This window comes from Sus scrofa, chromosome 7 (genome assembly GCF_054392235.1).
Source record: "Sus scrofa isolate SSC_HxYL_T2T_F1_AM1 chromosome 7, Sscrofa_HxYL_maternal_Yorkshire_Landrace_v2.0, whole genome shotgun sequence".
Classification (NCBI taxonomy): Eukaryota; Metazoa; Chordata; class Mammalia; order Artiodactyla; family Suidae; genus Sus; species Sus scrofa.
The window spans coordinates 40,717,700-40,854,740 of NC_139389.1; the positions used below are offsets into that span (position 1 = coordinate 40,717,700).

The 137,041-nt window shown below is 41.8% G+C and overlaps 2 protein-coding genes across 13 annotated transcripts; one reads left to right on the forward strand and one right to left on the reverse strand.

Annotated features, from left to right (window-relative positions):
- The first annotated feature begins 3,516 nt into the window (after window positions 1–3,516).
- Window positions 3,517–52,442, forward strand: KCTD20 (potassium channel tetramerization domain containing 20). 2 transcript variants are annotated; one of them, XM_005665921.4, is made up of 8 exons: window positions 3,517–3,639; window positions 35,168–35,355; window positions 39,860–40,133; window positions 43,120–43,222; window positions 43,569–43,689; window positions 44,941–45,138; window positions 47,377–47,487; window positions 48,843–52,442. In XM_005665921.4, exons 2-8 carry the CDS (start codon window positions 35,196–35,198, stop codon window positions 49,133–49,135), a joined length of 1,260 nt encoding a protein of 419 aa, XP_005665978.1. In that variant the 5' UTR covers window positions 3,517–3,639; window positions 35,168–35,195; the 3' UTR covers window positions 49,136–52,442. The 2 variants fall into 2 exon arrangements, with proteins under 2 accessions (XP_005665978.1, XP_001929578.1); XM_001929543.6 differs by having other exon boundaries at window positions 35,171–35,355.
- STK38 (serine/threonine kinase 38) lies at window positions 8,116–112,092 on the reverse strand. Of its 11 annotated transcripts, XM_001929552.8 has the most exons (14): window positions 111,822–112,092; window positions 105,936–106,071; window positions 94,441–94,492; window positions 93,396–93,518; window positions 89,892–89,975; window positions 85,565–85,688; window positions 82,944–83,098; window positions 78,159–78,261; window positions 75,674–75,735; window positions 68,710–68,827; window positions 67,596–67,719; window positions 67,334–67,429; window positions 66,343–66,437; window positions 63,852–65,872 (listed from the first exon to the last, which is right to left on the reverse strand). In XM_001929552.8, exons 2-14 carry the CDS (start codon window positions 106,064–106,066, stop codon window positions 65,742–65,744), a joined length of 1,398 nt encoding a protein of 465 aa, XP_001929587.1. In that variant the 5' UTR covers window positions 106,067–106,071; window positions 111,822–112,092; the 3' UTR covers window positions 63,852–65,741. The 11 variants fall into 11 exon arrangements, 5 of the variants coding, with proteins under 5 accessions (XP_084824079.1, XP_084824076.1, XP_001929587.1 ...); XM_084967951.1 differs by lacking the exon at window positions 85,565–85,688; XM_084967953.1 differs by lacking the exons at window positions 63,852–65,872; window positions 66,343–66,437; window positions 67,334–67,429; window positions 67,596–67,719; window positions 68,710–68,827 and adding an exon at window positions 8,116–8,254.
- Between the last annotated feature and the right edge of the window lie 24,949 nt (window positions 112,093–137,041).

Consider the following 137,041-nt stretch of genomic DNA (forward strand, 5'->3'; position numbering starts at 1 on the left):
TCAAGAGTTCACCTGGAAGCAGTTAATTGAGCTTCCATTCACTCAAGTGATATTGAGCAAGAACTTTGGGGTCAAATGGTCTGTTGTCAGCCCACCAGCACCACTTAGGGGTTTAATGACCTTAAATACTCGAGTTGTTTATGTCATGTTTTCCTCATTTGTGAATCTGAGTAGTAAAAACCTATCTCCCAGGTGTCAACCAAAAAGTAATTCAGGAAGCTACAATTAAGAAAAGTTTGTTTGGGATCTTAAGAATTGCAGTTTGGGAGACACAGACCTGGGTAATCCTGAGGGAAGGTTCCTGGGAAGAAAAAGAGTCAGGGGCTTATAAAGGCAAAAGTACACAAGGTTGTTAAAAGCTGCCTTGCAAGACTTGTGAATGACTTGTGAATCAGGAAATATTTGTCCGTAAAGAATCATGAGTTTTTTTATGGTAAGTCTAACCAGTAGATAGACTTCTAGGAGTTTCTGGCAGATGTTCTGGATGACTTCATCAGGTCAAAGGGTCAGATTCCAACCAGACTTTTATAAGCATGCGTAAGCCACACTTCCTTAATGGCTTCCCAGCTCCAGTTTAGAGAACTCTCAGCAATACTGACTCCGTTTTGATTTTCCTTTCCCACAGAGCTGTTGAGAACTTTAATTCATGTAAAATATTGGGGAAAGTGCTTTGTAATATTTACTGGTAGTAGATGTTATATTTAAGGAAGAGTAAATGTTATATTTATATTTAAATAATAGTGAATAACCGTTAGTCAAATGAACTGTATTGCCTTCTGAATTGACTATTATGACAATTGAAAATTCCAGGCCTGGAGTTCCCATTGTGGCGCAGCAGGTTAAAAGCCTGATTAGTATTCATGAGGATGTGAGTTCAAACCCTAGCCTGACTCAGTGGGTTAAGGATCCGGCGTTGCCACAAGTTGCGGCATAGGGCACAGGTGTGGCTTGGATCTGGCATGGCTGGGGCTGTGGTGTAGGCCAGCAGCTGCAGCTCCAATTGAACGTCTAGCCTGGGAACTCCATATGCTGCAGGTGCAGCCCTAAAAAGAAAAAAAAAGAAAGAAAGAAAATTCCAGGTCTGCCAGGTTTCAACTTCACATACAAATACATCTGAGAGATTCACCTTTTAGAAATGCATTGTTAGAAATAAAATGAAAAAAAGCAGCATATACCTGTGCTTTCTGTGTCTGTACGTTTCTCATACACCATCTCCTTGATGACTATCCAAAAAAAGTACCAGGTCTAATAAGGCTTTTCATTATATTGAATTATAAGCAAAAACAGAACCGTTTAGTCTTTACTATTTCTCCAACTTTGGGGCCAGATTTTTTTTTTTTTTTTTTTTTTCTTTTTAGGCTGCTCCTGTAGCATGTGGGAATTCCCAGGCTAGGTGTCAAATTGGAGCTGTAGCTGCGGGCCTACACCAGAATGGGTCCAGATTTTAGTATATTATAAACCTATAGAGAGAAATCTTCCCAGAAAGGAAGAATTTATTTCAAGAACTATCTTGATGGAACATCAGAAAGGTTTTTTTCTTTCTTTCTTTAATTCAAAAGACTTAATATTGTACTTTATAGAAATGGAAATAAAGGCATAGAACAATTCTCTGTGCTACTTTAGTTGAACAGTTTGAATCCCATGACACATTAAAATTGGTTTATATTTACTTTTAGTATTACACACTGTGACAGAAACAATGCTATCTGTCCATGGCATCTTCTTTCTTGGTTCTCTTCCCAGGCACACAGGAAGTTATACCTCCCAAGCTGCTTAGAGTCAGTCAGGTTTAGTCATGTAACTAGTTCAGGCCAGTGAAATGTCAGCAGAAGTGACAGGTCCACAGCTAGAGGAGGCAAAAAAGCCCTTGCTGGATTCTGCAGTCTAGTTCTTCCACAATCCATGATGGGTTGACAGAGCCAGAGGTGGAAGCAGCTGGGAATGCTGAGTTACCCACTTGAAGGTGAGCAGCCTTGTAGAATCACTGCCTACAGGTGACTAATGGAGCGTAATAAGCTAGCCCATCCTTATTCAAACACAGTACCAGGTCCTTACAATCATTATAAGTGAAGTGAGAGAATAGGAACTGGGAATGCCCTCTATAGCTCTAAGATCAAATTATAATGATCAAGTTTATAGCTTTTTTTGAAATTAAAGTTGTTGCCTTTAATGAGGCAATTTTGCTGTACAAGTATCCCACAACCATTTGCAACCTACTGGAATGAGATATTTGCTCATATTTCTTCCATTTCAATGCTAATCCTCATTAGCCCCACATTAATTGCTAGACTTACATAAAAAAGTTGACTCAAAACACTGTTATTAACTTAATAGGTTTTGAATAGTTTGCATAATCAATATAGCTTTTTATTTAAATTTCATAACTTTTATTATTTATTTATTTATGTCTTTTTGGGGCCACACCCTAAAAAGGCATATGGAGGTTCCCAGGCTAGGGGTTTAATCGGAGCTGTAGCCACCGGTCTATGCCAGAGCCACAGTAACTCGGGATCCGAGCCGCGTATGCGACCTACACCACAGCTCAGGGCAATGTCAGATCTTTAACCAGCTGAGCAAAACTGAGCGAGGCCAGGGATCGAACCCGCAACTTCATGATTCCTAGTCGGATTCGTTTCCTGCTGTGAAGTACAAAAAACAGAAGAAATGACAAAAAGGACTGATGCTATTTCTTTCTTTTCATGCTTTTTAGGTCATGGACTATATACAGATTTTTTTTGTTTTGTCTTTTGTGTTTTTAGGGCCGCACACGTGGCATATGGAGGGTCCCAGGCTAGGGGTCAAATGGAAACTGTAGCTGCTGGCCAGCGCTCACCGCAATGCAGGATCCTCAACCCACTGAGCGAGGCCAGGGATAGAACCTGCATCCTCATGGATAGTAGTCAGGTTCATGTCCTCTGAGCCACAAAGGGAACTCCAGGTTTTTTGAGTGTTGAAATATTTTACTCGTAGCACGGCCAATTTCCCACTAATTTGCTTCAGGTTGATTAAAAATTTGTAATTCTGCTTTATTTGCTATGGTATGTAGTTTCATTAAACTCAAGGTTAGGGGGAGAACGTGGGCATTTCCCGCCCTCCTTTCGGTCAGAATGCCTAGGCAGATACGGGCTTCCAAGCAAAACGTGTTAAAGGAACTCCATCATTCTTGCCGTCTCCTCCACCAAAAGTATGCAAAGATCTGGCCTCCACAATTTTCTAAAAGCACTAGCTGTCCCAGGGCTGTGCGAGCTTATTTCACAATTCAGGTAACTACTAACTTTTCCGTTTTATATCTTTAATAATTGAAAGAGGGTATCCGCAGCTCGGAAACCAATCTACCCTGGTAGTGACGGAGTGAGAACGACCGCACTGCAGGGCTTGCGCGGGATGAAACGGGACCCCCTACTGCGTGTGGCCCAGCGGGCGGGCCCGAGCCCGACCTTCCCGGCGTGCCCTGCGCGCCGAGGGGGACTCTTAACGTGAAGTGCTGGGTTACTCAGCCGCGTGGCCGCGCGGGCCGAGGCGGGGGCGCGCGCCGCTGCGGCACTACCGGTCCCCGCGGCGACTGCTCGCGGCGCCGGGTGCGCGCGCCTCCCGGGTGGATTCGGGCCCCGAGCGCGAGAGCGCGGCAGGGAGCGTCAGGTAAGTCGAGGCGCGGGACAGGTTGGAGGCGAAGACCCGGTGTGGCAGCGGGCCTGGCCCCAAAAGGTGCTTTCCTGTCGGGGGCTGGGGAGCCATCTCCTCCGGGCGCCGCTCGGGTGGCCGGCGCCGGGTCGGACCTCCAGTTGAAAGGCCGCGGGGCTACGGTCATCGCGAGGAAAAACGTTGGCAAAGGAGTTGCGGCCGCTGGTTTCCTTGCTGAGGGTAAAGCCTGTTTTTGGGGGGCAGAAGGGAGTCGATTTATGTGGAAATAGCACCGTCGTGGGGACGACTAAAGTATCAACTTGACTTTTCTGCAGGCCTTTTGGTGTTTTTATCCCCAAAGAAGAAAAATGATGAGCCCTGCCGTGTAAATGGATAAAACGTTTGCAGACGCGTTCTTTTCTAGCAACTAATTGAATTCATTAAAAATTAGGTAGTTGGTCAGACTTTTTCCCAAACTCTGGAGCGGAGAGTGCACACTTTTTGCGCCCCTGCTTCGAAGTATGTCTTCTCTGCCACCCACAAATTGCTAGCTTTCATCAGTGCCTCTGAGTGTGAAAGCGCTGGGGGAGCCTGAACCGGTAATTTTCTTTTAAATAAAACCTTGCTTTGTATAGCGTTCAGTGTCTTCAGGTTTACAAGCCTAGTTTTGCTCTATTGAAAAAATCTATTTTGGAGTTTGTGATTCTTTCTGAAAATTCCTGGATTGAACCTACTCATTTTTAATCGAGAAACCAGTGAACAAACTAACAAGATAAACAAGGCTGTGAGGAACTGGTTAACCAGTTTATGAAAATGCGTTTTTCAGGCCCTTTTAATTGTTCCCTTAGTAGCTGTTAAACAGCTATCTGCAGCTGTTACCTGAGAATTTAAGGGTTTTTTTTAATGTTCCCCCAAACAAAGTGTTGTAGTTACAGCAGTTGAATATGATGAATCGGAGTCAAAGAACTTCACCCTCAACGCGTCCTGGTGCCTGACACTTCCACCCACCCCACCCCCCACCTCGATTCTGGGACAGTAGTTCTCAAAATAAGTTTGTGCCTTAAAAATGCCAAAACCCCTCCCAGAAATTTTAAAAATAATTTAAAAAAATTTTATACAATTTTTAAAGGTCACTTTCCATTTGCAGTTATTACAAAATATTGGCTGTATTCCTGGTGTTATACAATGCATCCTTCAGCCTATCTTATACCCAATAGTTTGTACCTCCTTTCCCCCTCCCCTGTATTACTCCACCACCACCACTAGTTTTTTTCTCTATATTTGTGAGTCTGCTTCTTTTTTGTGCTATTCACTGGTTTGTTGTTGTTGTTGTTGTTTAATTTCACATATAAGTGATACACAGTATTTGTCTTTCTGTGTCAGAATTCTTTCACTTAGCATACTGCCCTCCAAGTGCATCCATGTTGCTGCAAATGGTAAAGTTTCGTTCTTTTTTTATAGTTGAGTAGTAGTCCATTTTGTATGTGTATCACCTCTTTTTTTAGCCGTTTATGTTACTTCTTTGTCCTGGGAATTGTAAATAATGCTGCTATGAACATTAGGGCATGTATCTTTTTGAATTAGTGATTTGGGTTTTTTTAGATATACAACCAGGAGTGGAATTACTGGGTCATATGGTAATTGTGTTTTTATTTTTTTAAGAAACCTCCATACTGTTTTCCACAGTGGCTGCACCAATTTACATTCCCACCAACAGCGTACGAGGGTTCCCTTTACATCCTCACCAACATTTATTTGTATTCTTTTTTTGATGATAGACAGGTGTGAGGTGATATCTCATGATTTGTACTACTCCCAGAAATTTGATTCTAGAGATCAGTGATGGATCCTCTAGGCTGCATTTTAAGCACGCACCTCCTCCATTGTTCTGTTCTTGGTGATCCAGGGACCACACTTTGAGAAACGTCATCATAGGGCTGGCACGTGAGAATTCTTAGAACTGCCCAACTTCCTTATCCCTTTGTTGATTTACTTTCCTCTGCTGCCTATCCAATCATAAGCCAAGGTCTGACTCTCTGGAAGGAAACTTCAGGAAGGATAGTGCTTTCTTGGACTCTGACACCAGAGTAGGAAATACTTTCATGCGTATTCCGATATTGCCTGAGAGGTAGTCCTTGCCTATTACTCTGTCCTTTTACCTCCTGGGGGCTGCTTTCAGTGTCATCAGTGTGTAAGCCATGCCGTTAGGCCATCTCCCTCTCCTCCCCGCTAATTCAGTCTCCTTCCCCTTAGAACCAGGGCAGCCAATGCCATGTAATTCCCATGGCCTTGAGGTCTCAGATTTCCTGGTGTGTAGCAGCACCAGTAGCATTTATGAGCGCTTTCAGTTCACCTGAACATGAATTCAGTCATCACATACCCCAGTAATGCCTATTTTGTGCAAAGCACTGTAATAGGTCATTTTAGCAACAACACTGCACAGAGGTTGCAGAGTTGCATTGCTCCCTTGAGGCCATAGGAGGGCTGGAGAGCCTCCTCTGCTGCCAAAAGCTTTTTCTGTTTCTTAGTCCCTCTTAAGATCGATGTGGAGAGGAATAAGGCTGGAGTTAGGCTGTGTGTTTTTGACCTTTTTCTGTCTTTCTTTTTGGTGTCCGTTTTTCTTATTAATCTTTTTCTATTGATTTACAAAATGTCATGTCGTTGCTTCTATACTCTGGGCTTCCCGAATCAACATGCCTACCCCTCCTTGGCTAATTGGAGTAAAAAGTTAGGGAAATTGTTGGAATACTGGATGTTTTCTGGTTGTAAGACCCAGAATCATGGAACTATGAGGCTTAGAGAAACCAGGGAACCTATTGCAAGTTTCCCTAGTGCAATCCCCTTGCCTTTAAGATGAGGAGTCTGAGAGATGAGATGGCTGAGTGAGGACTCCTGGCTCTTAGCCCAGTGTTCTTCCCACTAAATCATTGCAGGAAGAATGCTTCAAAAATGGAAAAAGTTTGAAGAAACTCAGCTATAAGTAGATGAAGAAAACTGAGAGACTTTCACCCGAGTACAAAAGCAGTATTTGGAAAAATGGAGATTGAAGGACACTGTGTTCTAACTACATAAATAAACCATGAAGAGTGGAAATACTAAAATAAGGAACTCTGGAGCTTGAGATAAATAGTAAAAGAGTTCCCTCTGTGGTGTAGTGGGTTAAGGATCTGCAGCTGTGGCATAGGCCAGCAGCTGCATCTTGGATTTGATCCCTGGCCTGGGAACTTCCATATGCTGCAGGTGCGGCCAAAAACCATTAGTAAAAGAACAAATAAGAGCAAACAGTTACCTTGTTAATCCCAAGAAATTTAGGAACTTGGTATTTTTTTTTTAATTCAGTAAAGGTTAAGATAAATACACTGGTGAATTTTTATTATATACTAGATATTTGGACAGTATCCAGAATATTTTGAAGGTGCCACATAACTATACTGTCATCCTTACCAAAGTTATAAGTGTCTTTGTGGAAGATAGAATATAAGACTGATATATAGCTACTAATCTGATTGAGTATACGTCTGAAAAATAGGTTATTGGAATAGTATATGTCTTTCTGCAATAGTAGGCAGGAAGTAACTATGGCTGAAAGAAGAGAATCTTGAGAACTTCTTGCTAAAAATAGCAAGAAGTCCCCAAATTAGACCTTGTTGGATAGTTCTTGTGTATTCATGAAAGTAGAATTAGAAATAGTAAAGACTTAATAATTAGCAGACGTTGTTATGTACCAGACACTCTGCTAAATGTTTTTATATCCATTGTCTCATTTAATTTTCTCCATTTTGTAGCTAAGGGATCTGAGACACAAAGAACTGAAGCTTGCCCAAAGTCATTCACCTGGCAAGTTGGCAGGGCCAGTGTTCAAAACTTAAACTGACTACAAAACCATTTAAGATTTACCCTCAAAAGTGCCCTCATTATACTTCATTGAGTAGTGGTTAAGAATGTTGGCTTTGGAGCCAGTTTTTTCTGGGTTTAAATCCTAACTCCTTCCTTTACTAGCTTGGATATTTGTCAGTTTTTATGTCTCTGAAATGGAGGTTGTAATAGTGCCTTCCTCAGAGGGTTATTAGGATTGAGTTAATTCGTGTAAAATGCTTAGGTCTGTGCCTGACCATTTTAAGTTCTCAGGAGATGCTGGCTGTTAGTTATTTTTTAATAATTTAAGATACTATTTTCTTTAGATTAAACTTTATCTCTGTTCTTTACTATAGCATGGGGCAGGGGCTTACTAGAATTTTGGGAAACACTTGGGTGTAGTGGAAAGATCTGTGACAGGATTTGGTTAAGATTATTAAAGTTCAACTTCTTAGAACAAAACAGCTAACATCTACACTTCTACATGAAGATCACAGTTTATACCTTAAAACCATGTAAGACTCCTTCCATGTATTTGCTGTAAATCACTGTTTTGGTGGGAGAGAGCGACATTTAATTTTTGCAGTTGTATCTGTGTTAGAATTTGTTCGAATTGCTGTAACGAAGTACCACAGACTGTTTAGCTTAAACAACAAATTTATTTTCCCACAGTTCCAGAGGCTGGAAGTCTCAAATGCAAGGTGTTGGCATGGTTGGTTTCTTCTGAGGCCTCTCGCTTGGCTGCCTTCTCCTACCTGTGTCTTCCTCTCCACCTCTCCTTAAAAGGACACCAGTTACACTGGATTAGGGCCCACCTCAGTGACTTCATATCATCATTTTTCTTTTTCTTTCTTTCTTTTTTTTTTTTTTTTTTTTTTTTTGCTTTTCAGGGTTGCACCCAAGCTATATGGAAGTTCCCAGGCTAGGGGTCAAATTGGAGCTACAGCTGAGGCCACAGCCACAGCAATGCAGGACCTGGACCATGTCTGCAACCTACACCACAGCTCATGGCATTGCCAGGGATCAAACCCAGTCCTCACAGATACTAGTCTGGTTCATGATCTGCTGAGCCACAATGAGAACTCCCATATAATCTTAATCATCTCTTTAAAGGTCCCATTTCCAGTTACATTTTGAGGATTTAGGGCATTGAACTTCAACATATGAATTTTGAGGGAAACACCATTTTTTTTTTTTATGGCCACACCCATGGCACCTGAAGGTTCCCGGTCCAGAATTGAACCTGAGCCACAGCTATGACTTACGCCACAGCTGCAGCAGTGCTGGATTCTTTAATCCACTGTGCTGGGTCAGGAAACGAACTAATGCAGTGATCCAAGCCAAGACGGTGCAGTTGGATTCTTAACGCTTGTGCCTCAGCAGAAACTCAAGGGGAACACAATTTAACATAGCTCATAACAGTCTGTTTAGGGAGTTACGTGCCCTGTAATCTGCATGTTCCATTGTCCTTATTGTTGAATGCCCTCTGCCTTGGGACTCAAGCATCATCCTTCATCCTTCGCCTGCCTACCTTTCCCACCTTCCACCTGTTCTTTAAACCATGCACTATGGAAGAAGAAGCCCATCAGGTCTCTGCATTAAGTCATTGTGTTGGATTTAAAGCTGTCAAGATTATTTTGTCATCCTATTGAATAATCTGCTTGATAAATTATTAATGTATTTGACTTAAATTCCTAATTTGTCTGGTATTCCTAATATTTCTTCTTAAACACTTTTTTTGGCTTTGCCCATGGCATGTGGAAGTTCCCAGCCAGGGATCAAACCCATGCCACAGCAGTGACTCGAGCTGCTGCATTGACAACAGTGGATCCTTAATCTGCTGAGCTGCAAGAGAACTCCCTCTTCTTAAACTTTAAAAAATTTCTGTTAAACTTTTTTAAGCTTTAAAAAATTTCAATATTTTCTGGAGTTCCCTTGGTGGCGCAGTGGTTAACAAATCCGACTAGGAACCATGAGGTTGTGGGTTCGGTCCTTAGCCTTGCTCAGTGGGTTAAGGATCCATTGTTGCCGTGAGCTGTGGTGTAGGTCGAAGATGCAGCTTGGATCCTGCGTTGCTGTGGCTCTGGCGCAGGCTGGCGGCTACAGCTCTGATTGGACCCCTAGCCTGGCAACCTCCATGTGCCGTGGGAGTGGCTCAAGAAATGGCAAAAAGACCAAAAAAATAAATAAATAAATAAATAAAAATCACATGATAAACCTACAATTAAGGGAGAATAATAAATATTTTCAGTCTTTTTTTCTATGACTATATTGTTTCAACCTGCCTTATTGTTTTCCAATATTATTTCTTGCTATTTTAGTTATTCTTTTTTTTTTTTTTTTTTCTTTTTAGGGCTGCACCTGCTGCATATGGACGTTCCCAGGCTAGGGGCTGAATAAGAGCTGCTGTGGCTTGGGGCAATGTCAGATCTTTAACCCACTGAGCAAGGCCAGGGATCAAACCCACATCCTCATGGACAGTATGTCATGTTCTTAACCTGCTGAGCCACAATGGGAACTTCTTAGTTATTATTCTAAAGCATATTTTTTTACCTTTTAATCTTATTAATTATATTAATTGATTTTTAGAATGCTTAGCCAACCTTTGTCATAATGGATTATCTTTTTTTATGTATTTGGATTTAATTTTTTAATAATTTGCATAGGATTTTTGTGCTTATGCTCATGAGGGAAAAATGGCCTATGATCCTTTTAGGTAATATCCTTGTCAAGTTTGGGTCAGTGTTATGCTGGCCTCAGAAAATGAATTGGGGTTTATGCCCTCTTTTTCTGCTCTCTAGAAGAGTTTGATAAGCTTGAAGGTGTAGAAGATTTTGCTAGTCAAGCTTCTTGGTCCTGGAGTTTTCTTTACAGGAAAGTTTTAATTATGAATTATGGTTCTTGTGTAGTATTTATATATCATTGGAATAATATATGTCATCTATTTGTGTATATATCATCAGAATAATATATGTCATCTATTTGTGTATAAACACACACACAGTTATTAGGATATCTACTTCAGGGAGTTGGGTGTGTAGGATTGTGGCCACTGGACTAGCCACCAGGACGGGCAGGCTGGGACTCTTGGGCAGGAACTGAAGCCGCATTCCAGTCAGATTTCTTCCTCAGAGAATCCTCAGTTCCAGTTGGGCTCTTAAAACCTTTCAGTTGTTTGGATCAGGCTTACCTTACATTATGTAGGATAATCTTCCTTAAACTAAAGTGATTAAAGACTAATCCCATCTACCAGATACCTTCACAGTGACACCTAGATCAGTGTTAGAGTAACTAAGCCTGTAACCTTGCAGGCTGACCCTATAAAACTTGACCATAACAGCTTCTCTACAGTCTTAGCTATCTTGCTAGTTGTCTGATACCTTCAAACAGATGCGGTTTTTTTGTTTTACCCATACTGTGCTGATCAATATAGTATTCTAGGGGATAGGACTTAGCAGTGCAAGGAAGTCATGGTGGGTGCTGGGAGGAAGGCAGACTTCAGCTCAGCCCAAGGGAAAAAAAAAATCCTGCCCCCAGTAAGAATTGCTGTCTAACAGTAGGGTGAAGTAACAAGAGATTCTTATTTGGGGATAGTTTTAGGTAGACTTGTGGACTGGTAGTCCTGAATGGAAGGTGGTTGAGATTTATGATTGGTAAAATTGTAGTAGGGGGGAAATTGGGAGCCCATCATAAGGTTGCCAGCATTTTAGGAAATTTAAAAAAATCTAGCAATCATTTTCTGTCACCATTATTTTATAAATGAAAAGACATTAATATCAAAAAAGTAAAGATTTGATTTAGGTACCAAGAAAGCATTACACTAACATATACCATAATTCTTCAGTTCGTATTTTAATATTTTTGAAGTCAGGATGTATCTTAAAATCATGTATATATTTAATATGATAGTGCTTCTTTTTCTTGAAGTTCTGTTATGAAGTTGATGATGGCTTAGTCAATGTCAGCTGTCTTAGAACTACGATTTTGTGTGTGTGTGTGTGTGTGTGTTACATTATCTCCATTGTCCTCATTTTTGCTAAGAGTCAGTGAAAACTGGTTTTTTGTTTGTTTGTTTGTTTTTTGCTTTCTAGGGCCACACCTGTGGCATATGGAGGTTCCCAGGCCAGGGGTCTAATTGGAGCTACAGCTGCTGGCCTATGCCACAGCCACAGCAATGTGGAATCTGAGCTGTGTCTGTGACCTACACCATAGCTCATGGATCCTTAACTCACTGAACAAAGCCAGGGATTGAACCCACAACCTCATTGTTCCCAGTTGGATTCATTTCTGCTGTGCCATGACAGGAACTCCCGAAAACTTTTTATACTAACTGATACTGGTCCTTCAACCATCTCTGACAGTGGTTTTGGATTGTTTTCAAAATTTTGTTTTGTTTTGTTTTATTTTTTTCTAGGGCCACACTCATGGCATATGGAGATTCCCAGGCTATGGGTGTAATTGGAACTGTAGCCGCCGGCCTAGACCACAGCCACAGCAATGCCAGATCCGAGCTGTGTCTGTGACCTACACCACAGCTCATGGCAACGCTGGATTCTTGACCCACTGAGCGAGGCCAGGGATTGAACCCTCAACCTCATGGTTCCTAGTCAGATTCATTAACCACTGAGCCACGACGGGAACTCTCTGTTTTCAGAATTTTTGATGTTTGTTTTCTTGCTACTAGTACTGATCCATGGATCTACAGACCTTTTCTTGCCATGCAAAAATTTAGCTCTTTCTTATAAAATGGCCTACTGTATTGGGTAATACATTATTATTTTTTTTAGTTTGCACTGCCTTATCCTTTTAAAGACATTATTGTTAATAGTATATCTCTGGGATATTTCCTGGAAATTAGCTTTAAGTAATCTTTAACGGCTTGTGCATTTCTCCCTGTAGAGTGTTTTAGGTAATGGCAAGCAGAAGACTGCCCTGGACATTAGGGACCTCAAATGTTCACTGGCTTTTTCTCAGGAGTCATGAGCTTTGCCTGATTTATTATGTGCCTTGAATTGTTCCTAGCTTAGAGGTATCATTAGAATGACCATAACCAGTTGAATCCAATAAAAGATAAAAGTACCCTGTGTGGAAATTATAGAATTTAATCTATTCAGTTTTTAGGTAATAAGTTGAAAGTTACAGCAAAACTAAGTGGGATCTTAATTTGAACTCAGGGAACTCAGATTGGACAATCAACCCCTATCTGGAGTTAATTGATCTCAAAGAAATTATTTTTAAAAATATTTTAGGAGTTCCCGTCGTGGCGCAGTGGTTAACGAATCCAACTAGGAACCATGAGGTTGCGGGTTCGGTCCCTGCCCTTGCTCAGTGGGTTAACAATCCGGCGTTGCCGTGAGCTGTGGTGTAGGTTACAGACGCGGCTCGGATCCTGCGTTGCTGTGGCTCTGGCGTAGGCCGGTGGCTACAGCTCCGATTCAACCCCTAGCCTGGGAACCTCCATATGCCTCGGGAGTGGCCCAAGAAATAGCAACAACAACAACAACGACAAAAGACAAAAAAAAAAAAAAAAAAATTTTAAAGTTTCATTGAAGTATAGTTAATATATGTGATAATTTCTGCTGTATGATAAAGCGATTCAGTTATACACATACACACATCCATTCTCAAAGCAATTATTTAAACAGTAAGTTGCTAGGTGTGCCCCTTACTGGCACAGGAAGGTCATATGTCCTGGCACAGGAAGGTCATATGTCCTGGCCCAGGTCTGGGCTTGAAGTCATAGCTCCCAACCTGTGACTCTTAGGTAGAATTCATGAAGTAAGTCAGACCTATGAGGAAAGGTAACACAGCTTAAGGGTAACATGCATTTGACTCTGAAGCCAGAAGCCTGGCTGCTATTTATGAGCTATGTAACTGTGGGAACGTTTCTCTTTTTTTAAAAAAAAATTACTTTTAAAATTTTATTTATTTATTTATTTTTGGCTACACCTGCTACATGTGGAAATTCCTGGGCCAGGGATTGAACTATGCCACTGCAGTGACAATTCCTGTGGGAACTTTTCTTAACCTTTCTTCCTCCATTTCCTCATCTCTTAATGGGGATAATAATAGCACCTACTTAATAAAATTTTTTTTTTGAGTATTAAATAACATTTAGGAGCTCTCCTGTGGCTCAGTGGGTTAAGGACCTGACGTTGTCACTGCTGTGACTTGGGTTGCTGCTGTGGTGTAGGTTCAGTACCTGGTGTGGGAATTCCCACATGTGGGCATGGCCCCCCATGATTAATTAGTTAACATTTATAAAATAGAATAATATGTAGCCATGATATATGTTAATAAAGTTTAATAAAGTTTAGGTTGGTACCACCACTATGGAAAATAGTATGGAGGTACCTCTGAAAACTAAATATAAAAAACTACCATATTATCCAGCAATCCCACTTGTAGCCATCTATCAAGACAAAACTTTCATTCAAAAAGATACATGCACCACTATGTTCATTGCAGCACTGTTCTCAATAGCCAAGACATGGAAACAACCTAAATGTCCATTGACAGAAGAATGGATTCAGAAGATGTGGTACATTTATACAGTGGAATATTACTCAACCATGTAAAAGAACAAAATAAGGCCATTTGCAGCAACATTGTTGCAACTAGAGATTCTCATACTAAGTAAGTTTAAAAGAGAAAGACAAATACCACATGATATAACATATATGTGGAATCTAATTGGCACAAATGAATCTATCTATGGAACAGAAACTCATGGATATGGAGAACAAACTATGGTTGCTGAGGAGGGAGTGGGATGGATTGGGAGTTTGGCGTTGGTAGATGCAAACTATTACATTTAGAATGGATAAGCAATGAGGTCCTGCTTTATAACACAGGGAACTATATCCAGTCATTTGTGATGGAACATGATGGAAGATATTATGAGGAAAAGAATGTATATTTACATGTGTAACTGGGTCACTTTGCTGTAAAGCAGAAATTGACAGAACATTGTAAATCAACTCTAATTTAAAATTTTTTTTAATTTAAGTCCTTCTGACCTTAAGATGAAATATCTGTGGTAATTTAGCATATTGAAGAATCTCAACAGACAAGTTTGTGATTCCAGTGTAAAATGTGTTCTTGAGTAAATGGGTTTAGGTTTGATTTTTAGTTTAAGGAAATAAGAACACTTTGCTGAACTTCTTGAGATATATTAGATACATAAGTTTAATTTTTTAGGATTTACTGAAGGTTTTTTTGAGTACTTAAAAAGATTTGCTTGGTAGATGAAGTGCTAAAGTAAGAAAAGAGAACATATATTAAGATTATAGGTATAGTTTAAAATGTTTAGAAATATCAAACTTAAACGATAGTGGTTTTAGGGGACTCAACTATATTTTATGTTTTGAACTGAGTTTAAAAGTTATTGTATTCTTTCAATCTTTTTAATACATTTTAAATTAGGTAATTTGATAAAGTTGTAAAAGAAACTGTTTAAAGGCCCTTAGTTCTAAAGTCTTAATTTAAATCTGTGTAACAGTAATAGTCTCTTCTATGCACAAAAGTTGTTCTTGGACATAAGTTATGTTGACAAAAAAGGTACTGAAGGCAGTAAGTTAGGGATGTCAAGTAGAGATGACAGGAAAATATATCCAAGCCATTATAACCTTGTCACTACTGTCCCTGTGCTTTTATCTGCCAGCCTGTTAGCCTGGCCTCAGCAATTTATAGCAGAAAAAGGCGAAGGGATGTGGAGTCAGAGGCTCTGCAGCCTTTCTGAGGAATTGAAATGCGCTCTTCTGCATCTCTCTTTTTGTTAGGGTTTTCTTCCAAAGTAGAAACGAGGGAGAGAAATGGTTCTGGCACAGATACCGTCAAATGTGATCCCTTGCCCAATTTGTTTTTTGCCCTAAAATACATTTTGCAGCCTATTCGTATAGCTTCATCAAGCTCTCTTTGGGGTATTTGCCTCTTTTTGCCACCCTTTGCCCATTTTTCTGTTGAGTTATTTCATGAATTTTCGTAAGCCCTCATTGAATATTGTGATAATAACTCTTTGCAGAGTTCCTGCCGTGGCTCAGTGGTTAACAAATCCGACTAGGGACCATGAGGTTGCGGGTTCGATCCCTGGCCTCGCTCACTGGGTTTAGGATCCAGCATTGCTGTGGCTGTGGTATAGGCTGGCAGCAATAGCTCAGATTGGACCCCTAGCCTGGGAACCTCCATATGCTGCGGGTGCGGCTCTAGAAAAAGACAAAAAAAAAAAAAAAAACTCTTTGTAAAAGTCTGTTGTAAATATAATTTTTAAAGTTTGTTTTTCTTTATAGAATCCCTTGCCATTTAGAAGTTCAAAAATTTTTTTGTATTCAGGTTGGTCTTTCTCTTCTTTTTTTAGCTTCTGGGGTTTGGGTCTTGATTAAAAAGGCTTCCCTACTTCAAGATTATAATCTCCCAGAAATATTCTTCAAAAAGACTACTGTTGTGATTCAGTCTCTCATTCATGAAATGAAAGGGTATACTAGATCATTTGTTCCCAAACAGAGCCAGTTCACAGGATCAGGTGAGGAATTTGTTAAAAATTCACATCGTCAGATACCACCTTTGACCTACTGAACCAGAATCTCTGGGGGTGGGGCCCAAGAGTATGTTTTTAACAAGCTCCCCTAGGTGAATCTGATTATCAGCTAAACTTGAGAACCACTAGACAAAACAATCACTGAAGTCTCTTCTGATTCTAAAATACCACGTCTCTGTATTCTATAACTCTTGCGTGTTTGTTACACTCTCAACAACTAGATTGCAAGCTCTTTGAAGGTAGGCAGAACCGTGCTTAGGTACTACCCTCGTTTCTGTCAACCCACTGAGATCCTTCCATACCCAGACAACTGCAGTAACCTCTCCTTTTCACTTGTCTAAATGTGGCTGTAATTATCTTAAAGCAACATGTTGATACTTCTCTTATATAAACACTTTGGCTGTGAGACAAAATCCTAGCTCTACATTATTTATTTATTTATTTATTTATTTTAATATCCTGCACTCATGGAGGAGGATACTTTTTTTTTTTCTTTTTAGGGCCACACTTGCAGCATAGAGAAGTTCCCAGGCTAGGGGTCAAATCAGCTATAGCTGATGGCCTACACCACAGCCACAGCAACTTGGGATCTGAGCCGCATCTGCAACCTACCAGCACAGCACAAGGCAATGCCAGATCCCCGACCCACTGAGCAGGGCCAGGGATCGAATCTGCATCCTCATGGATACTACTAATTGGATTTGTTTCCACTCTGCCACAACAGGAACTCCCTAGCTCTGCTTTATAATCAAAGCCTCTGTAAGCTGGCTCCAACTTGTTTTTCAACCTTATATTCTCCCAGGGCTGTTCTGTACAGCCATCTAAGTTGTGTGTTGTACAGCTCCTTAAATGATAGTTTGGTATGGAGTTTGTATTAATTCTTCACTCCAACCAGTTGGTCACCTCCCCACTTCCTCCGTATAGTAGTAAAGCCTTGTTCACTTTACCTTCCTGCCTATTACTTATTCACCTAGTCTAAAATGCCCTTTCCTCTTTTCTATGTCAGTTTCTACCTATTAACATCTAAGAGTTAATTGGAGTGAATTGGGGATATATTGTTAAGTAAAAATAGCAAAGTACAGGACTGGATATGATATTTACTCCATCTTTTGTATAAGAAAAAGAAGAATTAAGAATTTATATTTATATGTATATATACACATTTGCTTATTTTCTATAAAGGGAAACATGAAGGGGAGTTCCCGTCGTGGCTCAGTGGTTAACGACTCCGATTAGGAACCATGAAGTTGCGGTTCGATCCCTAGCCTCGCTCAGTGGGTTAAGGCTCGGGCGTTGCCGTGAGCTGTGGTGTAGGTCGCAGACTCAGCTCGGATCCTGTGTTGCCGTGGCTGTGGTGTAGGGATCTGGCGTGGCTGTGGCCAGCGGCTACAGCTCTGATTGGACCCCTAGCCTGGGGTCCTAGCTCCATATGCCACAGGAATGGCTCAAGAAAAGGTAAAAAGACAAAAAAAAAAAAAGAAAGAGAGAGAGAGAGAGAGAGAAACATGAAGGATAAGTATTGTAGGGAATAGATGGGAAAATACTGGAGGGAAAAGGGAAGGGAAGGACGCTTTTGAACTATGTAAGTATTTTACATGTTAAAAAATTAAAATTTATGAAAAATAGTAATATTTGAGTGGAAAATAAGAAAACAAACCTAAATTACAGGACATACAGAGAAAAAAATAACTTGAATGTAGCATGTTGACTGTACATCCCTAGTGGGACGTACTTTAAGGACAAAAAGGATTGGTCCCCAAAAGGCACTTAAACTTAGTAGGTTTATTAGTAATGTTGATGTTATAATTTTAAAACTAGTTTATAAAACAAGATTTTCAGTGTATATAGTAGTAATATACAAAATAAGTAAAGAAAAAACATAATGATGAATTTAGGTTGAAAATATCAATATAAACTCATGTTTTTTAAAAAAAATCCTCAACTTTACTGAAATGGCCTAGAAGCAATGACACCCCCATAACTATGAAGGCACCTAGTGCTCAGATCCTGATTTATAAATCTTTTGTCCACTAAGAGGAACAAAAGCTCTAGGGCGTAATGGCTGATTCCATGTCTGGGGCAGAGAGGGTTAAAAGGTGAGCTTGGAAAAAATCTTGTATAGGAAGTAGCCTAAAAAGCCAATGGAATTGTGTTTTAATGACTCAGATGAAGGCTTGAAGGGAACCTCATTAACCATACTTAGGACAGTTTGAACCAAAATTTTGGGACAATTTGGAAAAAATGATGGTAGTAGATTATTATATTAGATTAAAACAAATCTTTGAGTTCATAATGATACTTAACTTATCCCCTGCAGTGGGGTAACCTGGCATTATGTGTTTCTGATATGATGACATTTGGAAGGACACAGCTGTCATCTACACATACACATATTCTTGTTTTTAAAAATTTAACTTGTGTCTAATCCCATGGAAAGAATCAGACAGGTCCAGGATGTTAGAACTGACCTAGACTTTTACATTTAAAAATTTTTTTAAATTTATTTTTACTTTTTATTGAAGTATAGTTGATTTACAAATATTGTTAGTTTCAGTTAGTGTGGGAGGTTTCTAGACTGTTCTGTTGTATTTTTTGGCCACCCCACGGCATATGGAGTTCCCAGGCCAGGGATCAGATCCAAGCCACTGTTTTGACCTACATCACAGCTGCGGCAGCACTGGATCCTTTTACCTACTGCGCCAGGCCAGGGATTGAACCTCTGTCCCGGTGCTGCAGAGACACTGCCAGATCCCGCTGTGCCACAGCGGGAACTCCTGACCTAGACTGTTTTAAAATGTTAGTTTTAGGAGTTCCTGCTGTGGCGCAATGGGTTAAGAATCTGACTGCAGCAGCTTGGGTCACAGTGGAGGTTTGGGTTCGATCCCTGGTACCATGCCTAAGTTAAAGGATCCGGTGTTGCCCCAGCTGTGGCGTAGGTCGAGCAGCTCTAGCTCAGATTCTATCCCTGGCCCAGGAACTTCTGTACGTTACCATAAGAAATTAAAAAGTCAATTTCATGTGAAATAAAACAATCCTCCCAAATTGGGGGGTGGGGCTTTTAAATGCAAGATAAAAAGACGCAGAGCAACCAAATGCAGGGAGTGAGCCTTGATTGAATTATGCATCCAAAGAAGACTGAAAGAAGGTAAGACGCCAGTTGAGTAAATTTAAGAGAATGTTCTAATTCTTAGAATATGTTTGCTGAAGCATCAGGGATGAAGTGTTGTGATGTCTGCAACTTTGTGTGACTCAGAAAAATGTGCTTGGTGGGGAGCAGGCTGACAAACACATGAGGCAGATGATCACTGGTAAGTGTGAAGGATATGTAAGATTGTCCTGATTGTATTGATTTTTTCAGTTTTTCCTGTAGAATTGAAAAGTTTCAAGATAAAAAGTTGAGAAAATCTTATTATCATTTACTTCAGAGCCCAGCTCAGATTTTGTCTCATTTGAAGACTTCCTTTTCCAAACCACACTATCTGGAGGTGGTTTTTCTCAAATGAATTTTTCTGACTTTTTTCTTTTTGGCTGTGTGCCCATAGCACGTCGAAGTTCCCAGGCCAGGGATCTCTGGTTACTGTGCCACAGTGGTAATGAGAGCCACAGCAGTGACAACGCCAGATTCTTGACCTGCTGAGCCAGCAGGGAGCTCCGAATTTCTCTGACTTTTATGTTTATCTTAGAATCTCAAAACCTGAATGCCACATGGGGGCTGCTTGAGAAGTCAGCTTTTTTAAATTACAAATTCCCAGGCCCCAGTTTAAGGATAGGCCCAAGAATCTGGAACCACTGCTTTGAACCACTTATGTGTTTATTACTTAAATTTGCTTATCTTTTTTGTATATCCCCACCTAACCAGCATCAGAACTTAGGGCTAACCCTTGAAAATGTTGCTCAGTCCTTTCTGTCCCATGGTGCTGGCCCGCAGTGCTTTGTGCCTTCCACAAAGTAGGTCTTTGGTAAATATATGCTGACTATGTATGTTGACTAATTTGCTGCTAATCTGAAGAGATTTTGTAAGCTTGAAGCTAGTTTTGAGTATACAAACAGTAATAATAACAAGTAATTTTTTTCAGTGTTTACTATATACAGAGCCTGTGCTTTATCTGAAGTATTTGTAATGCCTAAAACAGTTCCTCCAAGTGGATACTATTATTATTAATTTATTGATGAGAAAATTGAGTCTCAGAGAAGTGTGTTTTTTTTTTTTTTTTTTTTTTTTTTTGTCTTTTGTCATTGCTATTTCTTGGGCCGTTCCCGCGGCATATGGAGATTCCCAGGCTATGGGTTGAATCGGAGCTGTAGCCACCGGCCTATGCCAGAGCCACAGCAACGCTGGATCCGAGCCGCGTCTGCAACCTACACCACAGCTCACGGCAACGCCGGATCGTTAACCCACTGAGCAAGGGCAGGGATCGAACCTGCAACCTCATGGTTCCTAGTCGGATTCGTTAACCACTGCGCCACGACGGGAACTCCATGAGAAGTTTGCCATGTGCCCATATTCACACAGTAAGTGGTGGAATCAAGAACCAAAGGAAATAGTGAGGGTTCCAGAGCATTTGCTGGTAAGTAGGAGAGGCAGGGTAACTTAGGTTTAAATATAGCTTCCCTTAATTGGAGATTTCATCATGAGGAAATGGTATGGAAGTGGGAAAGCATGTCATAGCATTAGTTCTTTGAAAAGAAAAAAGCAAAAGAGAAAGGGGTCAGGGGAAGGGGATTGATTTTTTTGTTTGTTTTTTGTTTTTTGTCTTTTGTTGTTGCTGTTGTTGTTGCTATTTCTTGGGCCGCTCCCGAGGCATATGGAGGTTCCCAGGCTAGGGGTCCAATCGGAGCTGTAGCCACCGGCCTACGCCAGAGCCACAGCAACGCAGGATCCGAGCCGCGTCTGCAACCTACACCACAGCTCACGGCAACGCCGGATCGTTAACCCACTGAGCAAGGGCAGGGACCAAACCCGCAACCTCATGGTTCCTAGTCGGATTCGTTAACCACTGCGCCACGACGGGAACTCCAGAAGTTCTTTTCTTGCACAGAAAAAAAAAAGAAGTCTTCTAGTATAGCTGCAATAATAACCTAATTTATCTTTAAAGTATGTAATGTATCTATGTGTATTAAAAAAAGCTGAAATAGTACAGCAGAAATTGGTAAATCAACTATACTTCAATAAAAATAAATTTTTTAAAACATAGCTGAAATAAACTTTTACTTTGAATCAAAAATGTGATTAAACACTGTCTCTCAACAATAAACAGCAAAAAATACTGTAGCATTAATACATTTATTTATCCATACATTTAAAAAAATTTCACTAGAATAAATTATGACTGTAATACTTTTAGGTAAAGCAGATTTTTTTACTTCCATATAGTAAGAGTTAGAACAAACCTACATTTGTGTGATAAACCAGTATGGGAAATCCATGTGCAGGTGTCATCTCCATTAAGTTTAATGTTCTATAAAATAGAACACAATAATTTTGGTTTTGTTTTTTTTTTTTTTTCTTTTTTAGGGCTGCAATTGTGGCATATAGAGGTTCACAGGCTAGGGGTTGAATCAGAGCTGCAGCCACAGGCCTACACCACAGCCACAGCACAGAGGATCCAAGCCACATCTGTGACCTACACTGCAGCTCAAAGCAATGCCAGATCTTTAACCCACTGACCGAGGCCAGGGATCAAACCTACGTTCTCATGGTTACTAATTGGGTTCATTACCGAGCCATTACTGAGCCATGATGGGAACTCCACAGTAATTCTAAACTAATAAGACTGGTGTACTCACTGCAGAAAAATTAGTCATTAAGACATAATTTTAAAGATTAGAAGAAAAAATGCCTTGTTGACAATAATAATACCATTTTAGGAGTTCCAGATAATTGATGTATAAAAATGAGGTCAATATTGTTAAATTAAAACTATATATTGTATTGGGACAGAATTAAGATTAATCAGTGGAACAGAGTTTAAAAACCAGACCAAGCCTATATTACATGTTAGTATTTGATGAAGGTGACATCTCAAATCAGTGTGAAAACAATGGACTCTTTATATTAAGGCAGTTAGTTGCTTAACCATTTGAATTGTGTTAGATCTGTACTGTGCTATATGCCAACATAAATTCCATATGGAATTTAAAGATTAAATGTAAAGAAGAAAAACCTGTGAAATCAGCTGAGTAAAATTTGGTGCAACCATATATTAAAATTTCGTGTGCCATTCAAAATGATGTATGAGTGTGATTGACATACAGCCAAGTTAATGATATGTTGAGAATATGGTATAGTAGTGTTTATAGCAGAATTTCAAGTTGTAAAAATAGAAAATATAAGGAATACATTTATATATGCTTAAGAAAGTTTGGAAGAGAAATTTTGGGTGATTTTTTTTCTTTTTTTTTTCTTCAGTATCTTCTTCCAGGAAAAATGAACATATACTACCCAAGATCAGGATTATTGTTTGTCTTTGTGTTTTTGAATTCTTCAGGAGTAAGAGCTAAAGAAAAGACAGCGTGGCAGTGTTCGTGAGGGAAAAATGGAAAGACGCAGAAGGTCAGGTGCAAATGGAAAGTTAGGCAATTGAGGCAAAGAATAATTCACAGAATTCTGAAAGCAGTACAGTGTGTCATTTCACTGAATCACAGAGAGAAATGTGTCTGAAAATCAGTAGAACTATACAATAGAACATAGAAAGTATATCTAAAAGTGGAGAATGGGTATGATGAGCTTAAAAAGCCAAATAAATGCTATCTAAGCAGTTGCATAAGAGAGATTCACATATCAACTGTATCTCTTGCCTTTATATAGTACTTTATGAAGTTCCCAGGCCAGGGATCGAACCTGCACCACAGCAGCTTCCCAAGCCACAGCAGTGACAATGCCAGATCCTTTACCCGTTGAGCCAGCCTGGAACTCCCTAGCACTTTATGCTCTTTGAAGGCTTTTCCATACATCGTATTCAAAAAAGAATTACCTAACACGGTAGTGTCAGACATCAACCCATTTTTATGGATGGTAACACTGAAGCTTATAGGACGTTTCCTTGGTGGGGTGGCTTTGTTAGTAACAAAGCCAAAACCAGAACCTGCTTTGTTTCATTCTGGTGGGTGGTCTTGTCCTCATAACCTTGTTGTCATCTCAGACTCCAGGGGTATGAGAGCACAAGTCATGGGAAAACAGCCAGTGATTCTAGTCAAACCTGACAAACTTGACATGAGTTTGGTTTGACTCACTGCTATAGCAACGTAATATCTACCCAGCATGTTTTGGGTTTTTTTTTTTTTTAACCCCACCCACCCAAAACTTTTAAAGCTCTCAGAGGTGAAATTTTGCAAGTATTGATGAAAATGAATGGTGTTTTAATGACCACATTACAATGAGCTGTCATATTTTGTTTGTCACATTAGCAAAGATGAGGAAGATTGAAAACACTGAACGTTAGCAAGAGTTCTGGAGAATAGATGCTCATGCTGCCAGAAGGAGTGTGAATAGGTATAGAGGAGAGTCTGGCAGTTCATTCCAAAATTTAGAAGTTAGTTACCTTTTTTCATAGCAATTTTACTTCTAGGAGTTTATTCCAAGGATATAGAGGAAACACCCAAAGATACGTGTGCATGTATTTTACCACAGCTTTTTTTTTTTTAAGTACTTGGAGAAGTTCCAGTTGTGGCACAGCAGGTTAAAAACCCGACTAGTATCCATGAGGATGTGGGTTCAATCCCTGGCCTCGCTCAGTGGGTTAAGGATCCAGCATTACCGAAAGGTGCAGTGTGAGTCATGGATGTGGCTTGGATCCAATATGGTTGTGGCTGTGGCGTAGGTCGGCAGCTGCAGCTCCAATTCAATCCCTAGCCTGGGAATTTCCTTATGCCATGGGTGCAGCCCTAAAAAGACCAAAAACTAGATAAGTAAATAAGTATTTATATCTATTTATATTCACTGGATTTTTTTCATTGAGCATATATTGCTTTTATAAGCAGTAAAACACAAATGCTGTTTTTCTCTATGGGAAAAATATAGCCATTCTATCATAGGATTCTTGCATTATGACCATAACTCCTATTTGAAAAGAACTGTAGCAGCAATGATCCTAGAAACTACTGGCTTTCTTTTTGATTTCTGAGAAGCAATAGAAGGAACAACTTCTAGGATCAGTAATGGATGAAAGACAAGACAGTTTGGCGGAAGCAGTGTTCTTGGATGAAAAGAATATGGGAATCAGAGGACCTAGATTTAGAACCTGTCTTTGGGAGTTCCCATCATGGTGTAGTGGAAACGAATCCGACTAGGAACCCTGAGGTTGCGGGTTCTATCCCTAACCTCGCTCAAGTGGGTTAAAAATCTGGCATTTCTGTGAGCTGTGGTGTAGGTCGCAGACGTGGCTTGGATCCGGTGTGGCTGTGGCGTAGGCCAGCAGCTACAGCTCCGATTAGACTCCTAGCCTGGGAATCTCCATATGCCACAGGTGCAGCCCTAAAAAATACAAAAGACAAAAAAAAAAACACACAACCTGTATTTGCCTCTTAGCTAGAGTTGTGGTTTAGACCAAGTCGCTAACCTTTCTAAAGCTGGTTGTTTTTCAGCAGTGAAGTGAGGATAATTACAGTCTTTCTCCCGGGGTGGGTTCAGTATTAAATGAGATTTGATTATAAAAGGTCTTTGCAGATTCTGTGATTTGGGAATAATGGTAATCCACATTTAATGAGTGCTGTGTGCCATGCATTGTACTAAGCACTTTAGGTATATTGCTCCGTTTAATCAACCCTGTGTGGTTAACAGCTATTATTCTCTCTTATAAGTGAGAAAGTTGAGACACAGACTTAGAAAGCTGTCCAGGGCCACAGTTATAAGAGGTAGAGCCATAATGGAAAATCATACTTAGGAAGCAGTGGAACAAGAGGTCTCCAAGAAGTATTCTTTTCGCCAGCTGCCAGAGTTCTTTGAGGAAGACAGCAGCGGGGAGGAAGAGAAACCCAGTGGAAATAACTTACTGGCAAAGTCTCTTTTGTTTGCCAGATTATTATGAGTTTAGGGATATATTGTAGAAAAACTGAGATTTGGAAATGCTGTGAATAGATTTTACATGGAATGGTCTAGAGTGGTCTGAATATTTTTAGGAATAATCTGGAAAAAGGAAAACCAGAACGCCTTCAACAGTCAGAAAGCAGAATTTCTTACAAGATTAGAACAGTAGGAAGTGCATATGTAAAGGGCATGAACATAACCACAACAGAAAAACCTCTGTGGAGTTGGTTTAAAAAAAAGTTATACCCATCGGAGTTCCTGTTGTGGCTCAGTGGAAATGAATCTGACTGGTATCCATGAGGACACAGGTTTGATCCCTGGCCCCGCTCAGTGGGTTGAGGATCTGGTGTTGCTATGAGCTGCAGTGTAGGCCACAGATGTGGTCGGAGCTGGTGTGGCTGTGGCTGTGGCATAGGCCAGCAGCTGCATCTCCAATTCGACCCCTAGCTTGGGAACCTCAAGATGTAATGGGTGGGGCCCTAAAAAGACAACAACAAAAATTTATACCCAGTAGTTTGCATTGTGGCTCAGTTGAAACAAATCTGACTAGCATCCATAAGGACACATGTTTGATTCCTGGCCTTGCTCAGTGGGTTAAGGATCCGGTGTTGCCATGAGCTGTGTGTAGGCCGAAGACGTGGCTCAGATCCCATGTTGCTGTAGCTGTGCTGTAGACCGGCAGCTGTAGCTCCAATTTGATCCCTAGCCTGGGAATTTCCACATGCCATGTGTGTGGCCCTAAAAACAACAACATTTATACCCAGAGTACATTTTGAAGATGACAGCCTCTTAACTATTATTGGTTAATAATATCCTTGAAGGTGATCTTGTAGACGTTTTAGATTGTCTCTATCACCTCTGTTGTCTTCCTCCTTTACACCTTTTTATTTTTATTTATTTATTTATTTTTTGCCATTTCTAGGGCCTCTCTCACGCTATATGGAGGTTCCCAAGCTAGGGGTCTAATCGGAGCTGTAGCCACCAGCCTACACCAGAGCCACAGCAACGTTGGATCTGAGTCTCGTCTGCAACCTACACCACGGCTCACGGCAATGCCGGATCCTTAACCCACTGAGCAAGGCCAGGGATCGAACCTGCAACCTCATGGTTCCTAGTTGGATTCAGTAACCACTGAGCCACGACGGGAACTCCATTTATCCCTTTTCAACTTTCTATTCCCAGAGATCTTGGGTATCCTCACAGAGAGCATATGTGAAGGAAAAGTGGGAAACTTGTTCACCTCTAATAGAACACATTAGCAGAGTTCTCATTACTGTGCACTAAGAAAAAAACCTAATGGAACCAGACTGAAGTCAGTGATAGGCAGTTAAAATAGTTTAAGAAATGTCGTGGTTTTCATGTGAGAATATACTGAAAGGATCAGGATTTGTTAATCTGAAATGAAAGTTTGGCAAAGATGTAATGACTTTCTGAATTCAAGTATGGAGTATAGATGAAGGGTAGATTGGTTCATTTACCAAATTCTGTGCACCTTGCCTCATCTTTACCACCCAGCTTTTACGCAGAGAGGAGACGTGGCCCTAGGTGTAAGAGGATCCTGCCTTTTAGAAGATCTTACCCTCATTAACAGCCTGAAAGCTTTGTGCTCTTGAAATAGATCCAGGTGAAGATTGATTGCCCCCAGTCCCATTCCAACTAGATTTTCAAGATCTGAATAGTTCAGTTGCAAGATACTAAACTTAATTACATGGATCACATTTCCATTATCTTGTTTTCTTCGTAATAAGTTGATTAGAGGAAATTGCAAGTGAAAAAGAAAATATTAGACTAGAGGTTATTTTGGATAAATACTTGAGATGATTATGTTCTAGGGAGAAACCACTGTGCCCTTTTGTAGGTGCAAAAAATATGTGGAGAAAATTCCACTCTCAAAATGGTATGCAAATTTTCCAAGGTGGGGAGATTATGATGCTGAATGGTTTTGCTATTTCAGGTCAGCAAAATCAAGACTGAAAAAAAAAAAATAGGAGCCTTCACTGGAGGCTTATGAAATAAATAATAAAATATGTATTTGTGTAGTAGCTCTTTAGAGTGTTTGAAATGCTTTCACATACTGTGTGGAAGTGATGCTTGAGCAGGCTTGCTTCACAGCTATAGAGTCTTATTTCCATTATTAATATATTTCTAACTCCTAGCTCTTTTCTGAAACTGTCTCTAAAGTTACTGTTAGGTGTATCAGGGTGTTGTGATCCTTTAGTTCTTACAGTTGTACGTTGCTATGACATGTAGAACTGTGTTGGCCACAAATAGTTTAGTAGCAAAGAGACCTAGATTATTGAAGTGCTTTGCTGATGCTTCCGTCCTCTCTTTCTCTTTCTTTCTTCTTCTGTTTTTCTTTCTTTCTTCTTAGATCTGTTCTGAGGACTAAGATTCATTTGGGGGATGGTTACAGAATTGGAACATGGTAGGCAATAAAAATATACATTCAAAGTCAAATGAAACATCCATCCTGGAAGGGGAGCAGGCCCTTATTATCATGTTTACACTGGTTATGTTGAAGAATTTGATGTCTGTCAATTTTCCTCTTAGGTTTCATAGATCAAAAGAGTTTTGTTCTATCATTCTAGGATTATAGAGGAATTTACTTACAGGGGACTTTGGGAAATGTCGGATTAGGTGATTTCTTAAAGTGTTTGTCATTAAGCATTAATCTTGAGATGGTTTCTTGAAAAAAAGGAGTTCTGAAGCCAAGTTCATTTGGGAACCCTGCAAATTGGGTCCTCTCCTCAAATTTCATAGTACACTCTGATCCTGTTCATTGAAGTACTGTTTATAATAGTTAAGTTAGAAAGAACTTAAAAATTCAGAGAGGAGAGCATAATCATAGACTATTATACAGTAGTTAAAAAGGAACAAAGTAGGAATTCTCTTGTGGCATATGTAGAAGGTTAAGGATCTGGCATTATCACTGCAGTGGTTTGGGCCACTGTTGAGGCACAGGTTTGATCCCTGACCCTGGAACTTCCATGTGCCCCAGGTGTGGCCAAGAAAAAAAGGAACAAGCTCAATAAATCTGTCCTCCCAACAAGACTGGAATTTTAAGAATGTTAATTTATAAAAACTTATTACAGAATGAGAATGATATATGTAATATATAGGGTTTTTTAAACTATATGTTTTTGTAGTGTACCTGTGTATATGAAAGCAGTTTTATAAAGTCTAAAAGGATCATACTGGAGTTCTCTTGTGGTTCAATAGGTTGATATGGCATAATGCAGCAGCTCGGGCTGCAGATTTGATCCCTGGCCTGGGAAGGTTTCACATGCAATGGGCGCAGTCCCCCCAATTTTTTATTTATTTTTTTTAATAATTTTTATTTATTTATTTATTTTTAGGGCTGCATGCATGGCATCTGGAAGTTCCCAGGTTAGGGGTCAAATTGGAGTTGCAACTGCTGGCCTACACCACAGCCACAGCAACTCAGGATCTGAGCTGCTTCTGCAAGCTACACCACAGCTCATGGCAATGCCGGATCCCCGACCCACTGAGTGAGGCCAGGGGTCTAACCTGCATCCTCATGGATACTGGTCAGATTAGTTTCTGCTGAGCCACAATGGGAACACTTTTTTTTTTTAATTTTTTTTTTTTTTAATTTTTTAAAAATAAAAGGATTCATACCAAGCAAGTCAGGATATAGTTACTTGGACAAGTGACTGGGATTGAGGATGATGATCAGTGTCTTTTTTTTTTCTCCCCTTTTTCCTATAGCAATGATAATGGCAGATCCTTAACCCACTGAGCCACTAGGAAAGTGCCAGTGTCCTTTCTTGCCTTATCTATAAGATTTGATTTTTTTTTTTTTTTGGAAAGGAATACTCATGTATTACTTTTAATAAAAATTAGGTACAAATAAAATGCTTGTTAAGTGCTCAGCAAGTTACTTTCTTTTTCCTCATTAGAGATATATACCACCTAAGTTCTCAGTATATCTTTCTGGTTATTAATTCATTGTATACAAGCTAAACTGAACTTTGAGCCCTGGTATTATAGACTAGGAAGAAATTGTTTTCATTATATACTTTTATAATGAAACTTTGTCACTCATTATAACTAGTCTGCAAATTCTCAAGAAATGAGCATATTCAAACTTACTTTGTTTTGGTCTAAGAGATCTTTTGGAGTGCAGCAAAAAGAAGTTTGAACTTGGTTTTTGAATAGCTAGGAACGAGCTGAGAAGTAGATAGAGTGAAACATAGTTCAAAACCAGTTAAGTTTGGGTGGGGGGATGCGCTAGGGTTGTGGGATGGCAATCCTATAAAATTGGATTGTAGTGATCATTGTACAACTATAAATGTGATAAATTCATTGAGTAATTAAAAAAAATAGTTAAGTTTAAAGAAGCAGAACCCCTTTTGGTCTTTCCAGTGTCGGTAATGCTTTTTCCAGTTTCATGGATTTACTTTATCCTGTTCTCCACACTTGATTTTGACATCATCTGAATCAAACTTGAAGGCAATGGTGGTTCTATTTGACTTTACCAATTGCTAGGGATCAATTTTAAGGGGCTGCATTTTTTTTTAATAAATACATAAATATGTTTTTCTCTAAGCAAGGGTAATCCTGAAAAAGCTGAAGCCACATACCAGGTTTTCCAATAGAATGTTCACTTTATTTCCTCTATTTGCTTCATAAGAGCCATTGTCTTTAAATTTTAAGATATTTATCAACTGTGAAAGCATCTCTTCTTTAAAATTATGTTTTTAGGCATATGTATTGGCTCATTTTCTCAAAGGAATCATTTATATATTTTATGCAAGTTAAAACAGACTAACTGGGAGTTCCCATCATGGCTAAGTGGTTAACGAATCCAACTAGTATCCATGAGGTTGTGGGTTCAATCCCTGGCCTTGCTCGGTGGGTTAAGAATCCGGCGTTGCTGTGAGCTGTGGTGTAGGTTGCAGACGAGGCTCAGATCCCATGTTGCTGTGGCTGTGGCGTAGGCCAGCAGCTACAGCTCCGACTGGACCCCTAGCCTGGGAACCTCCATATGCTGCGGGAGCAGCCCAAGAAACGGCAAAAAAGCCCCAAAAAACAAAAAACAGACTAACTGATCATCTTTATGCTCAAAATGTAATAATATAGGTTCTGCAGTGATTCAAAATTTAATACATGTCACAAGTATTTATTGGCACCTCTACATGTTTTTATGTCAGGAAATACAGATTATTATTTTTTTTTTTTTTTGTCTTTTGTCTTTGTTGTTGTTGTTGTTGCTATTTCTTGGGCCGCTGCCGCGGCATATGGAGGTTCCCAGGCTAGGGGTTGAATCGGAGCTGTAGCCACCAGCCTACGCCGGAGCCACAGCAACGCGGGATCCGAGCCACGTCTGCGACCTACACCACAGCTCACGGCAACGCCGGATCGTTAACCCACTGAGCAAGGGCAGGGACCGAACCCGCAACCTCATGGTTCCTAGTCGGATTCGTTAACCACTGCGCCACGACGGGAACTCCAGGAAATACAGATTATTGAAACATGTTCCTCATCTTAGTGATGTAACTTCTTCCTACAATGGTGTTATACAATCCTTATGCATAAACATTGCTAGCGATGTAAGATAATTCTTCCACCAGAACACCAAGTGAAATTCAGTACAGTATAAACTATGAAACATGGAACATTCTCAAGGATTGACCACATACTGGGGCATAAAACTAACCTCAACAAATTTAAGAGTATAGAAATTTTTTCAAGTATCTTCTCTGACCACAATGACATGAAACTAGAATTCAACCACAGGAAAAGAGAAAAAACTGAATACATGGAGAGTAAACAACATGCTACTAAAAAACCAATGGGTCAATTAGGAAATAAACAAAATTTAAAAATACCTTGAGACAAACGATAACAAAGACACAACTATTCAAAATCCATGGGATGCCACAAAAGCAATGCTTAGAGGGAAATTCATAGTGATACAGGCCTTCCTCAAAAAAGAAGAAAAATCTCAAATTGACAACCCACCACGTAAATGAATTAAAAAAAGAACAAACAAACCCTAAAGTCAGCAGAAGGAAGGAAGGAAATAAAGATCAAAGAGGAAATCAATAAAATAGAAATTCAAATGAAAAACAAGAGAAAAAATCAATAAAAACAAGAGCTGGTTCTTTGAAAAGGTAAACAAAACTGACAAACCTCCGGCCAGATTCACGGAGAAGAGGAAAGAAAAAAACCCAAATAAACAAAATGAAAAATGGAGAAATCTCAAGGGATACTGCAGAAATACAAAAAACTGTAAGACAATACTATGAATAATTATATGCCAACAAATTTGACAACCTAGAAGAAATAGACAACTTTCTAGAGACTTAACAGCCCGCCAAAACTGAATCAAGAAGAAATAGACCAACTGAACAGACCAATCACTTGAAATGAAATTGAATATGTAATAAAAATACTCCCTACAAACAAAAGTCCTGGACCAGGTGGCTTCACAGGTGAATTCTACCAAACATACAAAAAGGAACTTATACCATTCTTCTTAAACTCTTACAAAAGATTAAAGAAGAAGGAACACTCCCGAAGACATTCTGTGAAGCCACCATCACCCTAATATCAAAACCAAAGATACTACCAAGAAAGAAAATTAATAGACCAGTATCTTTGATGAATATAGACACAAAGATTCTCAACAAAATTTTAGGCAACTGAATCCAACAACATATAAAAAAGATGATATACCATGACCAAGTATGATTCATCCCACGTTCACAAGGATGGTTCAACATACCCAAATCAATCAACGTCATACACCACATTAAAAAAAGAAAAGTCAAAAACCACATGGTCATCTCAATAGATGCAGAAAAAAGCATTTGACAGAGTCCAACATCCATTCATGATAAAAAACACGAAGGAACGTGAGTATAGAGGGAACATACGTTAACATAAAGCCGTTTATGACAAATCCACTGCCAATATAATACTCAGTGGAGAAAAGCTGAAAGCCTTCCCACTAAAATCTGGAACAAGACAAGGATGCCCACTCTGACCGCTTTTATTCAACATAGTATCGGAAGTCCTAGCCACAGCACTCAGACAAACGAAAGAAAAGGTATCCAAATTGGAAGAGAAGAGGTAAAATTGTCACTGTATGCAGATGATACTATATATAGAACTATAAGGACTGTATATAACCTAAGGACGCCACACCAAAACTACTCAAACTGATCAATAAATTCAGGATACGAGATTGACATTCAGAAATCGGTTATATTTCTGTATGCTAGCAATGAAATAGTAGAAAAGGAATATTGTACAAAAACAATACCTTTTAAAATCACATCCCAAAAAATTAAATACCTAGGAATAAACCTGACCAAGGAGATGAAAGACTTGTATGCTGAGAACTGTAAAACATTAATCAAGGAAATTAAAGAGGATTCAAAGAAATGGAAAGATATTCCATGTTCCTGGGTTGGAACAATTCATTTCATAAAAATGGCCATACTACACCAAAGCAATCTACAGATTCAATGCAATCCCTATCAAATTACCCATGACACATTTTTCACAGAACTAGAACAAACAATCCAAAAATTTATATGGAACATAAAAGACCCAGAATTGCCAAAGCAATCCTGAGGAACAAAAACCAAGCAGGAGGCATAATTTCCAGACTTCAGGCAATATTACAAAGCCACAGTAATGGTACTGGTACCAAAACAAACATACAAACCAATGGAACAGAATAGAAAACCCAAAAATAAACCCAGACACCTAATGGTCAATTAACCTTCAACAAAGGAGGCAGAATATAAAATGGGAAAAAGTCTTTTCAGCAAGTGGTGCTGGGAAAACTGGAGAGCTGCATGTAAATCAGTGAAACGAACACACCCTCACACCATGCATAAAAATAAACTCTGAATGGCTTAAAGACTTAAAGATAAGACAGGACACCATAAAACTCCTAGAAGAGAACCTAGGCAAAACATTCTCAGACATCAGCCTTGCAAATGTTTTCTTAGGTTAGTCTCCCAAGGCAACAGAAATAAACGCAGAAATAAACCCATGGGACCTGATCAAACTTAAAAGCTTTTGCACAGCAAAGGAAGTTATAAAAAAACAAAAAGACAACCTACGGAATGGGAGAAAATAGTTTCAAATGATGCAACTGACAAGGGCTTAATCTCTAAAATATACAATTTATACAACTAAACAGCAAAAAAAAAAAAAAAAACCCCAACAACCCAATTGAAAAATGGGCGAAAGACCTGAATAGACATTTCTCCAAAGAAGATATACAAGTGGCCAACAAGCACATGAAAAAATGCTCAACATCACTGATTATTAGAGAAACGCAAATCAAAACTGCTATGAGGTACCACTTCACACCAGTCAGAATGGCCATCATTGATAAGTCCACAAGTAAATGCTGGAAAGGGTGTGGAGAAAAGGGAGCCCTCCTACACTGTTAGTGTGAATGTAAATTGGTACAACCAATACGGAAAACAGAATAGAGGTACCTCAGAAAACTAAATATAAAACTACCATGTGATCCTGGGGTTCCCGTCGTGGCACAGTGGTTAACGAATCTGACTAGGAACCATGAGGTTGCGGGTTTGGTCCCTGCCCTTGCTCAGTGGGTTAACGATCCGGCGTTGCCGTGAGCTGTGGTGTAGGTTGCAGACGCGGCTCGGATCCTGCGTTGCTGTGGCTCTGGCGTAGGCCAGCAGCTACAGCTCCGATTGGACCCCTAGCCTGGGAACCTCCATATGCCATGGGAGCGGCCCAAGAAATGGCAAAAAGACAAACAAAAAAATAAATAAAAAATAAAACTACCATATGATCCTATAATCCCACTCCTGGGTATCAATCCAGACAAAACTACAATTCAAAAAAATACATGCACCCATATGTTCACAGCAGCACTATTCACAATAGCCAAGATGTGGAACAACCTAAATGTCCGTTGACAGATGAATGGATTAAGAAGATGTAGTACGTACACACAATGAAATACTAATCAGCCATTAGAAAAGAACAAAACAATGCCATTTGCAGCAACATGTATGGAGCTAGAGACTCCCATACTAAGTGAAGTTAGAAAGAAAGACAAATGCCATAGGATATCACTTATGTCTGGAATCTAATATATGGCACAGATGAACCTTTCCATGGAAAAGAAACTCATGGACATGGAGAACAGACTTGTGGTTGCCAAGGGGGAGGGGGAGGAGGCATTCGTAATGGATAAGCAGTAAGATCCTGCTGTACCCCACAGGGAGCTGTATCTAGTCACTTGTGATGGAGCATGATGGAGGAAAGTGTGAGGAAAAGAATGTGTATATGTACGTATGTGACTGGGTCACTTTGCCGTACAGTAGAAATTGATAGAACACTGTAAACCAACTATAATTGAAAAGATAAAAATCATAAAAAAAAAGTGCTCATTGTGGTGAATTTCAGGAACGTTTTTAGCAGTTGGGCAGCCCCCATGGGTGGAAGGGCTGCGGGGCAGGGGTGATTACTTAGAAGAAAGATCGCGGCCCCTCCCTTCTGTTGATCCGGGAATGGTGGTATTTACCTGAGTGGTGGGGCTCACCGCAGTTGTGCACTACTGGAGCAGAGAACCGTTTAGCCAGGGACATCTTGGTGTGATTTTGAGGTGGGGGTTGGGATAAACCTGATATACAGGAAGTGAAAGAGAGAACCTGCAAAGGAGAACTTGAACACTGTAAGTAAATTTTGGTTTTATCTTTTAGTGCAGGTGACTTCTGATTGCAACTCTAGAACTAGCATTACAGTTGTGACTCTCATTTCCTAGTGCTTAACTGTTGTAGGAGTGTATGTATTTCAATTTTTAAAAAATATGTGGGCTGGTTTTCTTTAATTGACAGATTGGATTCTGTGCCCCTTATGTGTCATTGTGGTATAAACACCACCAAATTATTTTACCACCATCTAATATGCAGAATTGAATGTGAATGTGGCCAAAGTCAGTGGATTTGACATCTGTTAGCAACATTCTTAGTGAATTACAGCCCACTTCTCAATATAAAATCACAGAAATGTTTAAGGTGTTATGTCTTCTCAGAACAAGCATGAGGGTTGTCTGTTCTTCTGTAGTTTGGAGAGAGTTCTAAATCATGTCTGTCCCTGTCTTCCAGCAGACAGCTCAGGATACACAGTCCAAGGATGAACGCTCACCGTAGCACTGAGAGCGACAGGTCATTGCGGCAGGAGGCCAGCTGCCTCATGGATGAAGCCTCAGCTGTGGCCCCGGAAAAAGAAGCAAATATCCTGGCTTCTTCTGGTCTTCAGACTCTTGCTTATCCTCTAGGTCCCAGGAATGATGGTACGGTGATTAGATCTTGACTTAATTTGGAGGGATTTCCAACACCTGAGCACCTGTTCTACCCAGAAGGCATAAATGTTCTTAATCTAAATAAAATATCCATTTAATTGGCTTAGCTTACATATCAAAGTTATGTAAAGTTTTGACTAACAAAAAATCTCCACTGGAGTTGAGTCTTGGCTCAACAGAAACGAATCTGACTAGTATCCATGAGGACGTAAGTTCAATCCCTGGCCTCGCTCAGTGAGTTAAGGATCCGGCATTGCCATGAGCTGTTGTGTAGGTCACAGATGCGGCATGGATCTGGTGTTGCTGTGGCCATGGTGTAGCCTGGTGGCTACAGCTCCAGTTAGACCCCTAGCCTGGGAACTCCGTGTGCTGCGAGTGCAGCCCTAAAGTACACACACAGGTACACACACACACAATAATAATAATAATAATAATAATAATCTCCATTGATCTAATCAGTTTGGTACATCTGACTTGGTAATAATGATGTAAGAAAAATGGTCTCAGGTTTAGAGTTAGAAGACTCATTCACATTCTAGCTCTGCTCCTTACCAGCTATAACCATGGATGAGATCCTTAATCTTTCTGAGCCCTGCTTTCTTAATCTAGACAACAAGCGTATTAATATTCTTCTTAGCTCACACGGCTAGAAGATTATTGAGTTAATGGATGTGAAGCCTCTTGATAAATTGTTAGGTTCTTTAAAACTTTTGGTGAAAACTAACAACAACATTAATAGCAGTTACCGTTCATTGAGCACACACTGAGCTAGAAACTTGACTTACATTTTTTAGATCAGGGGTGGCAAACTATGGTCAAATTTGAACCACTGCCTGTTTTTGTAAATAACAATTTGAAACACAGCCATCATGCCCATTTGGGGTTTTTGTTGTTGTTGTTGATACTGTTTTGCTTTTTAGGGCCACAGCCACAGAATATGGAAATTCCCAGCCTAGGGGTCAAAATTGGAGCTGTAGCTGCCAGCCTATGCCACAGCCACAGCAACACCAGATTAAGGCAACAACACTGCATGCAGCTCAAGGCAACACCGGATCCTTAACCCACTGAGCAGGGCCAGGGATCGAACCCATGTCCTCATGGATACTAGTCAAGGTCATTACTGAACTCCCTCCATTTGTTTGCATACTGTCTGTGGCTGCTGTCTGTTATAGTGGCAGACACTATGACCCACGAAGCCCCAAACAGTTACTTTTTAGCCCTTCACAGAAAGTTTGCCCATCCCTCCTTAGCTTAATCCTCCTTTTATAGATGAAGAAACTGATGTTTCAAAAGCTTAGGCAACTCGGAGTTCCCCCTGTGGCACAACAGGATCAATGGCATCTCTGTAGCACCAAGAGATAGGTTCAGTGACCAGCCCGGCACAGAGGGTTAAAGGACCTATGCAGCTGCAGCGTAGGTCTCAGCTGTGGTTCGGATATGATCCCTGGCCCTGAAACTCCATATGTTGCAGGGTGGCCAAAAAAGGAGATTAAAAAAAACCAAAAAACTTAGGAAACTTGCTCAGGCTCACACTGCTGGGTTTAAACCCTGGTCCCCTACCTCCTATCTTTCTGGCCAGGCTTTGTTGTTACTTATTATATATACATTAATTGACAAAAAAGCAGAGTGTGATTGCCATCCTGAGTGCCCATTAAGGAGAATTTATGCAATGAGTCTCTTTCCTGCTCATGCATTTAAGTAAGGTGGGTCCTGAGGCATCCTTCAGGAATCAACCCAATATAATTGCTTCATTGCTAGGGCAAAAATCTATGTTCTAAAGAACTGAATTAAAAATTAGGTACCTACTCTCATTGTTTTTTTTTTGTTTGTTTGTTTTTTGACCACTCTGTGGCATATGGAGCTCCCCAGCCAGGGATCAGATCCAAGCCGCAGTGGCAACCTATGCCATAGCTGTGGCAAGCTTATAGCAATTAACACTTTAATCACCAAGACAGGTTTTCAACACTTGAAATGCCATTCTTAAAAATGAAAGCAGGGGAGTTCCTGCTGTGGCATAACGGGATCAGCAGCCTCTTGGGATCCCTAGGACGCAGGTTTGATCCCTGCTCTAGCACAGTGGGTTAAGGATCTGGAGTGGCTATGGCTGTGGTGTGGGCCGATGGCTATGGCTCCAATTCTAACCTTAGCCTGGGATCTTCCCTATGCTGCGGGTGAGGAAAAAAAAACCTCATTTCATTTCCCAGAGGTCACAGGCAGTGATCCTGTTCAGGAATTATTGTTTACAGATTTAAAATACATGAGAGGTGGGAGTGAGACATTCAGTTGTATCTATAACATTTTATTTCTTTCAAAGATTGAAGGGAAAATTTTTAACTAAGCTAGCCAAATCCAGGTGATGTATGCATATTGTATTAACTCCGCACTCTGATATATTTGAAATTTTTCATTTAAAAAAAACCACATTGTTTTACATTAAAATATATTAGGAGAACTCCTTATTTAAAAGAATCCTCTGGTCCTTTTGAAAATACTTTCCCCTGTTTTCTGTGTACATCTGGATTTCATGTATTTAGGTTTTTTTTTCTTTTCTTTTCTTTTTAGAGCTGCTCCTGCAGCATATGGAGGTTCCCAGGCTAGGGGTCCAATTGGAGCTACAGCTGCCAGCCTACACTACAGCTCATGACAACACCAGATCCTTTTTTTTTTTTTTTTGTCTTTTTGTCTTTTTGCCATTTCTTGGGCCGCTCCCGCGGCATATGGAGGTTCCCAGGCTAGGGGTCGAATTGGAGCTGTAGCCACTGGCCTACGCCAGTGCCATAGCAACTCAGGATCCGAGCCGAGTCTGTGACCTACACTACAGCTCATGGAAATGCTGGATCGTTAACCCACTGAGCAAGGCCAGGGATCGAACCTGCAACCTTATGGTTCCTAGTCGGATTCGTTAACCACTGTGCCACGATGAGGACTCAGATCCTTAACCCACTGAGCAAGGCCAGGGATCGAACCTGCAACCTCATGGTTCCTAGTTGGATTTGTTTCTGCTGAGACACGATGGAAACTCCTCATATATTTAGTTTCAAGCCTGTTGTACATGATGTGGTATTATACAATTTTTTTCTTTTCTTTTTTTTTTTTTTGTCTCATTAGGGCCACACCCTCGGTATATGGAAGTTCCCAGGCTAGGGGTCGAATCGAGCTGTAGCTGCCAGGCTGTGCTGGAGCCACAGCAATGCCAGATCCGAGCCAAGTCTTTGACCTACACCACAGCTCATGGCAACACAGGATCCCCAACCCACTGAGCGAGGCCAGGGATTGAACCCGCAACCTTGTGGTTCCTAGTCAGATTCACTTCCGCTGCACTATGAGGGGAACTCCTGTATTATACATTTTTAAGCCTCTGACATACTTTATTTCAGTTAATAAAGTCAGACCAGTCCTATGAGGTGGATGGAGTGAACATTATTTTCATCTTACAGATGATGGATCAAGTTTGGAAAAATCAAATAAATCGCTTAAAGAAAATGGCTCTTTGGTGATATTAGGACAAAAACTGAGATTCCATGAATAAATCCTAAACCAAGGCCATTTGCACTGGAACTTTTCTGTTGGGAGCAAGACCTGCCTATTCAAAAAAATGGTGTTGGTAATGTTAGGATTCTCCTATGCATGATGAACAATGCATTTTTTCAGTGAATTTCTAGGAAAAGTGACAGTTGAAGAAGATCACTATCCTTTCTGGAAAATAAAATTTAGAAACATTTTTTAAGAATGTGAAAAACGAATCGTTTTGGCAGAGTTATCAACTTCCTTAAATAAAACACAGGAAATATGAGTTATTTAAAGATAGAAGTGAAAACAGAAATAAAAAAGGGATGCCTCTATAAAACAGGACTTGGGGAGGTTAAGAAGTATGGCAGAGGATTGCTTGTTTTCCACAGAAATTCTTCTCTAATATTTTTTTGTTATTGTTTATTTTTCTTTTTTCTTCTTTTTAGGGCTACTCCCGCAACATATGGAAATTCCTGGGCTAGGGGTTTAATCCGAGATGCCAGCCTATACCACAGTCATAGCAACCTAGGATCCCAGCTGCATCTAGGACCTACACCATAGCTCGCAGAAACACTGGATCCTTTAACCCACTGAGTGAGGCCGGGGATCAAACGCAAATCCTCTTGGATACTAATTGAGTTCTTAACCCACTGAGCCACAACAGGAACTCCCTCTAATGTTTAATTTTTTTTTTTAACCATGTGTGTAGTTTACTTTAAAATTGTTTCAATCATTTTATTTCAAAGTGTGGGCATTCCCCCCTCCCCTAAAACACACACACATGAAAAAGCTCGGGGGTCCAATATGAAGTTTTAGTTTGTTTTTTCTTTACATACTCCAGGTGAGAGCTTTTGCCTGTGGACACAAAGTTTGGGATTGTTTTGTTTTGTTTTGTTGTTCTTGTTCTTTGAAGAGGACAATGTTTATTTTCCCTCCAAGGCTTTTTGCTGTGGAGTTATTTTGGTTTGTTTGTATGATCTTTCAGACCTTTCACTTGACTATGCCTCTCAGCCAGCAAATCTTCAGTTCCCTCACATGATGCCGCTTCCTGAAGACATCAAAGGCTCTTGCTTCCAAAGTGGGAATAAACGGAACCACGATCCCTTCATTGCTCCAGAGCGATTTGGAAATAGCACTGTGGGCTTTGGCAGTAACATTCATTCCCAGGCGCCAGAGAAAGTGACACTGCTTGTAGATGGCACACGTTTTGTTGTGAATCCACAAATTTTCACTGCTCATCCGGATACCATGTTGGGAAGGTAATTGATGATAATTTCCTTCCAAATTCACTCTGTTCTCTATGAATAGAAATACCTGCTGTTTGCCTGGCATTTGATGAGAGAATAAAAACATTGCATTGCTTATTTTTCTACCTTCATACTTCTGAGACAGAGGGAAAACCGATGAAAGCCTTAGCTGTGTTGCTGACTTTGGGGTAGGGAGCTGTAGAACGTAATCTATTGGATCTCTTTCCCAGTTCCTCTATAAACTTGCTCAAAAACGGAAGCCAGTACTTAATTTCTTTTATCCATGATTCATGTAACCTCAGCAAAGTAAGGTTTCCTGTGTTCCACAGGCCAAAGATCCTGGGATAAGGTGATATCTAAGTTGTATCTTTTTTTTTTTCTTTGTTTTGGTCTTTCAATAAAAAAAATACAGAAGTTCCACATTACACAAGATCAAAGCCATCTACTGAAAAGCCTTTTGCCTTCCGTCTATTGCCAATTATGCTTGGCAGTGATGTTATGGTGTCAGTTTCTAATGCCTCCATCGCTATTCAGGTTTTCTGAAACTGGATCTTTGTATCTGGCTATTTTGTTTTGACGACTGCTGTCTCTGTTCATGTTCCATTCTCTGTGCTGCTTCATTCGGATTGTAGTCTTACCCGCCTCTCATCGTCTCCTGCCTTCAACTTCTTAGGGTTAGAGTTGAGGCAACAAGAAGAGCCTGTGGGGAGGAGCACCGTCCGGGAAACACTCCTGGAGTCTGGGCGGGGAGTTAGGAGACCTCTTTCTGGCCAACTGCAGATGTCAGCATGGCAAAGTGGGTCGGGAGAAGACTAGAGTGATTAGTGTGTGTACACACTAACATTTGACTTTTGAAGATTTTCATCTAGTACTTAGAAGTGGATTTTTTTTTTTTTTTTTTTTTTTTTTTTGTCTTTTTGCCATTTCTTGGGCTGCTCCCGTGGCATATGGAGGTTCCAGGCTAGGGGTCCAATCAGAGCTGTAGCCACCGGCCTTCGCCACAGCCACAGCAACTCAGGATCCGAACTGTGTTTGCAGCCTACACCACAGCTCACGGCAACGCCGGATCCTTAACCCACTGAGCAAGGCCAGGGATCGAACCTGCAACCTCATGGTTCCTAGTCAGATTCGTTGACCACTGAGCCACAACGGGGACCCCTAGAAGTGGATCTTATTGAAAGATCTAACCTCACTCAGGATGTTGAACTAATTTGAACTGAATTAGAAATCAGGATGGTCCCCACTCACTTGCTGAATTTTAAGCTAAGTGGAATTGAGTTATTCAGGTATATGTATACTTAAACGTATGCATATCAATTCATGATGAACCATTTTTAACCAGAGCCATACCTATGTATTTCTCAATCATCTGAATTAAGATTAAGCTAGAACATTAAGACATTTTCTTTGCATTTTTTTTTTTTTAGTGCCACACCCACAGCATATGGAGGTTCCCAGGCTAAGGATCGAAATGGAGGTACAGCTGCCGGACTACACCACAGCCATAGCAGCATGGGATCCGACCATGTCTGTGACCTACACCACAGCTCACAGCAACGCCGGATCCTTAACCTACTGAGCGAGGCCAGGGATCGAACCTGCATCCTTGTGGATACTAGTCAGGTTTGTTGCTGCTTAGCCATGACGGGAGCACCAAGACATTTTCTTAATTGGTCCTATATTTTATCAGGCTTGACGTCCTGACTTCAGTCTTGTTTGTTATCACGGGCACCATACCCCCCCAACCAGACTTCCCCTAAAAAGCATTCCTCAGTGTGGGCTGTCTGAAGTAGGTTGCTTCTGAAAGTAGCGCTTGGGAAAAGAAAGGCGAGCATCTTCTGGGAAGCAGATTCCTTTATCTAGGCGGTTCATCAACTAAGTCAGCCAAGGTCATGAATTCTGAGAGTTTCTTAGGTTTTTTTCTGTCCTCTGGCCACATAAGGTGTTTTGAAGCCTAGCCAATGAGCTTACAAATGAGGATCACTAATGGCAAGGGGGACAAGTTGAGACGTTGAGAATGGATTAAATGCAAGTCTAGATGAAGAACCGAGCTCAGATCCCACTGATAGATTGGGGAATTTTATTTATGGCATATTCACTGCTGTGATTCATGGCTGTCTCAGCTAACTTCAACCAGAACATTCCAAAAAAATGTCAGCATTCTTTAAAGACTACCTTTATTAGAATGGATTTCTTGTGTATGGTGTAGTGACTTGGAAAGCAGCCAGTTCAGGGTGGAGGATTAACAGTTTTGAAGACGTGAACAGCGAGGCTTCCAGACAGGTTAAGGAAGGAAATGCAGTGCGTCCCCTTTGGGCTGCCTGGATGCCAGCTGCCTGCCCTGTCCTTTGTGCTGGCTTCTCATCCCACAACTTCTGCACAGAAGTGCAATAGGAGTAGAGGTCTTGGGGCCAGTTTTGCTGGAGGGGATCGAAGAGGATCTGAGGGAGGAAGGATGGGAAGAGATGAATATAAAAACAGGACTCTTTTCATGCCCTCATGACCTCTGAATTCATGCCCAGAGCAGCCCTGTCTCTTTGAATTAGTCAAACTACTGATCACCCTAATACCTAACTTCCTTTTCCACCTGACCCGGAATTCCCATCATTCGTTACTCCTTGGATTGAAAGAGGGCATTTTTTTCAGAGCTCTGCCTTTAAAATGCAGCAGGAAAAGGAAAGCGTTAATATCTGCACCTGTTGCGATAGATCATCCATCAGCTTAGAGCCTGAGAAGCAAGACTCAGAAATACCGAGGCTGGCATGCGGATGGGCACATGTTGATGAATACTGAAAGCAATTGCTGCTGCCTTTTCCTGTCCAAAGGAAGTTTCCTAAGGCTGAGTGTGTCTTATAGGGAGCGAGCCCCAGGGCCCTGTTTTTAACTTACACTGAGAGAGCAGAATGGAGCCTTCTTAGAATGAGGTGAAGCCCAGGGAAGTCTCTTCTGTGAAGAAGCCTACTGGAGAAGGTGACTTTGTTGCCTTGGTGTCTTTCAGGATGTTTGGACCAGGAAGAGAGTACAACTTCACACGGCCCAATGAGAAGGGTGAATATGAGATTGCGGAAGGAATCAGTGCAACTGTATTTCGAACGGTGCTGGTATGTGGTGGTCCTCTCCTTAACATCCTCTTCCCCAGGGGCGGGCATGGTCGGAAGCCTTGAGAATTCCATCAGACTGTTGTAACTTAGGGAGTTTTCATGTCTAATGACTGCCTTTATTTTCTGTTCTTTTAATTAAGTCCTCCTTGCTTATGTGAGCTCGATCAGGTATCAGGTTGTGGTTAAACATATCAGGATGGCCAGGTGTCACTTTGCCATCTGATAAGCCACCAACTTGGTGATGGTTCTAGTAACCCACCATTTTAATAGGACCAGGAATGAGAGGGGGTTAGAGGGAAGTTTTATTTGTTCTTTGCCTACATTTCTCTTCCTAATCCATTTACAGGACTACTACAAAACTGGTATCATCAATTGTCCTGATGGAATCTCAATCCCAGACCTTAGAGACACGTGCGATTATCTCTGCATTAACTTTGACTTCAACACTATCCGATGTCAGGATCTGAGTAAGTACAGGCGAGGCCGTCAGCTGCATCTGAGAGGCTGAACTTTGAGTTTGCTTGGAATTGACGTTTTTTATTACTAAACAGAAAGCATTTCAAGTGTGAATTGAACATCATCTGTAGATGCAAACTGTTCTGTGTTGAATGGGTATACAGCATGGTCCTACTGTATAGCACAGGGAGCTATATTGAATATCCTGTGATAGACCATAATGAAAAAGAATATGAAAAAGAATGTATATATGTGTGTGTAACTGAATCACTTTGCTGTTCAGTAGAAATTAACACATTGTTAATCAACTATACTTCAATAAAATCAATTTAGAAAATTCCCTGCAGAGGCAGAGACATGGTCCTTTCCATTCCCTCTCTTGCTCCAGAGGGAAGTGGAGTCAGCAAGACAACACGCAGTGGCTTCCAAATGTAGCTCGGCCCCGCGAGTCACCAAGCTAATTGCTTCCCCTCTTGGAACCTTGGTGCCTCACCTCTAACAAATAAGGATACGGATCCTCAGATAAGAAGGCTCACTAATAACAGTCACACACCATAAATTGGTTGGGTTCTTCCTACAGTTTGCCATTATTATTAACTTAGTGTTTAAGTACTTTGTAGATGTGAACTTGCAGACTTTTCACAATTAAACCTTGGAAGATGGATGATCATCTCATTTAACAAATGAGAAGATGGAGAAATTAGCTTGTTCAAAGCTCTAAACATTAAAGTTGAGATTACAACTGCTACAACTCCATGTTTTGTTACCCAGACTTCCTAAAATTATTTTAAAATTTATCTTTTGGGGTTCATGATACATTTCCTGGCATATTCCTTGAAGTTCTCTGGGCGTGTGGTTTCCATACTGGGTCTAGTAGACACTTTAGAGCAAGTCCCCTGGTGTCACCGAACTTGAGATGATCCCTCTTGTGTGGCACTCTGACTCTGTGCAGTCGCAGTCCAGAGCGTCTTCAGAAGAGCTGTAAAGAGTCTTCCCCAAATGATGGTTCCGTCTCTTGTAGGTTTAATGTTTCCGTTCTGACACTGCAGGTCAAAACCGCCTCGGTGGGAACGCTCAGGGTTTGTTAAACAGGAGGAGATTGAAGAGTAGTAGACGTGAAACTTACCGAACAAAATTGGCTTCATTATCACCTTGGAGCAGGAAACACTCATGGATGAGAGGAGCTGTTAGCTCCTGGTCTTCTCACTGCAGTAGTACCTGCATTTGAGTGGAGGGCCTGTTCACCCCCTTTTGTCTCCCAGGTGCTTTGCTGCATGAACTGTCTAACGATGGTGCTCACAAGCAGTTTGACCACTACCTCGAAGAGCTGATCCTGCCCATCATGGTGGGCTGTGCCAAGAAAGGGGAGCGGGAGTGCCACATCGTCGTGCTGACGGATGAGGATTCTGTGGACTGGGATGAAGACCACCCCCCACCCATGGGGGAGGAATATTCCCAAAGTAGGAGCCCCCTGCGTGGTGTAGATGATTTCAGTAAGAAACGTGCTGCCCCAAGTAGCAGCCGGATCCCAGAACTGGTGTGACTGTTGAGCCAGTGATGAGTGCTCCCCTGGCCGCTCAGTTCATCGGAGTGACGCAGATCTGTCATGCTGGGGAGTGTAGTGAACGTCGTCATGCTTCTCACTGCTCCCCCCGGTGTCCGGCTCTGTGTCGCTGCTGAAGCAGGACATTCATGGTGGTGTCATTCTTTTCTCTGTTTTTCGGGGTTTTTGTCTTTTGTCTTTTTTAGGGCCGCACCCGCGGTATATGGAAGTTCCCAGGCTAAGGGTCAAATCGGAGCGACAGCAGCCGGCCTACAGGACAGCCACAGCAACGCGGGATCTGAGCTGCGTCCTTGACCTACACCACAGCTCAAGGCACCACTGGATCCCTAAGCCACTGAGTGAGGCCAGGAATCGAACCCACGTCATGGATGCTAGTCTGGTTCTTTAACCACTGAGCCACGAGGAGAACTCCTCTTTCATTTCTGTTTTTTTTTTTGTCTTTTTTTTGCTATTTCTTGGGCCGCTCCCGTGGCATATGGAGGTTCCCAGGCTAGGGGTCTAATCAGAGCCGTGTAGCCACCAGCCTACGCCAGAGCCACAGCAACGCAGGATCTGAGCCGAGTCTGCAACCTACACCACAGCTCACGGCAACGCCAGATTGTTAACCCACTGAGCAAGGGCAGGGACCGAACCTGCAACCTAGTCAGATTCATTAACCACTGCGCCACGACGGGAACTCCGCTCTTTCATTTTTAAATCCTTTTGAGTTGGTGTTAATTCAGATCTCAGAAAACAGAAAAAGATAGACATTGAAAAAGTCTTATTCTCACCTCTGCCTCATCCACTCTTTTTTTCCCCTCAGTTTTTTATATCCTTCCAGATTTGTTCAGTGTACATACATGAGCAATTATGTACACTTTTTCCAAACAATACCATATCATACAGACTGTTCTGTATCATGTCTTACATTAAAAGCTTCCAGTCTTTATGGCTGTTTTGCATGACTGTGCTATAATTGATTTAACCAGCCCTGTTAATGATCATTTAAGCTGTAAATTATAAATAATGCTTCATGAATATCTTTTTAAACATCTTTTCACACATGTGTATGATTATAGAATAATATTCCTAGAAATGGAATTTCTGTCAAAAGCTTTGCACTTTTATAATTTCGATAAGATTTGCCAAATTATCTTCCATAAAGGTTGAGTCAGTTTATACGCAACCTGTCATACATTGTTTTTTATTTCCCATGTCCTCACCAAGACTAAGTTTTACTGAATTTTTTTTTTTTTTTTTTAAGGGCCGCACCCACAGCATATGGAAGTTCCCAGGCTAGGAGTCAACAAATCAGAGCTGCAGCTGCTAGCCAATAGCACAGCCACAGCAAAGCCAGATCCAAGCCAAGTCTGCAACCTACACCACAGCTAACAGCAATGATGGATACTTAACTCACTGAGCAAGGCCAGGGATTGAACCCTAGTCCTCATGAATACTAGTCAGGTTCATTGCTGCTGAGCCATGACCAAAACTCCTGAACTTTTATCTTTGCCAGTAATAGGTGAAAAATAGCATCTCATTTGAGTTTTAAGTTGCATTTCTCATTTCATTAATTAGACTGAACATCTTTTTAAGAGCAGTTTTCTTTTTCTGTTAACTGTAATCATGCCTTTTGCTCATTACAAAATTGAATTGTCCTTTACTTAGTGGTTGGTTTAGAAAGGCTGTTTGTGACCACTCTCTCAACAAAATTAGCTATTTGCAATATGAGTTGCAAATATTTTCCCAGTTGATTGTCTTTTTAGCTTTGTTAATGGTGGTTTTGGATAAGCAGAGATTTTTGTTTTGTTTTGCTGTACCTGCAACATGAGAAGTACCCAGAGCCACAGCACTAATACTGGATCCTTAATCCGCTGAGCCACCAGGGGACCCCAAGATGTTGTATTTTTATGTAGTCAAGTATACAGTGACTTTTATGACTTGTAGGTTTTATGTTATACCTAGAAAACCCTTCATTGAGAGTATAAAAAAATTTTAATGGTTTCTTTCTTATGCTTGATTTATTATTTAATCTGTGATTCATCTGGATTATTTGGCACCAGGGCTCAGGTGTCTGATCTCTTAGCTCATTTCCTTCCCCTTACAGATGTCTTCATTCCACGACTAACCACAGATTTTTTTTTTTTTTTTTCAGTTCTTTATAGCTCTAAGCTGTACAGGTTTTTCAAATATATTGAGAATCGGGATGTTGCTAAAACAGTGTTAAAGGAACGGGGCCTGAAAAACATTCGCATTGGAATTGAAGGTAAAGAATATCCCAGTTCATATTCAGCTTGCATGGCTCATGGAGTAGGTTGGATCTATGGCCACGCTTATGTACTTAGCCTTCCATGTGCCTTCATGTTGTTTCCATAGACACATATGGAAACTACATGAAGATTCCTATTTTTGTTTTTATTTGCCCGTACGTTTCATTTTATTTCCTGTTGAAAATACTTTAAAGCTGCAACAGGAGTAACTTCGTTTACTGCCTCAGGATAAAAAGCAGTGAGGGCTAAGGACCCTGGTGGGTAAATGCAGCAGGGCTCATGGGCTCACCCAGTGGGAAGTTCATGTGCCAACAACCTTGGGGAGGCATTTTCTGGGATCTGGAAGTTCATAACTTGGAGACTTAAAATCTGTTTGTTCCACTACCTACCTCTGAGGAGTGTCTGAATGTATTGACAGAACTGCTTTTTTTTTTTTTTTTTGTCTTTTTAGGGCCGCACCCATGGCAGATAGAGGCTCCCAGGCCAGGGGTCCAATTGGAGCTGTAGCTGCCAGCCTACACCACAGCCACAGCGACACAGGATCCGAGCTGCATCTGCGACCTACACCACAGCTCACGGCAACACTGGATCCTTAACCCACTGAGCGAGGCCGGGGATCAAACCGCTGTCCTCATGGATGCTAGTCGGGTTCACTAACCACTAAGCCACAACGGGAACTCCCTGGAACTGCTTTAAATGATCTTGAGCATGGTTCCAAACCTGTGGTCTCCATGCAAGGGTCTCAGAGACTGATTTCTGGGAGAGTACTGTTCTGTCTCCCCGCCATGGGTCTTTGCTCTTGTGTTTTGCTACTCTAGAACATTCTTTCCAGTACCATTCTTCCCTCTTCTTTCTAGTTCTAGCCAGTGAAACTACTCTGAATAAGATTTCCCCCATTTCCATGTCACAGCCTTTCAGCTATTTTAGGCAGTGTCCCTGCTTTTTTTCCCCTAGGCTTAAAACATTTCATATTTTCTTACCGGCCTCTCACAGAGGATGCCTTCTGAGCAACAGATATAGAGGACGAGAGTAGCCATGCGCTAGTAGCTCTGTTCTGTAGTACTGAAGCCAGTAAAATAAAGACCTCTGAAATTGGCAAGAGGCTTCTCTCCCTCTTCCATTAGAAGGGTGGAATTTTTATTGTTTCCCTTTTAGGGAAAAGACCTGCTAACCTGGGCAGGAAGGAGGAGCATGTGGGTGCTTGGGGCCAGGAGGACATGCTCAGAGGCTGGCCGCCTCCTGGGTCGTTTTCATGTATGGTCTTGGGACTTGGGAGGAAACGATGTGCTCACAGAAGCCACAGTGAGCGAGTGGCTGCTGTCATGAGAATGGCCTTTTTTCCTTGTTTCAGGTTATCCTACCTGTAAAGAAAAAATTAAGAGGAGACCTGGCGGCCGGTCTGAAGTCATCTATAATTATGTACAGCGCCCCTTTATCCAGATGTCATGGGAAAAGGAAGAAGGAAAAAGTCGCCATGTGGATTTCCAGTGTGTTCGGAGCAAATCCCTCACGAATCTGGTAGCTGCTGGAGAAGATGTCTTGGAGGACCAAGAGATACTAATGCATCACCCGCCCCAAGTAGATGAACTTGACCGGCTGAACGCCCCACTTTCTCAGATGGTTTCTAACGACTTTCAGGATTAGAGTCAGCTGTGCGTCCAGCCTGTTGCCAGGCTTCTCTTGGCTGGGATGCCCCCAGCCAGTCTTTCCCATGGTTTGTCTCACACTGAGTAGGAGACAAGCTTCTCCCCCATCCTGTCCTTTCCTTCCATAATTAATGTGTGTTCTTTTCAGTTAGTCTGTGCCTCCGGCAGGGGATGGAAAAGCACTCACTGGTAATTAAGCTACCAGCTTTGCAGCAGCCCTGGTAACTTGAACATTTTGGGTCTGGTGCTGTTCACTGAGTCTTTGCATAACTGCAAAAGCAGGAAAGGAAGTCAAGACTTCCGTTGCCTCATATTCAGTCCTCATCCTTTTCACTGTTACTGCTTTTTTTTTATTTCATACCAGGGCAAATTACTTAGCAGCAAAGGGACCAAACTTAAAAGGAGACAATCTCTATTTTGTATAAGCACGCACTAATGGATGCCCATTAGAGGTTAATGAAGATACCATTCCTGGTGGCCTCTGTGTGGAGGTTGTGTCTGGAAAGAACTTGGCTCTCATTCAAAATGTCCAAAAGGGAGTTCCCGTTGTGGCTCAATGGTAAGGAACCTGACTAGTATCCATGAGGATGCGGGTTCAATCCCTGGCTCTTCTCAGTGGGTTAAGGATCTGGTGTTGCCGTGAGCTGTGGTGTAGGTCGTAGTTTCAGCTTGGTTCCTATGTTGCTGTGGCTGCAGCTCCAATTCAACCCCTAGCCTGGGAACCTCCGTATGGAGTGGGCATGGCCCTAAAAAGACCAAAAAAAAAAAAAAAAAAGGCCAAAAGGAAATGCTTAAGAACTTAAAGGTTTTATTTTTCATTATTTCAATGAACAATCCAAACTGCATAGATTCTCTTGATGGGCAAGATAATTCATAATGATGTTTATGAAGCTGTCTTGGCCTGAAGGTTATTGAGCCTAAACAAACCACTCATTTAGAATGAAATTCTAACTCAAGAAGTATCTCTCTAGATCAGGCCACATTGATTTTCCTGGCTCACCCTAGGGCAGCACATTGCTGTGGGTGTGGCTTAAAAGTCTTTCAAGACCCAGAGCAGATTTCTCATAAGTGTGGTTTCTCAGCAAAAAGACTAAAAGGAGTTTGGGGGGGAACATCGCTTTTCCAAGCTTTGTCCCAGTGCAGGAGTTTTCATTTTGTATTCTTTAAATCTTTGAGGAGCCCATCTGCTGGGCTGGGTGAGAAAACCATGCTGATATCATCCCCAAAAGAATGAGCTGCGGGAAGGTTAGGCCAGGTGATGCTGACTGATTTGTCAGCTGGGTAGGCAGTGCAGTGTGTATGTGCAGCCCCGATCACACTCCCCACCCCTCCTGGTACCGAACCCCCTTCCCTGATGTCCCTGTCACTATCAACAGCGGAGCTAAACTGAGTCCAGAGCCAAAGGGATCCTGAGATTTTCTATCATTTTATGGCAGAGGTTGGCCTTCTAGTCACTACCCTGAATATTTATGAAGTTTCCTTCAAGTGCTTTAAGATAAAAACAGGACTGGTTTTCTCAAATTCCTTTTCCATAAGCTAGTCTAGGGCCTGCCCCAGTTAGTCTCCAAAGGCAAAGTCAGATGGATGTTGAAAGCCACTCTTCAGGCTTGAAGAGGGTTCCTGAGACGCTTCTCTGTGCATGGCACCACCAGGAGATCAGGGCTAAATTAGTGGTAAAGTGGTAAAGGGTTAAACTGAGCCATCCCTACCTACAGAGATAGTCATCGGCGTCCAGTTGTAAGGCTGAGGGTCAGGGTTGAAGTTTAAAGTCAGCGTCATGTTGTAGCCAGAGTGTAGTTTTGAGGTCAGATGTGTCTTTGACCTTACTGGTACTACATTCATACCCACTGGCCAGCCCAGAGAATTGTTTAATGGTGCTTGCTTTCCACTTTTCAGTTGACTTTATGCCATCATAAGGGAAATTCGAGTTAACTTTTGTGTAGTCTATGGTCAGTATGTATAATTTATTTTACAGCTTATGTACATTTAAGGGTAAACAGGCCTCAGCTCACACTCTAAAACTAGTCTTTGTGTAGGTGAATAGCTGGGTATGAAAGAGTGATATGTACTTAACACTTTGTTCTCTGTAAATGATTAATTTCCTCAGGCTGGTCTTTTCTCCCCCAAATTGGGTTAATATGCTTTCAGCTCCAACCCTTGGGGTTTGGGTGAGCTGGCAGTCTGGAGGTAAATGCGCTGGGATGGCTGGGTGGTGATGACAGGGAAAAGCCGGGCTTACATGTTCCTTCTCGGGAGAGGAGGTTTCCTCCCTACGAACCCTCCCAGCCTGGAGCGCAGCATCGCTGTAACTGTTCCCAGGGCCAGGACATTCCGCAGTGGCAGGACCTTGCCGTTTTTACAGGGTCAAGAGCTAGGCTGCAGTCACTCCTTTCAGAGTCAGTTGCTGGGCGAGAGGTGTTTCTAATTTTAAAAGGTGGAACTCAGGTTTGGTGTTTGTTTTTTTTTTTAAGTGCCTAAATAAGTAAGCCAGGCTGTTTATACAGAAACATTTTCATAAGAAAATGGTTTTATCTAGATTGTCTTACTCAGTTATCTATCATTAAGTCAAGATAAACCTGAATTTGAAGTTTAGGATCTGAGTGTGTGTGTCTACGTCTTATCACATAGTGCTGATTAGGAAAGATTTGCCATAAAGGAATTAGGAGAGGGCAGGGGGACAGTGTCAGAATGTGTCCGGTGAGCTTACTTAATGGTTTCTTCAAAGTGGAGGAAAAGTATTAAAAGAATGATAGTAAAAAAAAGTTAAGGAAGCTGGAAAGTAGCTAGATTGACTGCATGACATGTGATAGCCAATATTATTTTGAGCTAAATTCCAAGAGAAAAGTGTGATACTGAATGTATACAGGTCTCTGAAAAAATACTGTGGACTAAGCCCAGGGAAGATGGACAGTGTTCCAGCACGTCCTTCTGTAAGTAAAACAAAGCACAGCTTTAAATTGTCCAAGTGTGACAGACAGCCTTGTCGAGTAACAGTCAATAGAAAGTTAAGAATCAAGGAGTCTTAGTGATTTATTCAATGCCACTTCTTGCCATCATTTTAAAATTGTTCAACTGGGCACAGTTCAGAAAGCAAACCCAACACCTCTGTGGAGAGAGCCCCCCTCGTGCTCCGGGTGGGATCACCTCTGCAGGAGAGCTTTCCATTCTCTCTTAAAGGCAGAGTGCTTGTAGGTTTTGCCTCTTTACTTTGTATTTACTTTTAAAGTTGCACTTGTTCACCTACCAGTGTTTACAAAATCCTATATTTGGGATGCCTTTTCTATAATAAAATGTTTTTATTTGTGTCCCTGTCGTTTTTCAGCAGAAAATAAAATCAGGGAGTTCACGTTGTGGATCAGCGAGTTAAGAACCATAACATAGTGTTCATGAGGATGCAGGTTCCATCCCTGGCTTCACTCAGTGGGTTAAGGATCCAGCGTTGCTGCGGCTGTACCTGTAGCATAGGCTGGCAGCTGCAGCCCCGATTCAACCCCTGGCTCGGGAACTTCGCATGCCACAGGTGTGGCCATAAAAAGGAAAAAAAAAAAAAAGGAATAAAACTGGAAGATGTTAAAAGGGACTGAAAAAAGTAGCCCCCAGCCTGCCTGTAAGAGTCTTTTTCTTTGCCACAGCAGCCATGAGGCTTGCCTGGAGCCTGTGTGCTCTTCCCACCCTGCTATTATAACACAAGATCCAGGGCCCTAATGGTCTGCCTTCTTGAGTTTCCAGTTAACTTGTGTTCAAGCCCCCCGAACCCTCGAATTCATCTAGGTAGGTCCCCACAAAGCCAAATGTAAGTTTGAAAGGTAAGAGAATTCACAAACTCCTATGTTCTAGTTTTGGTTTAAAGCAAGTGAGGAAGCCTGCCAGGAATGAATGGCGTGTAAGCAGGTAGGGCAGGGGCCAGGTGGCTCCCCGGGAAGCACTGCTCTAGGGCACCGCACTCATCCTTCAGTCTCTGATTTGGCCCCTCTTCTCATCAGGTGCCTCAGCTTACCTGCCCTGGGAGCTCACTGGTGATACTGACAACTCATGGTGCAAGAGCAAGCCTGGGCCTCCCTGGGAGGCCTGCCTCTCAGCACACAAGTCAAGAACATGCTTTGACCCCTAGCCTGGGAACCTCTATATGCCACAGGTGCAGCCCTAAAGTGAAAAAAATGCTCTGTAAGATTCAAATGGCAGAGGAGTAAGACGTGGCATTAACCTTCTCCCACAAACACATTAAAAAAAAAAAAAAAATCTACATGCAGAACGATGTGCCCAGAATATACTGAATGCTGGCAGAAGACCTTACACCTCCAAAAAGGGTAAGAAACCCCATAACTGGGTAGAACAGGAACAAAAGAAATCAGGATGGGACTAGCACTGGCAAGGGAGCAGTGAAAGAAGAAAAGAACCCACACCCTGGGAAGCCACCCAGTGGGCTGAGACAGATCTCAAAGCCTCAGAAAATCACAGCCACTGGACTGAGGAGGGCAAGACAGAGGGAGAATCTCACAGACCATCAGTACCCCCTCGGAGGATACCACCAGAGGCTGGGTGCTGAGACGCCGGGAGAGAGGACCAGGGTTGGCTGTGCGGAAACAGCCTGAGGGGTTGGCGAGCAGAGCACTGCAGCTGAGAGAACCTGGGAGGAGGCCTGGGCCTGCAGGAGAAACAAGGCACCACTGCTGAGGAGGCCAAGACGAGGCTGGGCAGACTGCCAAAGGATTATCTTTCTCTGCACATGTGTGGACACTTGGCAGGGCTGTGGCTGGTGAGGTCCCTCTTGAATGGTCTACAGACAGCAGAGGCAAACTCCCTCAGACTCCAGAAGTGGGTGTGACCTGCCACCACCAGGGGTCCATAAATAGGCACCACCTATGGCCCTAGTCACCTCAGAGGAGGGCACTCTGAACAATACTGCTCTCACTCCCCTGGGAACACACGCCCTGCTGTGCCACTGCCAAATGCTCCAGGTGCTACCTACCCTGTGCCTGACGGTAACCGTTACTTCACAGGGCCCCGCAACTACAAGCTGCCTGCGCCACCTTCCTGTGGGTCCTTGCCACTGTCAAGGGCCCAGCAACCAGGACCTGGCTACTAGCCCTGCCCATTGCCTCCATCTCCCTGGAAGCACGTGCAGCCCCCTAAAAATAAACAGCAAGCCCTCGCAAAATACCCAGGGGCACTGGCACACGTAAATAGCCCTCCAAGACTACAGTAGTTGGTTTCCCTAAACTTACAGAAAAATACAACCAAAATGAAGAAGCTCAGGAACCATTCCCAGTTAAAAGAACTGGAGAATTCACCTGAAGGAGCAAACAATGAGGCCTCTACAGTATAACAGACTCTGAGTTCAAAAAGGAGATTAACTTAGAAAGGAATTAGAAAAATATGAGAAACCAAGGAAAATTAGAAAATTCATTTGCACAGATGCAAGGTGAGTTAAAGGCACTGAGGAGCAGAATGAATAATGCAGAAGAATGAGTTAGTGACTTGGAAGATAGAATAATGGAAATCACCCAGTCAGGACAGCAGATGGAAAACCAAATGAAAAAAACATGAAAGCAATATAAGAGATCTATAGGATTATATGAGTGGGCTAATCTATGCAAAATAGGAATTCCAAAAGGAGAAGAAAAAGAAATGGGAATTGAAAATATATAGGAAATGGCTGAACACTTTCCAAATCTACAGGAAACAGCTATCAAGATACAGGAAGCACAGAGGGCCCCAAGCAAGTTGAACCCAAACAGTACCACACCAAGACATTGTAATAAAAATGGCAAAAGTTAAAGAGAGGATTCTAAAGTTAGCAAGAGAAAAAGAATTATAGCGGAACCCCCATAAGGCTATCTGCTGATTTCTCTACAGAAACACTACAGGCCAAAAGAGAGTGGCAAGATGTATTCGAAGTTCTTTTTTTTTTTTTTTTTTTTTTTGTCTTTTTGCTATTTCTTGGGCTGCCCTTGCGGCATGTGGAGGTTTCCCAGGCTAGGGGTCGAATTGGAGCCATAGCCACCGGCCTATGCCAGAGCCACAGCAACGCAGGATCCGAGCCGCGTCTGCAACCTACACCACAGCTCACGGCAACACCAGATCGTTAACCCACTGAGCAAGGGCAAGGACGGAACCTGCAACCTCATGGTTCCTAGTCGGATTCGTTAACCACTGCGCCACGACGGGAACTCCGTATTCGAAGTTCTAAAAGGGAAAGTTTTTCAGCCTAGAATACTCTACCCAGCAAAAATATCATTTAAAATAGAGAAATGAATTTCTCCAGCAAACAAAAACTAAAAGAGTACAGCAATACTAAAAGAAAAACTGAAAGGGCTCCTCTAAATAAAAAAGAAATAGGATGGGAGAAATAACAATTGGAAAGTAATCAGTTAAATAAGCCATACACACATCTAAAAGAATTAAAAAAAAAAAGCCTACTGTAAAAGTGATGATAAACACAAGGAACAGCAAAAAGAATAAACATGAAGATGTTAAAAAAGTACATCAAAATCATAAAATGTGGGAAAGGAAAGTAAGAAAATCTAGACTTTTTTTAAGAACATGTTTGAGCCTATATGATTATCAGGCTAAAGCAAGCAGCTATAGGAAGGGATTAACATACTTGAAAACAAAGCAACTACAAACCAAACCAAATAATGCATTCACAAAAACTAAAAAGAAGAGACACAAGCATAAAATAAAAGGGAATCATCCAACAACAAAAAAGAAAGGAACAAAGGAGAAACATAGAATCAACTGGAAAACAAGATTTAAAATGGCAATAAATACATATTTATCAATAATTACCTTAAATGTCAATGGACTGAATGCTCCAATTGAAAGACACAATGTGGCAGACTGGATAAAAAAACAAAAGCCAGAGTTCCCATCGTGGCTCAGTGGTTAACGAATCCGACTTGGAACCATGAGGTTGCAGGTTGGATCCCTGGCCTTGCTCAGTGGGTTAAGGATCTGGTGTTGCCATGAGCTGTGGTGTAGGTTGCAAACGCGGCTCAGATCCCGTGTTGCTGTGGCTCTGGCGTAGGTCAGCGGCTACAGCTCCAATTCGACCCCTAGCCTGGGAAACTCCATATGCCGCAGGAGCGGCCCTAGAAAAGGCAAAAAGACAAAAAAAAAAAAAAAAAGCCTAAAATACGAGTTCCTGTCGTGGCACAGAAGAAACGAACCTGATTTAAGAACCATGAGGTTGTGGATTTGATCCCTGGCCTTGCTCAGTGGGTTGAGGATCCAGCATTGCTGTGGCTCTGGTGTAGGTTGGCAGCAACAGCTCCAATTAGACCCCTAATTGGAGGTGTGCTGTGAGTGTGGCTCTAAAAAAAAAGACTAAAATATGCTGCATACAAGAGACTCACTTTAGGGCAAAGGACATATAAATTGAAAGGGAGGAGATGGACAAAGATATTTCATGCAAATGAAAAAGACAGGAAAGCAAGAGTTGCAATATTCATATGAGACAGAATAAAAGACTTTAAAACAAAGGCCATAAGCAAAAACAAAGAAGGACACTACTTAATGATAAAAGGATCAATTAAAGAAGAGGATATTACATTCATCAATATATATGTCCCCAATATAGGAGCAAACAGATACTTAAAACAAATACTAACAGACATAAAAGGAGAAAATCATGGGAATACAATAATAGTAGGAGACTTTAACACCCCCTCTTACATCAAAGGACAGATCCCATAGTCAAAAAATCAATAAGGCAACAGAGATCCTAAATGACACAATAGAAAAGTTAGACTTAACTGACGTTTTTAGGACATTATATCCAAAAAAAAAAAAAAAAATCAGAATATACATGCTTTTCAAGTGCACATGGAACATTCTGAAAGACTAACCACATACTGGGGCACAAAACTAACCTCAACAAATGTTAAGAATAAAGAAATTATTTCAAGTATCTTCTCTGACCACAATGGCATCAAACTAGAAATCAACCACAGGAAAAGAAATGAGAAAAAACTGAATGGAGACTAAACAACAAGCTACTAAAAAACCAATGGGTCAATGAGGAAATCAAAAGGGATATAAATAAGAAATGAAAAAGGAGAAATCAATCTCAAGGGATACTGCAGAAATTAAAAAAAAAGAACACTATGAACAATTATATGCCAACAAATCTGACAACTGAGAAGAAACAGACAACTTTCTAGAGACATTCAGCCCACCAAAACTGAATCAAGAAGAAATAGATCAACTGAATGACCGATTACTAGAAATGAAATTGAGTATGTAATAAAAACATTCCCTACAAACAAGAGATGGCTTCACAGGTGAATTCTCCCAAACTTACAAAGAGCAGCTTATACCCATCCTTCTTACACTTCTCCAAAAGGTTGAAGATGGAATACTCCCAAAGACATTCTATGAAGCCACCATCACCCTAATACCAAAAGCAAAGATACTACCAAAAAAGAAAATTATAGGCCTATATCTTTGATGAATATAGACACAAAAATTCTCAACAAAATTCTAGCCAAGTGAATCCAACAACATATATTAAAAAAGATTATACACCACAACCAAGTGGGATTCATCCCAGGTTCACAAGGATGGTTCAATATACACACATCAATCAACATCATACACCACATTAACAAAAGAGAAGTCAAAAAACACATGATTGGCGTTCCCATCGTGGCACAGTGGTTAACGAACCTGACTAGGAACCATGAGGTTGTGGGTTCGATCCCTGGCCTCGCTCAGTGGGTTAAGGATCCGGTGTTGCCATGAGCTGTGGTGAAGGTCGCAGACTCGGCTCAGATCCCACGTTCCTATAGCTGTGGTGTAGGTGGCAGCTACAGCTCTGATTAAACCCCTAGCCAAGGAACCTCCATACGCCGCAGGGGCGGTCCTAGAAAAGACAAAAACAAAACAAACAAACAAAAAAAAACATGACCATCTCGATGGATGCAAATAAAGCATTTGACAAAATCCAACATCCATTCATGATAAAAACACTTAGCAAAGTGGGTATAGAGGGAACATACCTTAACATAATCAAAGCCATTTATGACAAACCCACAGCCAATATAATACTCAATGGAGAAAAGCTAAAAGCCTTCCCACTAAAATCTGGAGCAAAACAAGGATGTCCACTTTCACCACTTTTATTCAACATGGTATTGGAAGTCCTAGCCACAGCAATCAGACAAACAAAAGAAAGGTATCCAAATTGCAAGAGAAGAGGTAAAATTGTCACTATGCAGATGACATGATACTATATATAGAGAAAACCCTCCAAACACTCCACACCAAAAATACTTGAACTGATCAGCAAAGTAGGATACAAGATTAACATTCAGAAATCGGTTGTATTTCTGTATAATAACAATGCATCATTAGAAAAGGAATATAAAAATATAGTACCTTTTAAAATCTCACCTGCAAATATTAAACATGTAGGAATAAGCATGACCAAGGAGATGAAAGACTTATATGCTGAGAACTATAAAACAGTAATCAAGGAAATTAAAGAGGGCTCAAAGAAATGGAAAGATATTCCATGCTCCTAAATTGGAAGAAATAATATCATTAAAATGGCCATGCTACCCAAAGCAGTCTACAGATTTAATGCAATCCCTATCAAATTACCTATGACATTTTTCACAGAACTAGAACAAACAATCCAAAAATTTATATGGAACCATAAAAGACCCAGAATTACCAAAGCAATCCTGAGGGAAATAAAACCAAGCAGGAGGTATAACTCTCCCAGACTTCAGACAATATCACAAGGCTACAATAATGAAGACAGCATGTTAATGATACCAAAACAGACAGAGACCCATAAAACAGAATAGAGAACCCAAAAATAAATCCAGACACCTAATGGTCAACATCTGACAAAAGAAGGAAGAATAGAAAATGGGGTATTCCCATCATGGTTCAGCGTAAATGAATCTGACTAGTATCCATGAGGATGCAGGTTTGGTCCCTGGCCCCGCTCAGTGAGTTAAGGATCTGGCGTTGCCATGAGCTGTGGTGTAGTTCAGAGACATGGCTCAGATCCTGTGCTGCTGTCGACATGGTGTAGACCAGCGGCTATAGCTCTGATTCAACCCCTAGGCTGGGAACCTCCATATGTCATAAGTATGGCCCTAAAAAGACAAAAAAAAAAAAAAAAAAAAAAAAAAAATCAAGGAGTTCCTGCGTGTAAATTAATGAAACTAGAACACATCCTCACACTATGCATAAAAAATAAACCCAAAATGGCTTAAAGACTTAAACATAACACAAGACACTGTTAAACCCCTAGAAGGGAACCTAGGCAAAACATTCTCTATACATCAACTATACAAATGTTTTCTCCCAAAGCAAAAGAAATAAAAGCAAAAATAAACCAATGGAAACTAATCAAACTTAAAAGCTTTTGCACAGCAAAGGAAACTATACAAAAAAAAAAAAAAAAGACAACCTGCGGAATGGGAGAAAATAGTTTCAAAATGATGCAAACAACAAGGGCATGATCGCCAAAATATACAAACAACTCATACAACTCAACAACAAAAAAACCAATGACCCAATCGAAAAATGGGCAGAAGACCTGAATAGACATTTCTCCAAAGAAAACATACAGATGGCAAACAGGCAAATGGAAAAATGTTCAACATCACTAATTATCAGAGAAATGCAAATCAAAACTACAATGAAGTGCCACCTCACACCAGTCAGAATGGCCATAATTAATAAGTCCAAAGTAACAAATGCTAGAGAGCGTGTGGAGAAAAGGGAACCCTCCTACACTGTTGGTGGGAATGTAAATTGGTACAACCACTATGGAAAACAGTATAGAGGTACCTCAGAAAACTAAATATAAAACTACCATATGATCCAGTCCCACTCCTGGACATATACCCAGACAAAGCTTTCATTGAAAGAGATACATGCATCCCTGTGTTCACTGCAGCACTATTCACAATAGCCAAGACATGGAAACAACCTAAATGTCCACTGACAGGTGAATGGATGAAGACGACGTCATACATTTACACAGTGAAATTCTACTCGGCCATAAAAAAGAACAAAATAGTGCCATTTGCAGCAACAGGGATGGAACCAGAGACTCCCATACTAAGTGAAGTGAGTCAGAAAGAGAAAGACAAATACCATATGATATCACTTATATCTGGAATCTAATATACGGCACAAACGAACCTTTCCACAGAAAAGAAACTCATGGACATGGAGAACAGACTTCTGGTTGCTAAGGGGGAGAGGGAGGGAGTGGGATGGACTGGGAATTTGGGGTTAATAGATGCAAACTATTGCCTTTGGAATGGATAAGCAATGAGATCCTGCTGTATAGCACTGGGAACTATATCTAGTCACTCATGATGGAGCATGATAATGTGAGAAAAAAAAGAATGTATATATGTATATGGGACTGGGTCACCTTGCTGTACAGTATAAAATTAACAGAACACTGTAAACAAGCTATAATGGATAAAATAAAAATCATTAAAAAAATAACATATGGCACAAAATGAACCTATCTACAGAAAAGAAACAAACTCATGGACATGGAGAACAGACTTGTGATTGCCAAAGGGGAAGGGGAGGGAGTGAGATGAACTGGGAGTCTGAGGTTAGTAGATGCAAACTTGCATTTAGAGTGGGTAAGCAATGAGATCCTGCTGTATAGCACAGGGAACTTGTAATGGAATATGATGGATAATGTGAGAAAAAATGTATATATATTACAACCAGGTCACTTTGCTATACAGCAGGAATTGACAGAACATTGTAAATCAAGCATAATTTAAAAAATAAAAAAGAATATGCTCTGAAGACATAGCCTATTGAGTATGTTCAGTGCCAGGCACTGCTTGGTCACAGGGCATGCTGACTGGGACACAGTTCCTCCTTTCAGAGGGCTTTTGTAACTTCATAGACACCGAATAGTCCAGTTTGCTCCAGAAACCCCACAGGATGGAGTGGCCAGTTTTTACTGTGAGACATAGAGGATTCTATAACACATGAACCAAGTTGTGAATGACAAACACTAGTTGTCCTAGAGCCATAAATAAGGGGAGGGGTATTCCAGGCCAAGTCAACTCATAAGCAAAGGTGAAATAGTGCCTTATTGTCATCAGGGAAGAGGCTGGGAGGAAGCGGAGATGAGTTCATAGTAAGGAAGTACTCCTGTACCTCAGACAAAGGAGGAGCCTTAAGGGTTTTATGCAGAGAAGGACATCACACTTGAAATTTAGACTTCCTTTGGCAGCAGGGAGGACCAAGGTGGCAATGGATTTGGTGAGGGATGATGAAGGCACTGGTAGGATGGAAGGCCAGGCCCAGAGTTGTTCGAGTTGACTAATGGGAGTCGTGCAGGGAATTTCTTGCTCGGGCTGGCAGGTAGAATAAGCCAGAAAAGAGGCTGTGGAGGCAAGATGACCTCCCTAAAGAGGCGCCTTTAGTCGGCGCCTCTTAAGCCTTCCAGGCGGCAATTTCTTTTTTTTCTTTTTTAGGGCTGCACCCACGGCATACGGAGGGTCCCAGGCTAGCGGCTGAATCGGAGCCACAGCTGCCAGCCTACACCACAGCAACACAGGATCCAAGGCACACCTGGAGCCTACACTGCTGCTCACAGCAACGCCAGATCCTTAACCCACTGAGTGAGGCCAGGGATCGAACCTGCAACCTTATGGTTCCTAGTCAGTTTCGTTAACCACTGCGCCACTAGGGGAACTCTGCAGATGGTAATTTCTAATAGGCACTTGGCTACATGGGATTTAGGGTTCTGGGGAGGGATCAGAATTCTGGGAAGGGGATCTAGGTAGGCTGGTCATTTTGAAGATCTCACCACAAAAACAACAGCTGGGGAGTTCCCGCTGTGGCTCAGCAAAAACAAATCTGACTAGAATCTATGAAGCCTCGCTCAGTGGGTTAAAGAATTTGGTGCTGCCGTGAGCTATGGTGTAAGTTGCAAATGAGCCTCGGAGCCAGCATTACTGTGGTATAGGCCAGCGGCTGCAGCTCCAATTCAACCCCTAGCCTGGGAACTTCTGTGTCTCATGAGCATGGCCCTAAAAAGCAAAAAAAAAAAAAAAAAAAAAAAAAAAAAGTGACTGGAGAGTGCTCTTCAAGATAAAATACTCCCAAGCTCCACACCTCTATCACACCACAGGGCCACTCACTGATCCCTCTGCCAAATCACTGCTACTTAGAAACAACTCAGGGTTTGCTGAACAAGTACTGTTACATCAACACTAATAACTAGAGGCGATGCTCCAATACTCTTCAGCCAACTTGGTGGCTGGGAATTCTCTCCCCAAACTCATCTGTGGTTCAGAAACACAGTGGGCTCCCTGCTGTACCCCCAGAGCGCCTGGGCTTGAGCTCTGTGGGTTTTTTTTGATGCCTAAGTATAATATGGGCAAGATAGTTTTTTCTGAAAATATGCCTGAAAAGCATTGTGGAGGCTTATTTTAATCAGTGTTGGCCTTGATAGATCATTCCAGAGACATGTATGCCACCTAGGAAAGGAAAATACCATTCACTGAATCCCTTTGCATTCAATTAAAAACACAATTTGGGTTCCACCGGAGGCCCAGGAGAGTAACAGAAGGTGATCCAGGAAATATACTTCCAAAGGAAATGACTCAGAGATAAAGTATCAGTAATCAATGGCTAAGGATTCCTATTACGCTATATTAGAAGAAGTGTTCAAATTAGCAATCTGCTATTCTGAGCCTGAATGTTAATCCCAAAGGAATTCCCCTCTGACTTTTTTTTCCTTTTTTGGCCACCCTGCAGCTTATGGAGCTCCCGGGCCAGGGATCAGATCTGAGCCTCAGTTGCAACCGATGCCACAGCTGTGGCAACACCGGATTCTTAACCACTGCTCTGGGCTGGGATCAAACCTGTGTCCTGGTGATCCAGAGACGCTACAGATCCCATTGCGCCACAGTGGGAACTTCTCCCCTACTTTTCAAAGTAATGAAAATTCTGATATATTCCTGAATTAAAAAGAGACTGAAAGACATCACTATTCAGTTTCATTTTAGCATGTAGTTCAGTTAAAGTCCTACTATTTTCTTACTCATCCTAAGAGATAGGGCACAGAATTATCTGTGAACAGGACCAACACTGAGCCAGTGGTTCCGAACATGCTTCTTGAAACTCAAGAGCCTTGGAAAGACAACTCATTCTGTCCGGCTGGATTTAGCCTCCCTCTGCCCGAAGTTCCCACCCTGGCTGGGCTTTGCCCAAGGCGCCTTCCCCAGACCCAGAGAAGGCGCTAGGAAGTGGGACCCAATGGGACTCCTCAGCAGGGAGCTGAGAAGTCTCATCTTGGGAGCTTGTGAGATTCCTGGTCAACCCTGGGCTGGAAGCAAAAAAAAAAAAAAAAAGAGGTAGGGTGGGCTAGCCTACAAACGGTTGTATAAAGGGGCCACCTGTTGACAACACTTTCATAAGCAGGTCCCCCTTGGCCTTATGCACTCACTACCCGCTGCCCGTAACGCAGCCAGGGACGGAACACAGGTGTGGGGCCAGCAGAAGACAATCTCTTTACATGGACTCCAACTCTGACGACTTTTCTCGGGAACGGAAAAGCAGGTCCCACCTCCCCTGAGACAGTAAAACACCTCAAGGCGGTGTTCAGTAGTCCAATGGTTTGCAGACCAAGGGGGTAAGAAGAAGCCACCAGCGCTTTGCCTCTTTGAATTACAAATCACATTTGCCTTAAAACACATCACAGATTTATACTGTTTTCACGCAGTTTATTCAGAAGTTTAAAAGTTAAAATGTGGGCATTTTCCCCTAAAACAAATTACCCCCTGCCACTTCCCAACACACAGACTATCACCCTCCTGTTGCTTCTCTTCACCCATGCTTACCACACACTCTTGCAAAACACATGGGGGTCAAGAGCCCAACTATTTGGTAATTCAAAGAAACTACAAAGTTACACAAGAGAACCTCACTTCCTTTTCACTAGCAAACCATGAATGAAATAAGGGGCAAACACATTACCCTCATCCAGAGTCACTATTTCCGTAATATTCTTTTTTCTTCCTCTAAAACATTAAAACCCAAAGCAGTTTCACTTACTACTATAACTTTGATATTCCATTTTTTCTTCCTGAATGGCGAAGCTAGGACATACTTTTCTTTCAGAGCAAATATTACCAACCTCAAGACTGGCAGAAAGCAGTTTCCCAGTTGTAGCTTGGCCATGACACTCTGCAACAGGCAAAGTTACCACACAGGTGCAAATGATGCTTTAAGAATTATCAAAAATTTTAAAAGTAATAATGCATTAATATGGAGCCTCCACATTTTTCTGATGCAGCAAAAGTCCTCTAAAGGCGGTGACAGCTGTGAAAGAAAAGGCACTTTGTGCTAAAATTCAGAGAGTCTCTCATGAGAGAGCACCACAGCAGAGAGGCCTGAACAGCCAGGCCTGCAGGTGACCCTTTAGGGTGGAGAGGACCATCCCCGAGGAAGGCATCTGCAAAGGAAAATGTTCTAATCATGATTCCAAGGCAAAATGGTTACTTAAAATTGGGAGAGGAGAAATACCAAGAAAGAATACAAATATGGTTGCACCAAAGATTGAGGAGTGAACTTTACAAGATTTGTAGGCTGGCTCTGCACTTTGTATTGGGCTGGTTCCGTCTCTACTTGCAAGAAGGTTCTAGAGACAGAGCAGGAGCAGCATCTTAGCCAAGGGGGTTCTAGGCTTCCTGCTTCTGCCTGGGCTCTCCTTGCTGTGTTCCTAGGAACAAACAGAGATCCTGCTGGCAGCACTTGTGGGTATTGCTGGTCCACGGCAACATCCATCAAAGAATTTTTTGATACAGTCCTGAAGAAAAAGTGAGGGTTTTCCATATGATCCGGGACTCCTTGGCAATGCCCAGTGGCTTTCTGGGCCTTCTAAGAGCAACAGCAGATCAAACTGGTAGCCCCCCGTCAACACTCAGGAAAGAAGCATGAGTGCTTCAGATGCACGGGAGATAAATCAAAATGGACTGAGGGTCTTTAACCTAGTACCATAAATAAAGTGCACCATGAATGGAGGCTATAAAAAGCCGCTTGCCCAAAGGCTGAGGTTTGGGGAGAAACTACCATCACCACCCACTCCGAGGATGGTGGACCATTTCCTTTAGCCAGAATGCTGGCTGCCAAAGCTCTCTTCATTGCTTTATTTCCTTAATACTATGGAACTTTCAGCTGTAAAGAAAAAAAAAAAATACTTGGTGGGCTTGGCAGAAAGCAGGTCACAAAATCACAGGAATTGGCTGATATTTGATAAGTATATTACAATCTCAATAATGTTGAATGATGGCTGTTTTCTCCCTTCATTCTGATGAACTTAGGCAAACTGAAGTCTTCAAATTGGCTCATGATGCTTCTAAGAAGCAGAATAGTTGTTTATGGCTGATAGAGCAGACACAATTGTCTGTCTACAGGTCATCAGAGGCATTATGGAAGAGAATCCACTTACTAGCACACTTCAGGAGAGTTTACCACGACACACTGGTAGGTCCCACTGACTTCTTGGAAGCTCTTTCAAAAGAGTATGTGAGAAGGAAACTGTGACGGTGTACAGAGAACTCTGCTCTATTGAGGATTCCATTTCAAGGAATCTATTTTGCTGCTTTCATGTAGGAAGGTATTGCTCCCCTTGCAGTCAGGCCCTCAAAGCGCTTGTATGTGTAATTGATGAAGACCCAATCTTTGTTCTTGTAGTCAGTCTCAGGGTGATTACTTGCTGCCACTGAGAAAGAAACAGATATGAGAGTGGATTCACTGCCTCACCCTGCAGGACTACTCAGTGCTGAAGACACGAAATTCTCGAGGACGTACCACAGCTTCTGTTAAAGGTTATTTTTCACTCTGCATATTTTCTGCATTTGCATGCCTATGTTTTTTCACCTTCATATTTTTCCACAATATTTTAAAAGTTTTATTTTCCCATTTCTGTCATTTCAGGTTACCTAACCTTAAATTTAATAAATAACCACAAAAGAGAAAATCTTTGTGATTCACCACCTGGTTGAGCAGTCTAAACGTGGTGTCTGTACTCACTTGTCATTCAACACCATCTCACTGCCGGCCAGTATTAACACTAGAAAAATACTTACAAAGTTCCTCTCCATGCTCTCTACCCTGATTTGTAAACATCACCCCAAAGTTCGGGGAAAGTGATGCACTTATAAGCAGCAGGAAGCAGTGGCAGTATATTACCTGTTGGCTTAAGAATATCAGATTCTGGAAACTCATCGAAATTTGAGGTATCATCAATGCTTTTGATTTCAATAGATATTGCAGCAGGTCTCTCTCTGCCAAGAACAGACATGCCAAAATTACTACAATTTGTAATCACATGGATCACAACTAACAGACCCCTGGTCTGACATGGGAGGACTTTCCATGCAGGCAGCATTTATTTTCTCTGAAAAGCTTATGACCACTGACCAACCACGGCAGCTGATTACATCCAAACAAAATCATGATGAAAAATACAAGTAATTATTCATAGCTAGGAAGAAAGACCAGAAAAATATGGAGAAAAGAAATTAAAATCCAAAGTTAGTGCACTCCCCCAACAGCCTGCCCTGTCCGCTGAAAGGGAAACGGAACCTCTCAGTGTCCCTTCATGTAGGGCAGAAGTGCCAAAAAGCAGAGTGGCTAAAAATGCACAAGGATGGCAAAGGTAAAAACCGCAAGCATGCAAACAAGAGCGCTATGAAAAAGATGACAACTTTGCCTTCTGTTTGGTCTGGGTGGTATGGGGGTAGCCCTCTACAACCACCCCCCTTGACAATTTCAGACCCCCTCACCACCACCCAACCTGTCCTTCTTCAGTCCTTTTTCCTTCTCTATCTCCCAGTGACAGAGCCTACCCTATGGGCAAGGTGGGCCATGTTCTGGGTAGGTGGTCCTCCGCTGTGGAATCCAAAACATGACACTAGAGGTGGACATGTTCTGGGGAACAGCAAACGCAACTGTGGAATCCAAAGCTGCCTTCACTTGGGAAAGACGGCTGGCTTCACCGTATCCTGTGGCACACAGCCCACAGGAAGCTCTGACTCCCAATCCTCACAGTGAATGAACCGGAGTTTCTAAGAGGCTCTCTCTTCCCATCCTCGGCTTGCCAGTAAGGGTACTTCTGAATTAGCATTAAACAAACTATACGCTTTCTGAAATTATCCTAAAAGCTTTTATATGGATATACCTGATATGTTCCCAGTCAACACCTTCAAAAAAAGGATTACTTTTGATTTCCTCAACTCCAGGGGCTCCAATTCTATGTTCCCATTCACAGCAGAATCTGGAAAAGACAGGCCTTTCAGCGTTACCTCAAGTAGTCGCTTCAAAAAAGAAAGAAATGGGAGGAAGCAGGGGGCAGATCCAGGCAACAATGAAAAATTTTAAAAAATGGATTCACTGTGTCAAAAAAAGACAGGGCAGGGGGCAGGGGAAATGTTCTCTGATACCTCAAAATTAGATCCTTGGCTTTCTCAGAAATAGGAACTTCTGGAGGAAAAGTCAAAGTTTCTTTCCAGTTCATCACCTTCTTATACGTCTCTTGAGGGGTCTCAGAACAGAAAGGTGGGTAGCCTGTAATAAAAAAGGAACTTCACAGCTTTTACATCCCAGAACTTTGAATCTGACTGAGATTATTCTCCTTAATACAATTTTCTATCTCTTTAATGCTCCTCTATGCTCTTCCCCACATGACAGGGCCAGGATTTCTACTCATCCCAGAAAATATCTAAACTCATTTTTCTTTTTTCCCCAAACTCCTAAACCCAAAGTCAAGTTGTGCTTCTGGTACCTTTAGGGAGCCAGCTAGCAGCTGGAGCCAGCAAGGACATAATAGGTTGCAGATGGACTCACTGTGCCCAAAGAATGAAACATCATTAAGCAACAACCCCATCCTAGGAACATCCTTATACAGGCAGAGGGCCCAACCAGTTGAATAAGAAAAAAGCATCACTTTTAAAAGTGACCACCATCCTCTCTTTGAGAACTTAGAGGCGAGAGGAGAGTCATTCCCCCTGCGCTGCACACAGACCACATTGGCCAGCACGGGCATCCTCCCTGTGCTCACAAAGATGCACGGCCAGACATGCCACACGGGTCGCACACACGTGCTCTGCTAGCATTTGGGCATGAGGCTGCCCCCACAGACATGCCCCCTAAACACAGACACTCCACCCAAACAGGAGGGGAGAGGTCAGAGGGCTCCATGCCTTGAAGGCTTTGAAAGAGAGGAGACAGCAAATAAGAAGAGTGCCTGAGACACTGCCCAGTCAAGGCTCTCTGTATACAGTGGGTGTTCAAAAAACGCCGGGGAGTGAAAGAGCTGCTAGATGGAGGATGAAAAAGTAGAAGAAAAACATGATGAATGATCAGCAAAGCAACCACAGGGGGTCAGGGGGCCAGAAGACAGATGAGTCAGTTGATGGCCCAGTGTTCCACCTAGGAAACTCCACTTTGCAAGACGGGGAGGGGAGGGCTCACTTAGATGACCAACTGAAACAGTCTATTACCAACACTGGACTCTTTCCCTGCTGCACAGGAAGTCCTCTGAGAGCACGCACTTACCGATGAGCATCTCATACATGATCACCCCAAGCGACCACCAGTCACAGAGCTTGTTGTACCCGGTCTGCATGAACACCTCGGGAGCAATGTAGTCAGGAGTGCCTACCGTGGAGAAGGCCTGAAACACGTACCACACGTCAGGGAGGCCCAGCAGGTGGGAGGGTGCCCAGAGTTCTCTTCTAGAGACCAAAGGCTACGAGCACCACCTAGAGCAGCAGAGCCCAGTTTGGGAATTAACTATATCTTGTTCCAAACCATTCCTCTTTCTACTGCATGTATTTTTTAATTTGGAAAATCATAAAGGGAAACTATTACCAAAAGACAAAGTTATAACCTATTAGTCAAAGGTTTATAAATGTCTAATTACCAAACTGAAACATTTAAATAAATAGTTCTTAGAGGAGTATTTTCTAAATTCGAGTAATCTCTCACATACCAGGAAGTACTAGTACTGCAATACTAGGAAGTATAGTCAAAGCCTTCCTGTGCTCAGCATCTGAGGGCTTATTACATAGAAGGCTCTAATCTAAGGCTTTCCATGTTACATAACTTTCAAAATCAAAAGCTACAGCTGTGTTGACTTTTTAAAATATTTATTATGAAACACTGCAAACATACAGGAAAAAAAGGCACAATCAATACCCATTATCTGTATTAAAGAGAAGTTAATATCTGCAATATTTGTCTCAGGACATTTGTCTTGTTAAAAGAAATGAAAGTATAGAATCCCTTCCTTCCCAATGAAGTCATAACTACTCTGATGTTGCTGTGCTATGCTTATATGGATAAATGAAGTATTATTTCTTGTATATTTCAACTTTTAATAAAGGGTTGCATACTGTACTGCATTATTCTGCAATGCTACAACTTGCTGTTTTTATTTCACATTATGATTTTGAGATTTATTCATGTAGCTCTAGCTCACCTCATTTCACTGCTGTAAGCTACTCAATTATACAAATATCACAAAGTTTTTGTACCCATTCTCTGTAATGGACACTTGTTGCCAGTGTTTTTCACATAAGGAGTAACACCTGAATAAACCTTCTTGTAACAGCTCCTAGGCACTGGTGTGAGAACTTCTCAAGAGGATGTGCTACAAGCAGCATGGCTGGGTCTTGCCTTCTGAACGTCTTCAACTTAATCGGACACCTTCCAGGTGTCCTCCAAGGTGGGAACACCTATTTACACTGGTTCAGGAGGGATGAGTTCTGGGTGCTCCATAATCACCAACATTTCATTTTGTCAGACTTTTTAAAATTTTTACCAATCTGATGAATATGAAATAGAATCTCACTGTTTTAATGTGCATTTACCTTCTTTCTGGAAAGGTTGAGTGTATATGCATGTTATTAGCCATTCAGCTCTTTTTTTCTGTGAATTACTTGTTCAGATCTTTTGACCACTTTTTTCTTTTTCAGTTCTTATTGATTCAAAGGAATTCTTTACAAATCCAAGGCATGAATCCTGATTCAGGACATTAATCCTTTATAGTTCTACATGTTGCAAACATCTTCTCCCAGATGAGGCTTATCATTTTTTAGTATGATTTTTTTAAATATTTGTTACATACCAAAAAAGGTATTAATTGCCAAATTGTGAAGCACAATGAGTACCCATGAGTCCAAATAAAGAACCAACATACATATCAGTGATATTATTGGAGCTAACCGTGTACCTCCCAGCCTGTCCTCCTGTCTCACCTCCTAACCCCGATGCTCAATTTGCTATTTATCATTCCTCTTTTAAAAAGAAATTTAATTTTGCCACGTGTCTCTCAAACTGAGACGTTAGCCTTGTTTTTGAGCTTTGTAAAAATACTATCATTCGACCTGCTGTCTCCTGCAATTTGATTTTTTCTCTCAATATTTTGTTTCTAAAATTGATCCATGATGTCTCGATTATTTTATATTAGGGCATGTTCAGTTATTTTCACTGCTGTATATTATATTCTATACCAGAATGTAACCATTTTCCTGTCGATGGACACAGGGTTATTTCCAGTTTTTTGCTATTATGAAAATGTAATAAACATTCTTACACATGCCTCCTGGTTCAGAGGTGCAAGCGTTTCTCCAGGACATCTGACTAGGGGGCAGAATTGCTGGGTATGCACGTGAACTGTAAGATAATTCCAAAGCAGTTGGACCATGTGGCTTGTCTTTTCATGTGCGTATATCTTTCAATATACAGAAGTTTTTTTCTTTAAAGTAGTAAAATACACCAAGCATTCCTTCATGATTTGTACTTCTTGTATGTTATTTAAGAAACCCTTCCTTACTTTGAGGTCATAAAGATATTGCCCTGTATTTTCCTCTAAATTTTTTAAAATTTAATTTTCCATCTAATATTTATTTTTTTGAATAAGGTAGAAGTCAATTTTTTCCATATGGATAAATGTACATCATTTCCTTTTAAATGCATGTATTAAATAACATAAGTGCCAGGTGTTGTGTTTTTAAAGCTTTAAGGAGTTCCCATTGTGGCTCAATGGAAACCAATCTGACTAGTATCCATGAGGACACAGGTTCAATCCCTGGCCTTGCTCAGAGGGTTAAGGATCTGGCATTGCTGTGAGCTGTTGTGTAGATCGCAGACACAGCTTGGATCTGGCATTGCTACGGGTGTGGCTACAGCTCTGATTCAACCCCTAGCCTGGGAACCTCCATATGCCATGGTGCAGCCCTAAAAAAAAAAAAGACCAAAAAAAAAAAAAAAATTAAAGCTTTAAAGTCTGAAACATGGATTGGGACCTCCCCAAGAAGCACAAATATTTTCATTCTAATTATGAAAGTTAAGGAACTGCAGATACCCTTCAACTGAGACTAAACATATACCAGCAAAGCAGAATGTTATGTAAATCTTAGATATTCAAAGATTTCTATTATAAAACCAGAGACCTATTGCCACAAACAAACAAACGAATAAATCCAACAAAAATCCAAAATTTCTTTGAGATAGTAATGTGTAAAAAAAATTCTTGGTTACAGAATGTGGACAACAGCAGACTCAAACCTGTGAAATAAGGTAATGTTCTCACCTTGGAGTCAGAGTCCTGCCTTGGGAGCTCACTCTCACTTTAGCACAGGTAGGTACAGGTAATCCAGGGGCTGCCCTCTTCCCACACCTCTGTTTTCCATAGTGGGGTGTCCTCCCAACTTCAAGCTCTAATACCTCAAAAACCTGTACCCTTGTTTTTCCTTTTGTTGCCTGGTGTTCACAGTGTCAATTAGAGCTGTGCTCTACATGAGTTTTGTTGCTTGTTAATAGTCATTTCAAACACATGATGTATTCCAATTTATGATTTCACTTAGAATTTTAGGAGAAATAAAGCAATTAATTTCCTACTTAATCACTTCTGTAAATTCTATACTAAAAAAAAAAAATAAACTAACACAAAAGGGTTTTTTTTTTGTTTTGTTTGCTTTTTAGGGCTGCACCTGTGGCAAATGGAAGTTCCCATGCTGGGGTCAAATCAGAGCTGTAGCTGCCAGCCTACACCACAGCCACAGCAACGCCAGATCCGAGCCTCATCTGCCATCTACACCATAGCTCATGGCAACGCCAGATCCTTAACCCACTAAGCAAGGCCAGGCACCGAACATACAATATCATGGTTCCTAGTCGGATTTGTTTCCGCTGCGCCACGACAAGATTTGATGCCTAGATGTACTTCATCTTTTACCTCTGTGGCTTAATAACTTAAATTTGACTCATACTTATTTGCTAATCAGTGACTGGAGCCTAAGCATTACCCAGGACCACACTGGTACTTCAAATATTAAAAGAGGATTTATGCAGCCAAACATGAAGCTTAAGCCTCCACTTTTTTCCAGTGATTCTCAATGGGCTGGAGAGTAACAGGCTGGATGAACAATTACATATGTTAGGCTTAACCTAGAGCAGTAAATTTATATTAAGCATTAACAAATATTAACCTTCCACTTGATACCAGTTGAATGGGAGCACTTACAGAAGATCAAAAGCACAGGGTTAATATGAAGATGACCTTAATACCTCCCCATTTCTACTGTAAATGGAATAAAGAGGCAACAACCTAATCACAGCATGAGAACCTAAGTTTATACAGACTGAAAACAACATTTTAAATATTAAAGGACATTTAACTCCAAACATGGAAATTATGGGAGCTCCCGTTGTGACTCAGCAGAAGTGAATCTGACTAGTATCCATGAGGATGCAGGTTCGATCCCTAGCCTCGTTCAGTGGGTTAAGGATCCAGCATTGCTGTGAGCTGTGGTGTAGGTTACAGAGGCAGCTTGGATTCCAAGTTGCTGTGGCTCTGGCATAGGCCAGTGACCCCTAGCCTGGGAACTTCCATATGCCGTAGGTGTAGCCCTAAAAAACAAAAAAGAAAAAAAAAGGAAGGACAAGGTATGTATGAAGCCAGGAATGTTAAAAAAATATATAAAAAACTGGAAGTGTTCATATCAGGAGTTGAAATACATTAAAATATGTGAAAGTTTGGGAGAGGGTTGGAGGAGTTAAGGAAAAAAAAGAAATTGTGGAATCTCCTTCCTTAGAGAACTATAAGTGGTTCCCAGTAAGTTTGACATGACTCCTAAGCGTGTCAAAGGGCATAAAGCATCTCAGAGTATAAAGCTAATTAAAGGTATTTAAGCTTAATTATCCCCAAAATGAAAGTGGCTAAAGGTTAAATCTTGACTTGCTTCAGCAAAAAAAAAAAAATTCTAATCACAGAAGATTCCTTACCCTTTGTTACCTTCCAAAACACAGATGAATATGGTTTCCTAGTTAAGGCAGGAGCTACTACTTAAGAAATAGTCTCTTCAGTAAAGGGTCTCAATTTTCACTGCCCAGTGGTATCACTCAGGGCTCTTTTTAAAAATCAGGTACCCAGACTATATACCCAAATCAACTCCATCAGAATCTCAGAGGGTAGGACCCAGATATCAGTATATTCTGAAGGTCCCCAGGTGATTCTGGTGTGCAGCCAAGGTTAAGATCTACTGCTCTGTAGAGACTTAATAGAGGCATCTGACCAAATTTGTGCTGGACATTCCCTAATCTTCAACAAGTGATGCAAACTATTTCAACCACATAAAAAATTTAGATATTTAAAGAATATCAGAGTTTCTAATAGAAAAAAAGACCATGATGTGACTAGCCCTACCAAACTTAAGTATCCTCAGGTTAATGTTAGAAAAAGATATCAAAGATTAATTTCAATTACTATATCTCCAAAAATGTTTGGTTTGAGTTCATGTCTTCTACAGCCCAGGTTTAACATAAAAATCACAATATTCAAAGCATGACACTGAAGCCCACTGGTGGGCCTCAAATAAATTAAAAAAAAAAATACAAGCCTTTTCTTTGATTCTTTCTTAATCCTACAGGCTTCCACTTTTACATACGACTAAGAGCTACTTACTAGTAACCTACTAAATGAGTTATTAAAGATACTATAGAAAACCCTAATTCAGTATTTTACTAAGAAGTCTAGCCAAATTATAGAGTTTGGCAAAACCTGCCAAGTTACAAAACTACTTATCAACCTACAGAAAGTGCCACCATTTCTAGATAATACACATGCATGAGCATCATTCCAGGTTAATCATCGTTTTCCATCTCTGCTTTTCTTGCGGCCAACTGTTAGTTTAACTTTACCATTTCCACTTTGCTATGGGTTTCCAACAAAGCCTAAGTATGTAGGAGTACACATTTCTATCATATATGGTCAGCAATCTTCTAATAACTAGACATTGGGACATGTTGCATTGCGCTTTAAATATGAACCAAAGAGTCAGAATAAAAGTTTGCCTAGACAGCAATTATGTCACTAGTGAATGCGTACTTTTTTTTTTTTTTTTTTTGTCTTTTTTGCCATTTCTTGGGTCACTCCCGCAGCATATGGAGGTTCCCAGGCTAGGGGTCCAATTGGAGCTGTAGCCACCAGCCTTCGCCAGAGCCACAGCAAGGCCAGATCCGAGCCACATCTGTGACCTACACCACAGCTCATGGCAACGCCAGATCCTTAACCCACTGAGCAAGGCCAGGGATCGAACCTGCGACCTCATGGTTCCTAGTCAGATTCGTTAACCACTGAGCACGACAGGAACTCCGAATGTGTACTATTTAAATGAATTCCAAAATACTACTAAGATAAATGCAGTAATGTTTCTTATTTTTTTAAGCTGGAGCATAATTTTATATGCATGTATGCAAATACTAGTAAAGTAAGCATTTCTCTTAAATTTCTCTCCAATTTTTATCACCAAGTCCTTTTTTCCAACATAAAGTAGGAAAGGGTGGGGCAGGTGAATTTAAGGAGCCTTAACTAAATAAATCAAACTTTTCTATGTTTGAGAACTACTGCCTTAAAGCTCTGATTAGGTATTTGTACTTAGTTTTCACTTTGAGAGAACTTAAATATAACCGCTTTATCACCATAAAACCACTCTATCACCATAAAAATAAGGAAAAAATGAAACAGGAAGGAACAGGGTTGTCACCAATGTAAAAGGTCAGAACGAGGTCATTCACTGAAAATGTCCCAACCAAACAACCTCATATTATCTGTCCTCCTTCAAAAGATCACTTTTGGGAATTCCCACTGCAGTGCAGTGGATTAAGAATCCAATTGCAGTGGCTCAGGTCACTGCAGAGGCACGGGTTCAATCCCTGGCTCAATGTGAGGGTTAAAGGATCCGGCATTGCTGCAGGTGCAGCGTAGGTTGAAGCTGCAGCTCGGACTCAATCCCTGGCCCAGAAACTTCCATATGCCATGGTTATGGCCATTAAAAAAAATTTTTTTTTAAAAAGGTCTCTTTTGCTGCTACCAACATTACAGTGCTCTAGCAAGATAATTTAAAACAAGGAATAGATAAGCTGCAAACACTTATCAAATGCAAATACACGTGCGTATTTTTAACCTTTCTCATACTTGGTTTGTAGCATTTAAGAAGTCACAAATATTACTTACTAGCTGACGTCTATTTCTTTTCCAGGTTTCTGCTTTCCTTTTGGAATTCATGTTCTGAAAAGCTAAAAGCAGAGAAAACAAGTTCTAATCAAAGTTCAGACAGGGAGCAATCCCACTCCTGGGCATCTATCTAGATAAAACCACAACTTGCAACGATACATGCACTCTGACGTTCATTGCAGCACTATTTGCAACAGCCAAAACAACCTAAATGTCCATCAAAAGAGGAGTGGATCAAGAAGATGTGGTACAGGAGTTCCCGTCGTGGCGCAGTGGTTAACGAATCCGACTAGGAACCATGAGGTTGAGGGTTCGGTCCCTGCCCCCGCTCAGTGGGTTAACGATCTGGCGTTGCCGTGAGCTGTGGTGTAGGTTGCAGACGCGGCTCGGATCCTGTGTTGCTGTGGCTCTGGCGTAGGCCAGTGGCTACAGCTCTGATTCAACCCCTAGCCTGGGAACCTCCATATGCCGCGGGAGGGGCCCAAAGAAATAGCAAAAAGACAGAAAAAAAAAAAGAAGATGTGGTACATAGACACAATGGAATATTACTCAGCCATCAAAAAGAACGAAATACCAGCATTTTTAGCAACACGGATGGACCTAGAAATTATCATGCTAAGTGAAGTCAGCCATACAATGAGACACCAACATCAAATGCTTTCACCAACATGTGGAATCTGAAAAAAGGACAGACTGAACTTCTTTGCAGAACAGATGCTGACTCGCAGACACTGAAAAACTTATGGTCTCCGGAGGAGACAGTTTGGGTGGGTGGGGGGATGTGCTTGGGCTGTGGGATGGAAATCCTGTGAAATCAGATTGTTATGATCATTATACAACTACAGATGTGATAAATTCATTTGAGTAATAAAAAAAAAAAAAAAAGTTCGGACAGGGAGTTCCCCTCGTGGCTCAGGGGTTAACAAATCCAATTAGCATCCATGAGGATGCGGGTTAAGTATCCAGCATTGCTGTGAGCTATGGTGCAGGTCACAGACGTAGCTCAGATTCGATACCTAGCCTGGGAATCTCCTTATGCCGCAGGTTCGGCCCTGAAAAGCAAAAACAAAACAAAACAGACGAAAAAAACCAAAGTTCAGACAGGAGTGTTCACTATTTTTTTAGGCTCTAGCCAGGCTACATGAGACCCTCAGATCTTGCTTTTCTGCCCATACATCAATATCTCTGGATACTCCATTTCCCAGCAAATCGGAGGCTCTACAGCATTAACTCAAAGAATCATACAACAAGAGTTGTAAGCAGCACCTCCATGTGGATCACGTGGCCAGAGGGGACACAGACAGGCCTTTAACAGAATTACAGGGAATTTAATCAGAATCACAGGGAATTTAGTCTCATCAGAAGCAAAGGTTCCCAAAGTGGAACGAAAAACATTCACAACTTGGAGTTCCTGTCGTGGCTCAGTGGTTAACGAACCAGACTAGTAACCATGAGGTTGCAGGTTTGATCCCTGGCCTCACTCAGTAGGTTAAGGATCCAGAGTTGCTGTGAGCTGTGGCGTAGGTCGCAGACTCGTCTTGGATCCCACGTGGCTGTGGCGCAGGCCGGCAGATATAGCTCCAATTCGACCTCTAGGCCTGGGAACCTCCATATGCTGCAGGTGTGGCCCTAGAAAGACAAAAAAGTTTAAAAAAATTAAAAAAAAAATTCACAACTTTACAAGATTACTATCAAATTTCCAAGAGTAGTATCTGTTACATAATTAGAGACTTTTGAATATATAATACACTATTTGATACAAGCTTCTCAAGGATAAATTGTAATTTTACTACTTTTTTTTTTTTTTTTTTGCCTTTTTTTAGGGCCATACCTGTGGCATATGGAGGTTCCCAGGCTAGTGGTTGACCGGACCTACAGCTGCCAGCCTATGCCACAGTCACAGCAACACAGGGTCCGAGCTGCCTCTGAAACCTACACCACAGCTCAGGGCAATGGATCCTTAACCTACTGAGCAAGGCCAGGGACTGAACCTGCAACCTCACGGCTCCTAGTCAGATTCATTTCAGCTGCACCATGCCGGAAACTCCAACTCCATTGTTTCTTTCTTTTTTTTTTTTCCCCCACTACAGTTTCAATGGTTTGATAGTGTTGGAGTGAAAATAACTCATGAACTTCTTCCTCCCATGACAGAAAGAAGCACCAAGGATTAATCTAACCTGCAGCTGTACTCGGGACTTTTTCCTCCACCACTTTTGCTTGTCTGCCCCATTTTTATCCCTTGTAGGTTTCTTGGTAGCTCCAAAGAAAGCTCTTTTGGACACTTGCCTTAACACATTTGGTAGACTTCATCTTGCCTTAACTTTATAGTACAAATCACAGGCAAACCTGGGAAGGTATTTTGATTCTCTAAAGACTCAAACTGTGAGAATCTCCTAACCCATCCTGCCTGTTTTGGTTACCAGGAGAATAGCTCTTCCAGGCCCAGTTAAGGGATAATAAGGCTAAAGGCACTGTTATCACTTACTGAAATCACTGGGGAGGCTGTGGTTCAGATTCCTATAAAATTCTGTCCTATGTGCTTTTTTCAGTCCTGTGCAAAGGCCAAAGTCAGAAAGTTTCACATGACCCTAGGGGAGAGAAACAAGGTAATGAACAGATGAACATTCATGGATGTGGAACAGAATATCATTTCCCCCAGTTTTGAGCAGTTTCCATTATGACTCCATGGCTAAAGAATGCTGATTATCCTATTACACAAATAAAAGTATTTTCGTTTTCACATATTATCTTTGTTTTTCTCCAAATATAAACTTTTAAGCTAGTTGAACCCTTTAGAGCGTCTAATTTTTTTCACTTGCATCTAATTTTACTTCCTAAACTAACACAAATATTATTGTTTCTCTTCAAATATCTTTTTTTTTTTTTTTGTCTTTTCTAGGGCTGCTCCCAAGGCATATGGAAGTTCCCAGGCTAGGGGTCTAATCAAAGCTGTAGCTGCCCGCCTACACCACAGCCACGCAGGATCCGAGCCAAGTCTGCGACCTACACCACAGCTCACAGCAATGCCAGATCCTTAACCCACTGAGTGAGGCCAGGGAGCGAACCTGCAACATCATGGTTCCTAGTCGGATCTGTTAACCACTGAGCCACAACGGGAACTCCCCAAATCATCATTTTTAATGTCTATATCACACTGTTGTCTACCTATCCCCCGATACTGGATGCTTAGTCCACTTCTAACTCCTCTCTCTCAAGTAATGTGGATTAAGATAAGCACACCTTGTGCCAGAGAGGGCCTGTGTTCCCAACCCTAACCATACAAGGTACAGAGTTTGGTCTGAATAAATGGTTGTTAAATGATGAGTAAATAAATCTTTGTTCATATAGCTTCCTCTCCTCCTGAATTATTAGAACAATTTCCAAGGAATAAACTACTCCAAAGACAAAGGGATAATCTTTATTGCATAGTTCTTTTTTTGTTCTGGCCATGACTACAACATGAAGAAATTTCCTAGAGCTGGGACAGAACCTGTGCCACAGTATCAATGGAGCCACAGCAGTGGCAACACCAGATCCTTGATCCACTAAGCCTCCAGGGAACTCCCCTACTGCACAATTCTTCAATGTTGCCACATTGTATTTCAATTTCAATCTTAAGTCTCTGACTTTACCATTCTCTTCAAGGAAAACTCACACCTCTTATGAACCAGGAACCATGCTTTAAATGTGTTGTCTCATTTATAATTCTTAAGTCACACTTCACAGACTCAGAGTCATTAAATGACTTGCTGGTGAAATGGCAGAACCATAGCCAGAAATCAATGCTCTTTCTCTCCAGACCAGGATTACTTAACCTCTCCAACTCCCTGATCTTATCTGGGAAATAGGAATAATATCTTTCTGGTAAGAATGATGAGAATTAATGCATGAAAGGCTCCTAACCTGGTGCCTGGCCCTAAGGAAGAGGAAGGTGTTCCTGGGGTAGTGAGATTTCCCTTGCAGGACATTTGGTCCATGCCAAAAAGTCCTTGATATCCAGTCCTGTCCAAAACCAGTTGGCGTGGATGTTTTGGACTAGACCAAATTTAAAGGGACTTTCCACATGGACCAAGTTTTATGGACATTTTGAATAGGAACAAATGTCCACTAACCAAAATTTTAAGTAGATTAGGAGATAAAACCAAAAATAGGGAGGAAATACTGATGCTTAGGGACCTATGCTGCTCAAACCACACAATCAAAAGTGGTGTTGCTGGAGTTTCCTTGTGGCTCAACAGATTGTCCTTGCTGTGGCTCTGGTTATAGCTGTGGCACAGATGAAATCCTTGGCCTGGGAACTTCTGCATGCCATGGGTACAGCCAAAAAAAAAAAAAAAAAAAAAAAAAAAAGTGGTGTTGCCAAACTCTGAGCCCCAGTGACATCAACACCTCTAGTCTTTCCATGATACCACCCTCCTTCAGGACTTAACACACAAATTACCCAAGAGTCAAGGCTCTAGAAGCTTTCCTTAGGGTCAGCTTTTGTTCTGTTTTTATAAATCCCATTATCCCATTAAGGGAGTTCCCTGGTGGCCTAGCAGGTTAAGGATCTGGCTGTGGCTCTGGTTACAGCTGTGGCCTGGGAACGAACTTCTGCATGCTGCAGGTACAGCCAACAACAAAATCCCATTAGGTTTTGCCGTGTGTGCGCAGTTGTGTATGTGCATATGTACACACTCCTGCACCAGAGGTAAATTACCAAATATCTTCCTTTCATATTTGCAAATAATGTGTTTTGCAAGCTAAGGAAGTGTTTTATTGTTCTCATAATTAACATGTTTTACCTTGACACCTCTATGAAAAAGGAGTGTCTTAAAAAACACTACCTGGAGCAAATGCTATTCAAACCTAGATGTTCATGGAATTCTGTAGCTCTTCTGAGTATACAGCAGGAACTCAAAACATCTACATTTTCACTCCTCAATCTATACGGCTGAAGACATAAATAAGCTCTCTTCTACAAGTCTGTGCTAGCAGATGGTTAGGGCATATCTATACCAAACAGGGCTCCCCAGTCCCCCTCAGCCAGACTGAGTCCCCAAGCTCTTGGCCTTCAGTATTTTTGCCGGACTTGAACATAGACCACAGGCTACAACTAAGCTGGCACTGGGGTACACGACCAGGGCATCTGAACCCAAGACCACACAAAGTAAGGCTACCACTTTATTAAAAATATATCTGAACTTAATGACAGAAAAATCATCTCATGCACAGAATACCAAGCTATTTACTTTTAGGATGCTAACTGTACATAAAATTAGACACAAACAGAAAAGGTATTGAAGCTATTATACTAAAATAGTGGTATTCTTTGAACAGTGAAATTATAGGTATTTTTCTTCTTTATAGCTCTCTGTACTGTTCAAATTTTCCACACAAGTACACTATTTTTTTTTTTTTTTTTTTTTTTGGTCTTTTTAAGCCCTCACCTATGGCATATGGAAGTTCCCAGGCTAGGGTCTAATTGGAGCTGCAGCTGCCAGCCTACGCCACAGCCAGAGCAACCCAGATCCGAGCTGCGTCTGTGACCTACACCACAGCTCATGGCACAGTCAGATCCCTAACCCACTGAGCAAGGCCAGGGATCAAGCCTGCATCCTCATGGATGCTAGTCAGATTCATTTTTGCTGAGCCACAATGGGGAACTCCCTATTCTTATAATGAAGAAAAAAACTATTAACCAGAAGAAATTACTGGATAAATCTTCTGTCTTCTTGGAACACAAAGATAAAAGTTTTCAAAGAAAGTAGACCAAAACCTCAGATTTTTCAGATTATTACCAAGAAATAATAATAATAATAATAATAATAAATACCCTAGGAATTAAATTTACCTTTCTATTTAAAAGAAAAATTCAGTCTAAACAACAATTCTATGTAACATACATAACAATTTAGAATTTTAGAGCTGGAAAGGACTTTGGAGCCTCTCTGGATTAATACATTCACTTTATAAGTGAGGTGCTGACAGTGGAGGAACTTGACAAGGAGCATCCAACAATTCAGCAGCACAGGGACTCTCTTCTGATTTGCTGTGCGTTTAAGAGCCAGGCAGCTAAGCTCAGGTGTGTGTGCAAAGATAAACACAAAGAGGTCGGCTGAGCAGGACGCTGGTTTAAGTCAAGGGCCGAGGATTTGTAACCTGCACTTTGTGACAGATCGTTGTGCCTTACTTCTGGTTCCTAGCTGGAATCCTCAACTGGTGAGATGCCCAACCGAGGGTAGCTTGATAGGTGATGCATTAGTACAGCTAAGGACATGCTAAGAGAAGATGACGATCTTTTCTTTTTTTTTTTTGGCTTTTCAGAGCCGAAGCTGCAGCATATAGAAAGTTCCCAGCCTAGGGGTTCAATCAGAGCTACAGTTGCCAGCCACAGCCACAGCCACAGCCACAAGGATTCAAACCGCATCCAACAGGGGATCCAGACCAAGTCTGTGACCTACACCACAGCTCACAGCAACACCAGTTCCCTGACCCTCTGAGTAAGGCCAGGGATCAAAGCCGCAACCTCATGGATACTAGTTAGATTCGTTTCTACTGCACTACAACAGGAACTCCTGAAATGACTATCTTTGGCTTTATTATAAAATAACCTAAATTGGACTTCCCTGGTGGCTCAGTGGGTTAAGGATCAGGTGTCGTCATTGCTATGGCGCAGGTTTGATCCCTGGCCTGGGAACTTCCACATGCCATGGGCATGGCCAAAAAATAAAATTTTTTTAAAAATTAAAAACAAACAAACAAACCTGGAGTTCCTGTCATGGCTCAGCAGAAACGAATCTGACTAGCATCCATGAGGATACAGGTTCGATCCCTAGCCTCACTCAGTGGGTTAAGGAGCCAGTGTTGCCATGAGCTATGGTGTAGGTTGCAGACACAGCTCGGATCCCATGTTGCTGGGGCTGTGGCGCGTAGGCTGGCAGCTACAGCTCAGATTCGACCCCTAGCCTGGGAACCTCCAATATGCCGCAAGTGTGGCCCTAAAAAAGACAAAAAAAAAAAAAAAACCAAGCCTAAATCAATTTTATTCTTAATCAGTTTCCAAAATATCCTTTGACAGTAACATTAAATCAAATTATGGAATCATAAGCCTTTCAGAGAAAGGAAGCAACAGCAAATTTACCTATTTAAAAAAAAAAAAAAAAAAAAAAAAAACACAAAAAAAACTATACCAGGAAGCCCACAGCTTCCACAAGCCATGCAGATGTTAACACAGAGGCTGCTCAGCTGGGTAAAGACACACTGGTCAGGCTGCTACCCTCCAAAGTACCTTGCTGTCCAGGAGAAGGTTGTCGGGTTTGATGTCTCTGTGGATGAATCCAAGTTGGTGAATGGAGTCTATGGCTAAGACAGTTTCTGCTATATAAAACTGAGTCTCCTCTTCTGTCAGGGTATCTTTTTTCATCAACAGGGTCATCATGTCCCCTAGAAACAAAAATATACAAAGTACACATACACACAACACATGAATAAGTGCCAGTTTTCAGATATGTCTTCCCTATCTGCCAATGCAAGGCAGTGCTAAGCAGGCCTCTGCTGGGTCCCACAGACGACCCACTAGGGGTAGAAATGCCCCTATGAGCAGAAACAGTAAGTAGTTTCTAACACTTAAAAGCTAAAATTCGTAGCCACATATTTGCAAACCCTAAACTAACTGATGCTGACTACTAAGCTGTGATTTCCATTTTACTTTGGAGAGAGAAAGGAAATTTCTCTCATATTTAAAAAAAAAAAAGTAAATTTGCTTAGCATAAATTTCTGGACTAGGGAAGAAGCTGCTTTACCTCTCACTCTGCACAAACATCTGCAAACTTCTCTACCTAGAACCAAATTTACACATAGATTATTAGAGAGGCAGAAATACCAAACAATAAAAATGTAAAAATTTGGGGAGGCCAAAAACAAGCTAATATATATTCACAAAACACTAGAACATAAACAAAAAGGTGGGACTTAGATAGCCAAGTGTTAGTCAACAAAAACTAACTATGAACTGAAAACACTAAAGACTAGGATGTGTAACACTGCCTCCCAAAAGCGCACAGTGAACACTTCCCAGGATCACTGGGGTTTTTTCTTCAGTGTTTTGTTATTGGTACTTAAATATACACCAAAATGCTTTATGCAATTTTTACAATTATGAGCATTTTCACTGTTAAAAGGTAACCTCCTTAGTCTTCTGTGAAATCAAAATTTAATTATTTCTGCTTAATACCATCAGTATAAAATGGTGAAAAAAAGATTCTGACCCTAACTCAACACTTAGACAAATGCAAAGAAAATAGGTGTAAGTAGTTTAAAGCTAAAAGAAACACGAAAGATTCAGTTTAGATTGCATACAAAGTCATTAATGTTAGAAAACAGAGAAAAGGGAAAGAAACCTCTGATTTTAATAGAGCATCATGCTGCTTTTTAAACTTCATTTATAACTCTGAGGGAATTTTTGTATTCTTGAAGAAAAGTGGGTATTTTACACTCAGGCAAAAATTAAGCCACTTATTTAAATACTCTTTTTTGATGCCAAACTAGAAAGACATGATCCCCTAATCACTCCTGGAAGCCACATGTTCACTCTGGAGGTACACCGGAGATGGGGGGGCAGCATGCTCAGGCTGGCTCTAAGTTACCGGTGTGGCCTTAGTTAGCACCTGGCCCAAGAGAGCTGCCAATGGCCTCACCTGTGCAAGCTTGCCCAGAGGGGCAGAGAGCAGATGGTCTATGGCTCTGCAGGCCAGCTCCAGCAAGTGCAAAGGGCAGGGTCCAGGGGACAAGAAGCTATGGAAGATGCTGCAGGGAAGGCTTGAGGAGACACACGTCAAGGGGCTGCTGGTTACTGAGCTGGTTCTTACTCCTGTTTAACAACTGGCATCTAAATGTTAACAAGTTTCTTCTCATTCTATCAGACAGATTCTTTTCTAACCTTCATTAATTGTTAATAAAAAAGTTACTGATGATCCTAGATCTGAACCAAAGGTTGCCATAAGATCAAATATTGTATTAGGTTTGCTATAGAAGCAAAAAAGACAAAGTTTTCTCTTTTTTTCCCATTAGTTTGCTCACAGTTCATCTGCTCACTGGGAAACAGGCTGTGTTCCCCAGACCAGATGGCGTGTTCTGTTCTGGGTTTACTTTGGAGCTGTCTTAGAAGATGCACATGCTGAGTTACATAAATCTTGAAATCTCAGCAACAAGAAATTGATTCTGGCTGCTAATATAGATAATGAGAAGTTCACTTCTTTTTTTTTTTTTTTTTTTTTTTTGTCTTTTTGTCTCTTCCAGGGCCGCACCCACGGCATATGGAGGTTCCCAGGCTAGGGGTCTAATCGGAGCTGTAGCCACCGGCCTACGCCACAGCCACAGCAACTCAGGATCCCAGCCGCGTCTGCGACCTACACCACAGCTCACAGCAACGCCAGATCCTTAACCCACTGAGTAAGGCCAGGGATTGAACCCGCAACCTCATGGTTCCTGTCGGATTCATTACCACCACTGCACCACGATGGGAACTCCCGAGAAGTTCACTTCTTATACTTTATAGAAAAAGAAACAAAAAAGCTGAAGCAAAGAATGTAATAGCTTCTATTTTGTCACCTGGGTGACTGATTATACATGATCCTCAACTGACAGGAGAGCAGTTTATTCCTATACATTTAAAAAGAAAAAGAAAAATATCCATCTGAAATCATAAGAATGAATGAGGTTACTTTTATGGCACTAAAGCTGTAGAAAGGCACCCCAGCACAGACAGGTTACTAACCTCCTTTACAGACCTAAAAAGATATAGAAAGCAACTTTGTGAGCACGATTAAAAGTGGAAAGGAGGGTTAATTGATGCGAGAGAGAAACCACGAAACAAAAAGGAAAAATGACCTTTCATCATCAAGTAATTACCTCCAGGCAGGAACTCCATGATTAGGTAGAGGTTTAGCTTATCCTGAAAACTATAGAACATTTTCACAACCCACAAACTGTCTGCCTCCACTAGAATGTCACGCTCCGCACGAATGTGGCCAACCTGGAGGTATACGCATTTGATTAATGACAAGCCTTGCTCTGTTTATTAGAATGTATATTTGCTTAAACAATTTAAATACTGTTTTGAGTATTAAATTTCGATGATGCAAAAGATCTAATTTATGCTTAGGCAAACCTACTAACTCAAAACTGACGTTTGACTTGAAGGATTCGGTGATGAAAACTTGAGTGATGAAAGGCTTCAAAAAGGGCAAAATCAATGGCTTTAATGCAAATGGAAACTTTAATAGTGCTATAAGCTGAACCTTTGATTAGTTAAAATTACCATTCTTCTACCTATCTTTTTGTTCTGATAATCTTTGGCAAAAATAGGTCCCCAAGATGAGACTCTCTAGCACATCCTGATGTAGGTCTTCAATGACATCTGCAATGGTAGTGCCCCGAGCTGACAATGCCGTAACATTCTGATGCCACAGCACTGGTTCACACCTGCACACAGTATGTGCTTAACCAGTTCTTACTGAACTGAAATAGAAGCTTGCCTAAGAAAAGTCATAACTTCATATTTATGACATTTCCAGTTTTCTATTTTTACTGAAATACCTAGCGAAGGAGACCAGGCTGCTGAAGGTTTGAGAAGACTTGGTAGAATTACTTCACTGAGGTAATTTTTTTTTTCTTTTTTTTGTCTTTTTAGGGCTGCACCCGCAGCATATGGAGGTTCCCAGGCTAGGGGTCGAATCGGAGCTGTAGCCGCCAGGGCCTACGTGACAGCCACAGCAGGATCTGAGCCACATCTGCAACCTACACCACAGCTCATGGCAGCACCAGATTTCTGACCCACTGAGCGAGCCAGGATCGAACCTGCAACCTCATGGTTCCTAGTCGGATTCTTTTCTGCTGCAACAAGATGGGAACTCCTAAAGTAATTTATTAATATCAAGTCCCACCCCCTTTAAGTGTCACAAGATACAAAACCAGGTGGCATCAGGTCTAAATTTATTAAGACTCAGTCCAATCCTTAAATAGGGGTTTTGGTCTTTTTTTTTTTAATGGCCACACCCATGGCATATGAAAGTTCCCAGGCCAGGGACTGAATCTGAGCCACAGTGGCGACCTACATGGTAGCTATGGCAACACTGGGTCTTTAACGCACTGTGTTGAGGCAGGGATCCAACCCCCGTCTCCACAGTGACCCAAGCCACTGCAGCTGGATTCTTAACCCACTGTGCCACAGTGGGAACTCTGATACTATTTTAAGTAACAACTCATTTTTTAATTAAAAAAATTTTTTTTGGCTGCACCCACAACATATCAAAGTTTCCTGACTAGGGATCAAACCTGTGCCACAGCAGTGACCCAAGACACTGAAGTATATCCTTAACCCTCCATACCAAAAAGGAACTTCAATTTTGGTCTTAACATATGTCCCAGGGCTGGCTCTGCTACAATGTGTTCAGAGGTAAAGATATACCAAGTTTACAAACTCAGACCGTGGTTATTGTTTTGTTTGATACAATGTTCTATATGCTTGTTTGTTTTATTGGAGTGCCTTTTCCAAAGCCAGGCACTCTTGCATTTGGACACAGATGCCAGCTCTCTCTCCCATCCTACCCCTCAACTGCCTCATTCTTCCACACTAATTCCCACAGGCCTTAAAAGCATTTGCATTTCAGTCTCTACTAAAATTGTTCTTTAGGGAATTTTTTTTTGAATTTTTAAATAGCTTCAATATTTTAGAAAATTTACATTTTTACATCCCTACTTATGGTATGAGGGTGGGAAAAATGGAAGATAAGGGTGAGAAGGAATAGCGCTACAAACTCATGAAGCAGCCGAGTAAAGCATCTGCCTTTACTTGGCATTAATTCAAAAGCAAAAGCTCTGGGGAAATGCTATGCTACTTGCTGAAGTGCAGGCATGCCCATCTATGAGCTAGTCAATCACTACACAAAGACTGTCCAAGGCAGCCTTCACCTGCCTCTGCCTCCTTTGGCTCTTGTTAAGGCCCCAACCTACTGCAGGGAGGTACAGAAAAGGAGAGGCACTACCATCTGTCACTCATCTTGGAGGACAAAATGATGACTGCAACTTCCCTGTTTGTTACAGGGAAGGCTACAGGCACTGTGACCACACCTTGCCCTTCTCTCCTGGGGCTAAACAGTAGCTAAGAACCTCAAGATCTAGGAGTGAAGTCAGGTGATTTTAGGATAAGGGAGGGAAGAGCCAGAGGTGCAACTCACACCACAGATTCCCTTTCCCCACTCCATAAATGTTTATTGGGGTGGGGAATCATGTGCTAGTTGCCGCCCTAGGCACAAGGAAAGGAGAGATTAAATCCTAACCCTATACTGCCATCACTACTGGACGTTTCCTCTTGCACTGGAATAGAAGCATGAAGAGACTAGCTTAAATACTGGCCTCTTGTCCTTTAAAATTTATTCCCAGGTAGCGGAAATTTCTGCCTTGTGGGACAGAACCACCACCTGAATTCTCAGTGGGCAGCTGTAATTCCTACTCCGTTTAGTAAAAGCAGTTTTCCTCAGATAAGGGACTGATACCCACAAAAAGTTAGGCGTTAACTCCATACTTTGTCAGCACTAAAAGTGACAGATTTGCCCCACAAAGCTGCTTCATGCTCTCTCAAGACAGCTGACCCAGGTAGAGTTTTTAATTGGCCAGATACTTTAATTGGACCACAATGAGATCAAACCTAGGGAGCTGAGTCCATCAGCAAGGTGAGCTACCAATTTAAATTAATGCATCATTTAAAATCCCAATTTGAACAGACATTTCCTTTATTTTCATGTGAAAATTTTTAGAAATTGATTTTGAACAAGGTACAGTACTTGAGAAAGTGTTTTTACACAGTATATTTGGATTGTCCTCTGTTAGCACCTGTCACCTCTGGCCCATGCTATGAAGGATTAATAAGTAAAAATCACAATGTTATGCTTCTCTTTATGATTTTATTCTGAAGCTAAACATTTGAAAAGGAAAGGTTTTTGAGCCTTTGTTAAGACTATAGGAAATATATCTTATAAAAATAAAATTACTTGTGAAATACAAAATATAGTGACTAATCAGCACAGCTTTACATTTTCCTGTTCAAGATTAACTGAAACTCTCTCAGTGTTTATACTCACACCTCACTCTAATTTTTAGATATACATAAATAGGGCTGTCATGCATTTTGAATAAGACAGATGTTAGCAAAACTATAGTGTCTGAAGACTTACTGCCAGGATATTGGATACCCTCAACCAAAATTCCTGGGAGTCTAAAGCTTCTGGACAGTATATGAAAGAGAAAATTAAAATTCCAAATTTTGAGCTGGCACTTAAATGAAGGGCAGAGAAGCCTCAGTGATTAAACCTCCTCTCAAGTGGCAGGAAGGACTGGGTGTGGGACCAGCCTCCATCTCAGCTCTCAGGCTCCGTACCCAGAGCTCTCCTTCCCATAGGATCTCTTTGCTCTCCTGTGGCAACTGGTATTTTACAGGATATTTGCAGCCATCACCCACTACAATCTGTTCTTAAGCAACCTACTAAATTAAACTAGATTTACAGAAAGTCTACATTCTTATCTTTAATTTACTGCCCAATATTTAAAATCTTACTTATTCTGTATAAAGTACTTAACGCATTTTCTAAATCCATTTGCAAAATAGGTTTGAGGTTTTGCAAAGTATTCTTATCATTAATGGAGAATGCACACTCCTCTGTAATTTCCATTATATTTTTTCAAATTCATTCTGAAATAAGACTGGTCTCTTTTACGTAGGGATGAGGTACTCAAAAGATCCACTCTGGTTTGTGTGTACAGAATGAGGCATGATAAGTCACATTTTAGATCACAAATTCCAAATTCTAATTCCTAAGCCTCAGCTCCAAGATGTATACACAACTTCTATCTTTCAGCATTTAGTAAGGAATGTGTGTTACCACAGCAAGTATGACCTCAAAAAAAGGCTCCTTATAACAAGGTCAGCATGTGATCAATTTGGGAGAGACAAACATATTTCTCTAATAGGTCTTCAACATTAAGAAGACTATGTTAATGTATGGGCATTATTTATACTTTTAAAATATCTAACTGCTTCTCTTAGGGAGAAAGAAAAGTAATATTACATGTATACTCTTACATGGCAGGGCTTAAAAAAAACTAAAATTAAGCAAAAAGAATGTTCTAGGAAAGAAAAAATCATAAGCTGACAAAAACCACTACTACAATAGTGCTTTACCTGCTCTTTTTCAAGCATGTCTGCTTTACGGAGTATTTTCATTGCATATACATGTCCTGTATCTTTCTTCTGAACAAGCCGCACCTAAAAGTTATAAAAGAAATGCCAAGTCAAAAGTTCACATTGCCAAGCTGATGCTTTCCTGTGTTACAGGAAGTAACAGTTAGACTGAAAAAGTGCTGCAATTTTTATATAAGCAACTAGCAAGAGCAAAACAGAGGAAAACAATTTTCTTTTAATTTTTTAAAATTTTTTTTGCTTTTTAGGGCCCTACCCGCAGCATACGGAGATTCCCAGGTTAGGTGTCGAATCGGAGCTGTAGCACCAGCCTACGCCATAGACACAGTAACACCAGATCTGAGCTGTATCTGCGACCTACACCACAGCTCAGAGCAATGCCAGATCCTTAACCCACTGAGCGAGACCAGGGATCGAACACGCAAACTCACGGTTCCTAGTTGGATTCACTTCTGCTGTGTCATGAGGGGAACACCAGAAAACAATTTTCAATGCTCCAAAATGGATTATTTCACACAGTGAGGTCACTGCCACATACATCCTCAAGTATCTCCACAGCTCTTGCTCCCTAGTGGAATAAAGAAATCTAATGCATGCAGTTCCCGTCATGGCTCAGTAGTTAATGAATCCGACTAGGAACCATGAGGTTGTGGGTTCGATCCCTGCCCTTGCTCAGTGGGTTAACGATCCGGCATTGCCGTGAGCTGTGGTGTAGGTTGCAGACGCGGCTCGGATCCAGCGTTGCTGTGGCTCTGGTGTAGGCTGGTGGCTGCAGCTCCGATTCGACCCCTAGCCTGGGAACCTCCATATGCCGAGGGAACGGCCCAAGAAATAGCAAAAAGACAAAAAAAGACAAAAAAAAAAAAAAAAAAGAAATCTAATGTAGACTCTCATTTTTTTTTGTTGGTCTTTTTAGGGCCACACCCACAGCACATGGAAGTTCCCAGGCTAGGGGTCAAATCAGAGCTGCAGCTGCCAGCCTATACCACAGCCACAGCCACACGGGATCCAAGCTGTATTTGCAACCTACACCACAGCTCACAGCAATGCCAGATCCTTAGGAGGCCAGGGATCAAACCCGCATCTTCATGGATGATAGTCAGGTTTGTTACCACTGAGCCACAACAGGAACTCCCAACCCTCACTTTCTAATTTAAGGACTCATTAAACCCATGGTACATATCATCCAGTCAGCTCAGAAAACCTAAGGAAATGAGTCCAACAATTTTTAAAATAATAGCAACACTCAAGCATAGAAAAAAATGCCTAGAAGTTAAAAAAAAAAAAAAACTAAAATGTATAATTAGAGAGTTTTCTGCAGTTTTCTATTTGCCAATTTTTTTTACGAGAGAACATGTCATTTATGATGATAAGAAAATGGTCTACAAACCCAAATAAAACTTCCTGGCAATTCCCTGCACATCTTCTTCCTCTCTCCTCAGATACGTTATGTTCCTTCTCCCTGCCATTCCTCATGTTTTCCTTAAGTTCCACCTCCTCTCACTATACAGAAAGCTCTTTTTTTTTTTTTTTTTTTTTGCTATTTCTTTGGGCCGCTCCTGGGGCATATGGAGGTTCCCAGGCTAGGGGTCGAATTGGAGCTGTAGCTGCCAGCCTATGCCAGAGCCACAGCAACGCGGGATCCGAGCCACGTCTGCAACCTACACCACAGCTCACGGCAATGCCAGATCATTAACCCACTGAGCAAGCGCAGGGACCAAATCCGCAAACTCATGGTTCCTAGTCGGATTCGTTAACCACTGCGCCACGACGGGACCTCCCAGAAAGCTCTTTATTTTGGCCACGCCCAGGGATGTAGAAGTTTCTGGCCCACGACTGAACCCGAGCCACTGCAGTGACAATGCTGGATCCTTAACCCACTGAGCCACCAGGAACTTCCCAGAAAGCTCTTCTAGTGGTGGTCCAGCACCTTTCATTCTCTCAAGGGAACAGGAATTCTGAACACTGAGGGATCAATATAATCTCTCACCTGTGCCTCTGAATATGTACTCGCGTCTCCCCTAGGTACTAGTTTTTAGTAATATGTTGCTCCTTTTATGCAGTGATAATGAAACTATTGCATTTTCCGCTTTGGGTGTTTTCCATAAACAGGGATGATCTTGCAGGGGCTCATTCAAATCCTCCCCAACAGACTGCTCTTGTGACCAAACAGGATGCAAAGAAAAAGACCAGCTGGGACAAAGCTACAAATGCTTTCACTCTCTACCACCACCTATATGGCTTATTTATTTTTATTTATTTATTTATTTTGTCTTTTTGCCTTCTCTAGGGCCACTTCCCACAGCATATGGAGGTTCTCAGGCTAGAGGTCTAATCGGAGCTGCAGCCACTGGCCTACGCCAGAGCCACAGCAACACGGGATCCAAGCCATGCCTGCAACTTACACCACAGCTCACGGCAAGGCCGGATCATTAACCCACTGAGCAAGGCCAGGGATCGAACCTGCAACCTCATGGTTCCTAGTCGGATTCGTTAACCACTGCGCCACAATGGGAACTCCAGCAGCTTATTTCTTTAAATTGTTTCCCAGAGCCATCATTTCAGAGCTGTACCAATCTGATGAGAAGAAATAAAGGGTGGAGATATGCTATGAGTTTGCTCCTGGAGAGGCAGTGTAATGAGAAGAGCAAGCGCTTTGAGACCAGGAAGACCTAGGAGTTCTGTGGCACTCTGGGTTAAGGATCTGACAATGTTACTGCAATGGCTCAGGTTGCTGCTATAGTGTAGGTTCGATCCCTGGCCTGGAAACTTCCACATGCCGTAGGCATCGCAAACAAACAAATAAACAAACAAACATGAAAACCTAAGCCCCACTTCCGGTACCACTGCTCAATGGCTATCTGACACTGGAACATGATATATCCCCTTGGAGTCTTCATTTCATCATCTATGAAACAAGTTATTGCCATGATTATAGAAGAGAAGCACTCAAACAGTAATAAATATTAATTTCTTTCAACCTCTAAACTCTCGCTCTAGATCAGTACTTAAAAGCATCAGTGTCAGGAGTTCGCATCGTGGCTCAGTGGTTAAGGAACCTGACTAGCATCCATGAGGACTCGGGTTCGATCCCTGACCTTGCTCAGTGGGTTCAGGATCTGGCATTACCGTAAGCTGTGGTGTAGGTTGCAGATGTGGCTCGGATCCTGATTGGACCCCTAGCCCAGGAACCTCCATATGCCACGGGTACGGCCCTAAAAAGACAGAAAAAAAAATAAGACCAAAAAAAAAAAAAAAAAAAAGGATCAGCATCATCTCTGGCAAAACATAGAATAATCAGATCCCTGGGACAGTAGAAAGGAGAAGAAAAAGAGAAGGGCAGGAGAGCGGCTGGGGTGGGGCTGGCATGCTTGATCCATCCATGCTGTATTTTAGTCACATCAACAATCCTGAAGTCACGGTATGTTAGAAGCTTTGAAGCTCTGTGGTTTTTCTGTATTTGATATGTAGCCATGGTATATTTACCTCACCAAATGCTCCTCTGCCTATTACTTTTAAGGACTCAAAATCTTCCAATCCAAGTCTTGTTCGCTTCAAACGAAGAAACTCTGTTTCCTTCCGAGCATGTGCTGATCTCCTGAGTCGTTTCTAATGTTTAAATAAAGAGGGAGAGAGGTAGGAAGAGGAGCAGCTGGAATTCTGAAACTCTAAAACAGAGCTGTATTTGTCGTTTAGCCCATGTGGAAAGCAGGGCCACACCAGATGAAGCATCACCTGTTCACACACAAGAGCACCACAGATGGACCCTTGAGAAGCAACTCCTCCCTTCCCTGGCCTTTAGACACAGCAACCAAGCCAGACTGAACAGACGGGTGCCTGCTCTGAGGACTGACTAACTTCCTCCGACAACCCGCTATTCTAATGTTTCTAACGCAGGAAGGATAAGCAATCGACATTTTCCTTTAACATTTCGTATATAAAATAAAAGCGTGTTTTTAAAATCTCTATCTAGATTTTTTTTAATACATTGCGGCTCATTTAATGCATTAATGTTCTACTACTCCTATGAGTCTTGGGTATTTTTCACCATTTTCCTGGGTTCCATGATTCATTCCTCTTTTAAAAAGCATTGCCAATGCCATTTCAGTTCCTTACGAGGTTTCTCGTTAACTATGTTTCCTATCACACCTTAGGCATTGAGGGGTGGGGCTGATTTGAGAGATATTTTTCCTTGGTAACAATTGCAGAAATTTGCCCCATGTCTATGCAGACTTTTCAGTGAATTAAGAATGCTGTAACTTGCTTTTTAAAAATTTACTTCATCTCTGCCTTTCCTTGAAATTCTAAAGTCAATTAATTGATTACAACTGAGCCTAGAAGTACCTCCTGGGTACTTAATTGTTAACTTCTCTGCATAATGCATAAGCACCTACATTCAGAATCACGCCGGCTCTCAGAATTTCCTGTTACTGAGCCAAAACCCTCCCCCTGGGCACCAAGGCTAACAATTTCCTGGCCAAAATATGACTGCCATCCAGGGTTTCAAGGTAGTTTTTCCAATATTAATTACCTCTTCATCTTTTAGGCCCTCTTCTTCCATCACTTTTTCTAACTTCTTTTGTCTAAAAAAAAAAAAGACATATGAAATAACACTGGAATGATAAACTTCCTGAAAAGTCTATACAAACACAATGTTTTAATGATAAAAACAAGTAAATCTCAAACTGCTTCATTAAAACAATAAATTACAGTTACTAAGACAAGCAAAAAGATTCCCACCCTTTGTGAGTTCTACATTTTGACATGGATTGTATAAGACGTTAATGCAAAAACAAAGAATCTTATTTTAAACTGCAAAGTTCTCTTTGTTTTTGTTTTGTTTTGTCTTTGCTTTTTAGGGCCACACTAGAAACATATGGAGGTTCCCAGGCTAGGGATCTAATCAGAGCTACCTGCCAGCCTACACCACAGCCATAGCAATGCTGGATGTGAGCTGCATCTGCGATCTACACCACAGCGCCGAATCTTTAACCCACTGAGTGAGGCCAGGGATCGAACCCACAACCTCACGGTTCCCAGATTCGTTTCTGCTGCCCTACAATAGGAACGCTTTTTTTTTGGGGGGGGGGTATTATTTCCTCTTTAACAAACCACAAACAGCTGGCATTCGATAAATTCTTCTAGCAAAATGTTTCTCTCCCTGTCCCTGACTAAAATTTACTTCCTTTATATTCACATCTTCCTCCTCCTCCTCCTCCTTCCTGTCACAAGCAAAGACTAATAAACAACAAAAGTAAACACAGAATTTGGAGATTCAAGGTGAGAAAATCTTCAAAAGACGTGACTGGCACTGCTATTAAAACTTAAGACTCTAGGAGCTCCCATTGGGGCACAGGGGGTTAAGAATCCCACTAATATCCATGAAGATGCAGGTTCGATCCCTCGCCTTGCTCAGTGGGTTAAGGATCCCACATTGCCATGAGCTGTGGTGTATGTTGTAGACATGGCCCCAATCAGGCATTGCTGTGGCTGTAGCATAAGCCAGCAGCTGCAGCTTCAATTCAAGCCCTAGTCTGGCACTTCCATATGCCACAAATGCAGCCCTAAGAAAAAAGACAAAAACCTTAAGACTCTAAATCCTCGGTATACCTTAGAAACATCATCCAAGAATATTTTTTATCTATATTCTTACTGCTTCAATAAAACTGTAAGAAACAAGTAAAGCTTCCTTACAATCAATTCCACGTGACCTTTATTTTCCTAGGCATAATAAATGAAAGCACAGGTGCTAGAGTCTCCTCTACGACTTACTGGAATCCCAGATAATATCAGCAGAGCTGAGAAAAACAGAGGTGCAGGCTACACAAAGCCACAGGGCGACTGAGGCACATTAAGATGGTTGGCTCTTAGTTCAGAGACAACCAAGAACTAGCAAAGGCCTTGTGCACAAAGGCAACAGCGAAATGAGTTTTCTATTTTAGAACAGCAGCCCACAGTAATGAGTTGATGGGCTGGGAGGGAAAGCAACTGACAGAGATGGGAGCAAGGAGTTCCCATTGTGGCTCAGTGGTTAACGAATGTGACTAGCATCAATGAAGAGGCAGGTTCGAGCCCTGGCCTCGCTCAGTGGGTTAAAGATCCAGCATTGCCGTGAACTGTGGTATAGGTTGCAGACTCGACTTGGATCTGGTGTTACTGTGGCCGTTGTGTAGGCCAGCAGCTGTAGCTCCAATTTGACCCCTAGCCTGGGAACTTCCATATGCTGAGGGTGCACACCCCCCATCTCCCAAAAAAAGGAAAACAAAAAAAAAGATGGTGGCAAACTGAAAGTTTTCATGAGTCGGAAGAGCAGTAAAGATCTGGAGCTGGAAACCTAGAAAGAAGTGAACAGAACTACTGCAAAGATGACCAAATGGCAGAGAGTCACAGGAACAGCCTTAGAATTTCTTATGTGGGAGGATAATGATGCCGCTAACCAGACAGGAAACACAGAGAGGAACATGGGACAATGACTTGTATTTTGGTCAATTAATATTAATTGCAATAGTAGTATTTAGTTAAAATGAATATACCGTTAGAAATCATATTACAGTACAAATCCACAGGCTAAATAAGAAACTCCCAGAAAGTGAAAAGATCTACTCCGACCCTGACAGAAAGAAAGCATGTGCATGGATCCCAGTCTGCTCACTTTTCTCCTCCCAGTTTCCAGATGTTCAGGATGTGCATCTCTGCGTGCAAATGCACAAGGAGAAGGCTGTACTGTTGGCAGTTTCAGGAATGGAAATTAATTCCACTTCATGCTTAAACAGCTGAAGTAGGAAAAAGTAAAAGGAGTCAAAGCATGGCAAGAACTGTAAGAATTCAACCATGGTCAGCTCTTTCTGTGCCCCAAGTGTCAAACACCATCATACCTTCTGACTATATGTACTCTCAACGATCAGACCAGACTGACAGAGTCCAATGTGCTACCACACAATGTGCACCACAGGGACGGCTCCTTTGGAATTTTAAATCTAAATTCAAACTGGACAGTTTTCTACAGCTCGTTTGCAAGTCTAATTAAACTGCTCTCAGCAGACAACCTGCCTGAGTGTGTCAAGTTATCAGAATCAACTCCCTGAACACAATCAGATTCTTTCATTTCATAAAGTATCTAGAAAGCCTATTATGCAAAATTACCACTGTAGTGATTTATCAGGACCAAGTCAACAAAGATCTTGAAGACACTCAAAATGGCAAACATGGTGACATCTTACAAAAGGCTTACAAGTGACATCCTCTATGAGACAATACCAAGGAATTACTGCTAACTTTGTTAGAATCACGTTGGCATTGTGATGATAAGAAAGTGGCATGTTTTTGGAGATGTATACTGAAGTATATAGGGTTGAAATGACAGGTGTTTGAAATTTGCTTTAAAAACATAACAGCAAGAAAATTAAATGTGGAATAGATGAAACAAATTTGGCAAACTCTTGATAATTACTGAATCTGAGGGATGACCATATGGGGGCTCACTGTGTTAGTCTTTCTAATCTCTGTGGGCCTTTAAAAATATCCACAGTGAGTAAGAAATGAGGGCCCCTCCAGGGCTCTGGTCACAGGGCTAGGCCAGCCTTTAGTGAGGCCACTCTTCAGCTCAACTCCAATGTTCTAAACCAGAACCCTGAGAGAGAGGCACTTTCCCACGCAGAGGCCACACCCAACCCCACCCAGCAAGGCTTCCATGAGCTCTATGTATTAGTGTGTTCCCACAGAGATGGTAAGTTCTTTCAAAGGCAAGGACCACATCTGAATTCTCCTTTTCCACTAAGAACAGTGCTTTGGGAGTTCCTATTGCGGCGCAGCAGAACGACTCTGACTAGTATCCATGAGGATAAGGGTTTGATCCCTGGCCTCACTCAGTGGGTTGGAGATCTGGCATTGCTGTGAGCTATGGTGCAGCTCGGATCCCGAGTTGCTGTGGCTCTGGTGTACGCCAGCAGCTACAGCCCTGATTCTACCCCTAGTCTGGGAACCTCCATGTGCCACTGTGCAGCGCTAAAAAAATAAATAAATAAATAAAATTTTTTAAAAAAAGTGCCTTGTGTTCAGCAAGTTTTAAAAATGTACATTGCTAAATTTAAAAGGGGGGAAGGGTCAGAATGTGTCACAATGTATACGTCATGACTACTTCCTCTTATAATTAGTCCTCTTTCCGATGCCCAATTTAGGCTGGCCTCCGAGCACAGCTTGAATCAGAGGCAGCAGAGATGGGAGGAAAGGCTAGTCCACTCTACAAGAGAGCTGAGTGGAGAATACTTCTAAATTGTTAATGAGACAAACTCAGGGAAAATAGTATAAACAGTCATTATCCCCATGATCAAACTTAAGAATTCTCAAGAAATACCCCAAAAATGAATATTACAATTTTTTTAAAATTTCAACAAATTACTTTGGTTTGACTGGTGAATACCATTAGAAAGTCTAAACTTACCCATCCCTGGGGCTTAAATGAAAATAACTTGCTCACTAATAATAATCACATATTGCAACTCAGTATCAGGGCAGACCAAAAGCAGTCAGAAAAACTGGGGTAAAAACATCAAAGAGAAGTAGTAGAAAATGCTGGTTCTCAAAGGGTAAAATGTAAGAAAGTTCTTGTTTGATTGGGGAGGATAGGAAGAGGGGAAGCATATAATTATTGCCTATTAAATTAGGCTTTTGTGCATTTAATTAATCCACGAAAACAGCATTCATAAAGAACAGAAACGACACAGAATATTGTCTAAGAGAAAATTCTAGTTTCCTCAGTTTTTACTTCAAACTGCTACAAATTATCCAAGCCTTTAATTTCATGTGAACAACTAGGCAGGCAATTACCAATACCTACTGGGTACCTAGGATCCCATAAGAGAGAACAGGAGAATTGTTATTCCCAGAGAAGTTTACCACAGAGGCTACTGTGGAAAGCAAGACAGATTTAAAAAATATAAACCTGGGAGTTTCCATCATGGCTCAACGACTAGTATCCATGAGGACGAGGGTTCGATCCCTGGCCTCACCCAGTGGGTTAAGGATCCAGTGTTGCCGTGAGCTGCGGTGTAGGTTATAGGTGTGGCTCGGATCCTACGTTGCTGTGGCATGGTATAGACCGGCAGCTACTGGAAACTTCCATATGCCATGGGCCCTAAAAAAACAAACAAAGCAAAACAAAATGAACCTACACTACTGACTGCATTGTTTATAATCTACAAGTAGCTTCAATAGGCATTCTGCAAGACTGTGTGATGGGACACTAGACTCAGGGAACTTAACTGTTTTTAAATCAATCTGTAGAACTTACTGCAGTGTTTCTATGAAATAGTGTTTCAATGTTCTCATATTCTATTTTATACAGGAAACAATTCCTAGAAGATTTTTATTTTTTCTCCTATCATTAGGCTTTGGTCTCATTTCTCCCTGCAGTAAATCCTTGTTTCCAATATAACCCAGTGCTCTATTATAAATGGGAATAGCACAAAAGTTGCATTAAGTGGGAGAAACTTTAGTGATTTTAAAGGCAACAAAGAATTCCCGTGGTGGCTCAGCGGTTAATGAATCTGACTAGTATCCATGAGGAGGCAGGTTCGATTCCTGGCCTTGCTCAGTGGGTTAAGGATCTGGCATTGCCGTGAGCTGTGGTGTAGGTTGCAGACACAGTTCGGATGCAGTGTTGCTACGGCTGTGGTGTGGGCCAGCAGCTATGGCTCCAATTCAACCCCTAGCCTAGGAACCTCCATATGCCACGGGTATATGTGCGGCCCTAAAAAGTAAAAAAATAAAAGAAAAAATTTTAAAAAATAAAATAAAAACTAAAAAACTTTTTAAAAAATAAAAATAAAGGCAGCAAGACAAGGCACAAAAATAAAAATTTGTATTCACCTGCTCTTCTACTAGTCCCAAAATTTATTAGCCCAATACTTATTATTTCAAACTGTTCATTATATATTAGCCATATACCCATAATAAAATGTTTCTTAAAAAAAAATAAAATGTTTCTTTACCATCAATTATTTCATATCATTAAAACTGCTTATTTATCAAGGTTCTATGACATTTTCCCCATTAACACCAAAAGCTTGAAAATCCATTTCTTTTTCTTTTTGTCTTTTTTTTGGTAGGCCTCACCCGAAGCATATGGAAGTTCCCAGGCTAGGGGTCCAATCTGAGCTTCAGCCGCCACCCTACTCCAGAGCCACAGCAACGCAGGATCCAAGCCACGTCTGTGACCTACACCACAGCTCACTGCAACGCCAGATCCTTAACCCACTGAGTGAGGCCAGGGAGGGAATATGTAACCTCGTGGTTCCTAGTGGGATTTGTTAACTCCTGAGCCATGATGAGAACTCCCGAAGATCCACTTCTGACATGTCTAATTTTAGTTTAGTTACTACTGTGGTAATTCCTGCCAATTAGTGGTTTTATTTTTTTAATACTGAAATTATGTATTCAGTTTTTAAAGGTTCCATTCCATTTACAATTACAAATTATTGGCTATACTCCCTGTGTTGTGCAATGTATCTCTGTAGCCTATCTTATACCCAATAGTTTGTACCTCCCACACTCCCATCCCTATAATGCCCCTCCCCCCGTAACCACTAGTTTGTTCTCTATATCTGCGAATCTGCTTCTCCTTTTTTTGGTCTTTTTAGGGCCACACCTACAGCATATGTAGGTTCCCAGGCTAGGGGTTGAATCAGAGCTACAGCTGCTGGCCTACACCAAAGCCAGAGCAATGCTAGATCCCAGCCACGCCTGTGACCTACACCACAGCTCACAGCAACACCAGATCCTCAACCCACTGATCGAGCCCAGGGACTGAACCTGCATCCTCATGGATACTAGTTGGGTTCATGTCCCCGAGCCATGATGGGAACTCCCACTTATGGTCTTTTTGAAGACAGCCATTCTGACAGGTGTGAGTGATATCTCAACGTGGTTTTGATTTGCATTTTCCCTGTTGATTAGCATATTAAACATATTTTTGTGTGTCTGTTGGCCATCTACATTTCCTCTTTGGAAAAATATCTATTTAGTTATTCAGTTCTTCTGCCCATTTTTTAATCAAGTTGTTTGGTTTTTGTTTTTTTGTTTTTTGTTTTTAGGAGGTTGTTTTGTTTTTTGATGTTGAGTTGTAATGAGCTATTTATATATTGTTTTTCTTTTTAATTTTCTACAAATGATAAAACCTGAAATAATAGTTTTTAGCAAATTGTATCTACAAACTCAAAACCAAATATCAACTCAGGTCCAAGAAAGAGGACACACTAAAAAGATTAACAAGGAAATACTGATTCCGAAAAGCTCAAAGTATCTACTGCTTTTTTTAAAATGAGAAATGATGATTTGATAACAAAAATTATAAATCAAACATTCTAATCATCTTAAATGTCTTTCTACCGTCTTTTGATCAATTTGGCAGTTTTTTGTTTTTGCTTTTTTTTTTTTTTAGAGTTGCACCCGTGGCATATGGAAGTTCCCAGGCTAGGGGTTGAATCAGAGCTACAGCTGCCGGCCTCAGCCACAGCAACACAGGATCCAAGCCTGTCTGTCACCTACACCACAGCTCACGGCAACGCCAGATCCTTAACCCATTGAGCGAGGCCAGGGATCAAACTCACATCCTCACCGATCCTAGCCGGGTTCATTAACTGCTGAGCCACGAAGGGAACTCCTAATTTGGTTTTTAAGAAAAGCAAAACCACCAAAGCTTTTTGGAAGGTCTTTCCATCTTAAGAATCCAAAACAAAAACGCACTGATTTCAACTCATTTTGGGGTGCAATCTTAGTGTAAGTCACAATATAACATTTAGTAACAATGTAAGTAAAACAGTGTATCATTCTTTCCCTGGAGAATGTGATACATCGATTATACACCCAGGGCAAAGCCAGCAGGATTAAAAACCAACTGACCATTATCAAATCAAGCAAGTAACTTCATCAGAACTCATAAGCATTGGCTTTGTAACTACAACACCAGAAGCTCTGATTTCAAGAGAGTGGTTGCATTTGAAAATAACTATCTCCCATATGTTTCACATGCCCAAGACTGAATGTGCAAATATATTTTTGGATCATATATTCCACATGATCCAAAAAAGGGCACTGTGCAGGCCCTTGTCTGTCCCACCACAGGGTATAAAATAATCTTGCTATTCTACATACAGATCTGCATATTAAGGTCAAATCATATTCCCATGTAAATTATGATTTACACCATCCTGAAGAATATGGTTGCAAAAATCCTTATCCAAATACTAGCATATCGAATCCAGCAACATATAAAGAGAATAATGCATTATGACCAAGATGGTTTCATCCCAGGAAAGTAAAGCTGGTTTAACATTCAAAAATCAGTTCATCTTGGAATTCCTTTGTGATGCAGCAAGTTAAGGATCTGGCATCAGCGCAGCGGCTCAGGTTGCTGCTGTGGTTCAGCAACCCTGGCCCCGGGAACTTCCATACCCAATGGGTGCAGCCAAAAAAAAAAAAGGAAATAAGGAAAAGAAAAAAAAAAATCAGTCTATGTAATTCATCACAGTAAAAGAATAAGAGGGGGGAAAAATGATCATTTCAAAGATGCAGAGAAAGCATTTGACAAAATTCAATACCCACTCATGATAAAAACTCTCAGGGAGGGAAACTTCCCCAACCTATTAAGAGTATCTTTGGAAAGCCTATAGCTAACAACACGACTAGCAATGAAATAGTGCATGCTCCTTTACATCACTAACAAAACAAAGACGTCCACTCCCACCATTTGACATTGTACCTGAAATCCCAGCCAATTTAAAAAGGCAAGAAAGGAGTTTCCTGGTGGCCTAGCAGTTAAGGATATGGTATTGTCACTTGTCACTGCTATGGTTTTCAGATCACTGCTGTGGCACAGGTTTGATCCCTGGCCAAGGAACTTCCACATGCTGTGGACACCAAAAAAAAAAAAAAAAAAAAAAGTCAAGAAAAAAAATTGAAAAGGTGTATAGATTGGAAAGGAAGAAGCAAAACTCTCTATTTGGCTATGACATGATTGTTTACATAGAAAATCCTAAAGAATCTACAGAAAGCTACTAGAATAAGTAAATTAGCAAGTTGCAGGATATAAGGTCAATATACAAAATTCAGTTATAGTTCTACATGCAAGCAGCAAACAAGTGGAAAATCAAATTTTAAATATTTGCTTACAATAGCATTCTACCGACCCCCCCCATACTAGGAACAGACAAATAGACATGGAAGACCTCCATCCTACAACTACAAGCATTGAGAAAAATTAAAGACCTAACAAAATGGATATTCATCAGGAAGATTCAATATTGTTAAGATGCCAATTCTCCCCTAAATTGATCTACAGGTTCAGTTATTACAACAAAAATTCCATCAAGTTTTTCTGTAGAAACTGACAAGCTCATTCTAAAGTTTATATGGAGGGGTTCCCATCATAGCGCAGCAGAGGCGAATCCGACTAGGAGCCATGGGTTTGATCCCTGGCCTCAATCAGTGGGTTAGGGATTGGGCATTACCATGGGCTGTGGTGTGGGTCGCAGACGCAGCTCAGATCTGGTGTGGCTGTGACATAGGCCATCAGCTACAGCTCTGACTGGACCCCTGGTCTGGGAACCTCCATATGCCTTGGGTGTGGCCCTAAAAAGCAAACAAAAGGAAAAGAAAAAAAGAAACTTATTCAAAATAGCCAAAAACTTAAAAAAGCCCAAGTTTTTATCAACAGAACAATATATAAACAACTATGTTATAGTCAGAAAACAGACTACTACTTAGCAACACATATGAACATAAAGGAACAAAGTCTATTCAGCCCTGAAAACAGGCTGAATGCAAGATGTCTTACTCAAATGAATCCATTTACATGTTCCATATATATATGGAACAGACAAGACTAATCTATGGTAAAAACAAAATCATAACTGGGAGTTCCCGTCGTGGCGCAGTGGTTAACGAATGCGACTAGGAACCATGAGGTTGCGGGTTCGGTCCCTGCCCTTGCTCAGTGGGTTAACGATCCGGCGTTGCCGTGAGCTGTGGTGTAGGTTGCAGACACGGCTCGGATCCCACGTTGCTGTGGCTCTGGGTAGGCCGGTGGCTACAGCTCCGATTTGACCCCTAGCCTGGGAACCTCCATATGCCACAGGAGCGGCCCAGGAAATAGCAACAACAACAACAACAAAAACAACAACAAAAAAGACAAAAGACAAAAAAAAAAAAAATCATAACTGTGGTGGCCTGGGGTTGGAGAATCTCTGGACAAGAACTTTCTGTGATGATGGTAACAGTCTATGTCTCGATAGGAGTTTAAGTTATACAGGTGTATGTATTTCTCAAAACTCAACGAAATATACCCTTAAGATGGGTAATAAGTGTATGCAAATTTTATTCTCCCTTAAAATATATACATTGGGAGTTCCCGCAGTGGCACAGTGGTTAACGAATCCAATTAGGAGCCACGACGTTGCGGGTTCGATCCCTGGCCTTGCGGCTTCAATCCCTGGCCTTGCTCAGTGGGTTAAGGATCTGGTGTTGCCGTGACCTGTGGTGTAGGTCACAGACGTGGCTTGGATCCCACGTTGCTGTGGCGTAGGCTGGTGGCCACAGCTCCGATTGGACCCCTAGCCTGGGAACCTCCACATGCCACGGGAGCAGCCATACAAAAGGCAAAAAAGACAAAAAAAAATTAAAAAAAAAAATACACACACACACACACACACACACACACACACTGTCCTCTAGTTTGTTTCACAAACAGAGGAGTTCCCATCAAAGCTCAGTGGTAATGAACCCAACTAGTATCCATGAGGTCGTGGGTTTGATCCCTGGTCCCGCTCAGTGGGTTAAGGATCCAGTGTTGCCGTGAGTTGTGGTGTAGGTTGCAGACGTGGCTCAGATGCAGTGTGGCTATGGCTGTGGCATAGGCTGGCAGCTGCAGCTCTGATTCGACCCCTAGCCTGGGAATGTCCGTATGCCACAGGTGTGGCCCTAAAAATCAAAACCAAAAAAGGAGCTCCCGTCGTGGCGCAGTGGTTAACAAATCCGACTAGGAACCGTGAGGTTGCAGGTTCGGTCCCTGCCCTTGCTCAGTGGGTTAATGATCCGGCGTTACTGTGAGCTGTGGTATAGGTTGCAGACACGGCTCGGATCCCACGTTGCTGTGGCTCTGGGTAGGCCGGTGGCTACAGCTCCGATTTGACCCCTAGCCTGGGAACCTCCATATGCCACAGGAGCGGCCCAAAGAAATAGCAAAAAGACAAAAAAAAAAAAAAAAAAAAAAAAAAACCAAAAAAAGTTTTACAAGCAGAAATATTCAGAAGTAAAACATATTGATATCTGCAACATACTTCAAAATAAAGCAGAAAATTAAGATGGATTAATGAGTAGTTAGAGAGATGGACATGTGATAAATGATAATGGTAGTCTCTATGATGTACTATGGGTATTCAGTTTACAATTCTTTCAACTCTTCTGCACTTTTGAATGTTTTCATAAATTGTTGGGAAAAAAAAGTTTAATGAGTTACTACATGGATAGTGCACACCAGATCAGTAACAACAGCTGCCATTAACCAAGTGATCACTGTGTGTGAAGCACTACATCTAATCCACAAAGCAATCCTGCAAACTAGTAGTAGCCCCATTTTCCAGATGGGAGAACGGATAGACACAAAGACTGAGAGCTTGTTCCAACCTCAAATAACTAGAAAATGGTCAAGGCAGGATTCTAAACCCAGGTCTGGCTCCATAAAGGCTGCTCTTTCCATTACATCACACACACTACCTTAACAATGAACTCCAAGGATCTGGCCCAATTAAATTTTTTATACTACCATGGAATTCTACGTTATTGACTAGTAGTAGAAATAAGTGGGTTGACAGCAAGGGCTCTGGAAATCCATGACATTGTCATCCAGTGGAATGGAATAGGCTACACCATGGCTGCTGCTACTCTTGTCTCCTTTCAGCCATATTACGAATGTGACTTACTAGACATGAATACCAAAACCACAACACAATTTTCTCAAACGACCTTCTTTACCTCATTTCTCGTTCTTCATGTTGAGCAATAAGGTTGCTATAAAAGTTCTCCAGTGTCACTTTGGTCATTGTCACCCTTTCCTTTGTGTGATTACTCATGGACGAGCAAGGTGTTGAGCCTGTCATTGCCATGGCCGCTAGAAACAGAGAAAAAAAGAGGTATTCATTTTGGAGTTAAAATTCACCAATTATGCACTCTCTTATCCTGGTAGGAATATAAATTGGCCCAAGTTTCCAGGAGGACAAACAATATATAATAAAAGCCAGACGAACAGAATACTTGGTGAAAATAAGTATATATTAATGCTTTTTGACCCAGAAATACCATTCACAAGTATACGGCTTAGAGAAACTGTCATGCAGGCTCTTAAGGGGACATGCCCAGGGATGTGCATTACTGAGGATGCTCATTATGCTATCATCTGTTATGGGAAGTGGGAGCAATTCCACAAGGAAATAAATAAATCAAATGCTATGGATGCATACAAAGAAATACCATACAATAGTCAGAAGCAAATCTACCCCAGAGTTCCCGTCATAGCTCAGTGGTTAACAAATCCGACTAGGAACCATGAGGTTGCGGGTTCGATCCCTGGCCTTGCTCAGTGGGTTAAGGATCCGGCGTTGTCATGAGCTGTGGTGTAGGTTGCAGACATGGCTCACATCCCGAATTGCTGTGGCTCTGGTATATGTAGGCCGGCGGACTACAGCTCCGATTGGACCCCTAGCCTGGGAACCTTCATATGCTGCGGGAGCAGCCCAAGAAATGGCAAAAAGACAAGGAAAAAAAAAAAAAAGAAGAAGCAAATCTACCTGTACCTCCATGTGACATGAGTGTTGGTTTTGTTTTGTTTGTCTTTTTGCCTTTTCTGGGGCCACTCCATCGGCATATGGAGGTTCCCAGGCTAGGAATCCCAGTCCGCTGGCCTATGCCAGAGCCACAGAAACGCCAGATCCGGGCCACGTCTGGGACCTATACCACAGTTCTCGGCAATGCCGGATCCTGAACCCACTGAGCAAGGCCAGGGATCAAACCCGCAACCTTTTGGTTCCTAGTCCGCTTCGTTAACCACCAAGCCACAACGGGAACTCCAAGCGTTACATTTTTTAAAAAGAGAACAAGATCACAACACCAAACACAAAAATTAAGAATATATAATATAAACACAGTACAATTCTTTGCCATCTAGGAATCTTCCTTGAAGATATCAAAGACCCATAAGGAGTCATACAGAAGGGAATTCAATGCAGCACTGTAATAACAAAGAAAAACTAGAGGAACTTGAATAGCCAACAACAAAACTGATAAAATTATGGGTAAATCCTACAGTGAAATAATAAGTAGACAATTAAAATACGTTCCAATGTTAATGTCAGGGAAAATATTTCCAATCTAAGTGAAAATAATAGGTTAAAAACACAAATGTATATATATCATTTCAATTTTATGTGTTTACTGTATGTGCACAGAATTATTAGAAATATATATCAAAATGTTATTAGTGGCTTAAGACTAGGCAGTGAGAATATACTAGATCATTTTATTCCTGTTTGTGCTTTTCCACATTTTCTATATTTTTTCAATGAATGCATACTATTGCCATTAAGTTATCAATGACTCTTTTTCTTTTCCATATGCACCTGCAGCATATGAAAGTTCCCAGACTAGGAGTTAAATCAGAGCTGCAGCTGTGGTCTATACCACAGCCATGGCAATAACAGACCTGAGCCACACAAGATCCTTAATCCATTGATCAAACCCGCACTCTCAGAGAGACAAGATCAGGTCCTTGACCCACTAAGCCACAACAGGAACTTCACCAATAACTTTTACTTCTTAACATTTAAAAAACTTCATGTAAATTTTCAGATTTATTGGCACAAAATTTGTAATCACAGTAGCATCTGTTTTTGGATTTTATAATTGAAATATAATTGATGTACAATATTATATAAGTTACAGGTGTACAACAGTGATCCACAATTTTTGAAGGTTATACTCCATTTATAGTTTTAAAATATTGGCTATACTCCCTGTGTTGTACATGTTACCATTACCTTTTATGTCTTTTTTTTTTTTAAGACCCGCTCACTCAACATATGGAGGTTCCCAGGCTAGGGAACCTCAGAGCTGTAGCTGCGGGCCTACACCACAGCCACAGAAATGCCAGATCCAAGCCATGTCTCCAACCTACACCACAGGTCATGGCAACGGGGGATCCTTAACCCACTGAGCGAGGCCAGGGATCGAACCTGCATCCTCATGGATGTTAGTCAGACTTGTTTCCGCTGAGCCATGACAGGAACTCCACCAGTAACTTTTAAATTTATAATTTCTATAGTTTAAAAAAATCTATGACTAAAATCTTCATCTATATGTACTGTGACATGGCTTACAGTATTTGATAAACATCTGCTATCTATGTGAATTTACAAATTAAACAAAGACCTACAATGGAAACAGTATCACAAAAAAACCCTAAATCATAATTTTAATGACAGAACATACTTTACAAATAAAGAGAACCTAATATCCTAGCTTTACATATTTGAAAACCAATACCAACAAGGTTGGTAGTTTATATATATATATTTTTTTCCCTAACTTTTTATCTCATTTCCCTAGATTTTTTTTTCTTTTTTCGGCCACAAGAGTGGCATATGGAAGTTCCCAGGTCAGGGACTGAATCCAAGCCAGATCCTCAACCCATTGTGCCACAGCGAAAACTCCCGTGGTTTGTTTGTGTTTTTTGTTTTTTTGTTTTTTTGTTTTTTTCCTTTTTTCCCTAGATCTCTTTGGCCAACCTACATTGTCACATTTGGCTGGATTATTCACCAACCTTGACTTGCTCCACCATTTGCAATAATGCTCAATATTTTATCTTTATCATGCCTCCCACAGGACCTGCCTCCATGTCTTATCATGTCAATATGAAGCTGAATGAAAATGAGGAGGGGCCAAGGGCCATTTTCAAAGATAGCATATTTTATGAAAAGTTTTTCTTAAGGTTCTCACCTTAATACTTAGCAGTTTTTTAATTGTTTTGCAGATTAAACCTAGGGCTTTTAAGAAATGTGCAAAACACTAAGAAAAAAGGCTTAACATTAAGTAATTTTAGAGAAAGACACTAAGGGGAAATTACAGAAAGAATAATCTCTTCAGAGCAAAGAGATTCAAAATCAAGGCTCTAGTGGAGTTCTCCTGTGGCTCAGTGGTTAACGAATCTGACTAGGAACCATGAGGTTTCAGGTTCAATCCCTGGCCTTGCTCAGTGGGTTAAGGATCCAGCGTTGCTGTGAGCTGTGGTGTAGGTTGCAGACGCGGCTCGGATCCCAAGTTGCTGTGGCTCTGGTGTAGGCTGGCAGCTACAGCTCTGGTTAGACCCATAGCCTGGGAACCTCCATATGCCTCAGGAGCAGCCCTAGAAATGGCAAAGACAAAAAAAAAAAAAAAAAACAAGGCTCTAGTTCAAACATTATGATTCATGATCTGCCAAAATGATCAGTAATCACAAATTCAAGACATTGAACTCATCCCTTCCTTATATAAAATGTTATTTTTTTATGGGGAAGTTTCTGTTACTATCAAAGCAAACTCAAATGTTTTTAGAATATCAGTAGAATTTTTTTTAAAAAAACCTCTGTCTGGTTTATGAAGCTTGGGTGTGGTTCCTTATTTGTCAGTCTGTACCCCCTCCACCCACAATGAAAACCACATGCACTCTAAGTTTGGTGAAGAAATTTTAAAACCAGATTTAAAAACAAGTCTGAAGCAAGAGAGGGTTTTGTACTCCTCCCTTGTAGGAATATTTCTGCAGAGTGTTTTTGTCTCTCTACATATATATATATTTATATTTTAACAAATGAAAGTACTTCACATAAAAATATAACTAGAGAATGTTTAAGCTTAATACAAACAGTGCCTTCCATATTACAGGGCTAATAAACATAAGTTGAGTAAGTTAATGATTTTCAGTTGTCAGCGAAGCTAAGAATAAAATCACATTTACATTGACAGGATATAAAAACTGGGGAACAAAAGTTTTGACCCATTTATGTTGCTAGCATGTTCCCCAACTTTGTAAAAGATCAACAGAAGATTAAGTGTACTCAAAGATGCTCATATGGCAGACCAGTAATTTTCTAGCAGAATGGTTTTCAACCTTCACAGTCTCTAATGTAATAGCAAAGGATGAACTGTCCTTCCCTTTGACCTTTCTTCAAAACCTCCTCCCTGTCCTTTTCCTCCCCTCATAAAAGGATTAGCTTAATTCCAATAACCTTTCATCAAAAATTACAATCACTTTTCCTCTGTAACAATTAGTAGGTTTACTGGGCCCACCAAGTACTTGTTGTAAGACAGGGCTTTTCCTCATGCTTTAGACAACTCAAGCCTTCCTGCCCTGACCACTGAAAGCCCTTGCCCTGTTTCTTTCATTCTCCAACTCCGTAGAATTAATAGCTAATAAGTAGGGGAGAAATTCTTAAAAAGCTTAAAAACTTCAACAAGGTGAGGAATTCTTAAAAAGCTTAAAAACTTTAACAAAAAAAACTGTGATCCTCATAAGTCAGGGGTAGGTACTGCAAACAGTAAAAGGAGACCAAATGAAAACTCTTGTTTTATTCAATCCAGGTGATTTACGGTTGACTGTCTCTACAATGGGACTGTTAACTCCACAAGTACCCCTTTTCTCACCAATTCTTTAATTCATTGTGACTAACAACCCAATACTTTCATTTGGACAATTCAACACTGGGGCTAAGACTATTCCTTGAGAGTCACATATCTAATTTCTACTAAACTGTAAGCCACTGAAAGACAAGTACTCTGTCTTATACTACTTTTAGTATCTTTCACCATATATATCATGCACGATGCTATGCACTTAGTAGGTACCTTATAAAAGACTTAGTAGGGAAACGCCCATTTCTTATGCCCATTACTAAGAGCTAAGAACATGTATCTATGAAAGGGGGCGCGGTTAGGACAGGAATGGTTTTCTTAGAGTCAGATAGAGTTGTTCCTCCTGTGCTCTGATGAGGAAGCTGCTATCTAATGTCTGGGTGGAGAGTGGAGCCTGTTATTGTGGTGCTGGTAGTTTTAGGCTTAGGGAAACCACATCCACTGCCTGGCTAAGTCTAATTCAGAGCCAAAGAGAGCTGAAAGGGAGAAGCAGCACAGGGTCTCCTTCACTGCAACCTTTCTCTACACTTTTCCAAAAGAACAAGTTCCTCCGTCTTTTAGTCACCTGGGAGCGCTGGCCTCCCCACTTGCCCTGCTGCACACTTTCTCCAAGTCTTTCTGCACAGACTTTGCTTTAAGTCCTTAGTGATTTGCCTTCTCCACTCTCTTCTTAAAAATCTCCCACTACAGTTTCTTGTGGTTTTCAGATGACCTGAAGCCCGGGACCCTAAGACTAACCGTAGGGAAGGGGGCAGATTCAAAGGTCCCGTGGGGTGGGGGCTTTCGACATCGCTGCCTCACACAACACCTCTCACGTTCTTAGACAACCCCTCCAAAAAGGTGAAAATTGTTAACGACCGACATCCCGGAGGAGACTGAGCGGGTGGCAGTGAGCAGACAAAGCTGGCAACACAGAAAGAAGACAGCCTGGCTCCCCACCCCAAATGCACACGACTAAAGAGAAAGGAGTGGTGGGGAGCCCGGGGCTGGAAAAACGTGCCGAGGACCCACAAGGAGCCTCTGGAAGCCGGGAGGAGGGGGGCTGTCTGTCAGGGGGGGCTGTCTGTCAGGAGGGGCAGAAAGAGCAGGGCTGGAAAGAGGGCGCCAGCAGGCAGGGGAGAGCCCCAAAAAGAGTCGGGGAAAGAGGAGAGATGAAGGGAGAAGCCTGAGCCAGACTGAAGACAACAGCAGCAAGATACTCACCAGAGACCCGGGGGAGGCAGGGCTGAGGGCGCAGACAGCCGCAGACGCCGGCCGAGCCAGCGGACTCGACGTGCGGACAGGCGAAACCCCAGCGGCAGCAGCCAGCCGACCAGAAGAGGGGTGGGGACGCGTAAGGAGCTCTGAGGTAGGGGGCCGAGGGGCGGTTGTCGGTGAGGACAACAGGAAGCGCCCCAACTGCCGGAAAAGACGACAAGCGGAGGGGCCGAGGCAGCCGGGTCCCCAGCCGCGGAGACAGGCTGGCGCGGCGGCCAGGGGCCCAGACTGCGCAAGCGTGACTTCCCAGCGACGCGGCGCGGGCTTTCCGGTCTGCGCGTGCGCGGCCCCGCCCCTCTCCGACTCAATTCAGCAGGAGAGACTGGGTTGCGCTCAGAAGAGTGAGGTGTGGGGCCTTATCCTGGTGGGCGGGGCTGGGCTCGGGAAAGGGTCTTTTTTTTTTTTTTTGAACTTTTTACTTTGAAATAATTTTTCTCACAAGAAGTTGCAAAATCAGTACAAAGAGGTCCTTTTTACCCATCACCCACTCAGCTGCCCTCAACATCTTACATAACTAAAATCTATGATCAAAACCAGGAAATTGACATTGGCGGGATACAATTAACTACACCAAAGCAATTAACTAGATTACAAACCTGCCTCGTATTTAACCAGTTTGGCAGGCACTCTGTGTGTGTGAGTGTGCGCTCGTGCGCGCGCTCGTCTGTAGTTCTATGAAATTCTATCACTCTAGTAGTTGTGATCCCCCGCTTCTCCTGGATGTTTCGACCGTCCTAAATAGGTCCTCTGGAGGGCTTGGCCCCACCTCCTCTTAAAGTAAGGATTAATGCGACTTGACTTGGCTGGGGTCATTGGATAACAGGAGGTCATCCCAGTGTGCCCAGAAGAACCTGCTTTTCAAGGCTACCCAGCAGCTTAGTCTGTACCACCCCTTGGGTTAAAGAGGTCCCAAGCCTTTGGACAGTCATTCCTTCCTTGAGAGTGGAGCGCAGTGCTCTTGACCAGTAAGTGTCAGGCTTCTGGAAACAAGATGAGTAAGACATGGTCCCTGCCAGCCTTCAAAGAAGTCATCTAGGCAACGAAAGAAACATGTGTGAAAGTCATTCTTCAGGGTGCTTTATGATATTATGTTGCCCCCACGCTCTTGTGTAGCTGTGTAAGACCGTGGGTGTTGGTTTTATCCTTCAAGCTTGGGGTCCCAGGCTTTGTTTCCTTAATGGTCTTAAAAACATAGGCCTTCCTTGACTGCTTTCATCTTTCTAGACTTCAAAGCCCGGTTTCCTTTTGTCTAGCACACAAAAACCACTTCATCTTTTGTTCTCTCAGCTCAGAGGCCCTTCTCCCCCAGTGCCTTTGTCAAATTCTTCCCCAGCCTTAACGATTTAGTAACAGTGCCAGATGTTTGCATTAGCATTTTCAGTTTACAAACCACAGGCAAGCACTTAATCTCAGGTGATCCTCAAAACTCTTTTTTTCCTTCTTCCATTTTTATTGAGGTATGATTGACACACAGCATGCTATAAGTTTAAGGTGGGCAGCATAATGATTTGAATTACATACATCTTGAAATGATTATCACAGTAAGTTTAGTGAACATCCATCACCTCATGTAAATACTTTTTTTTTTTTTTTTTTTTGCTTTTTAGGGCTGCACCTGCAGCATATGTAAATTCCCAGGCTAGGGGTCCAATCACAGCTCTGGCTGCCGGCCTACGCCTCAGCCACAGCAACACCCAGATCCTTAACCTACTGAGCGAGGTCAGGGATCAAACCACATCCTCATGAATGCAAGTCAGGTTCCTAACCTGCCAAGCTACAACAGGAACTCCCAAAAATATTTTTTCCTTGTGATGAGAAATTATTTACTCACTTAACCACTTTCATATATAACATATGGCAGTGTTAATTATATTTATCATGGTGTACATTATATCTCTAGTACTTGTAATTGGAAATTTGTATTTTTTGACCACCTTCACCTAGCTTCCCCTTCCCCACTCTGGTAACCACAGATCTGAATTCTTTTTCTGAGTCTGTTTGGCTGGTTTTGAAGTATACGACACTGTGTTAGTTTCTATTATACAAAATAGTGATTCAGTATTTCTATACATTTCAAAATTATATAAGTCTGGGAGTTCTCATGCGACTCAGCTACTGGCATTGTTTCTGCAGTAGCTGAGGTCACTGATGTGGTGCAAGTTCGATCCCTGGCCTGGAACTTCCGCATGCCCTGGGAGTGGCCCAAAACAAAAATAAACAAGCAAAAAGAGATATAAGTCTAATTGTAAGTCATCTCACAAAGATATTACATAGTTATTGACTATATTCTCCATACTGTGACTCATTTATTTTGCAACCAGAAGTTTGTACCTCTTAATCTCCCTCACCTATTTCCCCCATTCCTCCTACTCACCTCCCCTCTGACAACCACCTATCTCTGTACCTATAACTGTACCATAATACCCTCTTCCATCCATGTTGTCACAAATGGCAAGATTTCATTCTTTTTCATGACTGAGTAATACTCCACTATATATGCGTACACCACATCTTCTTTATCCATTTATCTATTGATGGGCACTCAGGTTGTGTCCATATCTTGGTTGTTTTAAATAATATTGCAAGCGGAGGGCCACAGACCAGACAGGTATAAATAATGTTGCAGAAATGTAGGGGTGCATATGTCTTTTCTAATTAGTGTTCTTTTCTTCAGATAAATACCCAGGAGTAGAAGATGCATCAAATGGTAGTTCAATTTTTAATTTTTTGAGGAATCTTCATTCTGTTTTTCATAGTGGCTGCACCAAAGCCAAGGATAGATCAGCGCTATCAAAAAGCATTGAATGTGGAGTTCCTGTTATGGTGCAGTGGAAATGAATCTGACTGGGAACCATGAAGTTGAGGGTTTGATCCCTGGCCTCGATCAGTGGGTTAAGGACCTGGCATTGCCGTGAGCTGTGGTGTAGGTCGCAAACACAGCTCAGATCCCATGTTGCTGTAGCTATGGTGTAGGTTAGCAGCTGTATCTCCGATTTGACCCCTAGCCTGGGAACCTCCATATGCCAAAGGTGCGGCCTTAGAAAAGACAAAAAAAAAAAAAGAATTCTCTTCCTCAAAAGATGTGCATAGTTACTTTCTCTGAGTGGGTGAATTATGAGTGATTATTATTTCTTATACTTTTCTGTACTTTCCAAAGTTTCCACATTGGACCCATATAACTTTTAATTTAGTTTTCATTTTTATGAAAGTAATACACACATGGACTTGAAAAAGCCAAATGATCTACAAGATTTATAATGATAAACAGCAGTTCCTTGTCCCACCCCCTCCCAGTGGAGTTAGTCAGCAAGCAGCTGCTTTCAGTGCTTTTATTCTACTATTTATCTCTGTTTCTAAATAACATTGTTTTCTTCTCTTAAATTTTCTTTCCTTTTTTTTTTTTTGCTTTTTAGGGCTGAACTTGTGGCATATGGAGGTTCCCAGGCTAAGGGTCCAATCGGAGCTATAGCTGCCGGCCACAGCCACAGCCACAGCAACACCAGATCCAAGCCTTGTCCATGACCTACAGCACAGCTCACGGCAACACCAGCTCCTTAACCCACTGAGCAAGGCCAGGGATCAAACCTGCAACCTCATAGTTCCTAGTCAGATTCGTTTCCACTGAACCCCGACGGGAACTCATCTCTTAAATTTTCAGTTTTTGATGTTTTTAAATTTCCTCAGTGAAGATGAAGATTTAACTTACACCACAACTTCCATAACTTACTTCACGACCATCATTTTCCTTAAATCAGTATTCAGTGTTTATTCTCCAAAGAAGACAGGCAGATGGCCAACAGGCATATGAAAAGATGCTCAACATTGCTAATTATTAGAGAAATGCAAATCCAAACTCCAGTAAGGTATCACTTCACACCAGTCAGAATGGCCATCACCAAAAAGTCTGCAAATAATAAGTGCTGGAGTGATTAGTCCCTTGTCTATTGCATCATTTGCACAGATTTTTTCCCATTCTGTAGGCTGAAGAGAAAGGAACCCTCTTACACTGTTGGTGGAAATGTGAATTGTTTCAGTCACTATGGAGATTCCTTAACAAACGAAAAATAGGAGTATGTGATCCTGCAATTCCACTCCAGGGCATGTATCTGGAAAAGATGAAAACTCTAATTTGAACAGATATGTGTACCTTTATGTTCACAGAAGCACTATTTGTGATAGCTAAGACATGGAAACAACCTAAAGTGTCCATCAACAGATAAATGAATAAAGAAGATGTGGTTCATATTTACAATGGAATATTACTGAGCCACAAAAAAGAATGAAATAATGCCATTTGCAGCAACATGGATGAACCTGGATATTATCATACCAAGTGAAGTAAGTCAGACAGAGAAAGACAAACATCATATGATATCACTTATATGTGGAATCTAAAAATAAAAATGAGGCGTTCCTGTTGTGGCTCAGCAGAAATGAATCTGATCAGCATCCATGAGGACGCAGGTTCAATCCCTGGCCTCAATCAGTGGGTTAAGGATCCAGCATTGCCGTGAGTTGTGATGTAGGTCGCAGATGTGGTTCAGATCTGGTGTTGCTGTGGCTGTGATGTAGGCTGGCAGCTACAGCTCTGATTCTACCCCTAGGCTGGGAAACTCCATATGCTGTGGTTGAAGCCCAAATAAATAAATAAATAAATAATGATACAGGAGTTCCCCAGTAGTGTGGAGGTTTAAGGATCTGGCATTGTCACTGCTGTGGCTTGGATTGCTGCTGTGGCAGGAATTTGATCCCATGTATGCTGGAGGAGCAGCCCAAAAAAATGATACAAAAGAACTTATTTACAAGACAGAAACAAATTTACAGACATAGAAAACATATTTATGGTTATAAAGGGGAAATGGAGGAGGAGGGATAAATTAGGAGTTTGGGATTAACAGATACACACTACTTACATAAAATAGATAAACAACAAGGACCTACTCTATAGCACAGGGAACCATAATCAATAGCTTGTATAACATATAATGGAAAAGAATCTGACAAGGAATATACATTAAATATGTGTATATGATATATAATGTACATGTATTATATGTATATGTATGTGTATGTAAGATATAATATATAACATATATATAACTGTATCACTTTGCTGTATAACTGAAACTAAGACAACATAGTAAATCAACTATACTTCAATTAAAAAAATAAAATAATAATTCAGTGTTTAAGATTTCCTGTTGTGACTCAGTGGTAATGAACTGGACTAGTACCCATGAGGACTCAGGTTCAATCCCTGGCCTTGCTCAGTGGGTTAAGGATCTGTCATTGCCTTGAGCTGTGGTGTAGGTCACAGACAAGGCTTGGATCTGGTGTTAAAGTGGCTGTGGTGCAGGACTGTGGCTACAGTTCCAGTTCAACCCCTAGCCTGGGAATGTCCATATGCTGCAGGTATGGCCCTAAAAAAAGAAAAAAAAATTCAATGTTTATGACTGAACCATGCAAGGCAGAATAATTACCCCATCTTCTTATGCCCCATTTTGTTTTTCCTGGAGTTAGCAATTGCCTCAATTTTTTTCCCTTGCATAGTTTTATTTTAAAATATCTGTCACTGGAGTTCCCGTCGTGTCGCAGTGGTTAACGAATCCAACTAGGAACCATGAGGTTGCGGGTTCGGTCCCTGCACTTGCTCAGTGGGTTAACGATCCGGCGTTGCCGTGAGCTGTGGTGTAGGTTGCAGACGCGGCTCGGATCCCGCCTTGCTATGGCTCTGGCGTAGGCCGGGGGCTACAGCTCCGATTCAACCCCTAGCCTGGGAACCTCCATATGCCACGGGAGCGGCCCAAGAAATAGCAAAAAGACCAAAAAATAAATAAATAAATAAATAAAATAAAATATCTGTCACTGATTTATCTGTAAGCTGTCTGCCAAAGTGGAAAGTTTTTATCATTTTATGGTCATCAACTGCATTTATTTCTCTAGGGTCATCCTTCCTAGAGCTCTCTGTATTAGTCAGGATTTTCCAGAAAAATAGAAGCAATACAGTAGAGGGAGATTTGTTTTAAGGAACTGGCTCACACGATTGTGGAGGCTGACAGATTCTAAATCTGTAGGGCAGGCTGGAAAGAAAGGCAAGAAGTGATGTCTCAGTCTTGAGTCTGAAATTCACAGAGATTCCAGCAGGCTGGAAACTCAGGCAGCATTTCTATGTCATGTTGAGGCAAATTCTTCCTTGGGAAACCTCAGCCTTTGCTCATAAAGCCTTCAACAGATTGGATGAAACCCGCCCACATTATGGAGAGTAAACTCCTTAACTGATCATTGAATGATTATAAAAATTAATAATATGAAATATATCTTCACAGAAACACCTGGACCAGCATTTGACCAAACTGGTACCATATCCCAGCCAAGGAGACACAAAATGAACCATCACACCCTCCATTATCTTAAGTAATCTCTCTCCCATCATGCTTATTTTTTTCTCTTTAGTGTTTCCCTCCCACTTAATTTCACGGCCCTGCCTTTAAATTTCAACCCTAGCTTTCAGTAAATATTTCCCAGGTGAATTAAGACAGCCCATCAGAGAACTGGTGCCAAGGGAGACAGGGGAGTTGGGAGAGTCAGGGGACCCCCTCCTCCACCCCATCCAGCTTCCTTCTCAACTCTATATTTTTCCCCCTGTCCCAGGAGACCAGGAGGGGTTGGCATATACTCTGGGGCAACTGCCAATTACAAAGCCTGGTCAGGAGAGAAATAATTTATTTGCAGCTGCAATTCTTCAGGGAAGCATTAGCATAATCAGCTGGCCCTGCATTACCCATTTGACCAGTCATTTTTATCCTAACACTTAGGCTACAAACCTGAAAATGCAAAGTAAAGAAAGCACTAAATGCAAAAGTACCTTTTCCTGTTGTTTCTTGATTTCAGACTAGAAGATATGCCAGAGTTTTTGTTGTGGCTCAGCGGGTTAAGAACCCAATATAGTGTCCCTGAGGATGCGGGTTCGATCCCTGGCCTCTCTCAGTGGATTAAGGCTCTAGTGTTGCCTCGAGCTGTGACATAGGCCAGCAGCTGTAGCTCTGATTTGACTCCTAGCCTGGGAACTTCCATATGCCACAGGTGTGGTCCTGGAAAAAAAAAATTAAAGATATTCCAACGTGTGGCTCAATGATGACTTTGATCAAATGATTTTGCCTGCTTAGAGGTTTTTGTTTTCTATAAACTGCATTGCTTATTGATGGGGCCAAAATAATAAAGAAGTCTTAAGAAATACAGATTTTAAATTAATTTTTTCCAAATGACTGTGTGTGTGATGAGTCAATGTTTCTTTGGGAACTGAGGGAGAAAAATCCTGAAAACGAATGAAGGATTTGAAGTGTGGCAGGTCCAGTAGCCAAATAATGCATAAACTTTCCCACCTACCTGTTTGGAAGTGAAAACATTAGGGGAGAAGGAATCAAAGAAAACTTTTGGAGCAAGGAGAGAAAGAGAACTATAATTTCTGAACAAAAAGAGTGATGGAACCAAGTTCTGCAAAGCAGAAACAAACAAAAAAATCTGAAAGCCAGAAGCGAAAGAGATAAGATATCCACTGACCTCATTGTGCTTAGATGGGAAGCTTCCTGTAAAACAAGGGAGTCTCTGAAGCTCCCACTATTGAAAGGTTTTCTTCCAATTGGTGGGGTGGAGAACCGAGTGCATCACAAGACTCTCTGGCACTGTTAGGAATGTGCTCAATCATCCCTCCTTTGCAGAAACCCCAGAACTGAATAACTGCCAAATGATAGCTGATCTCATAAATTCCCTAAAAATACATGAATCCCACTTTTCCAAACAAGACACATTAATAGACACACAAAATTGTTCATATCCATAAGTTTAGAAAATGTTAGGTTAAGTAAAATTATGAGTTTATGGCAGGACTTCTCAGGTCCTTTAATACCATTGTGATTCTCCATCAGGCATTATCCAGGATACCCCAAACTTATTTGAGATGTTTCATGGAGCACTGATTAACATTTCCCTAAACTGGTGCTCTGAAGAACACAGATGTAAGTAGTCATCATCGGGGAGTGGGGGTGGGGGCGTTGTAGGAGAAAAGGGCCAAGAAGATCACTTACTAGTTTTTGCTGTAGCTTCAGGTCCCAGGAGAAATGGAGGGGTTCCCTGGTGGCACAGTAAGTTAAGGATCTGGCATTGTCACTGCCGTGGCTCTAGTTACTGTTGTTGTGGAATTGCGGGTTCAGTCCCTAGTCGGGGAACTTCTACATGCCACGGGTGGAGCCAAAAAGAGAGAAAAGAAAGGCGCAAAAGGAAACACAACAGCCCGCTACCATCTCCTGGCTTTGAAAAATGATCTCAGGAGAGTTCCCCTTGTGGCTCAGTGGATTAAAGACCCAACATTGCCTCCGTGAGGATGCAGTTTGATCCCTGGCTTCACTTAGTCAGTTAAGGACCTGATATTGCTGCGAGCTCTGGTGTAGGTGGCAGATGCAGCTCAGTTCCGGCATTGCTGTGTCAGTGGCGTAGGCTGGCAGCTACAGCACCGATTCAACTCCTAGCCTGGGAATTTCCACATGCTGCAGGTGTGGCCATAAAGATTAAAAAAAAAAAAAAAAAAAAACCTCATAAATTCCCCTTTAGCTCTAAATTGCTAATAACTGCTTCAGACTCCAGTAATATCAGAGCTAAAAGAGAACTTAGAGACCTCTTCATCTAATTCTCCCATTTTACAGAAGGGAAAAGTGGCCTAAAGAGAGGAATTAAGTGGCCTGAAATCACAGGTGAATTAAATTGCAAACTCTGTTAGAACCAGCTTTCCTGACTTCCTGTCCATTGCTCTTTGTCCTGCCCTGGTGCTTCTCCCTAAGACTGAATCCATACACTAGCCAGGGGCTGTTACTGCATGATTTTGACAAAAATGTCTATAATTTAAAAAGAGATCTAAGACCAGATGATAGCTCATGTTATCTCAAACAAATCTCAGTATGATAAAATAATTCAGACTATCAATGGCATTTGAAGTAGCAGGATTTGACCTATGGTTTCAATACCAGATTCTTTATTTATCTCTAAGCCCATAGCCTCATAATATCTTCCCTGAAAACTGAAGTGTAAGTCCTGTAGATGTCATGGTCCTTCTCTCTTTATAAAGCCTTTGAAGAGGTTTGTATTGGAGTTCCCTGGTGGCTCAGCAGGTTAAAGATTGGGCCTTGTCGCTGCTGTGGCATGGGTTCAATCCCTGGTCCTGGAATTTCCACATGCTGGGGGCACTACCAAAAAAAAAAAAAATAGGTTTGTATTATTCAAAAATTGATCAAGGATGGTAAAAGGTTCATAGTGTAAAAAAATCTCATTCCTACATCTGTCTCTCACCCTCCCATTTCTCACCTTCCCTCTCTACATAGTTAGCCATTGACACAGTGTTTTGTGTATTCTTCCCAAGTTCTTCATGCAGTTATGGAGAGACTTATTTTCCTCCCTTATTTACACAAAATTGCATGCTCTCTCTCTCTCTCTCTTTTTTTTTTTTTCTTTTTAGGACTGTACCCGAGGCACATGGAAGTTCCCAGCCTAGGGGTTGAATTGGAGCTGCAGCTGCCACCTACATCACAGCCGCAGCAATGTCCAAGTTGCATCCGTGAGATATGTTGCAGTTTGTGACAATGACAGATCCTTAACCCGCTGAGCAAGGCCGAGGATTGAACCCACATTCTCAGGGACACTACGTCAAGTTCTTACCCCTCTGAGCCACAGGGGGAACTCCCACGATGCCTTTATTAGGCAACCCTCTTACCCTTTAGCCTCAGTGTCCTCACTTAGAAAAAAAGAGGCTAGTACCAGCTCTCCAGGAGCCCTTCTCTCTGACATTCTCAGATGTTGGGATTGAGTCAAGCCCCCTGCCGCTTGACAACATTTGGCTTTTTGAAAAGTCACAACTGGCATGGCTGGTTTTGTTGTTGACCTCAAATTTAGAGGACTCAGGGTGTGTCTTGCAGACTCTGGTATTTCAAGCTTTAAGAAAATCCAATACGCAAATGTCAACATTTCCAAAGCAAATTAGGGAGTGGCTGTTTGCATTACAAATGAACCTTGCAAAATGATTCACCAGAGGCATTTTTTATGTATTTACATGGATTGATTTATTAAATAAATAATACTTAGTACAACATTCAAAAGAGTATGATGAAAATTCTCTACCTTGATCCTCGCTCACTGAGCTCTCCTCCCCACAGGCCACCTTTGTCACCAGTTTCTTCTGTTTTCTTCCGTATTCTTTGTATATGCAAACATATCCATTATAGATCCTTTTTTGAAAAGAGCACTCTAAATGCACTGCTTTGTACCTTGTCCTTTTCACCGAAAAATATATCTTGGAAATCCTCCATATTAGGACAAGTAGAACTGCCTCATTCTTTTTTTGAGGGTTGCATAATTTTCAATGATGGCTATACCAAAATAAACTAATCTAAAAGGAGTTGTTTGGAGTTCCTGTTGTGGCTCAGCAGGTTGAGAACCCGATTAGTATCCTTGAAGATGCAGGTTCAATCCCTGGCCTTGCTCAGTGGGTTAAGGATCTGGTGTTGCCACAAGCTGCAATGTAGGTCATGGATGCAGCTTGGAACCCACATTGTTGTGGCTGTGGTGTAGGTCGATTCGACCCCTAGCCTGGGAACTTCCATATGTCTCAGGCAAGGCCCTAAATAATAATAATAATAATAATAATAAAGGGGGTTGTTCAGGGTTCTCTTGTGGCACAGCAAGTTAAGGATCCAGCTTTGTCACTGCAGTGGTTTAGGTTCAAACTCTGGCCTAGGACATCCATATGGCCTGGGATATCCATGTGGCATGGGTACAGCCAATAAAATTAAAATAAAATAGGAGTTCCCATCATGGCACAGAGGAAACAAATCCAACTAGAAACCATAAGGTTGCAGGTTCAATTCCTGGCCTCGCTCAGTGGATCAAGGATCTGACTTTGCCATGAGCTGTGGTGTAGGTCTCAGACTCAGCTCGGATCTGGTGTGGCTGTGGCTGTGGCTGTGGCTGTGGTGTAGGCCGGCAGCTACAGCTCCAGTTAGACCTTAGCCTGCGAACCTACATATGCCATGGGTGCGGCCCTAAAAAGAGAAAAAGACTAAATAAATAAATAAATAAATAAAATAAAAGGGGTCGTTCTTTTTAACAGTGAACTCCATTCATCCATGGGCAATCTGACTTAACCCCTGACATTCTGGTTTAGCTACACTCTGTTGTCGGAAACAAGATTCTCTCAGGGTGCTTCCCTCTCTGCACAATGAAAGCAGGCTTTAGTGCCTACATATGAACTCCTGCCAAACAGAAACTCAGAGTTTTTACCTCCTCAAACTTTTTTCCCCAAAAAAAGTCTCACATATTTATCAATCTCCTAGTGCAGAAATATGGAAACAGGAGTTCCCATTGCGGCTCAGTGGTTAACGAAACCGACTAGGAACCATGAGGTTGCAGGTTCAATCCCTGGCATTGCTCAGTGGGTTAAGGATCCGGCGTTGCTGCGAGCTGGGGTGTAGGTTGCAGACACGGCTCCGATCTGGCGTTGCTGTGGCTCTGGCCTAGGCTGGTGGCCACAACTCTGATTAGACCCCTAGCCTGGGAACCTCCATATGCCATGGGTGCAGCCCTAGAAAAGGCAAAAAGACAAAAAAAAAAAAAAAAAAAAAAAAGAAAAAAAAAAGAAACATGGAAACAAAGGGAAAGATCATTTCCCCAATAAAACACATCCAGCTGTCCAGAGAGGCTCATGACTAGGTACCACAGAGTACGATTCCTCATAGACCCGCTTAGTGTCTGTGAGGATGCAGGGTCCATCCCTGGCCTTGCTTAGTGGGTTAAGGATCCAGCATTGTGCAGCTTGGATCCCAAGTTGTTGGCTGTGATGTAGGCCAGCAGCTGTGGCTCTGATTCAGCCCCTAGCCTGCAACTTCCATGTGCTGCTGGTGTGGCCCTAAAAAGGAAAAAATAAAATAAAGAAATAAGAAAATAAATAAAATGTTCACTTCCCTTAGTTCTACAACACAACATCCTCCTGCTTTTCTTGCTACCTTCTGAGTTTCCTTTGCTGATTCTTCTTCCTCTGCTAGACCTTTTTCCCAAGTTTGGCTCCTTGTCCTCTTGTCTCTTCCTGAGGCATATGTCAGTGACTCCGGACTCCAAAGACAAACACCGTTTTCTTTTTTTATTTTTCTTTTTTTCTTTTCTTGGCCATGGTGTGCAGTGACCTGATGTGGGATCTCAGTTTTCAGACCAGGGACTGAACGTGGGCTATGTCAGTGAAACCACTGCATTCTAACCACTAGACCACCAGGGAACTCCCTGACAAACACTCTGTTCTGATGGACCCCAATTAATGTTTTCAGACCATATCTCTTCTCTGGAACCATGAATCCAACTGCCTCCCTGTCATCTCATCTTTTTTTTTTTTTTTTCTTTTTAGGGCCACACCTGCAGTATATGGAAGTTCCCAGGCAAGGGGTCCAATTGGAGCTGTAGCCGATGGCCTACACCACAGCCACAGCAACGCTGGGATCCACAGCTCAGAGCAACACTGGATTCTTAGCCTGTTGAGCGAGGCCAGGGATCGAACCCACCACTTTATGGTTATTAGTCGGCTTTGTTTCTGCTGTGCCATGATGGGAACTCCTAAATTTTATTTTTAATTTAATTTTATTGGAGTATAGTTGCTTTCTCTTGGGGTTTTTTTTTGTTTTGTTTTGTTTTGTTTTGTTTTGTCTTTTGTCTTTTTAGAGCCACACCCTCGGCATATGGAGGTTCCCAGGCTAGGGGTCTAATCGGAGCTATTGCTGCTAGCCTACACCACAGCCACAGCAACATAGGATCTGAGCCGCGTCTGCAACCTACACCACAGCTCATGGCAAGCTGGATCCTTAACCCACTGAGCAAGGCCAGGGATCAAACCTGCAACCTCATGGCTCCTAGTCAGATTTGTTTCTGCTCTGCCAGGGAACTCCTGCTTTCTCTTCTTAAATTGACTAGTATGAAACCACTGCCCCCTAAAGGACTGATAGCTCAACGAGGAAATAAAGGTACTGGTGGTAAATCAACTATGCTTCAGTTAAGAAAACAGGAGTTCTTGCTGTGACACAGTAGGTCACAGTAGGTCCCCTGGTGAGGAACTTCCATGTGCCGCACATTCGGCCGAAAAAGAAAAAAGAAAAGAAAGAGAACACAACAGCAAAAAAAGCATTAGAGGTACTGAGATGTAAGGGTTTGCTTGCACATCTAGAATTTGTTTCCACTCCACTAGCTATTTCACGTGGCTACGTTTCTCAATTCTTTGATCTTACTAACCTTTGCCACTCACCCACCCTAATTAGCAAAACTTCCCACTTCGTAGAGGCCATTAGACAGCTCCCTCACCTCTGCCACCAACTCCACAGCCATCTCCAGCCCTTTCTTCTCCTATTTAGGTCAATTTCCCACCCAGGAAATTTGGCTCAGGTCACTTCCTAGTTCCTCAGGGGTCTTTTCCTAATGACGGTCGTTCCCCCGCCCCATTCATCCTCCCTCCTTTACCTGCTCTCTCTACCTGTTGCTCCCTATCAATGTTTACACATATTCAAAGGTTCCCCAACCAAAAAGCCTCTTCCTCGGACCCCCTATCCAGCTCCCATGATTGCCCTTCACCATTCCCCGCACAGCCAAACTTCACAAAAAGCCGTGTTAATTTCTACCATCTTTATTTCCACACCTCCCATGTGGAGCCATTTTTCTCTCTCCCCACAGGCTGCTGAAACTATTCTTGACAAAGTCGACACCGTGTCTTCTGTATTCTTTAATCCAAGGGTCCTTGGGTTCCTGTGACCTCTCTGCAGCATTTCCCACTACTGACCAGTCCCTTCTTCTCCTTTCCTTGTTGTTTGCCTCACAACAGTAGTTCATAAATGGTTCTGGGTGGCTCTCGGGGTAATTGCCAGCCCAGGGACTGTGTTTTCTTTCAACCTTCACAAACACCTGGTTATCTCTAACTCACCCTTCCCTGTCCCTCTAGACCAGTCCACAGTGCCTCCTGTGCTTTGTCTGACTAATAATGATCACAGATTGCAATTAGATGTGTGGGGTCATTCTGCACCCTCAGCTTTCCCCTGGGGTTTTACCTAATTCTGGGGACTTCTATGGTGACAAGACACAGGGGAGAGTGGCTTTCAGCTCCCGAATATCACCTGCTGTGGTGGCCAGGCTGAAATATATGGAGAGCTCATAAGCCTCATGCATGCAAGTTTATTTATTTACCTATTTATTTATTTATGCCATGCCTGTGGCATGTGGAAGTTCCCAGGCCAAGGACTGAACCCATGCCACAGCAGCGACCCAAGCGGCTGCAGTGACAATGCCAGATCCTTAAGCTGCTGTGCCACCATGAATGCTAGCTTAAAGGGTTCTAAATATTTCCCTTCATTCTTCTCACGTGTTTAATTTTGTTCCCCATATGCTGCAAGTGCAGGCCTAAAAAGCAAAAAAGGAAAAAAAAAATTGTTCCCTATGGTTTTCCAGACTTTATCCAAAGTGATCATTGGCAATGATTAAAGCAGCAGTCTCTGAGGCTGGCCTGAAAGTGGCCACACAGCCTTTTTGTATGAAACAACAACAACAACAACAAAAACCCTAGTTATCAGGGCATTCGTCTCATTCTCCTTCCTAACACCACCCCGAAGGGCTGGTCAAATTGTGGAAGCACAGCACCAGGAGCGTGGGGATTACATGACTTTCCCCGTCATCCTCTCCTCTGTCTGGGGACCCTCGTCTCATCCAGAGGTCAGATAGGCTCTTGCCAACCTTGAGTGTTGTCTCTGCACGTGAGTCCTTTCTGTCTCCCAAAGCCAGGAAAAGACTCCTCTTTCAGCTGGGTCTACCCTTCCCTGAGTTGAGACAACAAAAATTTAGTTCACCGAATGGGGGGGAAAGGCCATGGAAAAAAAGAAAATCCCCAGGCGCAGAAGCCACTGGTCAATATTCCACAGTAGCCTCGTGACATAGTAACTGTGGAGAATGGAGGGAAATATGGGTTTGGAGGCAACAGACGAATCCAGAACCGCCAGTGTCCTTAGTAGACAAACAGATGTGGCAGAGGAAAAACTCATCTTGTCAGTGAATAGAAGAAGAAGGGCCTTTTAATTTCAGCATTCCACTGAGGAATTTCTGGGGGGAGATGTGAAGTTTGTGATTGTGGAGTTGCAAAGGGTATGAGTCATTTGTAAATATTAAGAAAAATAAAACGTGTGCTTAGGCCTAAATGCAGCTAACAAGAAAGTGAATAATCAGTCACCCACATATCTCCCCTTAATTATCTAATTAATCTAATTGCCTCCTCCCATCGTTTGACCTTTCTTCTCCCACACATTCCCATTTATTTATTACCTAAATGACACAGCACAGTCCCCCCCAAACAAAAAACCCACATAAAACTAAGAGAAGCCACATGTTTGGGAAAGACTCCTGTTGTATTTTCACGGAAGTCTTTTAGAATCTCAAACCTTGGGAGGAGATTAAGATGCAAGTGGAAGGCAAAGTGACCTCATGCTTTTCTACAAATACTGTTGGTTCTCCAGGGGGCAGGAAATTGTCTTCAGGGGTTCTTGCTTTTGATAATCCCTCAGGACACAGCAGCACAACAAGAATAAAGTGTCTGAATACAGGTGACTAAAACTTTTTTCCCTCTTTTTAGGGCCGAACCTGCAGCACATGGAAGTTCCCAGGCTAGGTGTCAAATCGGAGCTGCGGCTGCTGGCCTACACCACAGCCACAGCAATGCCAGATCTGAGCCGCATCTGCAACCTATGCCTCATAGCAACACCAGATCCTTAACCCACTGAGTGAGGCCAGGGATCAGACCCACATCCTTTCAGATACTATGCTGGGTTCTTAACGCTCTAAGCCAAAACAGGAACTCCTCAGTGACTAAAACTTGACTCTAGGAGTTCACTTGTGGCAGAGTGGGTTAAGGATCCAGTATTGTCACTGCATCGGCTCAGGTTCAGTCCCTTGCCTGGGAACTTTCACATGCCATGGGTATTCCCCCCCCCAAAAAAAAACCACAAAAAACTTGACTTTACCAGAATGGAGTTTGTCCAGTTGCTTCCTCTCTCAACACCAAAATGCATCTTGAAATCTGCCTGTTTTTTGGTAAACTGAGAAAGAATAAAATAGGTAAATATTTTTCTTCTTATTGACATCCACGCAGTGGAAATCTGACCTTTGGGGGCCCCTGCAGCTGAATTTATCCCATGATACTCTCTCTATCCACCTTTGTTTTTGGATGCTCTGCTTTCTTATTCCCACTTAGGCTTCTCTTTGGAGAGACAGCTTTGGAGAAACCAAAATAATTGGACTCCAGGGAGAGCTGAGTTGCAGAGCTGAGAGGTTTAAATGAAATGACAGAATAATTTTTCCCCATATGATTTTTTTTTTTTCAAAACCTTGCTTAAAACTTCAGCAAGTTTCTTTCACTGATAGTCTGGCGTCCATGGGAAACAGCAATGGTTACCCATATTTCAGAGATTAAAAAACTGAGTGTCAGGACTGATGAGAGGCAGACAGAGGCAAATAAATAGGAAGCTAGGGAAACTTAAGCCACAGGGCCCCCTCTTACACGGCCCCCCTTTTTTTATTCTTTTTTATGGCTACACCTGAGGCATAACGAAGATCTTGGGCCAGGGGTCTTATCAGAGCTGCAGCTACCCACCTACACTGACGCCACAGCAATGCCAGATCCAAGCTGCATCTGGGACCTACACCACAGCTGGCAGCAATGACAGATTCTTAACCCACTGAGTGAGGCCAGGGATCGAACCCACATCATCACAGAGACTATGTTGGATTCTTAACCTGCTGAGCCACAGTGGGAACTCCTTACATGCCTCCTTGGAAGCCCTGCATTTAATTCTGAATCTATGAGCTTTATTATTCTCCTTAGGAAGAGCTTTCAAAATTATGTAAAGCTTCAGTCCCCACAAAGTCTGGATCTGTCCCCAGTGTGCAGCCAGAATCATCTGACCTGGAAGTCTATGCTCTTCACACAGAACTATTGTTCATCGTGAAATATGATCAGAAAATATGACTTCTGCTCCCTAAATCTGCTGTAACTTTGAACACGCCAATAACCATAACAGAGCACTCTGCTCAAATACGACCTGAATCACTCCTTTGGGGAATCAGGGACATCCATCAGCAGGTACTTATCACCATGTGCAGGTAGGAGGAGAGGGGCCCTGTGAGAGAGTGGCTCAAAGGACAGGCTTTGGAGATGGCTCCCTGGGTTAGAATTCTGGTTCTCTTGGCGTTCAGGTGGTGGATCTGGTGTTGTCACTGCTGTGGCTCAGGCCGCTGCTATGGCATGGGTTCCAGCCCTGACCAGGGAACTTCCACATGCCATGGATGTGGCCAAAAAAAAAAAAAAAAAGCTATATCTAAAAGGTATAAGAGACTCAGTTTAAACCTTTTGGGGAGTTCATTACTGTAGCTAAGCAGTAACGAACCCAACTAGTATCCAAGAGGATGCAGGTTCAATTCCTGGTCCTGCTCAGTGGATTAAGGATCCAGCATTGCCATGAGCTATTGTGTAGGTCTCAGATGTGGCTTGGATCCCATGTTGCTGTGGCTGTAGCCTAGGCTGGCAGCTACAGCTCTGATTCGATCCCCAGCCTGGGAACTTCCATACGCCTTCAAGTGCGGCCCTAAAAAAGACAAAAAAATTTTTTTTGGCTAGACTACCGTTAAAGTAGTGTTGTGTGTTCTTACTACATCATCAGAAGACCTCTAACCACCTAGACCCATCACTGATTCAACTGTCTTTATCCACTGAAAGGATAAAGACGGTTATCCTTTTCTGTTATACTATTACATCAACTCCACCTTCCAGGTGAGACTGAAAGGGAACCAATGTGGTTGCTTTTTTTTTTTTTTTTTTTTTTTGGTCTTTTTAGAGAGCCGCACCTGCAGCATATGGAGGTTCCCAGGCTAGGAGTCAAATCAGAGATATAGCAGCTGGCCTACACCACCGCCACAGCAACTCAGATCCGAGCTGTGTCTGTGACCTACACCACAGCTCACGGCAACATCAGATCCTTAACCCACTGGGTGAGGCCAGGGATCAAACCTGTGACCTCGTGGATGCTAGTCAGATTCATTTCCACTGCACCACAATGGGAATTCCCCAACGTGGTATTAATTGGCACTGTGTCTCCAATTTTCTATCAATCATTCAATTTTTAGCAGCTTAATTTATGTATAATTGACATACAATAAATGACATATCTTGGAGTTCCTGTCATGCCTCAGTGGGTTAAGAACCCAACTAGTATTCATGAGGATGTGGGTTCAATCCCTGGCCTCGCTCAGTGGGGTTAGGACCCAGCATAGTTGCAAGCTGTAGCCTAAGTTGTAGATGTGGCTCGGATCTGGTGTTGCCGTGGCTGTGGCGTAGGCTGGCAGCTGCAGCTCCAATTCGACCCCTCACCTGGGAATTTCCATATGTCATAGGTTCAGCCCTAGAAAAGAAAAGAAAAAACAAACAAACAAAAAAACCCACCAAATGTAGTATTTTACAGTTCTGTCAATTGCAAGTTTAACATTGGTCTCACTGGGTTTAAATCAAGGTGTCGACAGGGCTTCATTCCTATGTGGAGCTCTAGGGGAGAATCTAGTTCTGCCTTTTTTTTTTAACATTTTAATTTATTTTATTTTATTTATTTATTTTTTGCTTTTTAGGGCTGCACCTGCGGTATATGGAGGTTTCCAGGCTAGGAGTCTAATTGGAGCTACAGCTGCCGGCCTACGCCACAGCCACGGCAACACCAGATCCGAGCCACATCTACAATTTAGGCTACAGCTTGCAGCTATGCTGGCTCCTAACCCCACTGAGCGAGGCCAGGGATTGAACCTGCAACCTCATGGTTCCTAGTCGGATTCATGCACCATGGCGGGAACTCCTAGTTCCTGCCTTTTCAAGCTTCTAGAGGACATCCACATTCTTTGGCTCATGGTACCCTTTGACCATCTTTTTTGTTTTGTTTTGTTTGTGCTATGGCATATAGTTCCTGGACCAGGGATCAAACCTGTGCCACAGCATCAACCCGAGGCACAGCAGTAACAATGCTGGATCCTTAACTTGCTGAGGCACCAGGAAACTCCTCTCATTCATTTTTAATGACCCTTGTGATTATATAGGGCCCACACAGATAATCCAGGATAATCTCCCCATTTTAAAGTCATCTGATTCTCAACCTTAATTCAATCTACTATCTTTATTTCATTTTGCCATGTAGCATACATATTCATAGGTTCCAGGTGTCGGGATGTGGACATCTTTGGGGGCCATTATTCTGCCTACCACAGTATGCTCTGTGATCCTCAAAGACTTATGTCTGCCCCATATGCCAAACATATTTACCCATTCCAAGGTTCCTAAAAGTCTCAACCCATTAAAATATCAACTCAAAATTCAAAAATCTCATCCAAATTTCATCATTAAAATCATCTAAATTAGGAGTTCCCTGTTGGCTCAGAGGGCTAAGGATCTTGGTGTTGTCACTTCGTGGCTCTCGTTGCTGCTGTGGCTTGGGTTTGATTCCTGGCCCAGGAACTGCTGAATGCAATGCTCTCGGCAAAAAACAAAACAAAACAAAGCAAAAACGGTAGGGCTGACATAAGATAACAGTTGCAGACATCCCCATTCAAAAAGAAAAAAAAAGGAGTTCCTGTCGTGGTGCAGCAGAAGTGAATCCAACTAGGAACCATGAGGTTGCAGGTTCGATCCCTGGCCTCCCTCAGTAACCCACTGAGGATCCGGCATTGCCATGAGCTGTGGTGTTGGTTGCAGAGGCAGCTCGGATACCACGTTGCTGTGGCTCTGGTGTAGGCTGTCAGCAACAGCTCCGATTAGACTCCTAGCCTGAGAACCTCCATATGCCGTGGGTGCGGCCCTAAAAAGACAAAAGACAAAAAAAGAAAAAAAATAGAAGGGAAAAAAGAATTTTTTGGAATCTTGGTCCAAGAAATTTCAAAACCCAGCCTTGTAAACCCCATTAGGTTTCAAGGGCTGAGAATAATTTCCTAGAGCTCTCAGTTCTGTTCTGTGGATTGTTGAAGCTCCATCATTTGAGCCTCTGTGTCATCCTTCCTTTTTCATGGAAGGTGCACATGTTTACAGCTGAGTAGTTTTATCAGCCTGCTTCATGTCTATGGAATTTTGACGGGAGGGTAGTGGTAGGCACAACAGACTTCTTTCAGTTTATCTTCTCTCTGACACTTTCAGTTCAAGCTGTCAATGTTTCTGGCAGTATAAAATTCTCAAGAGTCTTGTGATCTCCTGTGAATGTCATGGGAATTCACTGTAATAGACAACAGCCTCCTTAAAAAAGGAAGGAAAAAAAAAGAGGCTCTTTGCTGAAAAATCCCACCTCTCTTTTTTCTTTCTTTTTTTGGTGTGGGGGTGCTTGCCCACCGCATGCAGAAGTTCTTAACCCAGGGATTGATCAAACCCTTGCCACAGCTATGACCCGAGACACAGCAGTAGCAACACTGGATCTTTTTAACCCGCTAGGCCACCAGGAAACTCCTCCACATTTTTCTTTTGTTGAGATGGTTAAGGGGACCTGTGAGTCACACCCTAATTTCTTCAAACAGCCTTTTCAGTCTATTACCAAAAAACATGCTATAAATATTCATGTATTAAGTCTGTATGGTTGTATGCTTTCTTATCTCTTAGGTAAACACCTAGGAGTGAAATGGCTCAGTCATACGGTGTTAAGTTATATGCTTAAGTCATATGCTTAACTTTTAAAGAAATTGCCAAACAGTGTTGCAAAGTGGTTGTACATTTTACATCCCACCAGTACTATATGAGATTTCTAACTCCTTCACATCCTTACTAACACTTAGTATGGACAGGCTTTTAATTTTAGCCATTCTAATGGGTAGATTACCTAATGATTTTAACATCAGTTGACAAAACTTGCTTAAATCAAATTCACTAGAGCTTTGAAGTTCCTATCATGGCTCTGTGGTTAACAAACCCGACTAAGATCCATGAGGATGCAGGTTCGATCCCTACCTCGCTCAGTGGGTTAAGGATCCAGCATTGCCCATGAGCTGTGGTATAAGTCCCAGACACAGCTCAGATTTGGCATTGCTATGGTTGTTGTGTAGGCCAGCAGAGCTACAGCTCCAGTAGGACCCCTAGCCTGGGAACTTCCATATGCCGAGGGTGCGGCCCCAAAAATAAAAAAAAAAATTTCACTAGACCTTGCGTGAATGCTGATTTATTATTTCTACATTGATTAGCTGGCATTCTTCAGTAAAATAGGACTTTCTCTAAACTAATAATCTAAACTGAGATTATGTAGTTACACTAGAAAGAGGTTAGTACCACCTCATACTGGTCACGTCGTTAATAAGTCTACAAATAACAAATGCTCGAGAGGGTGCTGTGGAAAGGCAACCCTCCTACACTGTTGGTAGGAGTCAGAAAGAGAAAGACAAATACTATACAATATCACTTACATGTGAAATCTAAAATATGGCACAAATGAACCTATCTATAAAAGAGAAACAGACTCTCAGACATAGAGAACAGACTTGTGGTTGCCAAGGGGGAAGCAGGAGGGAGTGAGATGGACTGGGAGTTTGGGGTTAGTAGATGCAAACTATTACATTTAGAATGGATGGGCAAAGAATTCCTGTCTTGGCTCAGCAGAAACAAATTCGCCTAGGAACAATGAGGTTGCAGGTTCAATCCCTGGCCTCAATCAGTGGATTAAGGATCTGGCGTTACTGTGAGCTGTGGTGTAGGTTGCAGACACGGCTCGGATCCTGCGTTGCTGTGGCTGTGGCATAGGCCGGCAGCTGTAGCTCCGATTTGACCCCTAGCCTGGGAACCTGCATATGTCGCAAGTGTGGCCCTAAAAAGCAAAAAAAAAAAAAAAGGATGGGGTGATGAGGTCCTGCTATACAGCACAGGGAATTATATCCAGTCTCTTGGGATAGAACATGATGGAAGATAATATAAGAAAGGGAGTGTATATATACGTACAGCTGGGTTACTTTGCTGTACAGCAGAAATTGGTACAACATTGTAAATTGGCTGTACACTAATTTTTTAAAAAAAGAAAGGAGGTTAAATGTTTAATTCCTTCCCTTAATTGCCAATTTTCTAAACAAAACAAACAAAAAAAAAACCTTTAAAGCTTTATATACCTTTTTGATTCAGGTAGGTCATTCTTGTTTTCCCATTTTGCAATATGAAAGATGTGACTGTGAGACTCGAAAAACGCTTAAAGAAATTGCTCAAGGTCTCAGTCTTAGCCAACAGTCCAGACTCCTGATTAAGAGTTTGCTTCTAAAATAAAAGTCTTGGTTGCCAAGGTACTTTGAAAACTTGTCACAGTCTGCCTGTTACTGGGCGCCTGCTTCCTAGTAACACGGTCAGAGTCTGTTGAGAAACATCTCATCTTCCCACCTGCCGTTAACTCCCTCCCTGCAGCAGGGTCCTTACCCCAGTGCCTCACAGGCTGTCTTGCTGCCCTTCCCAGCACGGGCTAGCATGAGGCGGAAACTGAACACTGTGGCCCAACAGGCCTGGAACACCTTCCTTCACTGACTTCTGTCTAAGCAGACGGCTTTTCTTTCAGAAATTAGAATTAATTAGGGCTGACCACCTGGGCTCTTTTCCAAGAAAGGATGGGGCAGAAATAGAAAGTGACAGAAAAGCCAGGACTCTGAAAGTGAGGTTAGATGCAGAGTCAGTGAGGGACACAGAAGCTAAGCAGTAGATGGAGTGATGTTCAGCTGGAAGGCTCTGGATCAGAGGTAGCAGGTGCTAAAATCTTCAAATAATCTGTGTTCCTGTAAATAGCTGCTGCTCTGAGAACACCCCTCCCCAACACACCCCAGTGCCTGGCTTCCTCCCACCGCAGCGCTCCCTCTCTTCTCTCATCACCCTCCCGTGACTGTTTTGATTAGCTAGGGTCCAGGCTAAACTATGGTTAAATATTTTGAATAACTGCCCTGGGTGTGGACACAAACTGGATTGGAATTCTCATTGGTGTGACCTGGCACCTATATTCTAACTTGAACATGGTGTTGTCAACAACAGTTGAGACAGCCTAGATGCTGCCTACTCTTAGGTTACATACTTGTGGGTTTTGTTTTTTTTTAAGATTCTTTTCCTTTATAGGTTATTAGAAAATATTGAATATAGTTCCCTGTGCTTTACAATAGGTTTTTGTTGGTTATCTTTTTTTCTTCTTCTTCTTCTTTTTTTTTTTTTTTTTTTTTTTTTTTTTTTTTGCTTTTTAGGGTCACCACATGTGGCATACGGAAGTCCAAGCTAGGGGGTTGAATCAGAGTTACAGCTGTTGGCCTACACCGCAGCCACAGCAACTTGGGGTCCGAGCCATGTCTGTGAGCTAGCTACACCACAGCTCACAGCAATACTGGATCCTTAGTCCACTGAGCAAGGCCAGGGATCAAACCTGCATCCTCATGGATATGGCTGGTAACCTGCTGAGCCACAACAGGAACTCCTGGGTACTGGGTTATGACGTCACGTGTGTTTCTTACACTTGGGATTGAAAGTTTGAAAAACTCAAGCTAGGGCAGAGCATGCAGAAGAGACTGAATGCAGAGGTGCACAGCTTGTTTCTGGAAAGGAAAGACAAGATGACTAGGAGGTAGGCAGGGCTGGGATGAAGGCTGCAAGGCTCTTGGTGAGTCAAGACTGGCCAGAGGAGTTCCCATTTCGGCTCAGCAAGTTAAGAAGAAGAAGCAGTGTCCATGAAGATGCAGGATTGATCCCTGGCCTCGCTCAGTGGGTTAAGGATCTGACATTGCCGTGAGCTGTGGTGTAGGTCAAAGATGAAGCTCGGATCTGGCATTGCTGTGGCTGTGGCTGGCAGCTGTAGCTCTGATTCAACCCCTAACCGCTTGGAACTTCCATACGCTCAGGAGCAGCACCACCCTGCAAAAAAAAAAAGGAGTGGCTGGGAAGCTGTGAGACTCTGATGTGGGACATGGGATGGAAAGAAAGTAAACTGGAGGTCTGGTTCAGGTGTGAACGAATAATCACTCCATCAAAGATAAGACATAGAACTAAAGTCCTGAAAGTAGATGAGATCCTTCATGGACAGAGATGTGCAGGGATCCATATGCAGAGGGATCCTCAGGGCTGGTGCATTACTGGGCAGTGGAGGAAGCAGCACTGAGAAGGAGCTGCTTGGGAACTTGCAGAACTGGAAGGGAGAAGCCAGAAACACAAGCGTAGGGCTCCACAGGCTGAAATGTAGTAGGTCAAGTAAGATAAAAGCTCCAGATAGCTGGGGTGCCTCAGAAGCAGTGTGGGCCTATCATTAGTATCCTGACGGCAGGGACAAACATGGCTTTGGTAATTCTGAACTCTGGGACCTCGGGCAAGTGACTTCAACTCTTATGACTCAGTTTCTTTTCATCCATAAAATGTAGATAATAAGAACATCTACCTCATAGAGTTTCAAAAATTAGATGAGAGAGTAAGACTCTCTGAACTAGGCTTCAAAGGTTATTCCAGGAATTCCCTGGTGGCACAGCAGGCTAAGGATCTGACATTGTCACTGCTGTGGCTTGGGTTCCTGCTGTGGCATGGGTTCGATTCCTGGTCTGGACCTAAGATTATTCATGCAACATATAAGCATATACTGAATTATGACAACTACAGCACCTGCCACCTAAAATTTTTATACTTTCCAGACTTGAGTTTCTTTGCATCGGTGTATAAACTGTAGAAACTCAGGAAAGAGGAAAGAAAGACAGCAATGGGGGAGCTGAATAAAAACACATCTCTTTCTAAACACAGAATTAAGCACACATTAAATATTGTGACATGGGCACCTCCACTCTGCTCTCTTCAGCTGCTTCTTGTAGTTTGTTTTTGAGCCTAACCTTGCTCCTGTACTTGCGACTTCCAGAGCACAAGCCAGGGTCACTGAAATAAAGATTTCTCCACCGCTAGCTGCACAAGCAATCCTTTTATTTTTGCCTGGATCCTTTTCCAGTCTTCTTTGTGGCTTTGAGGACCAAATAAGGTAATACACTGAGCCAGGCGCTGAAGTTCAGGCGCCACCGCCAGGGAGGGGGAAGAGGGTGGAGTTGAAATCAGAAAGGGAGGCTCAGGAACT

Bases quoted from the DNA above. Each gene is read 5' to 3' on its own strand.
- KCTD20 (XM_005665921.4), top strand. From the start codon at position 35,196: ATGAACGCTCACCGTAGCACTGAGAGCGACAGGTCATTGCGGCAGGAG. The intron at 43,223-43,568 runs GTATGTGGTGGT...ATCCATTTACAG, and splicing joins CTGTATTTCGAACGGTGCTG to GACTACTACAAAACTGGTAT. The intron at 45,139-47,376 runs GTAGGAGCCCCC...TTTTTTTTTCAG, and splicing joins GGGGGAGGAATATTCCCAAA to TTCTTTATAGCTCTAAGCTG.
- STK38 (XM_001929552.8), bottom strand. From the start codon at position 106,066: ATGGCAATGACAGGCTCAACACCTTGCTCGTCCATGAGTAATCACACA. The intron at 78,262-82,943 runs GTACTTTGGAGG...TCTCTCCCCTAG, and splicing joins ACCTTCTCCTGGACAGCAAG to GGTCATGTGAAACTTTCTGA. The intron at 66,438-67,333 runs GTATATCCATAT...TGTTCTTGGCAG, and splicing joins GTTGACTGGGAACATATCAG to AGAGAGACCTGCTGCAATAT.